The 143,430-nt window shown below is 38.4% G+C and overlaps 8 protein-coding genes and 1 long non-coding RNA gene across 14 annotated transcripts; 8 read left to right on the top strand and 1 right to left on the bottom strand.

The window, feature by feature from the left end:
- The first annotated feature begins 10,105 nt into the window (after positions 1 to 10,105).
- Positions 10,106 to 12,286, top strand: LOC114825659 (zinc finger protein HD1). Its single transcript, XM_029104692.2, has 4 exons — positions 10,106 to 10,844; positions 10,964 to 11,119; positions 11,233 to 11,364; positions 11,892 to 12,286. The coding sequence occupies exons 1-4, from the start codon at positions 10,263 to 10,265 to the stop codon at positions 11,997 to 11,999; spliced, it is 978 nt and encodes a 325-aa protein (XP_028960525.1). The 5' UTR covers positions 10,106 to 10,262; the 3' UTR covers positions 12,000 to 12,286.
- Positions 12,287 to 28,672: 16,386 nt separating this feature from the next.
- Positions 28,673 to 34,980, bottom strand: LOC114825658 (general transcription and DNA repair factor IIH helicase/translocase subunit XPB1). 2 transcript variants are annotated; one of them, XM_029104690.2, is made up of 20 exons: positions 34,800 to 34,980; positions 34,661 to 34,707; positions 34,479 to 34,548; positions 34,208 to 34,370; positions 33,885 to 34,107; positions 33,740 to 33,796; positions 33,369 to 33,512; positions 32,963 to 33,043; positions 32,765 to 32,852; positions 32,007 to 32,344; positions 31,834 to 31,909; positions 31,542 to 31,735; positions 31,194 to 31,357; positions 31,034 to 31,106; positions 30,481 to 30,594; positions 30,066 to 30,146; positions 29,833 to 29,892; positions 29,633 to 29,716; positions 29,405 to 29,547; positions 28,673 to 29,302 (listed from the first exon to the last, which is right to left on the bottom strand). In XM_029104690.2, exons 1-20 carry the CDS (start codon positions 34,807 to 34,809, stop codon positions 29,209 to 29,211), a joined length of 2,304 nt encoding a protein of 767 aa, XP_028960523.1. In that variant the 5' UTR covers positions 34,810 to 34,980; the 3' UTR covers positions 28,673 to 29,208. The 2 variants fall into 2 exon arrangements, with proteins under 2 accessions (XP_028960523.1, XP_028960524.1); XM_029104691.2 differs by lacking the exons at positions 34,208 to 34,370; positions 34,661 to 34,707; positions 34,800 to 34,980 and having other exon boundaries at positions 33,885 to 34,207.
- A 28,802-nt stretch (positions 34,981 to 63,782) lies between these two features.
- On the top strand, positions 63,783 to 70,625 carry LOC114825657 (beta-adaptin-like protein B). The gene is made up of 15 exons (XM_029104689.2): positions 63,783 to 64,066; positions 64,644 to 64,841; positions 65,503 to 65,616; positions 65,779 to 66,029; positions 66,163 to 66,298; positions 66,414 to 66,593; positions 66,725 to 66,817; positions 66,926 to 67,137; positions 67,269 to 67,332; positions 67,469 to 67,648; positions 67,947 to 68,039; positions 68,417 to 68,826; positions 69,118 to 69,307; positions 69,387 to 69,590; positions 70,133 to 70,625. The coding sequence occupies exons 1-15, from the start codon at positions 63,980 to 63,982 to the stop codon at positions 70,430 to 70,432; spliced, it is 2,712 nt and encodes a 903-aa protein (XP_028960522.1). The 5' UTR covers positions 63,783 to 63,979; the 3' UTR covers positions 70,433 to 70,625.
- Positions 70,626 to 71,558: 933 nt separating this feature from the next.
- LOC114825656 (serine/arginine-rich splicing factor SR45a-like) lies at positions 71,559 to 75,330 on the top strand. Of its 3 annotated transcripts, none has more exons than XM_029104687.2 (7): positions 71,559 to 71,765; positions 72,352 to 72,374; positions 72,486 to 72,569; positions 72,698 to 72,809; positions 73,475 to 73,624; positions 74,360 to 74,423; positions 74,952 to 75,330. In XM_029104687.2, the coding sequence occupies exons 2-7, from the start codon at positions 72,352 to 72,354 to the stop codon at positions 75,152 to 75,154; spliced, it is 636 nt and encodes a 211-aa protein (XP_028960520.1). In that variant the 5' UTR covers positions 71,559 to 71,765; the 3' UTR covers positions 75,155 to 75,330. The 3 variants fall into 3 exon arrangements, with proteins under 3 accessions (XP_028960520.1, XP_028960521.1, XP_070679628.1); XM_029104688.2 differs by having other exon boundaries at positions 71,612 to 71,765; positions 74,958 to 75,330; XM_070823527.1 differs by having other exon boundaries at positions 71,657 to 71,765; positions 72,309 to 72,374.
- A 25,050-nt stretch (positions 75,331 to 100,380) lies between these two features.
- LOC103407458 (AT-rich interactive domain-containing protein 2-like) lies at positions 100,381 to 103,535 on the top strand. The gene is made up of 2 exons (XM_008346393.4): positions 100,381 to 101,615; positions 102,192 to 103,535. Exons 1-2 carry the CDS (start codon positions 100,734 to 100,736, stop codon positions 103,059 to 103,061), a joined length of 1,752 nt encoding a protein of 583 aa, XP_008344615.1. The 5' UTR covers positions 100,381 to 100,733; the 3' UTR covers positions 103,062 to 103,535.
- A 672-nt stretch (positions 103,536 to 104,207) lies between these two features.
- On the top strand, positions 104,208 to 105,445 carry LOC139196695 (uncharacterized). The gene is made up of 2 exons (XR_011581791.1): positions 104,208 to 105,228; positions 105,316 to 105,445. It is a non-coding gene; the product is annotated as an uncharacterized lncRNA (long non-coding RNA).
- A 7,079-nt stretch (positions 105,446 to 112,524) lies between these two features.
- On the top strand, positions 112,525 to 116,749 carry LOC139196858 (uncharacterized). Its single transcript, XM_070823205.1, has 7 exons — positions 112,525 to 112,948; positions 113,540 to 113,973; positions 114,250 to 114,365; positions 114,454 to 114,700; positions 114,838 to 114,960; positions 115,153 to 115,483; positions 116,472 to 116,749. Exons 1-7 carry the CDS (start codon positions 112,525 to 112,527, stop codon positions 116,747 to 116,749), a joined length of 1,953 nt encoding a protein of 650 aa, XP_070679306.1.
- An 8,346-nt stretch (positions 116,750 to 125,095) lies between these two features.
- LOC114825654 (uncharacterized) lies at positions 125,096 to 129,353 on the top strand. Of its 2 annotated transcripts, none has more exons than XM_029104683.2 (8): positions 125,096 to 125,339; positions 126,072 to 126,225; positions 126,320 to 126,750; positions 127,801 to 127,939; positions 128,193 to 128,326; positions 128,725 to 128,787; positions 128,881 to 128,952; positions 129,055 to 129,353. In XM_029104683.2, exons 3-8 carry the CDS (start codon positions 126,559 to 126,561, stop codon positions 129,130 to 129,132), a joined length of 678 nt encoding a protein of 225 aa, XP_028960516.1. In that variant the 5' UTR covers positions 125,096 to 125,339; positions 126,072 to 126,225; positions 126,320 to 126,558; the 3' UTR covers positions 129,133 to 129,353. The 2 variants fall into 2 exon arrangements, 1 of the variants encoding a protein (XP_028960516.1); XR_003774498.2 differs by having other exon boundaries at positions 125,100 to 125,339; positions 128,725 to 128,791.
- Positions 129,354 to 130,160: 807 nt separating this feature from the next.
- LOC114825655 (probable E3 ubiquitin-protein ligase RHB1A) lies at positions 130,161 to 132,977 on the top strand. 2 transcript variants are annotated; one of them, XM_029104685.2, is made up of 5 exons: positions 130,161 to 130,355; positions 130,996 to 131,122; positions 131,394 to 131,829; positions 132,034 to 132,143; positions 132,244 to 132,977. In XM_029104685.2, the coding sequence occupies exons 2-5, from the start codon at positions 131,057 to 131,059 to the stop codon at positions 132,268 to 132,270; spliced, it is 639 nt and encodes a 212-aa protein (XP_028960518.1). In that variant the 5' UTR covers positions 130,161 to 130,355; positions 130,996 to 131,056; the 3' UTR covers positions 132,271 to 132,977. The 2 variants fall into 2 exon arrangements, with proteins under 2 accessions (XP_028960518.1, XP_070679624.1); XM_070823523.1 differs by lacking the exon at positions 130,161 to 130,355 and adding an exon at positions 130,781 to 130,896.
- The last annotated feature ends 10,453 nt before the right edge of the window (positions 132,978 to 143,430 follow it).

Here is a 143,430-nt window from a genome sequence, read left to right as displayed (position 1 = left end):
AAGCATATTTGTAGGATATGCAGAAAATTCAAAGGCATATAGGTTGCTTAATTTAGACTCGAACACAATAGTTGAGTCTAGAGATGTTGAATAATAGATTCTATAATGACTACTCAGTGTCTGGAAAAGAGAATGATCAAACACCTTTCTCTAATCCGTCTACTAGTCATTCTCACGGTGAGAAAAGAAAACAGTCTGAAACTGTTAATGAACCAAGGAAAAGCTAAAGGGTAAGAAAAGAAACTCAAGGCTCTGATTTTATTTCGTCTCAATCTATTGTATTTTTAGTCGAAGGAAATAGAACAAAGGTTGTTAAGAAAATACCCATATTGTTGAATGCTGAGGATGATCCTAAAAGTCTAAGCGAAGCATTGACTTCAAGAGATGCAGTCTTTTTGAAATAGGCTATAGATGAATTTGTATCATTAATATCTAATCAGACATGGGTTTTAGTAGACTTGCCCCAAGGATCAAAAGTAATAGGTTGTAAATGGGTATTTAAAAGAAAATACAATATAGACAGGTCTATTCAGACATTTAAAGCCAGGTTGGTTCCAAAGGTTTTAAGCAAAAAAAGGGAATAGACTATTTCAATACATATTCACCAGTAGCTAGGCTCACATCAATTAGAATATTGTTTGCATTGGCATCTTTATATAATTTGCATGTGCATCAAATGGATGTGAAAACATCATTTTTAAATGGTGATTTAGATGAAGAAGTCTATATGGAACAACCAGAAGGGTTTGTTCTCCCTGGGAATGAAAAGAAGATTTGTAAATTAGTAAAGTCATTATATGGATTGAAGCAAGTACCAAAACAATGGCATGAAAAGTTTGATTTTGTCATTTTATCATATGGATTTTGACATAACAATGCTGATAAATGCATATACTCTAAATTCACAAATGATTATGGTGTTGTTATATGTTTATATGTCGACGACTTGCTAATTTTTGGTACAAACATGAAAGGTGTATCTGAAACCAAAGAATATCTAAATTCAAAATTTAAGATGAAGGACTTGAATGAAGTAGATATTATCTTGGGAATTAAAGTAAAGAAGCATAATAGGGGTTACGCTTTATGTCAATCATATTATATAGAAAAATTGCTTCTTAAGTTTAAACATCTACAAATAAAAGAAGCAAATACCCCTTATGACTCTAGTGAAACTTTGCTTAATAATTTTGGTAGATCCGTTGCACAGCTTGAGTATGCTAGTGTAATTGGAAGCATGGTCTAAAATATCCATAATATCCCGATATTTCCATTGAAATTTCCGTGTTTTTGGACTACTGATATTTTTTTTGGACTACCGATATTTCCGATATCATCGATATTTTAGACATTGCTAAGTCACTCATGTATCTTACCATGCAATGTATAAAGTGTAAAATATTGTACTAATTCATTATATATAAAAGATTATGGTGTGTTTAAACTTCTTTCATTAATTACTACATATTTTCTACACTCACAATGTTTGCCAGCTCACTATATAATCAACTTAAATAAGTTATATCTATCATGCAATGTATTTCCTTCCAATTTTTTGTGATAAACTAATAGATAATTGACTAAATAAACATCCTGCAAAGTTTCAATAAAAATTTCCAAGTTTTTCTTACAATTTCCGTGGTTTTTATTCAATTTTTATCGATATCGATAATATCCTGATATTTCCATCGAAATTTTCGTGTTTTTGGACTACCGATATTTCCGATATCATCGATATTTTATACCTTGATTGGAAGTTTAATGTATGTCATGCATTGTACCAGGCCAGATATCGCATTTGCAGTAAGAAAACTTTCTAGATACACTAGTCATCCAGGTACTGCTCATTGGAAAGCAATAAATAGAATTTTTTGTTATCTTAAAAGAACTATTAACCCAAGTTTACCTTGCTCTGAGTTTCCAGCAGTACTTGAAGAATATTCAAATGCAAGTTGGATAACAAGTGCTAATGATAATAAGTCTACATTATGGTGGATTTTTACAATTGCCGGAGGAGCAATTTCTTGGGCTTCGAAGAAGCAAACATGTATAGCACATTCAACTATGGAATCTGAATTTATAGCATTAGCAGCAGCAGGTAAAGAAACGGAATGGATTAGAAATTTTGTTATTGGAAATAGAGTTTTGGTCATAACCAATGCCATCCATTTCTTTATACTGTGATAGTGAAGCTACTTTGTTTAGAGCATACAATAAGGTATATAATGGAAAGTCTAGACATATTAGTTTGAGACATGAATATGTCAAGCAATTAATAACTAATGGAGTTATTAATATTATTTATATTAAATCAAGTAATAACTTGACGGATCTGTTAACGAAAGCACTTTTAAGAGAGTTGGTAGTTAGTACATCTAGTGGAATGGGGCTAAAACCCTTTACTGAAATTTAGCCACCAATAATGGTAACCCAACTTTCTCTAGAACATCACTAGTTTAAAAGTTTAATAGGTAATAACAAGTTATTGTTAAGTGGTTGTGAAAGCACTGAAAATTAATATATGATCTGTGCTACGTTTAGGAGGATGAGTTTTATCTCTTAACAAGGTTATTTGTAGTTATGTCTATAGTAGCAGCGACATGGGAAGGAACCTCACCTATATGAACATAAGAAGTGGTGCCACTTCTACCAAGAGTTGGGTTTTCTCTTGTAAATGTTCATGAAACCAGGATGAAGCACAAAACCATAATAGTGCTTAATTAGTTCAGGAATTTCTTTAAGGAAATAAGACATAATCATGTGTGTAGTGATTCCGGTTTTAACATAAGAATATGTGGTTTAAATTTAGGTCACCATCGCATTCATTATAACTTTGAATTACTTACACTAATTAAAGGTTTAATTCGAAAGACACCTTTAATGTATGCATGATTATATCGGTATGCTTGTGATTAATTTAACAGAGAGAAGTATTGTAATACCATTTATTTTATATATATATATATATATATATATATAATATCATATATATATATATATGTATATGTATATGATTTGGTGCTGCATTGTTGCGCAGCATGTGTACAGTCGGCACAAAAGGTTGGGTTTCATTCAACCCTTGTATATTTTGTTGAATGGTTGCAACTTTTAATTAAAAGACATGATGCTTACTCAAATTATATGAGTAGAATTAAAAGATATAATTAGTCAATATTTATTTTCTGAAAATTCTAAATAAAATATATGTCTTTTGGATCAACACTTTTAAGAAGAGTTGTATATCTTCAACTAAATTGAAAGGACTCAATGAACGGATGCATTAATGCCAATAAATACCTATTATGGCATAGTGTTTCATACACAATTTCAGAAATTTATTTCTACATTCCTTACTCTCTATTCTCTCCATCACATTCATACAATTTCTTTCTAGTTATTTCTAAGGGAATACAATTCGGTTTTGCTAATTGAATATTTCATACTTTGTTGTATCTTGTAAGTGATTTGTCAAGAACCCTTTAGCAAACTCATTCGAGTGGGAGCAAATAACACTTTAAGGAAACGATTCAAGTCGTACCTCAAAGTCATTATTCGGATTATTCTCTAAATTTCTACATTAACTCTAACAATCTTAAAGTGTTATATTCGTCATGGAGAACAAATCTGATAACATGGCTTTGAAGATTATCAATCAAGATGTCTACAAGTTAGACAAATTTAATGGATCAAATTTCACCTGATGGAAGGACAAGATGCGTTTCATGCTTACTGTTCTAAATGTCATATATGTGTTGGACCCGAAATTAGAGTCTATTTGTGAACCAAGTGACAAAGACTCGGACAAAATAGTTGCCGATCGAAAGAAGCGTGAAGAAGATAAACTGGTATGTCGATGACACATCTTAGGCACATTATATGATCGCTTATATGACTTGTACGCACACATTCAATCTTCGAAGGAAATTTGGGAAGCACTTGAACATAAGTACACAACGGAGAAAAGAGGTACCAATAAATTTTTAATGTTCAAATATTATGAATTCACTATGTTTGATAACAAACTCATCCTAGACCAAGTTCATGAATTATTGGTCTTGGTCTCAAAGCTTCGTGAACTCAAAATAGTTATTCCGAATCCTAAATAAAAGATATGTCTTTTGGATCAACACTTTTAAGAAGAGTTGTATATCTTCAACTAAACTGAAAGGACTCAATGAACGGGTGCATTAATGCCTATAAATACCTATTATGGCATAGTGTTTCATACACAATTTCAGAAGTTTATTTCTACATTCCTTACTCTCTATTCTCTCCATCACATTCATACAATTTCTTTCTATTTATTTCTAAAGGAATACAATTCGTATTTGATACTTTGTTGTATCCTGGAAGTGATTTGTCAAGAACCCTTTAGCAAACTCATTCGAGTAGAGGCAAATAACACTTTAAGGAAACGATTCAAGTCATACCTCAAAGTCATTATTTGGATTATTCGCTAAATTTCTACATTTACTCTAACAAAAGAGTATGTCGAGAGTCCCACTTTGAGAGAGTGTTTTCAGCATTCCTCTTGAACTCATATAGGAATCACACTCTTAGACCTTCCGCAATGGTTTAGGTGAGTGTCATACCTATATATAGAAATTAGGCATCCTGAATTGATTTCTATAATACTACTGCTACACTAGTTGAGTTCAATATATTGGTACGATATTCACGAATTAAACATATTGAACTCAAGAGTTCAATAAAGTGGTATCATACTCAAATTTTCCGAGCGACTATAAAAGTATGATTCCAATATGAGTTCAACATATTAGCATCATACTTTTTCCAACCTACTATGAAAGACCTTATCATGGCCCAAAAAATCAGCATATTAAACTCATGAGTCTGATATTAATATATTAAACTCATACTAGTGTAGCAATATTATTGTAAGTATCAAACTCAGGTTGCTTGATTGTTAGATATAAGGGTTGCCGAAGGGAAGAGGCAGCAAATATCTCTCTTGCCTGCCTATATGTTGATGAACTTAAATGGATGGGCTTGTGTTGGTGCCCCCAAGAAGCCCAAAACCTTCATCACATAATTTTTTTCATGGGCTTTGTGAATTCTTGTACGCATCCATATTACAACCCACTCAACGAGCCCCATGAAATATGTGTCTTGGGCCTACGTTAATTTGTCGGGTAAGCTTGGCACAACGAGATGTTGCACTGCTTAGGAAATTTTGCAATGGTAAAAGCTTGTGGGACATCGACTTGAAACTTGTTATGCAATGACAATCAGCTTGTCAAATTCTGATATATTACCAAGTCGCTTGATCCCTTTTTTATTTCTGACAAGTAGGAGGTCAACTATTCTAATATTATTCTCGTCCAAACTCGTTTAACTTTTGAATTCTAATGGGATCCAGTGCACATGAGTTGGTGTGATCGCGTCTTTTATCTCTAAATTTTACTATTGTGGTTTTCTTGAGTAGAATTTTATCTAGCTCAACTACTCACCTCAAAAACCTAGAATAAAGTGTCATGAACTAAATGTTACCACTAGTTTGGTGTTAATCACTAAAACATTTTTATGTTTAACCTTTCAAAACTTTGCTAGTGTTTAAGACCTAGAGAGTTACACGCATGTGTATTTGTTTGTCTCTTACCTTTATATAAATATTTTATCTGTTAACTTTTATTGACATTATACTGAGCGTTTTGAAAATAATTTCCTAATTAGAAGTGGTGACTTTATGTTGTAACACTTTATGTTGTAACCGCTTCTTGATGACCTTGGATAACTCACACAATCATGAGCATGTTGCATTCTTAAAACAATTCATTGACGATGGTATTTTGGAATTAACCTACTTCTTAACTGGTCCAATGAATCGTGCACTAAAGAGACGACACAATGTGGAAAGCATAAATTGGTTATACCCTTCCTAATTTTTTATCTTTAAATATTTTCATGTGGACCTGCCTATTTTAACCCCACCATAGTCGAAAACTTTATCCTAACAGCCCACTTAATTCCATGTTCAAACTCATTCGCATTTACGTACGTTAGTATAGAATATCACTAGTAATCAAAACTTTAACCTAACAGCCCAATCAAAGTTACTTTGTTATCTTGGTTGTGCCCTTGATTATATGTGGAACAACTCCACGTCCTCACACACCCTGATGTGTGGCGACACTAAGTAAAACATGTAAACAACACATGTCAGGTGAAGCAAAGCACGCATGGTCATTGGGACTTTGACATATTAAAGGAAGTTAAGGTTTTACCTTAAATCCAATTAGTAATAAAAGAGTGGCCCAATATTACATGCCCTCAAAAAGTTTCTTAATTTTTAGCGTGAGATAACACTCCACATCCTCAACATGTACTAAACAATTTAGCTTTGTCAATCTGTCCTAATCAAAGTCTAACAAATAAAGAAGGGTAAATTACACAAAACTACCTCAACTATTGGTTGAACCACAATACCATGCCTCATATTTTAAACATTGCAATGTCATACCTCAACATATGAATTCGTTGCAATGTCAGACCTCCGTTAAATTTTCTAACTCCATCGGCTATAATTCAGTTTGTGTGTCGGTTATGGACTCCAAATCCTCATCAGCAGTATACACTACCTCCCACATGAGTAGTTGATACCGATTACACACAGAATTCAAAGATCCTTGAACAAAGACAGGTGTAGACATAGTAGTGTCCAATACAACAGTCTGATGCATAGTGGCAGCCTTTCCCAGCTTATATCTTACACAATGCTTAGTGTCCAATCTCTTCATTACAGGATCTACATACATATATGAGTAGTTTCAATAAACGACGATTTCATAAAGCTGAGTAGGATGTTCCAAAAGGCATAAGGTCCACGTCTTTTGATAGTTTGCCAGCCCTTTTCTCGCATCCAAAAAGAGTGCAGTAATATGCCTTGGAAATCTAGGACAGGGGAAAAAACATGTTTCTTCATGGGATGCAAATTTGGAATAAGCTTCTCTGTGTATGGTTCAGTAGAACCTGGAATTTGTTCTGCAATCGTTCGCTCAGTCCCCATGTCGATGTTGTCAGTGACTACGACCTTTAGATCTCCAATGAGAAAGCTTATGCCTTCTTTCTTATATTTCTCAGCATTACTCAACGTCTTCGTTATAAATTGATAGCTCGGAATGTCCCTTTTGAGTGTTTTCACCATCAACAAAACATATGTAAACTCATCCGAATTGACTCCCTTGTCGAGCATTTCTCTATAAACCTCCTCATACTTGCAAGATAATAGCATGGCTATCATACCAACCAATTGAAACTTCTTTCTGATCACCATTTGGCACTCTAAGAACCTCTCTATAGGGTTTACGTTACGGTAAAGAATTGTGCCTCATCCATAAGCTCAAACTTGTAGTGGACTTTAATAAGCCAATCAATGAGAATCACCCTCATTTTCTTGTTGATGTCAGGTTGGTGAGCCATGTAGCTTGGGGAAACAGAGCTTGACTTCACTTGAGCTTTTAAAATAGACACTTGAGTTTTTTGATACGAGAAATACCACTGAGACCTTGCCTTAGCCATAACAACCTCCGATGTAGCCCAGGAAAATGTCGATGAAAGCCATTGTTGCTCGAAGCCCCTCTTATTGTGTTGTATCACAAGCCAAGAGTCAAAAGCTGAAAAAAAAATTAAACAAGTGGCATTGCCACCCCATAGATCAACTTTGATATCATTTTCCCACAAGAACTCAATTTCCATTATGTAGTCTGTGATGGTTAATGCATTCCAAAAAGACTTGAGCGTCTGCCATGAAGTGGCAATGTGCAACTCAGAAGTTGCATGAGTAGTCAAGTGCAAGGTCTCAAGCAGTGCCTCTTGGCATGCATTGTACCATTCTACTATAGCAGTGTTATTAGTTACAGACCACACAAACTTTGCCATTGGATGCTTCTCATACAAAGGTCTCTTAGACAATTCCTCAAACAGCTGTAATGCATAAAAATCTTTCTTCACAAATTTTCCCACAAGATACCAAATAACCCATCCAGTAATTTCAGACAATAAAACATCATCCATCACCAAAATAACACCAAGATAATACACCAGATTCACGAAGAAAGAGGAAGTGAATTTCTCTATGGGAAAGAGAAGAGAGCCATTTTCCGCTATTGGAACTCGCTCACTCTGGTTTTTGAAAAATCCCATAAAAATAAAGTCCCTCCGTAAAACAAGAAAAATAACTTCTACATGCACCCAAAATTTAAACTTGAATTTGATTTTCACCTAGTAAATTACTCGAAGCTTTAAAGCACTAGAAAATGGCAGAAAGTTGTAGACTTTTAAGCTTTGTGGTGTTAGAGAATGGAGGATGAAAAAACCCAAGGAGAATCGTTAGATTTATGGGTTGGTGGAGGTGAATATAAAGAAGCGTGTAGGTGTGCATGAGAATTAGTGGGTTTGCTAAAACCACCCACCTCCAGGTATGGATAGATCGGCAATCTGGGGAGGAGGGAGAGAAAGAATTTTTTAATTAATTTTAGGGTAAATCACCAAAATGGTCCCTGAAATTTGCATAACTCATCACTTTGGTCCTTGAGATTCCAAATCGATAAAAGTGGTCCCTGAGATTGTCCACCATCCATCATTTTGGTCCTTCTGTTAAAAACTCCGTTAAGTGTCCCGGAACTCTTGGGCGGAAGTTTGGACAATTTTCAAAGCTTCGTAACTCAATCGTTTCTTAACCAAATTCGACCCATAATATGTCAAAATGAAGATAGGAAAGTGTAGTATAAGATTATACCCATTTCGAAGCCCAATGGTTGCCAGAGATGGTCAGAAAAAAGCCTCAAATTTGACTGGTCCGAGTGAAAAACTTGAAAACTCGCCGGAAACTGGGTAAACTTTAAACGTTCATAACTTCTTCAATACTCAACGAAATCAAGTGATTCAAAAACAAAAATCATACTTCTTGACAAGAAAAAGATAATGGTACATTTTTTTATGGCTAACGCGCGGTGGTTTGGCCAAAAAAATGGCTCGAAAGTGGCTGTCTTAGTCTCGAGTTAGCCACTTTCGAGCCATTTTCCTGCAAAACCACGGTGATTTAGCCATCTAAAAAGGTACCATTCTCTTCGCCTCATCGAGAAGTATGATTTTTGTTTTTGAATCACTTGATTTCGTTGAGTATTGAAGAAGTTATGAACGTTTAAAGTTTACCCAGTTTCCAGCGAGTTTTCAAGTTTTTACTCGGACCAGTCAACTTTGAGTCTATTTTCCGGCCATCTCTGGCAACCATTGGGCTTCAAAATAGATAGAATCTTATTCTACACTTTCTTATTTTCATTTTGATATATTATGGGTCGAATTTGGTTAAGAAACGATTGAGTTACGAAGCTTTGAAAATTGCCCAAACTTCCAGCCAAGAACTCCAGGACACTTAATGGAGTTTTTAACGGAATGACCAAAATGATGGATGGTGGACAATCTCAGGGACCACTTTTATCGATTTGGAATCTCAAGGACCAAAGTGATGAGTTATGCAAATCTCAATGACCATTTTGGTGATTTAGCCATAATTTTAATTATTAATTTATTTATTATTAATTAATTAATTTTTTCAATTATTTATCATCAATGAATTAATTTTTTATTCTAGTTTGGCCGACAAACAAAAGGGGGAAGTTGAGAAATTTTTTATTGTGATCAGAACACGAGTAGTACACTACGTATTTTTATATAAGTGGTGGAAATTTTATTTTTTAAGTTATTAATTTTTTAACACAGACATCCCACCATTTGTATAGTAACATATAGTGTACTACTCCGTGTTCCCATCACACTAAAAAATCTCTCGGGGAAAGTCAGAGGTGTAGTGATAATTAACAAAAAGAAACTTTTATGGGGAACCCTTTTAATTATGACAAAAAAACGGGGGCAAAAGTGCAAAATCCAGCCCTATTTATTTATTTTTTTTGGCAAACAATCTAGCCCCATTTATAGCGTAGCAGAGAAGTGGACTGGTGTCTTCCTGTGATGTTTGAAAAACAACTTTCAGAGAGAGAGAGAGAGAGAGAGAGAGACAGGTGAGAGAGACGAGAAATGGCTTTTGTTTGTCTCTTTGCTCAGTAACTCCCAAAGGCTTTTAATAAAACAACCCAAATTTGTCAGTACACCTTGGCCGTTTCACGACCAAATTACACAAAAAGCAAAGCAAAACACAACTGCTTCTGCTTCTGCTTCTTCCAACTTCCTAACTTTCCTGGTAAGTTTTCAACTTTTCCAATTTCTTTTGGGGTCTCCAAACAATGTCCTCCTCCGATATCTACGTCGTCGACGACTCCTTCTACCGCCACTCCACCACCCCAGAAATGGTGGACTTGCCAGTCTTCTCCGAGCCATTCTCTCCCTTCTCGGACATTGAACTCCTCCAACTCCAAGCAATCTCCGACCAGCAAACCCAGCAAAACCCAGCTGACCAAAACTCCCCATCTCTCCTTTTTTCTTCTCCCCCAAGTTACCAGCTCGAAACCTTAAGGCTTTACCAACAAACCCAATTACACCAAATCGATCAAAACTCTCCAAATTTTCCAATTGGGATGCCGAATTTCTCCCCTTTTGATGCTCTGGAGGTCAAAACTGAACCCCATCAAGCTTTTGGGCCTCATACCTACGGCGGCGCAGAGCATATGGCAAAGTTTATGCAGAGGAGCTACAGTAGCAACTGCTTTGACGGAAGTAGTAACAAGCCTGATTTTTGCTTTAAGCCAAGCTTTGATTCTCTCATGGAGTCCCCAAGTTTTCAGAACCAAACTTTTAGCTTGAGCTCTCCGGAAAGCAGCTTTTTGGCAGGTCAAATGAGAAGGGTTTCCAGCACTGGTGATTTGCAAGTCAGATTACTCTCTAAATTTTTAATTAATTTGCTCTGTTTTTATTATAATTTAATCCATGTTTAATCATAATCAAAACCCATGTCTTATTTTTCTTTTTTTTCGAATTTTTTGGTTAGAATTTTAGAATAAATCGTGTTCCCAGAGAGAGCTCAGTGACGGAGGAAGCAGCTGCAAACTTCAAAATGGGGAGGTACAGTGCAGAAGAGAGGAAAGAGAGAATCTCAAAGTACAGAGCCAAAAGGTCACAGAGAAACTTCAACAAAACAATTAAGGTAATCAAACATAATATTTATTACATAATTCCACTAATTTGTAGGTGTTAAATTAGATTATTAGTGTGTTTAAATCTTAATGTGGTTGTTTGTTACTCTGTGTACGCGAAAAGTATGCATGTCGAAAAACACTTGCGGACAACCGGCCCCGCATACGTGGCAGATTTGCACGCAACGACGAGACTGAAGAGATTTTCAAAGCTGCATGTTCAAGTAATAGAGAAGAAGACGAAGATGAGTTCTGGGTAAAATATATTTTCTTTTTACATTTCAGTGTTTGTTTAATTTACTATGTTAACTAGTACCTAAAAGTTTGACCAGTTAAAACTTTTTTTTCTTTTAGCCATTTGAGATTAGACAACGGTGTGGTATTGTATATGTTGTCAGACTGAGAATCTAGACGCATTTGGTTCAAATTCATAGGATTCAACAAATTTGCCTGACAACACAAGTCTAGCAAGACAATTTTACTTTCTGTATACTTGTTAACCGATATTATTACAACAGGTTTAAAAGTGTGACTATAAATTATTAAGGTAATTAATCATAAACTTACATGGTAACATAATATTGATTATAATTACCTTAAAATATAGTTTGTGAGACTGAATCTGAACGCATTTGGTTGTGTTACTCTTGCATGAATGTGTGATTTATATATGTTCATTGTTCACGATGGTGTGACAAATATAGTTTGATAAGAAAATATTACTATATGTATAAAACTCCGTTACTGTGATAACGTAGAGTTAAAGAGATTAACTTGGTGCAGGTTGAAGGGTTTAATGTAGAAGAGGAAGAAATGAATGCAACAGTAAGAGGAGGAGGACAGTTTATGAACAATTTTGGAGCTACCCAGATTCAGTACTATGGATTTTGAGTTCTGATAAGTCAAGCAAACAACAAAAGGCTTTTTAGGAGGAGATTTTCTAGAGTATTTAGGTTTGGACCACACCATGACTAAAAAGCCTTTTCGTATAAAGAAAAAGAAGAATCAAAGAGTTTCTTTTGCTTTTCTTTTTAATTTAATGAAATAAAACACCTTTGTTGGAGTTGGGTAGTTGTAGTGGTTGAAGTCAGTTGCTCATAGTGTTTATATTTTCGAATTATTTCTAACTCCCTTGTATATATGTGGTAATGAATAATATAATCTAATGTTTCTGTCAATGTCAATGTCAATGTTATGGTTGTTTCCATTTCACATGCATGCATGTTTTTTTTATGGGTGATGCTATCTACACGCTTATTTTTACCTTTTAAAGACCTCTTGCTCATTTATGTCTTTTAATTTTCTTCAATTTATTTGATCCGATAGCCGAAAATTGAGAAGGATGTGTAAGATGTATAAAAGAGTGTTTACCAACACCCTTTTCTTATAATCCTCACAATCAACAACGTGTGCATCTTTGCTCACTAACTTTAAGCGATGATGGTCACTATAGTGTTGGTTATCATTGGGTCAGTATGATTGAATTTTTCTACTATACATATTTTGAATTTAAACTCTTTCAATGATAATTAATATGGCTACGATGTTTTCAAAAGAAATATCAAATGCATATCTTCATTCAACATAATGCAGTCGCGAAAGAGAACGTGGCTGTCACTTTCTAAATAGCTAATGACATGTTTAATTACAATGTTGGTGTACACATTTTATGAATCTTGTAAGCCAAATGACCAAAAGTTCCTAGTGAGAGGTCTTAGGGTCTTAGGTTCGATTCTCGTCAAATGCGAATTTGAACCACATTATTGCTAGCCCATTGTGAGGCTAAGCACATCTCATTTCCCCTTAGCATAGATAATATCGTTTGTTCAAAAAAAAGTTCCTGGTGATCATGGCCAATGATTTCACTATACTTCAACCCGGTCGAAAGGAAAAAGAGTGCCCCGCAACAAACAAATTAGGAATTAATATCTTCAAAGAGAAGATCCACAATTACATCAGGAGGTTCTTCAAACCAAAGAATAGGATGATCACAACTTAGACTCTTCGTGCTAATCTATGTGCCACTTTATTCGTCTCCCAACCGCTAAAACCAACTTTTCATTGGGTCAATGCTTGAATCATCGAGCGAGTATCATTTAGAATATTTCCGAACAACGAGTGATCCTGTTGACGATCATGTTGAAGAGCTGTCATCACAAGTAACGCATCCCCTTCGAAAACCAAGGCTAATAATTGCTTCTCCTTGACCAACCAAGCAGCATCCCTAGCTACCATAGTCTCGGCCAGCAAAGGGGAAGGAATAGCATCATGCCTCTTTGCCAAGGCCGCCACAAAATCACCCCTATCGTTCCAAATCACCACCCCAACGCCACCAATACTTCTATTTTCATCCCAAGTCGCATCAAAATTACACTTGTACCATCCTTCTCCAAGCTTCTTTCATTGTTGAGAAACTTTACAGCTGCATTTTTCATTTTTTCCATGCCAATGTTGGAATTCTTTCATCCAACTAATTGCCCGACAAATTAGTTCTGTCGGTTTGAGTGCCTTTCCTTGCCACAAAAAGGAGTTCCTTTCTTTCCACATACTCCAAAGAAGAACAAGGAATAACAAGATACCATTGCATTCCACTTGCTTATCCAACAAATTGTTCTTACTTTTGACCCCAAAAAATGACAAATTGGTCTTACTTTAGAAGGAGTTGTAGTAAGTCATTGGTAGCCACAAAAGCAAAAAATTGTGATCTTCGCTGATGTATGGCAATGCACACACCAAGATACCATTGATTAAGAGTGATCTTTCAACCCTACGAATACTCTTATAATTCTTTCTAAAAATATTTAAAAAATTATTCACTTTATTTTTAAATATTAGAAAAAAAGAGTTACGAATATGAATGGCCAACCGATCCACCCACAACTGTGGTTGGTATGGCCAGTTTGACCACAACCAATCTAGCTAATCACCCACGGTTAGCCAATCTTTTACACTCGTCCAGCTTTACAACGGATGAAAGACTCAGGGATTTGATGAAATATTTCACTTCGGTTGTATTTTTGAGAAAATAAGAGTTTAAATATTCTAATTCTACTTCAACTAATACTGAAGTTTTTTATGATAAAACTTAACACCTAACAGATTGTGTAGATGGTAATTATCAAGTTGGGAACTAACGGTATTGTTGGATGTGGATCTTTAACCCGTCTATTTGATAATTCTACAACATTAAGCAACTGTTCCCTTTGAATTAAACTTGTATATTAAACTTAGCTTACTTCACTAAAAGATAGTGGGCTTCTCGTTCATGTACTTTAGATATGCCTTAAGCAGCTGTTAAGAACTAAGCTTTCATTAAAGTGGCTTTTTAGTAATGACATTCTGTAAACCCTATATGACTATGAATTTGGCTGCACGTTTGCAAGCAATAGGTTTCTTTGTTCGAACTTAGGCGATAATTCAATTCACAACTTGACACTTGATCCTAGGGCTGGTTCGGGTCGGGATCCCGAACCGAAACCCCGAACCCGATTCCCAAACCAAAACATTTCGGGATGGGATTTTATATCCCGAAACCGAACCAAAACTATTGGAATCCCGAAATTCGGGATTCCCGAAAGTGTTTCGGGATTTTCGGGAAACTTCGGGACCGAACCGATGATATACCTTTTGTTGGCTCTGTTAGTTACAATGCTCTGGAAAGAAGAGAAGCTTGCAAAGGAGGGAAAGAAGCTTGCAAGGTTGGGAAAGAAGGAAATAAGAGAGGTGCCCAATTGCAATCATCAGCTAAGGGTGCAGCAGCTACCCAAAGATCTCAGTCCACCCACATTGCTCGAAGAAATGATGTAGCACCTTCGGTGAACCCCACAAGTCAATCAGGGAAGACCTCGAGGCCTTCTTCTAGTGGAGGCCCTACTCCCCCTGCATATGATGAACAGGTACTTTCAGTAAGTATAGGAGGGAGAATTCAATCAACAAATTCCGTGAAGAGAAGTTCATGATGATGAACAGGTACTTTCAGTAAGTACTGGGAAAGCTTCTAGGCCTACTAACCTGGATTTTGGGACTCGATTGGTGTCGGATTCAAGTGTGTGAGTGTGAGTCGATGGAGAAGCGTCAGTCCATGGAGAAGCGGCGTGAGTCAATCGACGACGAGGACCGGCATGGATTCGATGGAAGAGTGGAGCGGCGTGAGTCAATGGAGTGATGGACGATGAGGAGCAGCGTGGATTCGACGGAGGAGTGGAGCGGGGGGACTGTGAGAGTGACTGTGAGAGTGAGAGTGTGTGTGAGTGAGGCCAGTGAGGTGAGAGAGCGAGAGCGACTGAGAGAGTCTGATACCTAACAAACAAATGACCTAACTATGGACGGTTGGATTTGATTTTAACAAATCCAACGGTTCAAATAATTTCTAATTAAAAATTAAAAATAAATAAATAAATAAATATATATATATAATATTCGGTTCGGTTTGGGATTCCCGAAAGCTTTCAAAGGTGTGGCCGAATCCCAAACCGAAACTTTCGGGTCGGGATCGGTTTCGGGTACCGAATGTTTCGGGAAATTCGGTTCGGGAATTTTTCGGGCTAATTTCGGGACGGGATCGGGACGGTTCGGGATTTTCGGGAAAAAATTCCACCCCTACTTGATCCACGAAGGAATAAGAAATATACCTTTATATAAATCTATGATGTTCTTAACCCTACCAGTACCCAGTGCTTATTTACACTCAATTTTCTATGTCGGTAGGGCAATCGATTAAGTTGATATAAAATTGCAGCATCAGTAGCCACCTCAGATGGTCAATATAGCACATTAAGTTGAACTGAGTTAATGGTAAAATGGGATTCTTCTAATAATTAATTTACCTCTTAGTACCTAGTTGAATCTTGCTTGACAACAACTTATATACGGCTTAAATATTAAATTCTATATAATATAATGTGCTTAATTATGATCAAATTGAAACTTTTTCAGAACTTTTTCTTCGTTCTCTCCAATTTAAACCTTGAACAGTATGAGAAATGTTAAGGAGACTCTTTTAAAGTAAGATTATTTATAAATTATCTGACACTTTACAATTTCGTTAATTTCCATGCCGATAGTATAAAACATTGTGCAAAAAATGATGAAGTGACAGAGAGTCTCACTTTTAAAAGAGTTTAGCATTTCTCAAACTGTATTGGAAGAGGAAAAATTCGAACTCAAGATCTTGAACGCAAGAAAAATGCTTTTAACTAATTGACCTAAACAAGCCTTTTGCAATGATTATATTTATTAATTAATTCCTTTGTTTTTTTTCTTTATTATACCATTTTCATACATACCAAATTAGGCAAAAGCAAAATGTTTATTCAAATGCTGATATACTATTTATTTTTCTCATAGTCTTCGGGTTTAGATAATTAGGGCAGGACTTTCATCTTCCAGTAAAGGGGCAGTCAAAGAATTTCCTATGCTTGTAATGAATATATAAACTTATGTTTCAACCCTTTTAGTGTTGTCAAATCATTAGCCACTACCCCAACCAGTGGCAAATAACTTCCACTGTAGGTAGCTAGCTACAGTGAGGATATGCACACGCCTCCTCCACCATGTCACATTGAACCTAATATTTATATAACATAGAACTCTCCCACAATGAAGAGGAGGAGAATACAGATGAAGTTGAGCCTCCTTTCTTATTTGGTAATGGTTCTTGTAAAACACACACACACACACACATACATACATTTTGAATAATGTTTCTTATTCAATAAATTATTATTTATGTATTGTCAAATTGTGAATATAAATTAAATTTATTTGACTCGTGTTTAAATATTCTGTTGAACAGTTTGATAATGCAAAATTGTACAACAAGCCATCGATTCATATATTATTGTGATTGTGATTGTGATGATTTTGCATTTAGTTTGAAATTAAGCGATGAAGATCGTATAGTGGAAGTGAGAACTATAGCAGTCAATTCTATTATGATTGGAGAGTAGTACAAACTATATGATAGAAATTTAAAAACAGACTGAATATGCATTTGGAATATATTCAGCTCCTCATGAACATGATATTGAGCACTATCACCTTAAATTTATACATGCAACTTTAAATTTTGTGTTCATTCCAAAACATGATCAAAGAGTAGATCCTTTTTCCCTTGAATCTTCCAGGCATAATATGCATGCATTAATTCCAAAATCCAATATTATATCTTAGTGTATATATAATATTCATATTACATTATAGGTCGTGACAACATATACAACGAGGTGCTAGATGAGTACATATCTTCAGTGACCAATTTGTTGATCTGAAGATAAAACCATATAGATTCATAAATAAGGAAAACCCCTACACGACTACCACAACACAACAAGAATCATGAGCCACCGATACAGATCTGCCACAAAGATGGCAGGCGTAACATACCAAGCACCGGAGCACAAAAGCCATCGCAAGAACGAAGCCACAAATAAATCGCCGAAGTCATACAAACAAGACGAAACAAAACCAAGAGAAGCTGCTGGTTAATTGGTAGCTTTGTATGCCCACAGAGGGAACCTAGCTAATATTTGTACTTGAGATAACCCATGTATACTAACTTCAATTGAAATTTTGGATAAATAATCTTGAAGATTTTGCACTAGACCATCTCCAATCCTGACCTAAAACCTAAAATATTTAGCCTAGAAAATTTAGGTTTTAGCCCAAAAACAGCTTTTCTACTCCATCTCTTTTGGCCTAAAATTTTAGCCCCAGATTATCAAAAAATGAATTAAGGCTAATTTTTTTTTAAATTAACTTTTAAAAAAAAAATTATGTAGACTATCCTAAATTAATTTTATGAACATTTTAACCTAAAAATATTTAAATTTCGATAAATTTTGAAAAATCACTAAATCAATACATGAAAATCATGATAAACCACATAAACTTTAAAAAAAAAATTATTCTAGCCGTTGGAAAAAAATATTTAAATTCCGATAAATTTTAAGATTATTCTAGCCATTGGATTTAAATTTGGACCGTTAGATCTTTTTTTTTTTTTACCGTTAGATTTGATTATATTCGATTTAAGCTTTTGGATTCAATAAATATATAAATATAAAACAAAAAAAAATTGAATGTGGACCGTTGGATTAACCAACGGTCCAATTACCACCACCACCCGATGAATAAAAGTAGCCGTTGACTACAGGACAAGGCCCACTTTTCACTCTCATCCGTGGGTCCCAGCAGCTTTTGTAGGCTAAATTTGTGACCTATATTTACCTTCATTTTAAGTTTTTGGTTTTAGGTTTGGTTTAGGTTTTGGGTTGGAGTGGATTTGGGGAGGGGGGGGAAGGGGAAAATTTAGGTTATAAGCCACCATTGGAGATGGTCATAAGACTATCTCCAATCCTAACATAAAACCTAAAAATATTTAGCCCAGAAACAGTTTTTATACTCCAACCCTTTTAGCCTAAAATTTTAGCCCCAAATTATCAAAAAATGAATTAAGGCTATTTTTTTTAAATTAACTTTTTAAAAAAAACAATTATGTAGACTATCCTAAATTAATTTTATGAACATTTTAACCTAAAAATATTTAAATTCCGATAAATTTTGAAAAATCACTAAATCAATACATGAAAATCATGATAAACCACATAAACTTAAAAAAAAAAATTATTCTAGCCGTTGGAAAAAAAATATTTAAATTCCGATAAATTTTAAGATTATTCTAGCCATTAGATTTACATTTGGACCGTTAGATATTTTTTTTACCGTTAGATTTGATTATATTCGATTTAAGCCGTTGGATTCAATAAATATATAAATATAAAACAAAAAAAATGAATGTGGACCGTTGGATTAACCAACGGTCCAATTACCACCACCCGATGAAGAAAAGTAGCCGTTGGCTATAGGACAAGACCCAATTTTCACTTTCATCCGTGAGTCCCAGCACCTTTTGTGGGCTAAATTTGTGACCTATATTTGCCTTCATTTTAAGTTTTAGGTTTTAGGTTTGGTTTAGGTTTTGGGTTGGAGTGGATTTAGGGGGGAAAAAAGGGGAAAATTTAGGTTATAAGTCACTATTGAAGATTGTCTAATAGGGCTGATTTCAGGACTAGTAATATAATATATAAAAATAAGGAATCAACATGGCATTGACGTCCTATAATTAATTAGTTAATTATTAGCAACAGATGGGGAGATGCTTTATTTGGTCTATGTCATAACCTTCATCAAGCGTGGCATCTTCAATTCACGACTTTTCTTTACAGAAAAAGATGAACATTTTACCTGTAAAAGCAGCTGAGAACCCTATTTTTCAAGTTCGGAATGACAACCTATATAATAGATCATCACTAATCAAAATGCAAAAGGAAACTCGAAAAGAAATAATGAGCATCTAACAAAAGAGTAATCACAAAAGGAGAGATACAAAGACCGAATCTCTGATCAATAAGAAACCACAGCACTCCATTTGGGTGCTTTTCCCTGCTCACAAAGTCTATCATTGTGCAATTAACTAGCTAGGTCTAGCTAGTTAATTATATAACTTCTCCATACCATTTTCTTGTGTGATCAATATGTGCATGAGACAGTGGGGAGAGCAGTAAAGAAAAGAAATCTTATTAAAATTGATCAAAAACCACAACAATGATTCCAAAGACCCACTTTTTGACCATCACAATATAACAAGAATTAGTATTTTAAACTACTTAATATTTCCTATCATTACATTGCTATAGAGTAGTTTAAAATACTAATGCTTGCTATTTTTCACTAGTTTGAAAATTTTAACTTCTAAGCATGCATTACCACTTTTTTAATCAAATTATCTGTCAGTGTACGTGTTATTATTACCATATTGTTTAGAAGAATTGCATTCATACGTCAGTCGTAAAAAAACAACACTACTCTGACAAGAGTCACCAATCACATCCACAAAAAAGACCATACACATATGCCGCATGCAACCAGCAAGCTCGGTCAAGCCGAACACATCAACAGAAAGAAATTTTAAATTAAAAACCCTCATATGAAGAAAGCAAATAGTAGATATTATTTGACTGAAAAGGTCCACATTTAAATTTGGAATAATAAAACGTTTTGATGAATAAATTCGACCAAAGCAGCACTACTGTTTGAAAGATATTCGAGAAGAATGAACTTTGTAGAGGTAGAAGAGAAGACGTGAAGGAAAAAATGAGCGATGATCGAAAAAGTTGTTGATAGTCCAAGAAAAGGGTTCTTGCTGGTACATAGAAAATTCCATGTTCCAAACAAACTTTACTGGTTAATTTTCTCGCAAATGATTGAACAGAAAATCATATAATAAGTAGTATGTGCACGAATGGTATATGGTTATTGAGTGGACCGACTTTATTCATAAACTATTGTCCCTCTAGCAGACAAGAAACAGCCCTATGCCAGTGGTGATAAAACTTTTGGTTCAAGAGAAGGCAAAAGGGAAATAAAAATTGGGCTTTCTTTCTTCGGCTTCGGAAATTGAAGATATAGGGTATTATAACTGAAATCCAATGTACCAAGAAGAAAACACAAAAATGACATAAATATTGTATAGACCCAGAACTATCCTTTATATACTTCATATTTATACATGTGTGTGTATCTGTGTTTTAATGAAACTAATGCTTCGAAAGTAAATAAATTAGCTTCCTTGTGACATAAAAATTTAAGATCAAAACAAACGAGGAAATCATCATTCACTGATTCATTTGAGGGATGAACAAAATTTTCGTATAAATAAATGATTCTCATAATCATGACTTACGTGGTGCTAGAATGATTTGGTATTATAGTTTAACAAAAAAAACCTTTATTTAACCAGAAGTCTAGATGACTATTGAAGCTAAGCGATTGAAATATGATGATATATGAGGCGTTAGTATAGAATTCACTAGTTAGAATTGAAAGATGCGTATTTTGAGAGTCAAGACCTACTGATTGAAACAACAGTTTAGGTTGCGGAGAATGTGAGTTTAGTAGTATCTCCAATAGTTAGAGACTTTTAAATTAACCCGAATCTTTGAAAAATGACTAATGTTTGACTATACCATAGACAATATACAATTTTCTTATTACTGATACAGATTTTGGGTATAATTTATGTATTTAAATCATAACTTTCTTATGAATTGTGCACTCAGTACTCAGTAGTAGTCCTCCTTTACGGCAAACAATTGTTTAAGTCTCCTTGTATCTCCACTACTTCAGATTAGCAGTGATGTCCATTTCAAGCTAGCTAGCGACAAGCGTTGTAGTTGGCTTTGGCCAAATGCAAATATATCTGTTACTTTTGTTTGTACCCATTACATTGAGCTCGATCTCTCTCGAACGTGCATTTTTAACAGCAATGATGAGCATTTTAATCAGTTGGCTTGATGAAGTGAATATTTTCTCTGCTGGGATTCCTTTGCTTAATGTTTAAGAAACATTTATATATGCATAAACATAATGAATTTCCACTTGTATAACCAGTCAAAGAAAGTGCAGAAGAATGTCACAAAAAGCAGTCAAAATAATATTGACTAGCGTTTCTTATTTGGCCTTTGCAGGCCAGAGAGGCTTCATCCAACGTGACGGTAAAGAATCCATAAAGGGCACTCATCGGCCCTTATTAGTTTTGGTAGGGTCTCTCACCAACATCCTGATGTTGACACCACGTTTTTGTGGCTGCGCAGTGAGTTTGTAGCACAATCAAAAGAAAAGCTTCGCCACGTTTTTGGTGCCACGATTCGGTTTGGTAATGATTTGGTCATTCTATGTTGAGTTTCTAACCGTTATTTTTTTTAATTTTACTTGGAACTAGAATGGTCTTGAGATTTTTGAGGCCCGAGTGACACCAAAAAAATAAGCCATAACTTTGTATAAGAAAAATGATGTGTTTCACACGTAAGACTTTGATAAAATTATATTTAGAAAAACACTTTAAACTTAATAATTCAAAAACACGGAAATACCAATTCGGTTTGTATTCAAAGAAAGGGACCAAAAAACCAATTTATTGGATTGAATGTCTAAAAGCTGCAATCCACATAGCTACTAGTTAGTAATCATAATCAAACATGAGGTAAAAAGAAATTAACAATAAAACAGAAATTCGTAAAAATTGGAAAGATAAAAATGCACATAGCATTTCAAACTCAAGACCTCTCATTAATTTTAACCACCACTTTTGGTTAAATTTATGGGTAATGCTAGGTAGACTAAAATTTTAAACTAAATGATGTGGTTGTTGATGATTGGAGTATTACTTAAGTGTTAATTAACGTACTTATTTCTTATTGGTGACACACCATTTGGTTTGCAAATTTAGTTTAAAAATTAGTCTACCTAGCATTACCCTAAACTTCTTGATCATTTGACAAATTTTTTAAATTTATACTAAAAGAAATTCGTAAAAAAATTGGAAAGATTCAAATGCAGGGCCTCCTTGTTGATTTTAACGAGTGGAAACCACCACTTATGGATAAACTTCTTGATCTTTAACCAAATTTTAAAAATTTATACTGTTATGAAAACATATATGAATATACCCCCAAATAATTTTGGTGCCCCAATTTTTTGAAGTCCCATATCGTCACTGTGACTGACACACCCCGATCCGGAATGTCCACTAGGACCCCAAATCGAGCTGTGCTGGCTGCCACCTGGAAGGTGACGAAGCCATAAAGTGGTGATAAGGAAAAATGCGAATAATTTTAAACCTAAGGGTGCCTAATAACAGAGTGCACTGTGCGTGGGTATGAACCCAAATCACACGTGATGTCAGAGCATAGTCAAGTACAGCAATATAGGTAGAAACCGTACCCACAAAAGTAGCCACCTTAACAGGGACATGCCACGAATCCTCGTCGATAAGGAACTTTGCTACTAGAACCTGGAGGGGCACAAAACAGAAAACGTGAGTGGGCGAAAATAAAGCTTTTCAAAACATCACATTTATTCAACATTTATAACCCCTCTCTGAAAAACCTGTATACTTTCCCAGAAAAAATAGTATATAAACATATATATATATATATATATATCATCAAAAGCTCAAATCACAATCCTTCAACGCTTTTCAGAAAGAATATGCCATGCCATGCCATATGCCAAAATATAATATGAATGCATCAATATAAATCAGGGAAATAATAAATCAACCAGAGACCCTATAGTGGTCCTGTACGGCTGATTCTATAACTCAATATCCCATCCAGCCAAAGTCACTAACTGTGACCTATACGGCCCTGCCGGAGTCACCAACTGTGACATGTACGGCACTACACTGCACATAAGTCGGAACTACCTATAGTAGTCTGTACGACTAAGATGGTGAAATAATACGCTCTAGTGCTTCTCTCATCAATCATCTATGCACATAATCTAAGGTCACCAATCGGAACCCCTCTAATGGTCTGTACGACTGGCATGTCGGAACCACCTCTAGTGGTCTGTACGACTAGCATCTACTTGGATCCAAGGTGAGCATGTGATGCAGGGTGAATAACATAAACACTAACACCGGGGTGCAGGTTATGAGCTCTCAACACAATTCACATCATCAATAAATCACATGAACAACATAAACCTCACATGATACTCACATGTGCATCCACAGCACCATTTCACATATATGCATCATATACCAAATCATATAATTTATATAATTTCTATGCATAGCATATTCTTTCTGAAAAGCGTTGAAGGATTGTGATTTGAGCTTTTGATGATATATATATATGTTTATATACTATTTTTGTCTGGGAAAGTATACAGGTTTTTCAGAGAGGGGTTATAAATGTTGAATAAATGTGATGTTTTGAAAAGCTTTATTTTCGTCCACTCACGTTTTCTGTTTTGTGCCCCTCCAGGTTCTAGTAGCAAAGTTCCTTATCGACGAGGATTCGTGGCATGTCCTTGTTAAGGTGGCTACTTTTGTGGGTACAGTTTCTACCTATATTGCTGTACTTGACTATGCTCTGACATCACGTGTGATTTGGGTTCATACCCACACACAGTGCACTCTGTTATTAGGCACCTTTAGGTTTAAAATTATTCGCATTTTTCCTTATCACCACTTTATGGCTTCGTCACCTTCCAGGTGGCGGCCAGCACAGCTCGATTTGGGGTTCTAGTGGACATTCCGGATCGGGGTGTGTTAGTGACAACCCGTCCCTAATTTTATAATTTTATTAATTTTAAAATAGTGATTTTACGAAAATACCCATAGAGGCAAGGATGTTTGACTTTCGTTGACCGTTCGAAATCACAATTAATGTTTCCGAATAGATCTTGAAGTTACAAATGCTTGAGCAAAAGCCGTTTGCCAACCGAATTATAACAGTATAGTTACGAACGTTTGAAATTTGTTTACTCAAATTTTAGTTTAGGAACTAATTAAACTCCACTTTGTGGGAAAGTGGCCCAATCTGGTTTGCGTTATTGTGGCCAATCAAAAATAAAGGTTGGAGTGGGAGGACCAAATAGGAAAGGAGAGAGAAACTGATTTCCTTCTCCCTTTTCTGTCGACCCATGCACCACAATCGGCTTCGACCCTGTTCAAACTCGGCGAATTTCACAATTTTTCCGTCGAACCATCACCAACTAACACCTGCAATCACTTCCATAACCTCCCATCTACCATCTCCACCCAAATTCGAAGGTTTTTAGGTCCAAAATAGTGTAGCACCGCACCAACTCCCCTTGGACCCAGGAACAAGACCCAACCAGTGGTAGAGGCGCTGGAATACTGAGGAAGAAGAACCGAAGTTCACCTATTCTAGGGTTTCCGACGGGTTTAAGACAAATTGGAGCTTTTTCAGGCCAAATTGGACTTGGCCACAGGTATAAAACTTGCTCTACTCATTGAGATCTTCATTTATGTGAAATTTGATAATTTTTAGAAATAGTTGATTTTTCCAGCAAGTCAGGGCTGCCGACTGCCATGTGCGGCAGCACGTGGGCCGAGGCATCCCTTGACCTTCCTAGGCTAAATTTGGTACTTCAATTTCATATGTGAAGTCTGATTGACTAAATTTTCGTTGTTTGAACTTAGTTCCATTAAGGTTCGCCACTTGAATAGTATAGCAATCGACGATCCGACCGTTGAATCGTCACTAAACCTTCGTATGTAATATTTGAGGATATTAGAAACTTACGGATTGGGAATCTGATGTTCTAATCTTCCTTAATTGGATTTGTAAGTTCGTAAAATAAAACATTGATCGCCACTTGAATTTACAATTGGCGGAGATCCAATCGTTGGATCATAATGAAACTTTAGTATGATGTTTTAGAAAAATAATGTGGATATTTGGAAGTTACGGATCAGAAATCTTTGATGCAGATCTTCCAGATCGAGTTACGTAGGGTTGTGGACCCTACCGTCGATCTTTGACCGACGGTTGACTTTTGGTCAATGGATCTCAAATCATTCTAGAACGTCCTTGGGGATGTTTTTTTTATGTAAGTTATGTGTTCTATCAATAAGAATTATGAGACGTGATTGAATATTTGTTCTAGGTGACGATCATTCGTGATGCCTCGATATTCGTGTTAGGGAGTTGTAGCGTGGACCTCAGGTGAATGGGTCTTTTTCCTTTTTACAGTATATATATATGGTTTCCATAAACGTTTTTTTTATATGGAACTATGCTTTGCTTGCCATGTCGTAAATAAGTTACATTTTAAATATTACATTGTTACACTGGTGAATTGTATTGAGTGATGCTGCGAAGACTCAGGTAAGCTTAAGGTGAGTATTATGTGATTGAATGGGTTGTATTGCATTGGTATGCACATTTATTTAGAGCTCATCATGGTTGCATCTCGGTATTAGTGCTCCCGCCCGGGGCTAGGGCTAGCCTTCACGTGATTGTTCACCTCCCGCAACGCACGCTCACCTTAGATCCAAGTCTAGTGCCAACCTGTCGTATAGACCACAATAGGTGGTTCCGACTCTTAAGTAACCTGCGAATTATCGCACAGTCTTTACGTGATCGTAGCACTTGAGCGTACATATTTATACCCAGCTTGTCGTACAGGTCACACTAGGTAACTCCAACTCATGTGCTAGCCTAGATTGATGAGCTACAGGTCCAGTCGTACATGTCACATTAGGTGACTTCAACTGGCATACTATTTTATATTGGTTTCACACCTGGCTTACATTTATTATTGCTAAGATATTATGACATGGCATACTTCAGTTTTCACTGCTTTTGTGCATTTGTTTTTATACTTACGTAGTATTATTATTTTCTAGAAACTATACAGGTTTTACGGTGAAGGATTATAACATGTTCAAAAGGTTTTTATTAAAACTTTATTTTTAGGCCCACTCACCCTTGTTTTTCACCCATCCAAGTTCTAGTAGCAGAGTTTTCGTACCGACGAGGATTATTGGCAAATCTTGGTGTAGACGATTACCATCGATGGTATAATTCTCACCCTAATTTACTATATTGTACTTATGCTCTGTCATCACGTGTGAATTGGGTTCATTCCCGCTCACAGTGCACTCTTATATTTAGGCACTTTTAGGTTTAAATTTATTCACATTTTTCACATCACTACACTTTATGGCTTCGTCACCTTCTAGTTGTCAGCCAGCACAGCTTGATTCAGAGTCCTAGTGGACATTCCGAGTCGAGGTATGTTAGTCGCCCAGCTGGCCCTACTTAGAATTTTAGTCTAGAAGTATCCCTTTGTATTTGTAGGTGAGCGCGGTTTTAAATTTGACTCACTTAAATTGTGAATTCAAATCCTAATTTTAGCAAAGAAGCACGAAAATATAAGAATTCAAGTATAATATTACAAAATTTGAAGATCCACAAAATGAGGCTAGTGGTAACTCAAGCATCAAGTTGTTAAAAACAAGGTTTCGTCGTCTTTATCTTATAGCAAATTCACAATTTCATACTTTTTTTTAAATACTTCCAATATTTTTACACTAAAGGAATGAGGAATTCGAAGGGGAGGTTTGGCTAAGCCACACAATGGGCAACCTAAGTTGGTATCGAATTTTTCATTCACGAGTTTCGAACCTAAGACCTCTCACTTTAAAGTGAAGAGGAATATCACCAAACCGTAGTACTGAATCACCACAATTTTCAATTTCAAGGTGAAAGAAAAAGAAAGAACGAAAGAATCAGATACCTATTGCGACTGACACTTTTGTTTCAACTTGAAGACTAAAGTCCTAGATCTTAGAGTGAAAGAGGAAAACAAATAAACAATTAAGAGAAGTGTTGAATCCCGCAACCATTAATGTGAGATGAAGATTTGAAGAGGCTGATAATGAGGTTAATTAAATATTTTCAAGATTTTTGAGCCGGGTATATGAATTTTTGTTGTTGTGTGTGTCTCTGGGAATGCATGCCCAACTTAGAGATATAACTAGTTTCTTTAAATTTTAAAGAGATGGTGGAAATGCTATAATGTGTTGAATGTAAAATATAGAGAAAGAGAGAATGAGGGAAGAGAGAGAAAACAAAAGGGATGTGATATCCACACACCTCATTTTACTTCTCACACACCTTTTTAATTTTCGGCCGTCGGATCGAATGAATTGAAGAAGATCAACAGAAAAAAATTATCAAGGGGTGTGTGAAAAGTAAAATGGGATGTGTGGATAACACACCCCAAAACAAAAGCGTGTATTTTCATTATCACTAGACCTCTTTGTATAGGGCAAGAGTAACTTAGAGGAGAAACCCAAGTGTCTTTAATTAACATCAATGATCAATAAGTGATGAAATAATAATATTACACAATTTGTTATGAACACGGACAACCACATAGACAGAAATATTTACAACACTCTCCCTTGAGTGTCATTTAAATCAGGCTTGAAATATTTAATCTCCACATTATGGAATTTCAAAGTTAGGAACCTATATTCTATCATGCCTCAAGCATGCAACAGATTAACATACGTCACTTATGAGACAAAAGCAGATGTATCAGTGCTGATTCACGACATTTTTGAAACTGTCATTCCTCTCCCTAACGGTGGGAATATTTGTCTCATCAAAATGATAATCCAAAAAAATATAGTAAATATGAGCACAACCAAGATGAATAAAATAAACCTGAATCCCAATTTGGATGGATGAGCCATCGTTGTGTACACAATCATTGGTTGGAAAATTAACTTCAACCGAACTAATCACGATGATGCATGTGATCAAGAGGCATCTCTCAACCGAACTAGTTTCTTGGATCCATTCAGTTGTGAGTAGGCATCGGTCTTGTTGTTTAAGTTGGTTGGATGAGTTGTTTGTTTAAGTTTCCTTTCTGGTGACTGAAGGATTTCGTAGTTTCTTTCCCTCCTTTGAACTTTGTTTCATGGTCTGGTGTACTATTGGATTTCTTGTACAACCACAATGTGATGAAGTGGTTTTCTTACCCAGTGGCTCCTGTTTTTTATTTTCACTCAGTCTACATATGATGGAGAATGGTATGGATGTCTAGCAAAAGTTGCCTTCTTTTTGTTCTTGGCCTATTTTACTTCAAATAACGCACCCCAATACGTGCATCCAAAGCGGGGAAAATCGGTTTCTTGCACTTGAAGAAACTCCCTCAAAGGAAGTGTTACTTACAAATTTCAACAGGAAAAATCAGTTTCTTGCACTTGAAGAAACTCCCTCAAAGGAAGTGTTGCTTACAAATTTCAACTTGAAACGTTAAGACATTTCAAAATGAAGCTAACATAGTGCTATTTGTACTGTTTGTACTCAATTCATTTCAGCTCATTCTATATCCGGCACATTCTGATAAAATAGTCCAGTCCAGACCAATTCAACGTAACAAACACTCCATAACACATAATTAGCCTATGAGCAAGGAAAGGTGGGGGAGATGCAACTTTGTTTTTGTATCTGTTTTTCTACGTATATCGTACTCGCTTTCAAAAAACTTCCGTTCCAAGTTTGTCCGTCTTCCTCTGCTAATAACTTGCATATCAAGCTAGAGTACAAGGACACTCCACAGATCAGGTGAATTTTCTTTTACTACACAATTTCTACGGAGAGCACACTCCGCCAGTTTGCGCAAATTTACTAGATGTGGAACAGGGGGTGTTCCTATCCAAACATCAGAGGAGAATCACCTTAGATCTTTGTTTCTCTAGTCTCTCTTCTCAGGTAAAGCGTTTTTTAAACAAATGATGTCGCTTGGCTGGATCCTTGGGCTTACCCTTGATCTGGCCTTTGCCAAATTTGTTTCTCCCAGTGCTGTACAGTAGGATATGAGTCATGGTTAGCCAAAAAAATGGTGGATGTACCTTCTTCCTACTTCCTAACAAAACAAAAACAAGGAAAACCAGATTGGCATACCTGTATTCCATGTAAACCATCCCATTTGCACCCGACATAGCACTCATGGATCCACTGAAACGGCGAGCTTTATGAAGGGCAATGTCATCGGCATCTTCTTCTAGTTGCTCCAAACCAACTGCATCATCACCAGCACTCAACACCTGGGGAAGCTAAAGACGTCAGAAATTTCTATCTCAAAGAAATAATGTTTTGAGCAAAACTTGGCAATCAATAAAAACAGGTAACCTTGGAGAGTAGTGACAGTTGGTCATTAAGATGGTGGTAGTTCAATTCAGGGCCTGAATCAGGCGGGGGCAAGCTTGTAATAATCTGTCAGTAGTAAATAACACAAAAGATAATTACAGACCATAGAGATCGAAGGAAAGATATTGAAAGCTAATGAAAACAGCACTTCAAGAGAACATAGATATATCAAAATATTGTACCTTGAAACTATAACCTTGATCAATCAAAAATTGCTGCCGCTTAGTTGAATAGTACATTTCCTGTATTCCAAACAGATAACTAATTGAATACGAAGATTTAACAAAATGGAAGTAACATATATCATCCGTGCAATAATCTCAATTCTTGGGGACACTGTCAAGATGTTCTCAATTAAAAGAACTGAAAAATGCTTAATATCAAACATAGTAACAAGGAGAAAACAAGCACATACCTGTGTGTCCATTGATACGAGGGAATAAAAGAATGCATTGTACTCCTCTTTACCTCCTGCCATCCGGTCCTGAAGTCTACCCTGTTGATACAATCAGAAGGTAGAAGAACACATTAAAGATGTCTAGTGATTGTGAATTCATCTGATCTCCAGATTTGAGAACAAAGAATACTGCATGTTATGTCATTTACCAATAGTAATGATGCAAAGAAAGTACCACAAAAATGGCTTGTCCCCAATTATATCAGAAAGAAAAGAAGAAAACAAAATACAGTAACCAGGATTTTGTCAAATGGATGTATAAAGGGTGAACAATACAGAAGTAAAGAGTCATGGGGAAAAAAGGGTAACTAATTCCTCGAATAAAAAAAAACCCACTATCAGAAGAAAGGTGCATATCCGTAGGAAAACAAACCTTAGCCCTCAGAATACGACCAAGACGCTGCGCTTCTTGACGTCTTGAACCAGCATGTGACGAGATCTGAATTATCACATTTGCCTCAGGAATATCTATGGAGTTATCACCGACCTGAAATTAACATAAAATGATCAAACATCCTTTTTAATCAAATGCTTCAGCTTCAAATACAATAACATTCACACAATAAAAATGCATATATCTCCCAATTGTCCATGATATATGATACGTTTCAGTTGTCAAAGTAGATAGACAACTCCTTTGAAAAGCAGCAATAGAAAGTGTGAAACAATTCAATTTCTTATGACAAAATAGTCTTTTCTTTTTCTTTCCCCCTAAAAGCACACAAGTGTTTCGCATCAAAGTGAATAAGTGATAAGCTAGAATAAAGCCTAACTGAAACACGAGATCCCTGCAACCAAGTAGTATTTATCACACGAATTCATTTAAAATAAATGGAAACTTATTTTCTTACAAGAAAAAGAAAAGTGGAAATCCATTTCATAAAACAAGAATATTATAAAGAAGGATGACAACATTGATAGAGTACCTTAGACAGGAATATAGTGTTTACGTCACGACTTGTTTTAAAAGCTTCTAGGATTTTTGTCCTCTCAACATGGCTAACATCACAAAGATTTAGCCAGTATTAGATGTGACAAAACCCAAGTAAACGCTGTTAATGAATATAAAATATGCCCATGAGCAACCTGGTGGCACCATAGATCATAGGTTTCCGAAGTTTCATTGCATACTCCACAAGCGCAAAAAGATTGTCAGCAAAGACGATAATTTTATCTCCACGTTGCTGTTCATGGAAACGTATAAGAAACTCGCATGCCCTAAACTTATTTGGATTCATCACATAAAGTGCCTGAAAATGAAAAGGACGCATCAGGCAACAGCAACCAGAAACATTTTGTACCAGAAAAAAATTTGACATGTGACATGCTTGACACCAAATGACAAATGTTATATCTTGGCAGAAATAGAAATTACAAAAAAATGAAAAAAAAGAAACCCGACCCTCAACTATGAGCACTTCAGGATAGACACACCTGCTTTTTCTTGGAGTTCTCTTTCTTCAAATATTCTGCAAAGAACTCTTTTGTCATTGGACACCATACTTCAGCGCACTGTACATTTGCAATAAATCCACCTTTTACCAAATCCAACCAGTTTGCTTCATACAATTTCGGACCAATAAGGAAGTTCAAATCTGTGATCCTCTCATCCTCTCTCACAAGTGTGGCTGCAAATATATATTGATAAATAAATTAGGAATTCCGGGAGCAAAAAGATCAAGGACAAATGCAGGATATGGTCTGAAGCCATGATTATCAGATTTACCAGTGAGCCCAAGCTTGCAGTGAGACTTAGTAATGCTAATGACCTTCCGAAACATTTGAGCAGGAACAACGTGCACCTAAATAAAAAGGAGGAAATAGTAAATATTCTATAATGTATATGAGGTGTACATAATAGTATGAGTAAAGATTCATCCATGAAAATAATATAATTACCTCGTCCATGAGAAGCAATCCCCATTCTCTATTTCTTATTTCTTCAATAATCTTTTCAGATTCTTCTGACCTCTTTCCACCAAAGGCTACCATGTTATATGTTGTTACAACCACCCCAGCATTTCCACGGAACCTTTCTTTACTATCAGATGTGAAACGACAAATTTGATCATCGCGGATTGTTGACCACAACTTGAACTGAAAAGCCCACTGATCAACAGAGACAGCATTTGTTGCTAAACAAAGGCAGCTCTTTCTTATCCGGGAAGCTGCAGAAACACCAACTAGAGATTTTCCGGCACCACAGGGTAGCACAATAATGCCAGATCTTGCTCTCCCTGCAATGTTACATAACAAATTTGAAGACAAAAAGATCCAACTCTTAGCCAAAACGATATGTTTATTTCTTGGTATTAAAAGACATTATGGACAAAAAAAAAAACTCAAACAGAAAAACTAGGTCCTTAATATATTTTTCAGGAATTAAAACCAATAATAAAAGGGAAACAGGAAAAAGAAAAAACATCAAATAATGCAAGATAAATATGTTCTCTTTTCATTCAAAGGAACTAATTTCGACTGCTTATGCACAGATCTTGAAAGAAAAGTTAAACATGATTAGTCCTTTACATGGTAATTCCAGCCAAAATTGAACAAGCCTGATTAAATTCAATGAATTCAGATAGCTCCCAAGATTAAACGTTCGGAAAAGTAGATTACTTCTTCAAAGAATGTTTAAATTTTCAAGAAAAGCATACCATTCCCAAACATTTTACTCAAGCTCTTCTCCTGATAAGGTCGTGGTTGAGCCTGAGGCTTTAGTTCCATATCTAGATCAGGGTTAACCTGCAGTGTGAAAAGAGTGATGGTTTTGATGAAAATCAAAAAACAAAAAAATGGTTAATTTATCACCAACTAATAATTCTGTGCAGGGAGAAACTTGGTCATTAACTCACTGTATCATTTCTGAAGTCATACTCCTCCAACATGGGATAGTTCAAAGCATTTGGCAAGCAACGTTCCTTAACATTTTCAACCTGACAATCATACAAAAGCATGCTGATCTAATGCACATATCATCCAACGATAATTATAAGATAAACAAAGTCTCGCTAGAAGGCAATATATTGACATTCAAGGATTGCTTTCTCTGTTTATTGTGATGAAATCTAGGTACTTATCAACCTAATAGATGGGAACATGGTGCAGAAGGAAATATGCATAACCAAGGGCGTCAGTTTCAAGAAGATAGTGTAGGGGTAAGAGTCTAAACTGTGACCCTAATACCAAGCATGACCTAGAGGGGAACAAGCTAATAACAACAAACAAAGGGCTTCATTTTTCAAATCACAAACAATCTACCTGTGAAGGATCAATTTCAAATGCATGAGTTTCTTTTTCTTCAGCTGCAGCTGCCAGTTCTGCTTCATTTAGCAAATCACTGGGACCAGCTCCAATTTCACCCATTGTTTTGCTAATGGTAAAATCATCAGCTCCACGAGAACCCTGTAAAAGAACTCCAATTTATATCAATGTAGAAATAGGTTTTTCCATGCACATCACACACTGGGAAGTCAAAGAAAACTACTATTACAATCTAAATGGTTTCAATATAATGATACCCATATGAAAGTAAGAAGTTAATACATATTACTGATGAACACTAGGAAAAATAATATACATAAAAAGTTAACGTGTGCCTCTAAAGATTCTTGGAAGATCAATGTGCAGACCTCAGAGTTAAGCCTTGCTCTAGATATGACTTCGTCCTTAAGCAATGTCTTCAACACCTGCAACCGTTTCCAAGAATATCTCAATAACCAAACAAATCTGTATCCATAGTATAACTGGAAAAATGTAAAGGCATAAAAAGCTTGCCTCTGGGAATGGGGATTCGACAAAATACTTATTCTTCTTAAGAACGAGCTTCACTTTGCCGTAATTGGCAGTAGAACCGTGTATAAATTCAATCATTTCTTTAGGGAGCTTGGTCTTTGACAGTTTATTCAAAACAGAAATGATGGTTTCTGTCTCAAGACCGACTGACACAGCCGCGTACAACGAATGAGGGGTCAAATTGTACTCGTGCATCGACTCTGGCCTATTAACCAAACCCGCATACATTATGAAATATCCATGATTCAACAAAACGAAGAACCCGGCCAACAATTAGAATTTCGTCTGAACTCAAAAATGGGTACCTGCAAACGGGTTCCGCAATGGCAATTAGGAAATCATAAGCTTGTTTGTACAAAGCAGAGAAGGTTTCGAGGAATATCCGGCCATCAGCGCAAGCCCATAAAGGCCGATTGGCGTGGTCAGGTTTCAGTTCTAATTTGGTAAAATCCCTCTTTTTCCCTTCACCTTTAATCAACCAATGACAGTCAAAATTCACCCAATTTAATTCAAAGCAACCAAAACCCATCAGAAAAATCAAAAACTAATTTCCAAAACAGAAAGTAATTTCAGTACCGTCGCGAGGATCATCGTCGACATCTTCGCCGCCGTAATATGGGTCGTCGTCTTCCACGTGAGCAAGTTCCTGCAATTGCATACAACAGCTGATGTTGTGAGCAATAAATCGTACGAAATTTATGTAAAATTACAGAAACAATTGGGAAAATTAAGTTTAAGAACAAATCAAAGACAAAAACCTTGGCGGAGAATTTGGGTTTTTTACTGGGTCTGCCTCCTTTATCACCTGAAAGATTGAAACAACAATTAGCACCACTATTCTATCTTAAATTCTGAATGAAATTAAAAATAAAATTAAGATAAACAAGTGAAAAATACCGTGTCCCATTGTTGTTTTTGCAGATAAAATTGAAATTAGACCTAGTTAAATTCGATTGATTTTGGTTTTGTTTTTGTTTTTGATTTTTCGTTTGGGTTTTTGGATCCAGGGATATTGGAAATTTGGAATGCTCTAGGAGTTCGGTGAGGTTTTATTTATAGCAATGGAACCGCCTGAGCCAATAGTGAGAAACGATGGTCACGGAATCAAGACATGTGTGTGGCACGTGTAGGATCGTACGAAGGACTTTCGTCCCCGTTCACTACCGTCGGATCTAATCCAACGGTAGAGACATAAATGTTTATTTAATATATTTTTTGCCTTTTACCGTAAGGCTACGTTTGTTGTATCGGACTATCTCAGACTGGACTAGTATCAGGGACTAAGTTGGACAAACTTAGAATAGACTAAGTTTGAGTAATTTAGTGAAGCGTTTGGTGCAAGACTCTAATATTCTATTATTAAATCTATATATTATGTTATGGCATATATTTAACAGAAAGGTGCGGCAAAGGGAAGAGAGAGATATTGGAGAATAGACTTGAGGAATTATGTGTTAATTTTCCAGTTTTTGTGCCTTTATTTATAGTAATTAGGAGGAGAGAAACTTGTTCTCTAAGTAATACAAAGTATATTAGGAAAGATCTTCTAGATTTCAAGGGATTCCTATTTTATCTCTACTTAAGATTTATACAATCACATATTGATAAGAACGTATGTCACAACACTCCCCCTTGAGTGTGCAAATACTCAAGTACATGGCGCATCAGATCTTCAGGCAAATGTAGAAGCAGTTGATAAAGTCATCTCATCTAGTCGGCACAAGTAATGAATGCGAGTCTCAAAACGAATGGAAGAATGCATGGGTGATAAAACTCACAAAACCTTGCTATGGCAAAACCCAAGATGGGAGAAAAACCTATAGGCTAAGGAGAAACGTGAGAAGTTGCATTAAGTCAAAACTATACGTTTTCTGAATGCAAATAGAAAAACTCACAAGGGTATGACCAGCCTAAGATAGGTGCTTCGTTAAAACCTAGTTAGGTAGCAAAAACCAATGGGAAAAATGCTCCTAATCATAGGGGAAAATAGTACATTAAGATCAAGTGAGTATACTTCTGAATACTCCTCCTGAGTTTGACAAAACTTCCAAATGAAACTACAAGCATCGCAAGTGAGAAAGTTACGCATACCAATTCCTTGGACAAGCTTTTGGAAGGTAGACTTAGGTAATGACTCCGTGTAGAGGTCTGCAAGATTTTTTGGGATTGGACTGCTTGACTTCAATCTTCTGATACTCATGCTGATGTAGACACAATATGTTTGGTGTTGACTTGTTGGATGTATCATGATCTGGTCGATACATAAAGCATTGTATTCATGGATCGTTGTTGGGACTCAACGATGGATGAAAATTGCAGGGATTTTGATTATGCTTAACAAGAGTTCTCAACCATATCTCTCACGTGATGAGACATAGTGAGTCTTGGAATGATTCAAATGTTTCGCAACAAAAGGTCTATCTAGTTGACCTCCAAGATATTGATGTGTTCCTTAATGGTAAAGACTTAACCATTCGGGAACGTATCTTGTGCGGTCAGACAGATGGTTTGATTCAGCGAATCCCACAAGGTATGCATCATTCCGAAAATCAAGGGGGTGTGATCTATTCTAAAATGCATAAGGATAGATAAGCCCAAATCCTTAGTAACGAAAAGACGTCTTTAACACCAAATTTGGTGGTGGCGTGTTAGGTGCAATGCTGCTTTATGCCAAAAGATTATCAGCATATAAGATGTCAGATCTAATGCATTTGAGCTAAGTACAACAAATGCCCATGGTACTTAGATATGGCTACCTCACGTTCCAATATTGAACCTTATGCACCATACCCTCCATAAAGGTCTCATTTACATCTAGTATACAGACGATTAGGGTATACTTGGACATAACACCTTTTTGGTCTAGTTCGAACGATGGACTAGAATACCATTAGAACTAGCTCGAAACTTCAGGTCGAGGTAATGTCGAGTTCTCCCAAGATCATTCATCTTAAAGTCCGACTTTAGGTGCGAGTTAGTAGTCTCAACTCTAGCAATTTCGGATTTTGTATACGCAGGGGCATATATCCTAACTGATCAAATATTCACTTAGACGGGTATACCACATCCGCTCGAATAATTCTGCATCCGCAAAGTAAAGGCTTCTTGAGAACCGAGAGGATGTTCTTGTGATCTAAAACTATTTAAATCAGTACATGTAAGTCCTTTAGAAACTCCATGTAGGTTTGTATCACGATCCCAGAGATACTACAACCACGTTTATAATGTTGCAATCAATCATGTTGATGCACAAAATCAGTGAGGACTTTGGTACAACAGAAAATGTTAAGTTTGTGACCTTCACTAGATTGCTTCGGTCACTAGTGTGGATAAGTATGTAAATGGATAGAGACAGGGAAGCAAACACAAGATGTACGTGGTTCACCCAAATTGGCTACGTCCACGGAGTAGAGGAGTTCTCATTAATTGTGAAGGGTTTACACAAGTACATAGGTTTAAGCTCTCATTTTGTGAGTACTAGTGAATGATTTAGTACAAATGACATTCAGAAATATTGTGAGAGAATGATCTCTATTTATAGAAGAAAGTTTCTAGTTTCATTTTGACATTGACACGTGTCGTGTTGTGATTGGCTTCTGATGTTGACACGTGTCACGCTATAATTGGCTTCTGATGTCGACACGTGTCATGCTGTGATTGGCCTCCTGGTTGAAGGGAAACTCTTCTAAGTCCTTGACGGTATAACGTTGACCGGTGCTCAGTAGTTTCGGGATTGGTCAAGTATGGTACAAACAGTGCTCCCCTAAGTTCCCGAGTGAGGGAAGCTCCTCGGTTGGGGACTTGCAAGATCTAAGCCATTGAGTAATCACGAAACTTCTAAGTACCGAAGTGTGGTATCATTTTCACTTGCCTTATCTATCTCATACGTAGATGTGGTATCTTCTTTGGAAGTACTTTTCCTCCATCCAGGGGTGGCATCTTTAACCGATGAAGATGCACAAGGTAATGTATCAATTTCACTTGAAGCTTACTTGTAGTTTCGGGCTTGGTCAAGTGCAATACAAAACCCTATAGTATGAGTCCCCCAAGTCGCCGATCTAGGAGATTTGCCGAAAGAGGTAACAGACAAGGTAAGCAATCAGACTTCCAAGCAAGCAACCTGGATCGGAGGTTCAACATCGGCTTCCAGTTGATCGTTCTCTTTCTCCTTGTGTCGTAAACAGCAACAAGGATAAGGAGAAGCAAATGGAGAAAAGATGATATGAGATACTTTTGCTTTTGAAGAAGTAATTTTCCATAGGCTTATTCTTGAACTGGGCTGAAGGGTTTTCTGGTTTCCTCCAGAGTATAAGGCCGACTCAAGAATTTGAGGGTCAAAACAAGTCCATCAAATCAAGAGTGCGTTCGACCTTGATGATATGGGATACTTTTGCTGTTGACGAAGTAATAGATGAATCGGCATGTGTTCTATTGCGCTTGTCTCCACATGCTTCCTTGTATCCTTCTCACTTGCCCTATCTGTTCCTTAGGCAGATGTGGTATCTTTTCTAAAAGAATAAGATGTTGAAGATGAGTACTCGAGAGCAATGCCAGGTAAGTAATCAGGCAATGGGTTCCAGGCAGTCAGTTCCTGACTGGAAGCTTGATTCCAAGTGCTGACCGATTGCTCTCTTTCTCCTTGTCTTACAGGTAAGAACAAGGGCAAAAGAAAAGACAGGGAAAAAGCATGATATGGGGTACTCTTGCTTTTGACCCTTATGATATGAGATACTCTTGCTCTGGTATGGCTGGTTTGCATAGGTATTATTGGGGGGGAAGAAAGATGAGTATTTCGAGAGGCTTCGTTGGGAGTGCCCTTTCAGATATGAGGAAGGGTTGAGCATTTTTGCAGGTCTGCTTGTCCGTGGAGGATGGAGGTAGACATATATAGGAGTCTCCCTAACAACAAGTAGTAATGTTATTCCTTTACCCTTCTTGGTCGTAGTAATGTAATGAGAGCTGCAAGCTTCACGTGTTTTAACTTTATCAGAGTACTTTGAAAAAAGTGGTATGTGGTATCTGGAAAGCTGATGTTGCGTGTGAGATTGTAGACAAGCTTTATCAAGGAATTCTGGCTTTCGAAGTTCGAAGAGCGATGCCTCTTTGGTTTTCGAACAAGCAATCTTGTCGGGGATCTGACTCTCGAGATTCGGAGAGCGGTGCCTCTTCGATTTTTGAGAAAGCAATCCTGTTGGGAGTCTGACTCTTGAGATTCGGAGAGCGGTGACTCTTCGATTTTTAAGAAAGTAATCCTGTAGGGAGTCTGGCTTTCGAGATTCGGAGGGCGATGCCTCTTCGATTTTTGAGTAAGTAATAATGTTATTCCTTTACCCTTCTTGGTCATAGCAATGTAGTGAGAGCTGCAAGCTTCACATGTTTTAACTTTGTCAGAGCGCTTTGAAAAAGTGGTCTGTAGTATCTGGAAAGCTGATGTTGCGTGTGAAGATTGCAGACAAGCTTTATCCAAGGAAATCTAGCTCTCGAAGTTCAGAGAGTGGTGCCTCTTCAGGTTTCGAACAAGTAATCATGTCGAGGATCTAGCTCTCGAGATTCAGATAACAGTACCTCTTCGATTTTTGAGAAAACAATCCTATTTTGAGTCTGGCTCTTGAGATTCGGAGATCGGTGCCTCTTCAATTTTTGAGAAAGCAATCTTGTTGTGAGTGTTTTCTCGAATGTGAGTAAAGGTTGGGTATTTTTGCCAGTCTGCCTTGCCACGGAGCACGGAGGTTGACACATTAAGACTTTCTAGTTATCAAGCAGTGGTGCTGTTCCTTTACCCTTGTGGGTAATAATAGGGTAGCTGGACCTTTAAAATTTATGTGTCTAAACTTTGTCAGAGATCTTTGGCAAAGTTATATGTGGTACCCGAGAAGCTGATGTTGCGTGTGGAAAGTGGTGCCTCTTCGAAATCCGGAGAGTGGTGCCTCTTCGGAATCTAGAAAGTGGTGCCTCTTCGATTTTTGAACCAACGGCCTTGTTGCCTTATCTTTTATAAGGGCACCAATTGTGTGCAAGGAGTTCATTCAGAGACTTATTGCTTGTAGGAATTTTCCCATTACTTCAGAGATTTATTGCACCTCATTTCTCCTTCATCATTTCTGAGAATGTCTGGCTCATCCGACCGTTGTTTTGACTTAAACTTTGGTGAAGAGGCAGCCATGCCTTCTCAAGACAACATATGGCGCTCATCCTTCTTATCCCCTACTGGTCCTCTTACCATTGGGGACTCTGTGATGAAGAATGATATGACTGTTGCGATGGTGGCCATAAACATTCTCACTCCCAAAGATAACAGACTACTTTCCAAACGGTCTGATGAGTTGGCTGTTAAGGATTATCTGGCTCTCAGTGTTCAGTGTGCAGGTTCTGTGTCTAATATGGCCCAACGCCTATTTGCTCGAACCCATCAAGTTAAATCATTGGCGGCTGAAGTGATAAGTCTCAAACAAGAGATCAAAGGGCTCAAGCATGAGAATAAACAGTTGCACAGGCTCGCACATGACTATGCTACAAACATGAAGAGGAAGCTCGACCAGCTGCAGGAATCTGATGGTCAAATTTTACTTGATCATCAGAGGTTTGTGGGTTTGTTCCAAAGGCATTTATTGCCTTCGTCTTCTAGGGCTGTTCCGCGTAATGAAGCTCCAAATGATCAACCTTCGGTGCCTCCTCCTTCAGGGGTTCTGCCTAGTACTAAGGCTCCGAATAATCACCCTATGAAGCCTCCTCTTTCTAGGGTTCTGCCGACTGCTGAGACTTCTCCTGAGCAACCTTTGTGAAGGCTCCCTCTTGTTTGTTTATTTTGATTCATGTATATGTACATATTTGTAACTTATCGGAGATATCAATAAACAAGCTTTGTTTCATTTCAACGTATTGTGTTAAATACACAAAGGCCTTCTTTACTAAGTTCTTTGAATTTTTCCTTTTGTTGAAGCTTGTATGTTGAAGCTTTGTGAGTGAAGCATGTAGGTTGAGGTAGTGCTGCCTTAATTTCCCAAATGAGGAAAACTTCTCGTTTGGAGACTTGAAAAATCCAAGTCACTGAGTGGTCGTGAGACTTTTAAGTATTAAGGTATAGTAGTATATGGTAGGAGTCGCTCAAGTCTCCGGTCGGGGGAGTTGACGAATGAGGCATTTCCTTTCTAAGTGGTAACCCAAAACTCTTTCATATATATTTGTTATGAAAGTTGTTAGGCCCAAAGAAGAGGAGGCCTAGGCAATTTTTTTTTTTTTTTTTTTTTGGAAAATTTTTTTTTCGATTTTTTTTTCGAATTTCCTAATTTTTAAATTTTCGAATTTCCGAAAAAAAAAATTAAATATATATATATATATTTTAAAGTTTTGTAGGTGAAGCTTTGGTGTTGAAGCTTTGAGGTTGAAGCTTTGTTGGGCACCATAAATTGATTTTGCTTTACACTATCTTGATCAAGATAGTGTGAAGCTTTTGTAGGTGAAGCTTTTATGTTGAAGTTTTGTAGGTGAAGCTTTTGTGGATCAAACTTTTGTGGGTCAAGCTTTTGTAGGTCAAGTTTTTGTAAATGAAGCTTTTGTGGGTCAAGCTTTTATAGGTCAAGCTTTTATGGGTCAAGCTTTTGTAGGTCAAGCTTTGTTGGGCACCATGAATTGATTTTGCTTCACACTATCTTGATCAAGATAGTGTGAAGCTTTTGTGTTGAAGTTTTGTAGGTGAAGCTTTTGTGGGTGAAGTTTTGTGGGTCAAGCTTTTGTGGGTCAAGCTTCTATAGGTCAAGCTTTTGTGGGTCAAGCTTTTGTAGGTCAAGCTTTTGTGGGTCAAGCTTTTTGTGGGTCAAGCTTTTGTGGGTGAAGCTTTTGCGTTGAAGCTTTTGTAGGTGAAGCTTTGGAGTTGAAGCTTTTGTTGGGTACCATGAATTGATTTTGCTTCACACTATCTTGATCAAGATAGTGTGAAGCTTTGAGAATTTGTAGTTGTCCTCCATTGATGAAGCTTTTGTGTTGAAACTTTGTAGGTGAAGCTTTGTTGGGTACCATGAATTGATTTTACTTCACACTATCTTGATTAAGATAGTGTGAAGCTTTTGAGAGCTGTGGTTGAACTCCTTTGATGAAGCTTTTGTTGGCACCATAAATTGGTTTTGCTTCACACTGTCTTGATCAAGAGTGTGTGAAGCTTTTGAGAGTTGTGTTTGTCCTCCATTGATGAAGCTCTTGTTGGCACCATAAATTGGTTTTGCTTCGCACTGTCTTGATCAAGAGTGTGTGAAGCTTTTGAGAGTTGTGCTTGTCCTTCATTGATGAAGCTTTTGTTAACACTATAAATTGGTTTTGCTTCACACTGTCTTGATCAAAAGTGTGTGAAGCTTTTGAGAATTGTAGTTGCCCTTTATTGATGAAGCTTTTGTTGGTACCATAAATTGGTTTTGCTTCACACTGTCTTGATCAAGAGTGTGTGAAGCTTTTGAGAATTGTGGTTGAACTCCTTTGATAAAGCTCTTGTTGGCACCATAAATTGGTTTTGCTTCACACTGTCTTGATCAAGAGTGTGTGAAGCCTTTGAGAATTGTGGTTACCCTCCATTGATGAAGCTCTTGTTGGCACCATAAATTGGTTTTGCTTCACATTGTCTTGATCAAGAGTGTGTGAAGCTTTCTACGAGTTGTAGTGTTTACACTGTTACATAAGGGAAATGTTTGAAGCAGATGCAAGAGGGCTGAATAGCTTGATCTTCGTATGCCATACACTGAAGTTGTTGTTGGCTTGCAATAAGACTTTGTTGGTGACTATAACTCTTGTTAGGCATAAGTGCTCCTCTAGTTGAGTTGTCAAGCTTGAGGGTTTTTTATTATTTGTGAATGCTAGGAGTTCACATGTACAAGTTGTACCACTCGTCTTCTGGTAGGTGGAATGAATGGTGAGTTGCTTTCATCACTTGGTTGGTGGTACGAATGTGAGTTCCTTCTTCCCCTGGTTAGTGTCATGAATGGCAAGTTGCCAAATGATATTAGAGTATAGGTTGTATATTTTATCACCTAGTTAGTGGCATGAATGAGAGTATAGGTTGTACATTTCATCACCTGGTTAGTGGCATGAAGATGAGTTCCTTCTTCACCTAGTTGGTGGCATGAGTGGCAAGTTGCCAAATGATATTAAAGTACGGGTTGTACATTTCATCACCTGGTTGGTGGTATGAAGGAGAGTACGGATTGTACATTTCATCACCTGGTTAGTGGCATGAAGATGAGTTCCTTCTTCACCTGGTTGGTGGCATGAGTGGCAAGTTGCCAAATGATATTAGAGTACGGGTTGTACATTTCATCACCTGGTTGGTGGCATGAAGGAGAGTACGGGTTGTACATTTCATCACCTGGTTGGTGGCATGAAGATAAGTTCCTTCTTCACCTGGTTGGTGGCATGAGTGGCAAGTTGCCAAATGATATTAGAGTACGGGTTATACATTTCATCACCTGGTTGGTGGCATGAAGGAGAGTACGGGTTGTACATTTCATCACCTGGTTGGTGGCATGAAGATGAGTTCTTTCTTCACCTTTCATCACCTGGTTGGTGAGAATAAGGGCAAGGTGTCTAGGCACATTGTAACAAGTGTCGAATGACACAAAATATGTTGAACCCTTTCAAAGCACAGTTGACTTATGTATGAATGTGTTGGAATGTATGATTGAACGAATATACTGTGAAGCTGTTTGTTTATTTGTATAGTTCTGTTGACATATACTTAGACTTTGTTTCATGTTGGAAGCATTCATGTTGAAGCTTTGAACCTGAGTGTTTCATTGCTAGGAATGTAAGAGGATTAGGATCGAGTTGTCTAAATCACCTCTTTATTGAATTCATGCCAAATAGTCTTCGTTACATAGGATGCCGAACGGCTGAAGCTTAACACTTGTACAATGTGAGTTTACTTGTAATAGTACTTCAAGTGATCAGCGTTCCATGGATGGCCAACGGTCTTGCCATCAGAGCTTCTAAGCTTGTATGAGCCAGGGCGACTGATGCTAACAACTTCAAACGGTCCATCCCAGTTTGGACTAAGTGTTCATTCGCTCGGGACTTTGTCGCAGAGTAATCTTTTCTTCAATACCCAGTCCCCCACTTTGAAATAACGAGGTTTGACCCTTGAGTCATAGAAGTTGGAGATGCGCTGCTTGTAGGCGACATTCCTCAAGTGAGCCTGGTTTCTATGTTCCTCGACTAGATCTAAGTTGAGGGTAAGTTGTTTGTCATTTTCGCTTTACACGTGGTTCTGGACTCAGAACGTTGCTTGCTCAAGCTCAACTGGGACAACTGCCTCTGTACCAAAGGCAAGTGAGAATGGGGTTTCTCCTGTTGATGTCCGATACGAAGTGCGGTATGACCAAAGAACTTGGGGTACAAATTCTGGCCAACAACCTTTAGCCTTGTCCAAGCTGGTTTTCAAAGTTCGTTTGATTATTTTGTTGATGGCTTCAACTTGTCCATTAGACTGGGGATAAGCTGAGGAGGTAAAACATAAGTCGATGTTGAACTTAGAGCAGAACATCCTGAACTTATTGTTGTCGAACTGTCGCCCGTTGTCAGTGACTATCGCATTGGGAATGCCAAATCTGTAAAGGATATTCTTCCATACGAAGTCTTCTATTTTTACCTCAGTAATGGTTGCCAAGGGTTCTACTTCGGCCCACTTTGTGAAGGGCCAAGGGCTGATCATAGGAGTGAGCGGCTCGGGAGAGGAGTGAGGAATAGTTGCGTAGCGTTGACACTTATCACATGAGCGGGATATTCTGATGACATCTTGGTGGAGTGTTGGCCAGTAATATCCTTGGCGAAAAGCCTTGTGTGCTAGGGATTGAGATCCAGCATGATCTCCGCAGACTCCTTCATGTATTTCCTGAATGACAGTTTCTGCCTCTGCAGGCGTAAGGCATTTTAGGTATGGTAGGTTAAAACCCCACTTGTAGAGTTGGTCATTAATGATCAAGTAACGGGTAGCCTTGTATCAAATCTGCTTAGCTTGGACTTTGTCATTTGGAAGGGTGCCATGAGCAAGGAATTTATAAATCGGGGTAATCCAACTATCCCCCTGTTGTAAGTTGCACACTTTCGCAACCATGGTACTTGGTGCTACCAACAATTCGACCTGAAATTTTCTCCCAATCTTGTCTTTCACCGCTGAGGCTAGGCGAGCCAAAGCATCTACATGACTGTTTGTTGCTCGAGGAATTTGGGTGATCTGGTAGTGGAAGTGCTTGAGCAACAATTATGTTTGTACCAGATAGGCTGCCATGGAGCTATCCTTAGCGACAAAGTTATTGGTGACCTGGTTAACCACCAATTGGGAGTCACTGAAGATATCAATTTGTTTAACCCCAAGGTGTTTGGCCAAACGTAAGCCTGCTAGGAGGGCTTCATATTCGACCTCATTGTTCGACGCCTTGAATTTGAAACGAAGAGCATACTCCATCGCCACTTTGTCAAGGGTCGTAAGGACTAGTCCTGCTTCACAACCCTGTTGGTTGGACGAGCCATCAACATATAGACTTCATGCTGGGGCTGTTGGTTCTATTTTCTGAGCTTCTGAGGGTAATGAAACCACTTCTTTAGGCATAGAAACAATATCAACAGGATATATGAAGTCGGCGATGAAGTCTGCCACTACTTGGCCCTTCTCACCCAATGCTATCGCCCATATGATCATTCACCCAGAAGTGTCCGGACTTTGGAGTATCTGTCGAAGAGGATGATTGGTAAGCACGATGATGGAGTGTGCTTGAAAGTAAGGGCGAAGTTTTCGAGCAGACATGACCAATGCTAGAGCTAATTTCTCAATGTTGGAGTATCGTGTCTCCGCATCTTGTAAGGCCTTGCTAGCGTAATAAATAGGCCGTTCGACATTACCATCATTTTAATGAGAACAGAACTTAGTGCTGAAGTTGATACCGACAAATAGATAATGAGAGTGTCACAAACCTCAGGTTTGGAGAGCAGATGGGCTTTACTCATGTAGTCTTTGAGGTTCTTGAATGCCTCAGCACATTCATCAGTCCATGTAATGTACTTCTTACTTCCCTTAAGTGCTTTGAAGAAAGGAGCACATCTGTCTGTGGCCTTAGAGATGAACCTAGTTAAGGCTGCTATCTTGCCAGTAAGGCTCTGGATGTCTTTTGAAGTTACCGATTCCTTCATGTCGAGGATTGCTTTGATCTTCTCGGGATTAGCCTCAATGCTTCGTTGGCTTATCATGAAGCCTAAGAATTTGCCAGAGCCTATGCCGAAGGCACATTTGTTGGGGTTCAACCTCATTCGATACCTCTTTAGAATGGTGAAAGTTTCAAATAGGTTGGTGATGTGTTGGTTAGCATGTTTGCTTTTGACTAGCATATCATCAACGTAAACTTCCATGCTCTTCCCAATCTGTTCGGCGAACATTGAATTGACCAGTCTCTGATAAGTCGCTCCTGCATTTTTTAGGCCGAATGGCATGACTTTATAGCAATATAATCCCCTGTCAGTAGTGAAGGCTGTGTGTTCTTGGTTCGGAAGGTTCATGAGGATTTGGTTGTATCCTGAGTAAGCATCCATAAAGCTCAGAAGTTCATACCCTGCTGTAGAGTCTATAAGTCTGTCTATGAGAGGAAGAGGAAAGCTATCATTCGGGCATCATTTGTTTAGGTCCGTGTAATCGACACATATTCTCCACAAAACCTTTTGGAGCAGGAGACTTTCCTTGGTCGGATTCTTCTTAACAAGGATAACATTTGCTACCCACATTGGATAATTGACTTTGCGGACGAAGCCTATGCCTTTGAGTTTTTCAACTTCTGCCTTCATTACCTCGTACCGTTTAGCATCATTAGATCTTCGCTTCTGTCTCACTGGCTTGGTCTTGGGGTCAATACTTAAGCGATGACAGATGATATGGGGAGAGATGCCTGGCATGTTCTCGAATGACCAGGCAAAGACCTCAGTGTTCTCTTGTAAAAACGAGATCAATGCCAACCGAATAGGTGGTGACAAAGTGGTGTCAATCTTCACCATGCGATCCGAATAATCTTTTGAGATAGAGACCTTCTCCAACTTTTTAGCGAGTTATGCTTGCTAGGTGAAAGAGTCATCTCGAGGATCGTCGGGTTGACTGTTGCCACCATGAAAATCCAAGGTGGCTTCGTCTGAGCTGGTCTTTATGACTTGGTCATGTATAGAAAAGGTTTCTTTGGGCACTGGCAGGTGCTGTTGCTTGACCGAAATGTTGTAACATGATCGTGCACTAAGTTGATCCCCTATGATGTAACCATTGCCATAAGGGGTTGGAAATTTCATCAACAACATATATGTGGATACCATGGTCTTGAGATCATTGATGCATGTGCGTCCAAAGATAACATTGTATGCCGTTGGGCAATCAACCACCAGGAAGTTAGTGGTAATGGTAGCTGTGTAAAGGCCTGTACCAATGGTGAAAGGTAAGTGTATGCTCCCCAAAGGTTGCACGATATCACCGAAGAAGCTTATCAGAGGGGAAATCGAGCGGTCAAGCAAGTGTTCAGCTACATTAAGTGCCCTGAAAGCTTCAACAAACATGATATTGACCGAAGCCCCCGTGTCTACCAGGATTCATCGTACTTCAAAGTTGGCTATGTGAGCTTCCACGATCAGTGGGTCGTTGTGAGGGTAGATGATACCTCTTTCTTCATCAGGGTAGAAACATATTGGATCCCAGTTAGGCTTTTAATACTTACCTCCCCTGATGTCTTCCACGTGAAACACTTGGTGGCCAGACCTTAAAGCTCGTTCACTATTATTCATGGCCCTGTTGGAAGATTTAGATATGGGTGTGCCACCACTTATGGAATATATCACATTTACCTGGCGTTAGTTACAGTTAACCCTTGGAGGGTGAATGAGGAATTGATCAATTTTTCCTTCACGTGCCAAAGCTTTAATATGATCACGAAGGGTGATACACTTTTCGCCGTCATGGCCGTTATGTTCGTGGTAGCAGCAAAACGTGTCTGTGTTCTTCATGGGCTTGTACTCCGAGTGCCTCGGCTTTGGCTTCAGTATCAAATATGCTATGCTGGGGTAAATGGCCACGCATGTGGCGTTCAAAGGTGTGTATGCCTCATACCTCGGGGTAGGGGCTGTCCTGACACGTGCTTAACCCACTATGTTGACTGCTTGGGGTCGGGGATTATCATGGCGATACCCTTGGTTATCGCGGTAATGTCCTTTACTCTTTTTACTAAAATGAGACTTGTGAGGATGGAAATCTTTCCTTTTGCCCTGAGATTGATATGTCTGTTGACTTGGCAAAGTATTAAGTAAGGCAAGGGGAGGCACCGCTGTCGTTTGGAAGGTCGAGGTTTTCTCATTTGGTTGGATCTGGCTTCCACTCCCTACTTGCTGATAAGGGGTGGTTGTGGGGGGGGTTTCCCTTGATATGTTCTTGCCTCGGCGGAGGCATGGTTGTAAACCTATGCCATCACCTCAGAGTAAGTTTTCCAAATGTGGGCATTGATCATGTACTTAAAGAAACAATCACGTAGCCCTACCGTGAAGGCCTTGAGGGCGGTCTTGTCATCTGCCTCAGCGCAGCGAGAATACTTATGGCTAAAACGACTAGCATACTCTCGTACTGACTCGTTCGGCTTCTGGCGAATAGTGTACAAGTCATCTGCAGAATGCAAGCGATCGGTCTGGAATATATGTTGAGAGACAAACAGTTTCCTCAGTTTCTCAAATGAGTCTACTGTCTCAGGTGGAAGACGGCAATACCAGTTTAGAGCTCCGCCAGAGAGGGTGGAGGGGAAGAGAAGACATCGCTCTTTGTCGGTGTGCATTGCCATGGTGGACTTAAAGAGGTTAAGGTATTCAATTGGGTCCTCCCTTCCAGTATAGAGTTGTAAACCAAGCTTTTGTTTTGTCTTCGCTTGAAGGGGGTGTCAAGGATCCTCCTTGTGAGAGGGTCAGGCCTGGGTTGATTCCAGTCAGGTATCTCGGCCTAACGTTCGGCCTTCAACTTGTTTACTTCCTCAATGAGCTGTAGGACAAGGGGGTCCTGAGTGGAGTCATGTATCACTGGTATTTTCTTTCGTAAGTCTCCATCGCCTCTTGGAAGTAGGAAAGTTTGAGCAAAGGCGTGCGATTTTTCCTTGGACTCGCCGTACTGACTTCTAGGGCGAGTCTGTCAGAATACCTCAGAGTCCCATGTACCTTCATGTTCCTCTGGGACTTGTCATTCCTTCCCTAGATTGGTAGCTAACCTAGGTCGTGGGAGGGGACCGAGTCTTTCAGGAACCCTTGGATCATTGATCTTTGAGTATATGTGGAGGGGATTCTCTCGACGTTGCTTTAGGAAGTCTCGGTACTTATGATAAACGGCTTTCGATCCTTCCAACCCTTCTGCAATGAGGTGTCTTCCTCCACTTCTCCTGCTTCGGGTCGAAGCAGCTAAGTTGAGAGATGTCTCATGTTGATCAATGTTTTGATGATTAGCTTGCTCTTCATCAGGGATACCCATGTCGAATGAATGTGACCTTCTGTGTTGGAGGGCACCCAGATGATGGTTGATGTCCACAGGGGCAACAAGCTCGTGTGTTTGAGTACGCCTAGTTTCATGGAGCGTCTCAAAGAGCTTCTCATACTGCTCTTAGAGGACCTCATTCTTCATTGTTATCTTGTTGTTCTAAGCTTCTAGCTCATCGACCTTAGCTTGAAGAGCAACCCTTTTTACTTCCTTCTTTCGTTGCTTCGCACTAGGTGCAAGAGGGGTGTCATTATGTGTGCTGTGGCTTCCTTCGCTTCCCATGTTGGAGAGGGATGCCTGGTCAAAAGAGAGTGTACGAATGGTGGAAACCAGCTTGACAAAGCTGAAGAGAGTGGGAATAAGTGTCGTTCTCATAGACGACGCCAAATGTTGATGCACAAAATCAATAAGGACTTTGGTACAACAGAAAGTGTTAAGTTTGTGACCTTCGCTAGATTGCTCCGGTCACTAGTGTGTATAAGTATGTAAATGGATAGAGACAGGGAAGCAAACACAAGATGTTCGTGGTTCACCCAGATTGGCTACGTCCACGGAGTAGAGGAGTTCTCATTAATTGTGAAGGGTTTATACAAGTACATAGGTTCAAGCTCTCATTTTGTGAGTACTAGTGAATGATTTAGTACAAATGACATTCAGAAATATTGTGAGAGAATGATCTCTATTTATAGAAGAGAGTTTCTAGTTTCATTCTGACATTGACACGTGTCGTGTTGTGATTGGCTTCTGATGTTGACACGTGTCAAGATATGATTGGCTTCTGATGTCAACACGTGGCACGCTGTGATTGGCCTCCTGGTTGGAGGGAAACTCTTATGGGTCCTTGACGGTATAACGTTGACCGGTGCTCCGTAGTTTCGGGATTGGTCAAGTATGGTACTAACAAATCACATGGCGTATAAGAGAAATCTTGCACCACAAGGCATTATATTGCACTATTTCATTCATCTCATTCGTCATCAATTGATTCTTCTAGTTGACCAATCAGTTTTACGTTGACATTAATCAATGGAATGCAGTTCATTATCGTTGCTTTTCATTTATGTCAATAGTAACCATATAAATGAAACATTATCTATGATAATCTCATTCCAATTCCATATCTCATCCAAACTAGTATACAGGACCAAGAACTTCAGGTCTCGTGAGTAATCTGGATTTAATCTCATGAGATGAAAAGGTTTGAGACAGCAATCGAGGGGCGGATTTGTTCGTGCCATGTTCCTCCATTTTGGGGGAAGTGAATCCTCGAACCAAGTGATCTGCCACGCTTCTGACGTAGGATAGATTGATTAGCTAGCCGCCAATGTACGAGGGTCAGCCACAATTGTGGCGTTCCTGCTTTTGAGACGAATGTCCATCGTACATTTGGTACATATCTTTACAGGCACATTTGCAGCTGGTATATTTGATCTCATCACTTTTACTATTCAGAGGAAATGTCTGGTTATACTATGACGATCTAGATTGGGATCGATATGAGACATAGTGGGGATGTCCACGTTTATTCGCGTCATTCTTTTAGGAACGTTGACTTTCTTATCTCCCCCTAACGACGAGAAGACTGTCTCATAAAAGTGATAATCCGCAAAACGAGCGATAAAGAGATCGCCTGTCAAAGGTTCTTAGTAACGAATATTATAAGGAAAATCATAACCGACATAGATTTCCATCCTTCCTTGAGGAACCCTTTTTTATTTTGTACATAAGGGCAGCGTAAATGGCATATAGACCACATAACCAAAGACGCGCATATGTGATATGTCAGGTTTGTATCTGGTAACTAACTAACACGCACTTTATAAGGTTGGGTCGTGACGGGCCTCAGGCGGACCAACATGGTTACTTGCAATATTGCATGGCCCCAAGCAGAGATTAGGAACTTTGGTACGTATGGTCAATCAATCGCGCAATCATTTGAAAACGTTTAATGAATGCTTCTCATGGTTCGCTCTGGGTATGAACATTGGGTACTAAATGTTCAACTTCAAAACCCAACCGACATGCAATATTCATCGAAAGTTTTTCGATGTAAATTCTCCAACTTATCTAATCAAGCTTGTGGACAACAGCCACATGTGTGACCAACGTGTAGAAGCATCAACTAATACTATAAGGTATCTAAATGGTCCGTAGGGTGGTTGAATCAATCCACTAATGTCCCATTTTTGAAATCATTTGTAGAAAGATGGAGGGTGCTAAGGTATGATGCGCGTCCAGGTATGATGTCTTTATTTATGGTAAAATGATGCCCAAAATGGCACATCACGGATCATCCTAGATATCCCAAACGTACATCCATAGTGAAAATTCCTTTGGAATTGCGGGGTTCTGGTCAGCCACATAGGGGCTTAAATGAGTATAATCCACTCGTTAAGCGTTCCATCTTCTCCAGAATATGTTTTTTGGCTATATTCGTAAGAAGTGCAATATGGTAATATGCCAATGAATTTTACTCTATTTTTCTAAATTGGTTTCAACATGGTAATAATGCTCTCGAATATCCTTAAAGCTCAAAAGGCGTTCTGCCGGAACGAGTGAGTTTAAGGCTTCCCTTTTTATGGTTAAATTAGTACCATTGGACAATATAGGGCAGTGCCATGCCCCACAATCAGGTTGGATAAGCCTAAAAGGTTGTCAGAGGATGATTAGGTATGAAGTTAGCATGGAACCAGACTACTAACTTCCCCACAAAACATGCCTAAGCATGAGTTAATTGTAGTCACATGTGGTAATTTTTGTTAATTAACTCTTATTTGAGAATAATAGTGACATCCAAATGATGCGAAATATATAAGCACACAAATTAAACCCTCTTTTTATCAATTGTAGCAAAGTATGTAAGTAGGGATCGTTCTAGGCTGGGGATTAGGAGGGATTGCTAAATCACTTGAAAACTGACTCAAAAACGTAAAAAACAAAGTTAAAACACTAAACTAGACACAAAGAATGCTAAACTAAACTCTAAAACACTAAAACAAACTAGAAAACTCAAAACAGCGCATAAACACTCAAGACACTTAAAAACACAAACTAAATTGATTTCTAACTAATCTAACACTTCAAAATAAAGGGGGATTTGGTTTTGACGAAATTGAAAACAAAATAGAAACTTTGTAACTAAAACAGATTTTAAAACGAATTTGATTAAAGTGAATGGATAGAAAACTAGCTAAGGGGTTCTTCTCCACACATGTCACACTTGCATGCAAAACGATTTCCAATTGCTTTTCAATAGATTATGAATTCTCAACACCCCAGATTAACCGTGAATTGCACTAATTAACCCTCAGATTTTCGTAAAGTTATTGAATTGGATGATTGCATACAACAACCCAAAGCATTCCCCACAAGTTCTCTACATGAATTGCATAATAAAGATACAAGCAAGAATCATTAAGTTCTACGAAAACCATAAGCATTGACGAGGCACTTGTTACTATGAATTGCATGAAACTTATGCCAAGAATTTACTTAACACGATTGTGATCAACAACCTTTTTCTACTTGCGAATATAAGTTCATAACGATTAGGTGAAACTCCCTTATATCCTAGCATTAGATTTATGCATGAAAATTAAGCGTGCACTCTCAACCCACACACACAAATCAGTTTTAATTCATATCGATAAGCAAATTGAATTCACAACTTATGAAACGCAATTGAAAGTAATCAAATCATATAGCAAGCATAAAACATGGTTTCGAATCCCCCCTAGCCAATGGGGGTTTAGTTCCTCATATGCACAAAGCAAAGATAAATAAGTTTAGACATTGAAATCCAAAGCAAGAGAACACCTAGACACTCCAACTTAGGCAGCAGGTGCATCCACGAAGTTCCTCATTCATTCTTGCTGTGGCACAGAGATTATGGACAGGTTCTTGGGGTTATGAATGGTGTAGAATGGATGGGGGAATGGTATGGTAGTGTTTAGGATGGATGGGTGGTGTGGCAAGGGGTGGTTTTTGGCAGGAATTATGGAGAATGGTGGTGGAAGGCTGCGGCAAAGAGTAGGGAGATGTTTCTGGCGTGAATGATGTATTATGAAGGGTGGTAGATTTGCCAAGGCTGAAAAAATGAGTATATATAGGCACCTAAAACCCTAAGGAAATCAGATATGGACTTGAAGAATCCAAATCCACAAGGAAAAAGGGCTTAAACAATCAAAATCCTCAAGGGAAGAGGTTAAAATGTGCGGCAGGTTTGGATAGGGCAAGATAAGGGTTCTAGAAAGCCTTGCAAGGCAAGGAAACAGGTTCTAGATAGGGTTATGTGCGGCAAAGCTAGGGATGAGAAGGATAAGGCTTCTAGAAGCCCAAAACCAAGGGAAAATAGGACATAACCCACGGCAAGGATAATGAAGTGTTCTAGAACCTTTCTTTGTGTCAAAAAATGCTTAGGAAATCTTCAATGTTGCTGAAACTTAAGGCTATCTAGGTTTAGGAAAGATCAACCCAAAATAGGAAAGTTTAGGCTTAACTTTCCTACTTCAAGTAGGAAACCTTGTTTGAGTAGGAATCCTCATTCTTCTAGGAATCCATCTTCGACTAGGAATCCATCCTTAACTAGGACTCCTCCGTTGATTAGGAATCCATCTTGAATTAGGACTCATTCGTTGATTAGGAATCCTTCTTCAATTGGGACTCATTCGTTATCGTCCATTCCTTTCGTTCCAAGCACATGATATCCATTCCAAGCTCAATTTTGCTCTAAAAGGCTCCAAATTGCATTGTTTTGCATACTTTGCCCTTAAAACCTGAAAACACATGAAACTAGCTTAAAAGACTAATTTAACTAAGGAAACACAACGTAAATGCACAAGAACAAGCTCACTAAGTCGCATAGATATGCTTCTATCACCAAACACCAATCTAAATTCGAGAACAAAATAAATTATTCACAAAGTAAACAAAATATACAAGGGGGTTCAGCCTATACTGCCTTCCATGTCAAATTTCGCTCTTCCAAATGTTTTAGGTGGAGCAAAATTAGTCTCACAAATTGACTATGGGAATGGTACTCCTCAACAACATTGATAAAAGCACGGAAAAATGCATAACCAATGATCTATTCTATCAAAACAACGTTAGATTCTGTAGGGTTGAGATTCGGGAATATTATCCCTTATTCTTGAAGTATTTAGGTGCTAGGGATCATGTTTTAGGCATGATACCACCTCTTAGCAGGCTTGATTCTACCATATGTTGTAAAAATAAACTCGAAATTAGATTGTATGAGAGACAGACAGACCCAGACTTGGGTTCAGTAGGCTCTAGCCGAAACTGGATGGGTCTGTTCGGTAGGCCTCTGCTGAAGCAGAGCATTACCATTCAGTGCACCACTGCCAAAGCAGAGCATGCCATTTGGTGTATCCCTGCCGAAGTAAGGCACCACCATTCAGTAGACTCCAGCCGAAACTGGGTCTATACCATTTGGTAGCTCCCAATCGAACTGGGGTACCTTTCTCTCACAAGTGTGGTAGTAATCAGATCCGATAACTTAGTAAACTTATGTTCTCTATATTGTTACTTTAAGAGCAATTTAGATATAGAAGGACGAGAAAGATTTTCTTTTAGTCAAAATTCGATCGGATATAAACTTCAGAATTGTACCATTCATGGATGTAAAGGTTTCAATTATGTTTTACTTCGGGCAAAAATTCATCTTTACATGATTTGAAACGGTCCATAGCGAGTCAAAAAGCCATGGAGTCCTTGGCAATGAGGTATTTCCATTTGATTATGCTTCAGGCATAAGTCTTCAAGTGAATAACTGACTATAATGATTTCGCAACTAATCATAGTCAAGCGAGGTGTCATGTCTTGTATCCATATACAGTAGTTTCTTGTTCGAAACTTCCAAATCAGTGAAATTGAACTTGTTAAGGTTCAATAATACGTTGAATGGCGGAAACAATAATGTGATTAGTGTTTTAGGAAATAAAATTTCCATAAACATCAAATTAGAAAATTTAGGTTCTAAGACATGGTTTGGTTTAAACGGATTTAAGCATGAAGGACTTCGGGTCTCAACATGAATGTTGCGCATTAAGAAACTTTAGGTTTCTATGGCACTTTTCCGAAACTTCGGGTTTGGAAGTATGAACTTCAAGTTCATAATACCTGTAAACAAACGCAATATATATAATACAAAATATATAAAGCAAAAGAAAACAAATATATTAATAGTGGGTAGCTTCAGGACCTTTTGTGTGAAAGTTTAAGGAAATGGCCCTAAAAAAAATATGGAGCTTTGGGTCAAAAAATTATTATTTTAATTGGCTGGGCTACGGGCCAGCAAGAAGAGTTGGGTTAATAAAACCCAGACCCAAGTATGGGTTAAGAAAGAAAAAGTGAGAACCAAATCCCGATTTATTGGGTTTAGGGTTTCATATGGGCTAAGTAAATAAGCCCAAAAGAAAAACAATTTTTTTTTTCACACGAATTGGACTGCAGGTCCAATTGGAAAAAAAAAAACAAATGGGCTAGAAAAGGCCCAAAACGAGTAGGAGAGCCAAACTGGGCTAACTGCCTATTTTGTTCTCTTGGGGTTTGCTGTCAAGACCTAGCCCAAAGAACTGAGGGCCTAAGAAAAATTAAGAACCAAGCCCCAGGCCTAAGGCGTGGGCTAGGGTTGTAATAGGCTGAGCACAAATAAAAAAAAGGCCCAAAGCCTTGAGTCGGGTTGAGGACACCCCAACGAAGGCTGGGCGTACTGCTGTTGACGAAACAAGCCACGGCACTGCAGATGGCAGCGATTTTGGAGCAGATGATGTCGGAATTATGTCGGGATGGTGTTCCAAACCATCATAAGAGTGAGAAATCTCGAACTCCATGGAGATTTCAAAGGAAAACTTGAAGCCTGAATCTCAGAGAGGAGATTGGACGACATCTAGTCGCCGACTTTCACCACTATGACGACTTCAGGTCATCGAAAAAATTGTGGGTCTCATCTGGAAACGACTATAGGTCGTCTATGTTTGTCGGAGATCATATATTTCAATAGAAAATTGCATAATTGCGATGAGGTGGAAGAAGAATATGGTACGAACGACAAGTTGTTCAGACATATTGATAAGAACATATGTGACAACATATACAATATTTTATCATTAATTTAATCTAATCTACCAATTTTTTATTATTATTTTTATCATTTTCCCTTTTGCTAGAATCATCTTCTTCCATCATTTTTATCTCCGCCCATTGCCTCCCTTCCCTCTTCATTTTTTCTACCTTTTTCTCCCTCGTACCACCGTCTCCATCCCTTCTATCTTTTTTGTCCCGTTTCACCCCCAGCAGCTACTATACTTTCATCCCTCTGTTACAGACGCGATTGGAATTATCATCACAGAGACTTGCCTCCCAAATTCTCAATTCCCCAAAAAAACCCTAACTCATCCCTCTCAAGCTTAGGATATCTAATTCAAGTGGCGGCCATGGCGATTTTCCCGTTCAACTCATTCTCTCTCCTCTTTTTGTTTTTCTGTCAAAATCCCTCACTCTCTTCCCTCCGCCTCTTTTCCAATCCAATCACTAGGTGGCAATCAGAATAGGGTTCCAAGAGAGCGGCGAGATCTAGTCCTGGCTAATACCATACTTTTGGTCAGGATTAGTTAGTGCTAGTTAGCGAGGCCCGAAGTTGAGGCAAGTCTGAGCCAGCGTCATTAAAGCTAAGCCTTTGATGTCCTAAACACTAGACTACACTAGCTATTAGTCTAGTCCAATCCAGTGAGAGCTAAAGATGTCAAACAAGCACACCCTAACACCATTGAAGAGACACAATCGAATCTTCACCGAGCTCTGGAATCTGCTTCCCTGTGTGATTTCTGAAGGTGCTTCAAAACCACTGCTGCCACTACTGCCGCAGCTAGCGTTTGTTTCTCTTCCAAAGCTCCACATCAACGATTCTATCATTTTTTGCAACTGCTTCACCTCTTCCGATTCACCATTTTCCTTATGGCTCGGCTAAGGCTGTTGACCATCTGGTGGTGTGTTGAATGTGGTCGCGATGGTGATCGAATCTGGCTCCGATGGTGAAAGAGAAGGTGTGAGGAACGAGAGAGAAAAAGTCAACATAAAAAACACATATATATCTCCACTGTTTGATCTCATCCAATAACAGATGATCAAGCTTTCTCTAGACCATAATGACACACCCCGACCCAGGATGTCCACTAAGACTCCGAATCGAGTTGTGCTGGCCAATACCTGGAAGGTGACGAAGCCATAAAGTATGATGATGTGGAAAACAAAAAAGTGAATAAATTTAAACCTAAGAGTGCCTAAAAATCAGAGTGCGCTTGTGAGTGGGAATGAATCCACTTTACACGTGACGTTAGAGCATAAGTAAGTACAGTAGAGTGGATTAAGAATCATACCCTCGAAAGAAATCTCCAATACTAAGATTTGCCACGAATCCTTGACGATAAGAAAGCTCAACTAATAAAACCTAGAGGGTGAAAGCAAAACAAGGGTGAGTGGCCCTAGAAATAAATTTTTTAATAGAAGCTTTCTAAAACGTTATAACCCCTCGATGCAACACCTGTATAGTTTCCAGAAAATCATATCACGTATCAATGTGAAATAAAAAATATATCAACAGTAATTCCATAAATATACCATGACACAGCAACTCATTAGTAATATAAATAATCATGTGCTCAATAATCTATTTTAGCACGCAAGTCGAAGTCACCTAATGTGACTTGTACGACTGCACCCATATCTCATCAATCAACACTAGCACATAAGTTGGAGTCACATATAGTGACCTGTACGACTTATCCATATCTCATCAATCAACGCTAGCACACAAGTCGAAGTCACCTATAGTGACATGTACAACTTATCCATATCTCATCAATCAACATTAGCACATAAGTCGGAGTCACCTATAGTGACTTGTATGACTTATCCATATCTCATCAATCAATATCCCAGTAATATGTTAGCCGAATCCACCTATTGTGGCCTATACGGCTGAAACCATAGCTCATCACATATCCCTGCACATGAGTCAGAACCACATCTTGTGGTATGTACAACAAGCTGGGTGTAAATAATTACGCTCAAGTGCTACGATCACGTGAAGGCTATAAAAAGTATTGCAAGTCACCTACGAGTCGGAACCACCTAATGTAGTTTGTACGACAGGCTAGCACATACCTTGAATCCAAGGTAAGCGTGTGGTGGGGGAGGTGAACGATCACGTGAAGGCTAGGCCCTATCCTCGGGCGAGAGCACTAACAGGGGAGTGCAGGGTTATGAGCTCTAAATGCATCTAATATGGCATGTACGACTCATAGACAACCAGTACGACAATGTCGGAGTTGCTTAAAACATAAATGTAGTCATGCCATCACTCAATCGTTCCAAATAAAATGTAATCATAACCATACATCCCACATTTCACAACATATACTCACCTGAACTTATCTGTGCATCCTATGTTCACCTTCGTACTTTAAAGCATTCACAATAATTATGCGCAATAATATACTAATGGATATGCCATGATGCAATCCAAAACTTAACCATATCGTAGTGCTTCCATATATATATATATATATATATATATATATATATATCAATAATGTGGTGTAAAACGCACAATCTATAACGCCCTACTCCCGAACTATTAGTTGTCAGGAATAATTATCAGTGACAAGCTCAACTAAACACTAATTTGACCAACTATCAATACTTACGATTCTTTACTTCAATTTCTCGATCCTTCACACAATGATTTATGACCAACATCCAATCACTAAGTCATAAGGTTAAATCTCACAGTTTCCACCAATGTCCCTCACATTGCACAATTTTCCAAACAAAGCTATTGTCTCAATTATTTAGTCTCATTAATGATATGATTGCATTTAACATCTCGTTAGACTGCCTACGTACCCTAAACAGTGATCAAGCCATTCATAGTTCGCATTAGTACTTCAAAGCATTTACAGTAATTAAATGCAATAATCAATTTATAACCGTTTGTGGAATTATCAATCATATATATATATATATATATATATACATGATAGAAAGGAAAAGACCCACTCACCTGAGATCCGCGCTACAACTCCCTAGCATGCATATCGAGACATCACGAACCATCGTCGCCTAGAATAATTATCAAATCACATCTCAGAGTTCTTACCGATAAAATACATAATTTACATAAAACACATCCCTACGTAATTCAATTCGGAAGATCTGAATCACAGATTTCTGATCCATTACTTCTGAGGATCCACATTATGTTCCTAGAACAACGTCCTAAGGTTTCATTATGATCCAACGGTTGGATCTCCGCCAATTGCTAAAACCAAGTGGCGGTTAATGTTTACTTTACGAACTTACAAATTCAATTCGGGAAGATCCACATTACGGATTCCCGATCCGTCAGCTCCTATGATCTTCAAATATTATGTGCTATAACATATTAAAGTTTGATGACGATCCAACGGTCAGATTATCAATTGCTATAATAATCAAATGATATACCTTAATCGAACTAGGTTCACAATAATCAATTCACATCATATGGATCTCAAATAGGAACTCAGAGCATCTAATAAGACTTAGAATGACATTGTCAGCCCGCTGATCATGCGCCGTCGTGGGTGGCAGTCGGCCACACGACTCATCGGAAAAATCAACTATTTCTAAAAATTCTCAAATTTTACAAGAATGAAGATCTCAATGAGTGGAACAAGTTTTATACCTGTGACTGGGGCCAATTTGGTCGAAAAAAAAAACCCCAATTTAGCTCAAACCGTACGGAAACCCTTGAATTGGGTGTTCTCCAATTCGTCCTCAAATCGAACTCGACACTCCAAAACTTGTTTGGGCTTTGTTCCTGGTTTCTAGGGAAGTGTTTTGGTAGTGGTAATTTACTGGGTTACCTTCACAATCATCGGATTTCACCATGGCACCCATATAACCCATGGGTTTCGTTCTACTCAAATTCAAGCTCAAACCCAATAAAATTTGGTTGGAAATGGAAGAGGGGAAGATAAGGATTTGTTTTTAGGTGGTGATGAGGGTTAGATCGCCAGAGAACCGACGGAAAAGTGTAGAGAAAGTGACGGTATGGGTGGTGCCTGACGGGTTACACGGGCCAACCCATGTTTCCCCCACTTTCTTCTCTCTTTTCCCCTCCCTTCTTCTGTTTCTGATTGGCCATTCTCTTCATCTCTCCTCCTCATTGGCTGCTCATTCCCTCATTCCTCTTCCACGATTGGGCAGTTCCGCCCCCTCATTCTTCCTCAGTTTTTTTTTTTCCTTTCTCTCTAATTCCCTCATTTTTTTTCAACTAATATTAAAATAGTAACCATATAAATATGATAAATGCATAAATTAATAAATAGTGTCCTTACCCACGGACTTTTCGGATTTGTAGTTCCGTAAAACTTTACCCGTAACTCCAAATTCACTTCTGCTTACTCTTACGCATCTGTATCGTCGAGTACTTCATGAATACGCTAAAAGAATTTCGTACATCCCACTATACGTTCCTCAACATCCTTCTACTCTAACCGAATGCGAGACGCCTAGACTGAAAATTCTCTTCAATCACCTCAAGTGGAGCCTTACTTTTTTATTTCTGTTTTATCTCCACATTTGATCATGTCACGAACAAGGACTTTTAGATCACGTCCCACATATAAGCTAAAAACATCCCACTTCTATCTTAGTTGTCTTCACAAGTGTCTTGTTGTTGGAATTTCAACGCCCATTTCAAGAAAATAAACTGTTGATGCACAAAATCAGCGAAGACTTTGGTACAACAGAAAGTGTCAGGTTTTGTGACCTTCGCTTGGTTGCTTGGTTGCTTCAGTCACTAGTGAGGATAAGTACGTAAATGAATAGAGACAGAGAAGCAAACACAGGATGTACGTGGTTCACCCAGATTGGCTACGTCCACGGAGTAGAGGAGTTCTTATTAGTAGTGAAGGGCTTACACAAGTAGAAAGGATCAAGCTCTCAATTTAGTGAGTTCTTGTGAATGATTTAACACAAAATGGCATTAGGCAATATTGTGGGGGAATGACCCCTATTTATAGAAAAACTTGTAGCTTTGTCACATTGACATGTGTCATGTTGTGATTGGTTCTTGATGTCGACACGTGCTGCGCTCTGATTGGCTTCTAATCTTGACACGTGTCGAGTAGTGATTGGCCTCCTGGTCGGAGGGGAACTCTTCTGGGTCCTTGACAGTATAGCGTTGGCCGGTGCTCGGTAGTTTCGGGATTGGTCAAGTATGGTACAAACATAAACCATCACCAATACTTTAAGTTTTGGGGCTGGAAGAATACAACTTCCCACTTACGTAAAGCTACCACCAATTGAAACACCACATGAGCGTGCATTGGTTCAACATCATGATTATTAATTTTCACATTCTCTACATGTACAAAATACCTTATACTAAGAGCATATAATGATACTTCCAAACTCCATTCATTCAACAAGGTGATTATAATCATTCGAACTATTTGCTGACGGTTTAAAGGTAACGCCATATCGTCAAATTCTCCAACTGAAATGGAATAGAACAAGCTAAAAATGTTCAAGGGTAGATATGTCATGTTCATACAACCGGAAAGATACACTATAGTGCACTCATAGTTGCTGATTAAATTCTTCTACTGCCACTATCAGAATCTTAGTCCTTTCCAAAAAGTAAGTGTACTTAAGAAGTTCTAATGTTGATAAAGATTTTAGACACGTTCTCCATAGAGAAATGTCATTCGATTTTCAAGCAAAGATGATAATTGTTAACTTTAAATCACGGATAAAATAGTTCATTCCAAATGGTTCTATACATTGGTAAGACTACTATGAATTCAACAAACTTCATGAGAAAACTCTGAGTTTCAAAAGTTTGTTACATAGACCACCAATTTGAAATAGGATTTTTACGAAAAGATGCAAGAAAACTAATGTAGTACGAAGAAGTGGAAGGGTGGTATTCTCCCGAATATCGCCAAGGAATCAAAACTATTTTTGATTTCTACTCTCAAAAGGTTTAATAATGACGGACCCATAAATCCCTGGCGATACACCAATAATGATACGTTAACCCCACATTAGGGCCATCAACTAGTCTCAATTCCACACCTTTCCTTGGTAGAAAAGTTATTTGCTTATGATCTAGAGACACTCGCCAAAATGATCTTCTAAGATCGACGAGTCATCAAATCTGCCCAAAACTTAGGAACAACTAACATATTTTCCGTATTCGACGAGGTGGCAAGATTCAAACATTAGACTTGAGAACCAAGAATGCTCACATCACACTTTTGATGAACGCAATACTGCCAAACTTATGCTCTGATACCAAACTGACACACCCTGACCTAGGATATCCACTAGGACTCCGAATCGAGCTGTGCTGGCCGACACCTGGAAGGTGACGAAGCCATAAAGTATAATGATGTGGAAAAAAAAGTGAATACATTTAAACGTAAGAGTGCCTAAAAATCAGAGTGCGCTGGTGAGCGGGAATGAACCCACTTCACATGTGACATTAGAGTATAAGTAAGTACAGTAGAGTGAATTAAGAATCATACCCTCGAAAGAAATCTTCAATACTAAGATTTGCCACGAATCCTCGATGATAAGAAATCTCAGCTAATAAAACCTGGAGGGTGAAAGCAAAACAAAGGTGAGTGGCCCTAGAAATAAAATTTTTAATCGAAGCCTTCTAAAACGTTATAACCCCTCGATGCAACACCTGTATAGTTTCTAGAAAATCATATCACGTATCAATGTGAAATAAAAAATATATCAACAGTAATTCCATAAATATACCACGACACATCAACTCATCAGTAATATAAATAATCATATGCTCAATAATTTATATTAGCACGCAAGTTGAAGTCACCTAATGTATCCTGTACGACTGTACCCATATCTCATCGATCAACGCTAGCACATAAGTTGGAGTTACCTATAGTGACCTGTACGACTTATCCATATCTCATCAATCAACGCTAGCACATAATATTCACGTGGGCCCCACATAGTGCCAAGTCATGTCCATTTGAAGGGCACACCACCAGTTAACGACTGACTTAATTAAAGTATGAGACTTCCAAAATTTTGACCTTAGATACCATTCTGAGATGAAAAAAACTTAATATCCTAAATGTTATAAACCAAAGAACTGGACGATATTAACCTTAAAATTTAATTCACTATCTCATAATTCTAAAATCTTTTAAAGTTATTTTCAATTTTAATTTGACTATACCCATAAAGTAAAAGCAATTTTCAGTAAAAAACAAAAATAGCAAACGGTGTCGGAGGATAGTTTGGAGGAGAATAATATGGTCTCGTAATTAAAAAGCGGCCCGGTTTAGCTCAGTTCTCCCACCGGCTCGGATTTAACACAAGTAATTTTTCATCGGTTTTTTCTTTTGTTCTTGTTCTTCTTTTGCTGTCGTCGTCTCTTAGACGAGCATTTTGGTCTGAGGCATTGAGTTGCAGACAGAGAGAGAAAGAAGAGAGCGAGGAGAGGAGACGACTCCGGAGCAAAGAGATGAGCGGGCACGACTCCAAGTACTTCTCCACCACCAAGAAGGGCGAAATCCCTGAGCTCAAAGAGGAGCTCAATTCTCAATACAAGGTCCCCTCTCTCTCTCTCTCCTCTTTCTCTCTCTACAATCATATGTGCATATTCAAATTGATCTGTGATCTACTTCTATTAGGTTTTCGATTCTTCGTTACGGCGTTTCGTTGCCAATCTTTGATTGATTTTAATTAGATCTGTTAGTTTGCGATTTGAGTTGTTGCTTAAATTGCTGCTCGATTTCTTCGAATTTCGTTACTTGCGACCTTAGGGATCTGGAATTGTGCGGATCCGATACGGTATGTGTGTGTGTCACTTGTAATGAGCTTTGTGTTCTGTTTGGTGCTGGAGAAACTGATGGAAATTAAAACGAAAATGAAAACGTGCTCTTTTTATTTGAGTGCAATTCCGTTTGTAATCTGATAGTACAAATCGGAGCGTTTTCTCGTGGTGCCATGAATTGTAGTTTTACATGGTAAATTTACATTTCTGATATCGGCGTAGTTTATGAGTTCATTCCTGTTATTTGTTTGATTCCCTATGACAATGACCACGACCGCTCGTTGCACCATCATATTTGATTGTGCTTTATCGGAAACATTGAGAACATAATCTTCTTTTATGCGTGGTACAGGATAAGAGAAAAGATGCGGTCAAGAAGGTGATCGCCGCAATGACTGTGGGGAAGGATGTTTCGTCACTTTTCACAGATGTAGTGAATTGCATGCAAACAGAAAACTTGGAGCTGAAGAAGCTTGTCTATTTGTATCTGATAAATTATGCTAAAAGCCAGCCTGACCTAGCGATACTTGCAGTGAATACATTTGTCAAGGTAAAACTGCTATGAAATCTTCAGTGTTTTACAGTTCATACAGTTATTTTTGGTGTAAATCTTGATTTCAAAATCTGTCCCAACATGTTGGTTGCTGATTTTGAAATTTATATCTTCTCATAGTTTTTTAGTACCACACATTTCCATGTAATCAGGTTAGATCAATTCAGACATTTTACAGATGACTTGTATGCTTGCAATTAGGGGAGAAGAAAAGACAGGTGTAATATAGCCATTTGATTATAAGTTAACGGGCAAAGTATATGTGATAGATGCTGAAATTGCGAGGGGTCAAGGGTGTACATTAATAATTCAAACATATAGGTCTTGTAAAGAAGAGAATGTTATCATGCTAAAGCAAGTAGAAATTTGATATTTCACTCCATATTTAAGTTTCAAGTCAGTAATATCATTTCTTTTTTCTTTACCCCCTCTGGTTCAGTTAATTTTCCGTCTTTATAATTGACCAAGCGATGTTCCAAATATGATCTTGAGGACAGCCAAATTGGTCTTATGGCATTTCCAAAGGATATAGGAACACACCCTTTTTTTTCTTTTTGGAAAGGATGAGCTTAATTCCTATTTGTGTTAAAAATGAACAAAGCATATATTTAATGATTTTTTGTTCTAATTGCTTTGTTTTGGGTGATCAATTATGCAGGATTCACAGGACCCAAACCCTTTGATTCGTGCTTTAGCCGTCCGGACAATGGGTTGCATTCGTGTTGATAAAATTACAGAATATCTATGTGATCCCCTTCAGAGATGTCTCAAGGTTGATTTTTAGTGCTTATACATTTTTGCATACTTGCTTTTCGGAACTTAGTCTTAAGTTTGTTAATATTTGCAGCTTCAGCTGTTTACTGTCATGTTGTAAAGTATTTTGCTTGGCTAGTGTCTTGTTATCTGTTTCTTAGTTTTCTATACTTCATGACAGGATGATGATCCTTATGTGCGGAAGACAGCAGCCATATGTGTGGCCAAACTTTATGACATAAATGCAGAGTTAGTTGAGGATAGGGGTTTTCTGGAATCCCTCAAGGATTTGATATCTGATAATAATCCTATGGTTGTAGCAAATGCTGTGGCTGCTCTAGCCGAAATTCAAGAGAATAGTAATAGACCCATCTTTGAGATCACTAGTCACACTCTGTCAAAGCTCCTTACCGCCTTAAATGAATGTACAGAGTATGTTTACTTTTAGTAGTGCCGACTTCAATTATTTTTATGTACTGAATACTATTTATGCGGCTAGATCATGTTAGCTTTTTGTTAAAATCCTTTTCCTTTGTTTATCTAACTTGATTATACAAGTGTTCAGGTGGGGTCAAGTTTTCATATTGGACGCTCTTTCTAAATACAAGGCAGCAGACGCTCGTGAAGCTGAAAATATAGTAGAGCGAGTTACACCACGATTACAACATGCTAACTGTGCGGTTGTACTTTCAGCTGTTAAGGTGGGGATTCCATTTTGTAATGTTCTGAATCATTATGCCGTTGTTAATGCTTTCAGTTATCATCATTGGTAACCTCTGTAATTGTTTTGTCTTTTCCCTACCTTTTTACTTGCAGATGATCCTCCAACAGATGGAACTTATAACTAGTACTGATGTCGTCAGAAATCTTTGCAAAAAGATGGCTCCTCCACTCGTGACACTACTATCTGCTGAGCCTGAGATACAATATGTTGCATTGAGAAACATCAACCTTATAGTGCAGAGACGACCCACAATCCTCGCTCATGAAATTAAGGTAAATAAAAATTAGTTTCAGTGTAGAGTCTTGTTGTTTGATGCACTTTAACAAGGAGTTGATACTTGTTATCAACTATGTAGCTGAATCGTAAGCAAGGCAAGCTCCCATAACGCTCGATTCTTTTATAGGTGTTCTTCTGCAAGTACAATGATCCAATTTATGTAAAGATGGAAAAGTTAGAAATCATGATAAAGCTTGCTTCAGACCGAAATATAGACCAGGTATGTAAATCTTGCCAGGAGTTACTTTTTCATATTAGACTTTAATGGTTGAAAGTTGTCACCTCTCAAAGTGGAGTTAAAATCATGCTTGCTCCAACATTTCTGCAGGTTTTGTTGGAGTTTAAAGAGTATGCTACCGAAGTAGATGTGGATTTTGTCCGAAAAGCTGTCCGTGCCATTGGTCGCTGTGCCATCAAATTAGAAAGAGCAGCTGAGCGGTGCATTACTGTTTTACTGGAGCTTATTAAGATCAAAGTAAATTATGTAGTTCAAGAGGCCATTATTGTCATCAAAGATATATTTAGAAGATATCCAAATACGTAAGTTATGGGCTTTCATTTTTTTAATTTTGAATTTTGATGATGAAGGAATCTTCCCTTACATCCTTTCAAAAAAAAAAAAAGGGATCTTCCCTTACAAACTTTGTAATGGATTGCTATCTTGATTACAGCTACGAGTCCATTATTGCAACTCTGTGCGAAAGCCTTGACACTTTAGATGAACCAGAAGCCAAGGTACTCAAGTATCCCTAGCTTAAGATCTATGTTTTTTCTTTTTGCTTTGCTATTAAATATATCACTGCTTAGGCCTTCTGATTTGTACTTCATGTTTCCATGCTCATGTTCTTTCTCACTTTTTCTTCCCCAAAAGGCATCCATGATCTGGATAATTGGTGAATATGCGGAACGAATTGACAATGCTGATGAGCTACTTGAAAGTTTTCTGGAAAGTTTCCCTGAAGAGCCTGCACATGTCCAATTGCAATTGCTGACAGCAACTGTTAAACTCTTTCTTAAGAAGCCAACTGAAGGACCACAGCAGATGATACAGGTTCTGCTTTTGTATTATTCATGCATAGTTATCCTCTCTAGCTTCTGTTCTCCTTCTTTTACCATAAATGACATATTGGAATGCGGAATACCATCATTAAAGCAGCCATTGTTCTGATTTCGTTGTTCTAATATAATGTAGTACCTAAGAGGTGACACTCTTTTTTACTATGAATGCGAATGTCTAAGGTTTATATGTTTATTCAATTTTAAAGTATTTCCTTGCATACTTGGGCCATAGTTGTATTTTCTAGATATTATCCAAGTAAAATTCTCACTGTGTAGATCCATATTTGCAGGTTGTTTTAAATAATGCTACTGTGGAAACAGACAATCCTGATTTGCGAGATCGGGCCTACATATATTGGCGTCTTCTATCAACTGACCCAGAGGTGGGTTTGGCCAAAATGATTTTCCATTTCTTTCTCAATATAACAACCAATCTTTTTTTTCCCTCTCTGCCCCTTAGTTGATATATAATATTTTGTTTCCCTGTCAATCCAATAGTTAATGCATGCCCCTTTTCTTTTACATGTACAACCACAAATCTATTTTTCCACTTTTGTTTTCTTTGGGGGGACAGGTTGGGGTTTGAAATCTATTTTAGATGAAGATTGCTACTGGTTGCCATTATTGTGCTCATGTGTATGCCATTCCAGTACAATGGCATGCAGTGAACCCTTTGCAAAACCATAGTTTGACAATTTAGAATAGCATATCCTTATATGGTTATAGTATTGAGCTCATGGGAATGCTTCTTATCTCACAGGCAGCCAAGGATGTGGTGTTAGCTGAGAAGCCAGTGATCAGTGATGATTCAAACCTGATTGATCCATCTCTTCTTGATGAGCTTCTTGCTAACATTGCTACGTTATCCTCTGTGTATCACAAGCCTCCAGAAGCATTTGTTACCCGTGTGAAGACCACAGCCCAAAGAACTGAAGATGAGGACTATGGTAGTGAAACAGGAAATTCTGAATCACCTGCTCATGTTGCTGATAGTTCTGCATCCCCAACCGGCTCTAGTTCAGGTGTTCCATATGCTGCATCTAGACAACCTGCACCAGTTTCGCCTGCACCTGCACCTGCACCTGCTCCAGTGCCAGATTTACTTGGTGACCTGATCGGCCTGGAAAATAGTGCTATTGTCCCTGTGGATCAGCCTGCTTCTCCTGCTGGGTAAGTATAGTGGAAGTTGCATAGTGGTCTTATTTGTGTGGTGGATACTTTGTCATGTGGAGTGGACTGATCCTGCTGGCTGTGGGTGATTTGGTTTCCATTTTGTGTGAGCATTAGTCTTTAAATAAAATTACATACAAGCTATTGCCCAAAAAAAAAAAAAAAAACCTTTAATTTGAACTGTTTGATAAAATGAATCCAGTGTTTAATTTAGATGCTGCAAATAGTCATCGTTCAATGTCAGTGTAAAGTATCAAAAGAACTTATTGAATTTTCTGGCCTTGATTGCAGACCTCCGTTGCCTGTTGTGCTACCAGCATCTACTGGTCAAGGTTTACAAATCAGTGCTCAGTTGACACGTAGGGAAGGGCAAATATTTTACAGTTTATTGTTCGAGAACAACACACAGGTTCCGCTGGATGGGTTCATGATTCAGTTCAACAAAAATACATTTGGGCTTGCAGCGGCTGGACCCCTTCAGGTAGTTATTAAACATGTAAATTGAGTGAGATTTCTTCCCAAACAAAAATTTATAACACAAATACCTTGATCCCCATTAGGTTCCACAATTGCAACCTGGGACATCTGCCGGGACTCTCTTGCCTATGGTTACGTTCCAGAATATGTCTCAAGGTCCTCCAAGCTCACTATTGCAGGTTGCTGTGAAAAACAGTCAACAACCAGTCTGGTACTTTAATGATAAAATATCATTGCATGTCTTCTTTACTGATGATGGAAGAATGGAGCGTGCAAATTTTCTTGAGGTAAAATCACCATGCACCTTCTGTTTTCTTTTAAGTTTTAGTGTTGGGTCATTTGTGTTTTCAATGTTTGAACTTCACGACACGTCCTACTAGATATAAGACCCCACATCAAGCCGAAAATTTATGTTGCCTTTTTGAAGTTTATTGACTATATTATTCCAGTATATTTAAACAATGGTGTAGTTCAGTTAGACCTGGAAAGGGCTAGGTTGGGAGGTATAGAGTACCACAACAATGGACATCTAGCATTCCGTTAGGGCCATTACTACAGCAATGCCGTGGCCACGTGGCTCGTTGCTATATTTCCTTTTTGTTAGAGAGAAGGGGGCTATAGGATAGAATGAAGGTGAAGTGGGTCAAAATGTGGATTTGAAATTAAAATTTGGAATATTTTAATACATAAGTTCTGGTACAGAAGTAATGGGGGTAAAAATACCGGAAAGCAGTGTAGTCTGGAGCTTACTAATACAAAATTTCTGATCATTTACTGCCAGTTAAAAAATTGTAGCATTTAAAAACACTGATGCTTATGCCCATTGCAGACGTGGAGGTCTCTTCCGGATACAAATGAGATTACAAAGGACTTCCCTGGAATTGTGTTGAGAAATGTTGAAGCGACTGTGGACCGCCTGGCTGCTACAAACATGTTCTTTATTGCAAAGCGCAAACATGCCAACCAGGACGTGTTCTATTTCTCTGCAAAAATCCCTCGAGGAATACCTTTCTTGATTGAACTCACCACAGTCGTGAACAATCCCGGGGTCAAGATTGCGATCAAGACTCCAAGCCCGGAGACGGCACCTCTTTTCTTTGAAGCCATGGAGACTCTCCTCAAGGATTGATTCTGTTTATATGTTTCTCTTATATTTTTTGTGTTAGTATTTGTAAACTCAGCAGTGGCTATCGAGTTTTTCTTCTTTTTTTTGATCTTTCTGCCATTTTTTGTACTTATGCTTCATTGCCACTTGAATTGACCTTACATTGTTCGAACTTTTGAGGGTTTTATATGTTTCAATACACCGGTTTTGAACTCGCTGTCTAATTGTTATATTCTTCACCGTAAGTTTGATGGTTCAATTTGCATTTGCGTTTAGAATGTATTTACCATTCCTTGTTAACAATTGCCCCGTTCATGGATGACTTTGAATCGTTGTTACAGGACTCTATTTACATCAACGGTTGAAAATCACCCATGCCGGTGCAGTTTGTGGCAAGCACGCCTAGAATTATCGCTATAGAAACCTGGATTTTCAGTTTCTGTATAATTTATCATCAACCAATACCATATTTCCATTAATATTCTATCCGCTGGGTTGATTTGATGGAACACTTCAAAGTTTAAAACATAAAAATTGGTTGAGCCCAAAAGTTTCCTTGTTAATCAAGCTGTATTATCTTCAATTTTCTTCCCATAAGCTTCATACGCCCTAATTTGAGTTTGAGGAATGACCAGATGCAGACAAAAAAGGAAAATGAAAACGCTGCCGTTATTTACACATTCTCGGGGCAAATATGCGAATACAAATGTTTTAAAAGGTATTGATTTTGTGGTTGTCCAACGTCATAATTAATATCTAGACGTTTAAAATTGATCGCATTATGAAACTTTTTAATAAATGTAGGTCTTATCATTGTATACGATATAAAATCACATTTAACATAAATGTAGGTCCTACTATTGTATAGGATATAATTAATATCTAAATGTTTAAAACTGATCACATTACAAAACTTTTTAATAAATGTAGGTTCTACCATTGTATACGATATAAGATCAGATTTAACATAAAGGTTTAGAAATTAAAATTAGAAAAATGCTAAGAAGACTCTCAAAATGAAACCCTCTATACACTCTCGGTCATATCATATTTTTGACATAATTCCTGTGCTACGATAATAAAATATTATGCCATAGGTCCGCTTTAAGCGATTCTCCTTCCCATTTCTCTTAAAATTAAATAGTAAACTTTTAGGTGGAAAGTAAGGGTAAAAGAAAAGAAGAAAACATGAAAGTGAATGCTGGAGATTCTTCTACTTGCACGTGGGAACTGAGACAGCATCGACCAAATTGCATTTGTTTATACGTTTTCTCCCCTTTCGGGTCTGAGGCAGTTTTCCTCTCGCCGAGTTAGGGCATCCGAGTTGACTCAGCAATTCCACCGGCCACAGCCAGAGGTAAATCTGCTTCCAATCTTTTCCCCTAATTTCCATCTAGAGCTTTCAACCTCTTTAATGCCTTTTGCCCGATCAATTTTTCGAGAGTTTCTTGGTATTTTGATTGATTTAATTCGAATTACTTAAGTAGACGTTCATATATTGTTCGAATATTTCGAATTATTCTGTTTGATTTAACAGCAAAAGAAAACGTCCAGAGAAAATGCAGGAAACTATGAGATTTCTAGTTTTTTTTGTTGTCTAATATGTGTTTGTGAACTTAATTATGCCTTCCATTGAGTTTAATTTTAACTTTTATAGCTGAATTATGTATATTTGGGTTTTAGTCACCTCCTAGAAAGTAAAGGTAATGATAATCATAAGTTAATGAAGCTGTTTATTTGACTAATCTATGAATCTGAAACCAACTTCATACACGTATATTATTCGTGGCATATTAGAATCTGAAATGAATATATGGTTGGAGGCCCGTATTTGGTTGTATGCATGTATGAATGTACACACGTATTGATACATTATACTGAATGTTTAATATTTTTGAAGGGTATCTAATGTTGTATGCTTGTTTTTCTGTGTCTACTCGTAGATGCCATACCCAAGAGAAAGAAGGTCAGAATCCGTTCTAAGTTCTATTTGGAATTGCAAGTTTGTTCACTTAATAACGAATCAATGATAGTAGTCCCACAATTTCTCAATTGATTTTGGTGATTATTCACTTAGGTCCGCTTCGCCACACAACTCTCCTTCACCCGTCAGAGGCCGCCGGTTGAGATCATCGTCGAGGTCTAGGAGAAGTCGTTCTAGGTATACTGCAAATCTCAAATTCCCTATATTTAACCTGTTTTGGTTTAATGGATTCGGTTTTATTCAAACCTAAATACTGGGTTCATGCTTTGTTCAGTTGAGTTGAAGAATGGTTTTTCTTGCTGCAGGAGCCATGAATCTGTCGATGCATCCAATCCTGGAAACAACTTGTACATAACAGGCTTATCCACAAGGGTTACCTCTACTGATCTTGAGAAATTTTTTAATAAACAGGGGAAGGTACGAGTTATTGCACATCTAGTTTTTAAATCATATAGGGAACACCTGATATGAGAATGATAACTTATACAGATACAACTTACCCTGGGACAACTTCATATCGATGTAATTTATTGTGCTTTGCAGTTCTAATGACTGCAAAGCACAAATATCTTACAAGGAAAGAAAGAGCCAACTTGGGAGATTGTTATAACAAGTTGCAAAGCACAATAAATTACAAGGAAAGAAAGAGCCAACTTGGGAGATTGTTATAACAAGTACTTTAGATACAAGTTAGGCTAACTACCCATCACTGGATAGGTACCTTGTTTCCCTTACTAGCCTATTATGCTTGGATCTCCCTGGAAAGGAAGCAATAATTTTGAGTTCTATCTTCTAAAGAAGAGGGTGACATCTGTGGCAATTTAATGGCTTCCCTTCCATTTACACTTTAGTCCTGATATTCAAGTGAAGCCTTACTATTGATTGATAAAAATAACCGTTCTAGCTTCTAACTTTATGTTTGTACCTAGAAAATGTGTAGTCCTTTCTTTATTAGACTTCACATAGAATAGCTCATGCTCCATGTTTACTATAGCTTCATGTCAACTTGGAAAGTAATTATGTTTTGAGAGCCTTAATACATATCTTATTCCGAGAGAATCACATATGAGCTCTTGTTTCAGGTACTGGACTGCCATCTGGTTACAGACCCTCGCACCAGAGAATCCCGTGGATTTGGCTTTGTCACAATGGAAACTGTTGAGGATGCAGAACGCTGCATCAAATATTTGGATCGGTCTGTGCTTGAAGGTCGATTAGTTACAGTGGAAAAGGTATTAGTTTCTGTCAAATGATCAAGAAAGTTGCTGTGTAGTATGCAGTTGAATTGTTTATACTTTTACTTATGAAGATTTTACCTCTTAAAAAATGTTGCCTAATAAGTTTTGGCAGCAGGTCTGGTCAGTGTAGCTTCATCGAATTCACAGTCTAAGCTCTAGACAGTCAAAACTATCCCCTTCACAACATGGGTTTCTGCGTCAACATTCAAAAATCAACGATACAAACTCAACTATTTTGCCAAGGGTTGTATGCCCTTTATCCCTCTTTTTCGTTGGCAACAGCGTTTTCCATGGTTGCTTATTAACCACAATATTTAATACCCTAGAGGCATGGTAAATTCTTCTTGTCGCATTTGCTTTTTGGGCTTCTCCTACTTAATCCATCCAAACTATATGTTGTATCTAATTAAAATAAAAGTTGGAAGTTGGACAGAAAAGCTCCTTGCAGCCAGTAAGGTTAGCGAGGCATGCCATTGGCTTGGTATACGGTTAGGAAGGTGACTTTAAAAATACGATAACGGACTGCTGTGGACCTTCCAATTGTGTGGATCATAATCATCACGATGGCCAGTTAGCTTCACGTAGTTTGAAATAGTTGCAAGCAGCCGCATATGGACTGTTTTGAGTAGATTGTTGACTTGTTTATCTGCCCTTTTTTTGTCACTTCGATTAATCTATTCGCTTACTTATCTTCCATGACGTCATTTTGCATTTTGTGTAAATATGCAGGCAAAAAGGAAACGAGGGAGGACTCCAACTCCAGGAAGGTATCAAGGTTTGAGAGATAAACGAGGTACAGACATGGATCGGTATTATAATTTTTTTAGCAATTGTACAGTGTTGCTGGCCTTGACATGGGTTGGAACCCTCACATAAGAGCTTTTGTCACTCCTCTCCCCGTAACCATTTACACACACTACCACAGAAGGTCTACTGTATTATTTTGTGCGTGGCCCTGTAGATCTGAACGATCTACATTTCGGGTGTACAATCGAGTTCACCGTACCTAATTTTTGGATTAGAGTCTAGTATAATGCTTTGTTTGAGCGGTACTGATGGAGGAATGTGGTGCTCTTGAAATTTCCTTCAATCTTCAGCGCAACTTGATTTAATTGTCACTAAAAATGTTTCCTCTTTGACCTCACGCTTTTAATCCCTGAAAATGCAGACGAGGTATGAAAAAAATATCACCTCACCCTTTTCGTCATGTCCCATTTATCACAAGTCTACAGTGCCAACTTCCTTTGAGATGGGAAGATACTAGTTTTGATGTAGGATCCAGACGCAGTATTCATATCTCATGTGAACATGGTTTATAAAGATGCAGGACGTGATCGTGATCGTGATTGTGACCGTAGACGATCTCGAAGCTATTCACCTCGTAGGTTGCAAGACAGAGATCCTTATCCCAGGGACCGCCGAGGAAGATCACGCTCTCCATATGGTAGGAGGGCGGATGAACACTCGGACTCATACAGGAGGCGCAGGGAACGCTCCTTGTCAGGGGGCAGAAACCCTAGATAGAGAAAATCCAAATGCGGTTCTGATCGTCCCCTGGCATTTATTTGTTTTACACTTTGGTGTGGGGTTTTGGGATCTTTATTTTTATTCTGACCAAGTATTTCTCCAATGTTGTTGTACTTGTGTATTGTATTTCTATTCTTAATCAACTTGTATGCATCTTCCATTTTATTCCCAAATCCTTTCAATTTGAAATAACATGTGTTTTCAAGTTTAATAACGCTCAACGATATTTGACACTAAAATACACTAAGCTGAGAGGGTAAAGTTTGAACTTGGAACGTAGTGGGTTGAAAATGAATACTAATCACCACGACAATCCATTGTATAGTTTTCAAGTTCAATTATGCTATTTAGACCTTTTTTTTTTCATTTCTTCATGTATTTTGTGGATTATTACGTCCAAATTAAAAATACGTTTTAATTAAAGGAACAAAACATGGAAGTGAATGTTGGAGAGCTTCTTCTATTTGCGCGTCGGAATAGATATAACACACGTAATCGTTAATTTTAAAGGAAAACTAATGAAAATAACTTGAAACTTTGAGTTTTAACGATAAGGACAAAATAAAAGGTAAAGTGAATAGTACATGTAACTTTTTAGTGTAAAAATGTGGTTTTTCGTTAAAGTGAATAGTACCGCGGACTTTTCGTTAAAACTCCCTAATTCTAATTGCGTTTGCTTATAGATTTTCTCTCCTTTCGTGCTCGCCTTTTGTGTTTGAGATTGTGATGGCTCATTTGGTATACAAAATTGGATTGAAATGAATAACTTACTAAATTAAAAGTATGTGGAAGGGAGAAGTTATAAAATTGACCACCTAGAATATAAAAGATGAATTACTCATGAAAAAAAACTTATCTGTTTTAATTCTCTAATAGTAGGATTAGAAGAGATGAATTTTCTAAGTCTGTTTTTTTTCGACCAAAATAAAAAAGAAGGGATAAATTTTCTTCTTAGCTAATCTTCTTTTAATCCCCTCCATGTATAAAATCGTTCACTTCCACCTTCAATGTACTTTGAAATTTGAGAGTTCTTCATTTCAATCAATCTTGTGTATCAAACAAGCGTGTATTCCTCTCATCGAGTTGGGATATATGAGTTGACTTAGCAATCCCACCACTTTTAATAGCCAAAGTTCTAAAAGTCACTAAGCGCTAGTCGAGTGGCGGGCACTGACCTAGAGCATAGGCGATTCTTTTTTTTTTTTTAAATTAAATCTATTATATAACATGAATAAATGTCTAATTATGCTTAAAAAAATACATAATTGTATTGAGATACATAAATTGCAAAATAGAATGACACATAAATTTACTGTTCTAAAAATCTCCACTTTAGCGCTATGTAGCTGGTCACCGTCTCGATTAATTCTTAAGCATTTGAAATTAAGAAATGACGTCTAAACTTGCTTAGGCGCCTGCCTATCCCATCTAGGTGCTTGCTAGGCACCCACTTAGGTCACGACTTTCACTTAAATAGAAAATAGCTAACTTTTATTTTGCATTTTATTTTTTTAATAAATTGTAAGAGATTTGTTGAATACTTGGATGAACAATCATAATATTCTGGTTCCCCATGTTTTCCATATGTTTTAATATTTTTTAATATATATGTCATTCTATTTTTCAATTTATGTATCCCAATTCATTATGTATTTTTTAAGTATAAACAGACACTTATTTACACGATATAATAAGTTTACTCAAATCTGCCAAGGCCTCGCCTGACTAGAGCTTAATGCCTTTGAGAATCTTACATAAATTATAAAGTACTAACATATTAAAAACATGGGGATAAAAATAGAATGAGTGTTCATCTAAGTATCTAATAAGTCTCTTTTAAATTTATTGAGAAAATAAAATATAAAATGGAAGTAATCTATTTTTTGTATAAGTGAGAGTCATGACCTAGGCGGGTCTAGGCAGATCTAGGCGCCCTTTCTTATTTTTAAAAACGATAGAGATTAATCGTAGCAGTGGCCAGCCGCCTAACGTCTAGACAAGACCTAGGTGGCGCTAGGTGGGAATTTTTAGAACATTATTAATAGCACTTCCTTACCTCCTGTAATAAAAACTGCTTTGCCCAACCTTTCACATTGCAACTTAGTATTAAGATTCTCCTTAATATTGTCGAAAACCTTTGTTTTAGGCAATACCGATATCAGATGTTAGTAGATTTGTTTTAACTTTTAACACACTACACTGGAATGAACTATAAGGCTTATATAACTTCTTCTTTTTTTCAAAAGATAATTTTGTTAAATTAGATTTTAGATTAGTCATCGACGAAGTTTGAACTCACGCTCTCATACAAAGACTCAACACATTTTCACCAATGTGATAAAGGTCAACTTGCTATAACCATTTTTTTTTTTTTTGGCAAATTAGAAATGGTGGCTCGAATTTACGACATCTTCCAATAATCATGGAAGTATCACTACTCCTCTAGGGGATGGGCATCAGTTATGGCGGGCGGGCGACCGCGGTTATATATCCATAACCATTTTTGCTCATACCCGCATAACCGTTTACCCCTTGGGTAATTACCTAAACGGTTATACCTATACCCATAACCGTTTATAAACGGTTAACCATACCCATAACCGCAAACCCATTTAACTGTAACAGTTTAAATACTCGTTTACCCATTTACCCTTTTTAACCCGTTTATCTTTTTTTTTTTTTTTACCATTACCCCTTTTTCACCCGTCTACATGTTTTTTAACAACTTGAAAATTAAAAAAAAAATTGCCATAATGTTTTTTAAACACCGTTATAGGTACATTCATCATACATTTCCGTATTTTAATTTTTTAAGTCGTTATACTATTCCAATAATTGAAATAATAATTTACGAACGATATTTTTAATTGATATAGAATGAAAAAGAAAGAAAATTAGTTTTAAAAAACAAAATTAGAATATATGATATATAAATTACAGTAACAATGCTAACAAAAGTGAGGGATTAGCTAAAATGGCGAGTCGCAACATGTTTGAGGAACATGTCTTGGGTTGAATTAAGTGAGTGGGGCTGAGGGGAATTGTTATTTATTTTCCTAATCTTTTGGGAAAACTTTTACTACTAATCCATGTTACCAATGAAGGTGGTATAATATTTTTTTTAAGTATTTTTTTGTTAGGAAAACTATTTAGAAGACAATATTCTTGAGTTATTTAACCTATAATGTAAAGTATTAACATAATATATATAATTAGCTATATAAACAATGCACTATAGTCAATAGCATTGATTTAAGTTTTGTTTGATAGAGAACATGGTTTGTGTTAATTTTACATATATAAAATAAATAGGTAAGTGGTTACCCGTTTATAACTGCAGTTAATATTCATAACCACTCATTTAAATTTCACGGGTAAATTGTTATACCCATAACCGTTTATTTATCTAAACGGTTACCCATAACCGTAACCGTGAGATTTCAATGGGTAGGTAACCATAATTACCCATATCCGCGGATATTTTGCATCCCTAATCACTAGACTAAAAGATTGTTGATTATTTTTTTATCAACCTTCTATATTACGTGCCCATCCTCAATTTTCAAAATATATTATATATTCTAACAATTTAAATAACATAAAACTAATAAAAGGTTATTTAGTCAATAAAATGTTTACTAATTAATCATCTATTAATGGTCAATATTTTTTTTTTTGGAGACAGTCAATGAAATATTTATAATAATTATGCATAGGTCAATGAAGCATTCCACATGCGTTTAGGTTAGTTAGAAAATAACTATTGTACCATTCTATCTTCACTTTATTCATTTCCTTATCTCTTCCCCTCTCTTGTCCTTATATACTCCCTTCTCTCCCGATTTTCTATCATGTCTCCCTTCTGTTTATCTCTCTTAGGGCTGGTTTGGTATTTCTTTGTTTTGAAAAAAAAAAAACTGCTTCTACTGTGATGTGAGAATAAGCAGCCGAGTGTTTGGTAAACTTTTTTGTAAAAATACTTTTGGAAAAGAAAAAAAACAATATTATAGTGTTTGGTAAGCTTTTATGTAAAATAGCTGTGACTGTGTGAAATGACCAAAAATGATATAATACTAGATGTGCCATTAATTTAATTTTCTTAACAAATAAAGGTGAATTACTAAATATAGTTTATTTTTAAAAGAAAAATATTTATAAACTTTATCTTAAACATATAATCCAACATTTAACAATAAATCATAATCCAACGTTTAACAAGAAATTATAATCCAACATTTATGCTGCTTCACGTTTTTAGTTTTTTTTTCAAAGTTCATTTTTGCCACTTCATGTTTTCAGCTTTTTCACCCAAAACTGTGAAAATAAGCTGTTTTTAAGTGTTTACCAAACACATTTTTGAGCTCAACTTTTTTTGACACCCACTTTTTATAAAAGCATCTCAATACCAAACCAGTACTTACTCTCTCCTATTTATATCTCCTTTCTTTGCCTCTCTCTCTCTCTTTCTCTCCAAACCCAGCCCCCCTCACCGACATAGGGATTTATCTGCATTCAATATCTGCCTCCATTTTTATTCTTCAACTCTAAAGTGTTTTTGGTTAAATAGGTTTGAAAAGCCTTAGTTTGGTTGAACATGTATGAAGCTTTGTTATATGCATAGCAAGGTTGCTATGGTGATTGCACTAGGAAGGTGTGTGATGGGGATTTTGGTGAATTTTTTATTTGGGTATTGAACAAAAATATTGGTTTGTTGTAAACATTTCTAGTTTAAGTGTGATTGTGTAAATCCTAGATTAAATTTGATTCTAGTTATCCTTTCCTATTACAACTTGTATTACTTGGGGAAGAAGGAATATCTTCTCTCCTTCTACTATTATAAAGAAAAGCACAATGTAGGAGGGATAACAACACTCATTCCCCTACAATTCTACAAACACATCTCTCTTTTCTCTCTTCTCCTTGTCGCCAGCCACCCTAAATTTTGTTAGATAAAATAGACCACAACACGTTATCAACACGCTCCTATCGCTGCATTTAGGAATCTGACGTTACAGAATTTTTCTGCATCAAATCAGTTCATCCATATCATCACGCAATCAGGTTCTTTCAAAACAACGGCTTTTAACTCGATATTTTTGCAGTCCTAACAGCATGAACATTCACCATGATGCAAGACCCAACTTTACGTTTTACGAATTTTAGATCCTACATAAATTGTGTATACCTCATAATCATAATTGTTGCAATTATGTGAATTTGATATTTGCTATGAATTGAATCAAATATATTTTTGCATATGCATACTATTGAATTGTTTCAAATTGAATTATACATGCATATAATTGTTTGAAAAAATAAACAAAAAATTAAAATAGGAAACCTAGGGTTCTTTCGAACCCATGATCATCATCGTGCAGATGGGGTCTCCACGCCAATCCGAGAGCCTGCAACTTTCCTCCTCCCTAGAAAACCCACGGAGCCAGAAGCTTCGAGTTTTAAAAACTCGACACCTTTCATGGTGTCCCCGACCACGGCATGGCCTGCAACCACTACCTTGAACCTTTAGTTCATATTGTCGATACCCGACGTCGTCACACGTCGGAAATTGCAATGAGATTCACTTGAATCTCGTCAGAATTTTGTCGAAAATCCGATTTAAATTTTCTAGGGTTTGGTTAGTATAACGTTGAGATTATTTCATCTCCGTTCACCACCGTGGTCGTTAACGACCATCATGACTCAACCCGAGTCATCACGAACCCCAGACCATCACAAGTTCGGAGTTCTTCTCCAATGAAACGCACCCAGCACACGCTGGGGTGCCTTTTTAGACCTAACCCGAGCCCTCTTGGGCTTCTTCTCTCGACTTGTTTTTCCTTTGTGCTCCCTGCAGTGACCCAAAAACCCTTTTAGGCTATCCCTATCTCGGCCCAAATTGTTTCCTTGGCCTGATGAAAAAGAAAAAAAAACAAAATAAATTTTGTTTTGGGCTCGCCTGCAGCAACCCAACCCCCCTTCCCTCTGCCCCCGCTGTCCCGTCATCCCCGTTGGCCTGCATTCTACACCCGAGTCTAAATCCAGCCCATTCTTGGGCCTGGAGTGCACGCCACAATTTTATTAAGCCACTCGTGGCTTAGTTTTTTCTTTTGGGCCCTGAGTTTTATTAGCCTAATTATTTTAGGCCCAATGGGTTTTATATTTTTTCACCCACACTTTAATTTGGCCCGAAGTCCAAATAATTAAAATTCAATTATAATTATAAACTTAAAATTATTTCTTTGCATATTTGTTTGTATATATTTGTGTTTGCCTGCAGGATTATATGAACCTGAAGTTCATAATTATTTTGAAACCTAAAGTTTCTTATAACCATGCCTTGTTTGAAAACCTGAAGTTTTTTCATTTAAACACATCACCCATGAAAACCCGAAGTTTTTCATGCAAAATTAAACCAAATCATGTCTATTAGAACCTGTATGTTCTACTCCTACGTGAATGGATTGATTTTTCTCCATTACACTAACCACATCTTGTCCATCTATTTTGTGATAGGAACATGTCGAATTTGAACAAACTCGACTTTGTCGCTTTAGAGGTCTCTGGAAGAAACTACCTCAAGTGGGTCCAAGATGTGAAGATCCACCTCACTGCAAAGAACTTGCGTCTTGCCATTGAAAAAGCAATGAACGAGCCTATTGGTGAAGCTGAAAAAGCCACTGCTATGATCTTCATTCGAAGACATATTCATGACACTCTGTAAACTGAATATCTTGTTGAGGAAGATCCACGTGCATTATGGGTCGCTTTGGCTGATCGTTTTGATCACCAAAATGACATATTCTTGCCTGAAGCAAGACACAACTGGCAGCATTTGCGCTTCCAAGACTTTAAGTCTGTGAATGAATATAATTCTGAAGTTTGTCGAATCCGATCACTTCTTAAGTTTTGCAATGAAACTTTGACTGAAGAGGATCTTCTGGAGAAAACCTATTTGACTTTCTCTGCTTCTAATATTTTCCTACAGCAACAATATAGAGCTCAGAAGTTCACCAAGTTCTCGGATTTGATCTCTATTTTACTTCTCGCTGAAAAGCAGAACCAGCTGTTGATGAAGAATCATCAAACTCGACCTACTGGGGCGACTGCTGTGCCTGAAGCACATTATAGCAATCATCAACGTCCAAAACGCCAAAGGGGGTATGGTAGGGGCAGCCAAAAGCCATCCCACCAAGGTCAACAGAGTTAAGGCTTATCCAAGAGAGGAAACAAAGCCTAGAAGTGCCCAAACCTCGCTCCCAAGGTCCCGAACTTCAAGAATAAGGGCAAAGCACCTGAAACCATGGATGCGGACATGTGCTATCGCTGTGGTTCAAAGGACCATTGGTCCCGTGTTTGCTGAGCTCCCAAGAAGGTTGTAGATGAATATCATTCTTATCGTAAGAAGTTTGAATCAAACTTCATGCAAGTGGACGAACCGAAGACTACAAAGATGGAGGTTTCTGAATTTCAGGCGGATACCACCACTATAGAAGATTAGAATCTTAGACATAGACTTATTTTTAGTTGAAATAAGACAATTGGGGCCGAATTTCATCTAGTGGCCGAACCCCTCATTTGTTTTTGGTTGATTTTTGAACAATTTTCCTTTATGTTTGGATTATTAGTTGGTGATTTGTTATGGATATTAAGTTTTTAATCCTTGAATAAATGAAATTATTTTGAATTGATAATTGTTTTTATAAACTTTTATGCAAGTGACTAATTCAAATTAATTTTTCATTCTAGGTATGACTGGTGGGAAAGTTAGTTTATGGTAGCTAGTACAACCACGCACACAGTTTTGCGTGAACGCATCTATTTCACTAACTTCATACCTAAGAATGTACCACTGACAATCCTCTCAAGCCCATCCAACATGATAGAAGGATACGGTAAGGCATATTTATGTTGTCTAATGGTACAATCTTGACCATTTCTGAGGCACTCTATTCTCTTCTCCGCGTTCTGGAAAAACTTTGTTAAGTTTCAAGGACATTAGAGACAAGAATTACCACGTTGAAACCCATGTAGAAAATAGAGTTGAATTTCTGTGCATAACTTCCTACGAATATGGCCACAAGCGTATTCTAGAGAAGATGGAGCATATCCCGAATGGTCTGTATATTACGACCATACACCCCATTGAATGCCACTATGTGGCCGGCCCTACTACTGGGACCGCGCACGAACTTACACTTTGGCATGATCATTTGGGACATCCTGGACGAATAACGATGTGCCTTATCCTCAAATCTTCACACAGACATCCACTAACCCGAAGTTTAGGTTCGATCCAAGGAATCGCATGTCAAGCATGTTCGATGGGAAAGCTTATTACTAAGCCTTCTTATGACAAGATTCGTTCGAATCCTCCCATTTTTCTACAACGGATTCAAGGGGACAATTGTGGACCGATTCACCCTCCCTGCGGACCATTTAGATACTTTATGGTTTTGGTTAACGCTTCCACACGTTGGTCACACGTGTGTTTGTTGTCCACAAGGAACGCTGCATTCTCCAAACTGTTGGCTCAAGTTATCAAGCTTAGGGCCCACCACCCTGATTATCCGATCAAATCTATTCGATTGGATAATGCTAGAGAATTCATATCTAAAACTTTTGATGACTATTGCATGTCAGTTGGGGTTGAAGTTGAACATCTTGTACCCCATGTTCACACCTAGAACGGCCTAGCAGAGGTTTTCATTAAGCGATTACAAATGATTGCTCGATTGTTGGTCATACATACCAAGCTCCCAATCCCCGCTTAGGGCCATGCAATATAGCACACATCAAAGTTGGTCAGCCTGAGGCCTGTTGCGACACAACTATGTAGTGCTCTTCAGTTGGTTACCGAATACGAACCCAACATATTGCATTTGTGCGTTTTTGGTTATATGGTATATGTACCGATTTCACTGCCCTTGCGTATAAAAATGGGGCCTCAGCGAAGGATGGGAATTTATGTCGGATATGATTCTCCTTCGATTATTCGTTACTTAGAACCTTTGACAGGCGATTTGTTTACCGCTCGTTTCGCAGATTTTCATTTCTATAAGACAGTCTTCCTGTCGTTAGGGGAGATAAGAACGTCAACATTCCTGAAGAACGACGTGAATTATCATGGACGACTCCCACTTTGTCTCATTTAGATCCCCGCACCGCTCAGTCTAAAACTGAAGTGCAGTGAATATTAGATCTCCAGAGCATAGCTCATAGCATGCCAGATGCTTTCACCGCTCTAGAGTGGACAAGATCACATATTCCAGCTGTGAATATGCCTGCAAAGATGGATGTACCAAATGTACGACGGACTGCCCTCATGAAAGCTCGAGACACCAATCTTGGTGATCCACATACATTAGCAGCTAGCCAATCATCTGCCCCTACACAAAAGCGTGGCAGACCCTTTGGTTCAAATGATTTATACCCCCGGAAGAGGAAAACCACGACACAAGGTCCTGAAGAACCTACCGTGAATTTGACTATCGCTTACTCATTCTACCCAACTTATGAGGAAATTCTAGATTATGGAAGTGTCCTTGAAGAGACGAATCCTCCTCCCGAGAATCATGAGATTTCGATCTATTATGCTAGCTTAGATAATGTGTGGCGTAGAAATGAGATAATTGTCGACGATGCATTAGCATTTGCAGTAGCTACTGAGATCATGTTGAGCAATGACATTGAACCGCGTTCCATTGATGAATGTCGACGTAGAACTAATTGGTCAAACTGGAAACAAGAAATCCAAGTCGAACTTGATTTGCTTGTGAAACGTAAGGTGTTTAGACCCGTAGCTCCTACTCCTCCATATGTGAAGCCCGTTGGCTATAAGCAGGTTTTTGTTCGGAAGCGTAATGAGAAGAACGAAATTGTGTGTTACAAAGCTCGTCTTGTTGCACAAGGCTTCTCACAACACCTCGGGAACGAAACTTGTTCACCCTTTATGGATGTGATTACTTTTCGTTATCTTATCAGTTTGGTAGTTTTCGAAAAACTGGATATGCAGCTAATGGACGTTGTAATCGCATATCTCTATGGGGATTTGGATATGGAAATCTATATAAAGGTTCCCGAAGGACTTGCATTGACTGGTTCAAATACTTCAAAACCCGGAACATGCTCTCAATTCGGCTGAGGCGTTCACTCTACAGTTTGAAACAATACGGAAGAATGTGATATAACTGTCTGAGTGAGTATTTGACTAGTCAATGATATGTGAACAACAAACTATGCCCTTGTGTGTTCATTAAGAAGTCACATTCCGGATTTGCGATTGTTGCAGTATATGTCGATGACATGAATCTTGTCAGAACTCCTGAAGAGCTTGCGAAAACTACCGTGCACCTAAAGTTGGAATTTGAGATGAAAGATCTAGGTAACACTCGATACTGTCTCGATCTCAAGATAGAGCATTATTCGGGTGGAATTCTAGTACATCAATCGAACTACACCCAGAAGGTGTTGTGCCACTTTAATGAGGATAAAACAAAGTCTTCGAGTACTCCTATGGTCGTTCGTTCACTAGATGAAAAACGAGATCCCTTCCGTCTGAAGGAGGATGATGAAGAGATTTTGGAGCCTAAAGTTCCTTATCTAAGTGCGATTAGCCCCTTATTGTACTTAGCTCAATGCACTAGACCTGACATCTCATTCGCTGTTAATCTTTTGGCAAGATACAGTAATGCACCTACACGCAGACATTGGACTAGCGTGAAAGACATCTTTCATTACCTTAAGGGTACTACGGATTTGGGCTTGTTCTATCACTACGAATCCTCGAATGATGCCGCACCCTATGTTCATCAAGTTGATTCTTGCCTTGTTGGTTATGCCGACGCAAGATACTTATCTCATATGCACAAGGTGCACTCTCAAACGAGTTATATCTTTACCGTTGAAGGCACCACAATATCTTGGAGGTCAACTAAACAGACCTTAGTTGCCACTTCGTCTAACCATACTGAAATTTTCGCTTTACATGAAGCAACTCGGGAATGCTTTTGGTTGAGAGCAATAGTGGGCCAGATTCGAAGCTCATGTGATCTTCATCCCGTCATTGATGTCTCGACGACGATCTTTGAAGACAATGCAGCTTGCATCGAACAACTCAAGAAGGGTTACATCAAAGGAGACAACACCAAGCACATTGCGTCGAAGTTCTTCTTTACACATCAAAAACAAGAGCATCAGAAGATTGAAGTTAAGCAAATCCATTCACAAGACAATCTGGCCGAACTCTTCACCAAATCACTACAGAAGATGACGTTTCATAAGCTTGTTCATGGAATTGGTATGTGTAAACTTTCTGAGTTGTAACTTTGCTATTTCTCTTTGGAATTATGTCAAACTCAGGAGGAGTATCCCGTAGATACTTGATTGATCTTAATGTACTCTTTTGCCCTACGATTAGGAGCATTTTTCCCACTGGGTTTTTGCTACCTAATTAGATTTTATCGAGGCACCCACCTTGGGCTGGTCATATCCCTGATGACGTCCTGTAGACGTTTCTTTGACTTTTGCATTTCTCACGCATTTTTCCTTAGACTATGATTTTGTCCCTCCTTGGGTTTTTGCCATAGCCTTAGGGTTTTTTTAGTGAGACTTACTACTTATGCAAGTTCCTACCTTATTGAGAATAAGCGTTGTTCCTTGGAATCAGTACTGACGAGTCGACTTCCTCAACTTCGGCATGATACTAAATCTATCTTGAGTATTTACACACTTAAGGGGGAGTGTTGTAAACATTCCTAGTTTAAGTGTGATTGTGTAAATCCTAAATTAGATTTGATTCTAACTATCCTTTCCTATTACAACTTGTATTACTTGGGAAAGAAGGAATATCTTCTCTCATTCTACTACTATAAATAAAGGCACAAAGTTGGAGGGATAACAACACATATTTCCCTACAATTCCACAAACACATCTCTCTTTTCTCTCTTCTCCTTGCCGCCGGCCACCCTAAATGGTTTTCTTTTATCCTTTTTTTTTTAAATTCAAAGTTGTGTCTATGCCTAGAAATTATAGCTATCATTTAGTTCTGCAAATATGTTACAGCGTTAACACGATGGATCTCGAATTGCCCTAAGCAATCACTGATTAGATTAATTTGTTTTAAATGGTAAAGAAGATGGGGTTTGATTCAATTAATTAGGTAAATAAATATGTTATAGGATAATAAATTTCCATCCAAGCCATCACTGAGAGGAGAGCTAGTCTAGTTAAGTAGAGAAGTTTGCCAAGAGAGAGATGGTGAGATGAGAGAGCACAGACTTCTATGACATGGAATTCAAAACCAGGAAACAGACACTAAGTTTCGGTGTCTGAATCTATATGTAAGAATCAAGAGTTGTGCGAGGTAGGGTGGGTAGGGTTTGGTTCGATGCAGTTTTGGGTGAAACCAAAAACGAAACCAAATTATTTTGCAATGCGGTTTTGAAGCTTGAATTGAAATGGTACCAAACCATTTGGTTGCAGTTCGAGTTAGTTTCAAATGGTTTCGGTTTCGGTTTCAAACTATTTGCAAATTAAATGCTTTATGCCATTAGTACAATCCAGTTGCATTGTTCAACCCTCTCTCTTTCCCTTTATTTTTGGACACTTACTCTTCGAAGGTTGAGGAGGCCCATGAGCTTATGAACAGGCTTGAGAAAGTGATATTTGGGAAGATCATAGACCTTGTGAAAATGAAACCGATGGATGGGAAACTATTGAATCTTGTGAACTAGAAGCTTGAGATTGGCTTGGAGCTTGTTGTTCTAGTTGTGGATTAAGAGTAAGAGAGGTTGTTGATGCACAAAACCGGAGGTCTTGGAACAACGTAAATTAGACCGTGAATCTACAAGAAAGTAAAGAACACAAGATGTATCGTGGTTCACCCCAATGTTTGGGCTACATCCACACTGATGTTGATATTGTTTCACTCTGAATGGTGAATATACAAGAAGCCTAGAGGCAGTGTGCTCTCTAGCCTATTTTCTCTCTAGCCCATTTTCTATGGCCTAAGCCTTACCCTCAATCTTGGCCTGAAATGTCACCCCCTAATGAGAAGAGTGATGAGTCCTTTTATAGAATAAGGGCTCCTCATTTATTACATATTTTCCCTTTCATTTATTACATAATTACATTTGAGTCCCTCGAGTATTTATACGAGGTCTAAATACGGAAGCCCATAAGTATGGTACAAACAGTAGTCCCCCAAATCTTCAGTCAAGAGAGTCTTTTGGCTATAGACTTGAAATTCAGTCCATGTGTGAGCCGAAGTAACTAGATGTCGTCTAGAACTGATACACGATATGAGGCGATGCTCAATGTGAAATGATGCTTAACTAGAAGTAGCACATGTTGCGAGGCTGCTCGGCTTGTGGATCATGTTGCCTTGGTTGGCCCTGCTTGTGGCGTTGAAGGTGAGGGAGTCCCTTTTATAGAATAAGGGCTCGCTCTTCAATACATAAATGATAGGCTAGAGTTGAGGCTCGCGGTGAGGCGGTTGCTCAGCAGGCAGCGATGCTCTCTAATGATGGTGAGGGAGTCCCTTTTATAGAATAAAAGTTCGCTCCTCAATACATAAGTGATGGGTTAGAGTGATGCTTGCGGCGAGGCGGTTACTCAGCAGGCGGCGATTCTCTCTAATGATGGTGAGGGAGTCCCTTTTATAGAATAAGGGTTCGCTCCTCAATACATAAGTGATGAGTGCTCTATATATGGTACACTACAAATAATGGGCTAAGTCCCCCAAGTATTTTTCATGAGGCCCAGTTGCGGAAGCCCAATATATGGTACATAGTGTAGTCCCCCAAGTCTTCAGTCAATAGAGGTTGTTGGCTGGAGACTTCAAATTCAATCCTTGTATGAGCTGAAGTGGCGGTTGTTCGGAGGCGGTTTTTGTATACCATGCACTGAAGCTTTGTAGGTGAAGCTTTTAAAGTGAAGCTTTGAAGCTGGAGCTCTGCAAATGAAGCTTTTGAAGCTGGAGCTCTGTAAATAAAGCTTTCGAAGCTTATTGACATGAGTGATGCTCATGAACGTTTATGTTGATTGACATGAATGATGCTCATGGATGTTGACATGAGTGATGCTCATGAATGTTAACATGAATAATGGTCATGAATGTTTATGTATGATTAACATGAGTGATGCTCATGAATGTTTATGTATGATTGACATGAGTGATGCTCATGTATAATTTTGGAGTACTGGACGTACTTTTGATCATCTGGTTGGTGATAATAGTGGTAGGCTGCCAAATAATTTTGGAGTACTAGATGTACTTTTGATCACCTAGTGGGTGATAATAGCAGCAGGCTGCTGAATAATTTTGAAGTACTGGACGTACTTTTGATCATCTGGTTGGTGATAATAGCGGCAGGCTACCGAATAATTTTGGAGTACTGGACGTACTTTTGATCACCTAGTAGGTGATAATAGCGGCAGGATGCCGAATAAATTTAGAGTACGTAACGTATTTTTTTTTTAATTTTTTTTATGCTGTCTTCTTTACACATCAGTATAACTATATAATAATTGCTACAGTTTACACATCAATGACAATGGGTATGGGTGTGCCATGCTTTCCACTTCCATTTGTTGGTTGTAAAGATCAGTATACTCCAGCTATGAAAGGGCAATATTCCTTTCTCTAAAGTGACAGCTGCTTGGACAACCTTTCCGACACCACCCATTTGCTTTTCTCTGCCTTTCTCAAAAAATGGGAACACGCATGATGAAAGTTGGTAGGCATCTTCTGCACTGTCATTGTGCCAAGTTGAAGGTAGTGGTTTCGTCGCCGCTGAAGGTAGAAAAAGCCATGTATCACTGTGTGTGTGAGTGGGTTTGTATGGTTACAGGGATTGGGTGGCGTGAGCGAATCTAGGGGTTTGGATGAAGACGAAGAAGCTTGAACATCTGCCCCAAATCAACAGTATTTCCATAGGAGTAAAGCATCCAAAATTACCTCTCTGAGGGCGCCTATCATCTAGATCAGATATGTGGCTTGGCAATAGGACCTTACTAAAGACAACAACTTTCAAATATAGATGGCTATAAAGCCTCATTATGTTTGCCACAACAGCTATTTTCTCAAAGTCGCATCTATCTTTTTTCTCCCTCGTAACTAATACTTGCTTATCCTTGTCACGTAACAGCATGGTAAATTTTTGTTCCCATTCATTATCAGATGAGTAAGGACTATGTGTCGGATGCAACGACAACTCAACTTCGCGATTGGAGCCTTCCTCGAAAATGCCATCGTCGTAAGCAGAAGAGCGTTGAAGCTTGGGCTTCTGAAAATGCCGATGCTGCTGAGTCTGGTAGTACAAGAGATCGTATTCGTTGTGGCATCTTCGCTTGCGACTCCAACTGGTGGCACCTCGGAATCTCCGCGAACCACTCCGCCTCAACTTGGATCTCGCCCGTGCTCTGCAGCTTTCCCCCTGAAATCTTCGGTGGGTTGTTAGGAAAATTAAACTTGGCAGCGATTGATTTCGGCGAGTTGTTTTAGGTGCTGTTTGAGCAGCCTCTTGGAGTCGTACTCTCTGATCTTCTTACGAGCTATTGGGTCGGGTTTTGTCGGATCTCGCTGGCGTCGTCAGAGAGGGAGAAGTCAGGTCGGGTCAGAGTCTTTTGCCTTTCAAGTAACGCCCATCTCTTCTGCCGAGCCTTTCTCATAACTTCCGCAATTCTGCGGATAGGCGCTTCAGTCTAAGCATCCAATTTTACAGGTTCATTTGATATCGAGCCAGAACTCCGCCTGTGTAAGTTTATCTTACATTGCCGGTCCCAAGCCTGGGTAAAGAAGGAGGGGGAGGGCGTCAGGTAGTCGACAGCCGGCACTCCTCGGTTACGTCGAATCCTTATGAAAATGAATCCAGAACGAAATCGCGCTAAAACTAGGGCGTCACACGTAAGTGGCGCGCTGTGTGGCCCGAGCACAGTGATAAGTGAGCAAAGGTCGCTGTATCTCCATCGGCACCCGGATGCAGTGTTAAATGAGTAAGGGGCCATAGAAGCTTCTTTTCGAACGACTCCACTCAAAGTTGTTTAGGAGCATATGCTCCTATCAACTTTACACAGGACACACAAAAGAAGTACTTTGATCCTATTGGACGGGGGAGGGTGAAGAAGCTAGGACAGAAGGGTAGAGTTCAAGAGAGTAGAATGCGTTTAGGAACGTGGAATATAGGAACCTTAACGGGAAAATCTATGGAAGTAGTGGAAGTTATGGTGAGGAGAAGGATAAATATTATGTGCCTACAAGAAACTAAGTGGGTTGGTCTTAAGGTAAATGATCTAGAAAACTCAGGGTTTAAACTTTGGTATTCGGGCACAAATAGAACGAGAAATGGTGTTGGCATCATCGTGGACAAGACCTTGACACAAGATGTTGTAGATGTCAAGAGGGTAGGAGATAGAATCATGGCAATCAAGATTGTAATAGCACAAGAACTCATCAATGTGATTAGTGCGTACGCACCTCAAGTAGGGTTGGATACGAGTTCGAAGGAGAAATTTTGGGAAGACCTTGGAGATTTGGTGCAAGGAATTGCCCAGACGAAGAAGTTATTTATAGGAGGAGATTTAAATGGACACGTGGGCAAGGAGATGGGCAACTATGGAGGTTCTCATGATGGCCATGGTTTTGGGGAGAGAAACGAGGATGGGGAAGCTATCTTGGATTTTTCAATGGCATATGATCTCTTCTTAGCCAACACATTTTTTAAGAGGAGAGAAGAACATGTGATCACCTACAAGAGTGGGTCGTCAAAAACACAAATAGATTTTCTTCTAATGAGGAAAGGGGATCGTATAACTTGTAAGGATTGCAAAGTTATACCGGGAGAGAGCTTGGCTAATCAACATCGCTTGTTGGTGATGAATGTACATATTAAAAGAGTGAGAAAAAAGAACAAGACTTGGAAGTGCCTAAGGACTAGATGGTGGAATCTAAAAGGAGAAAAACAAGCCATTTTCAAAGAGAAAGTAATCACCCAGTGTGTGTGGGATAGAGAGGGGGAAGCTAGCCAAAGGTGGGATTCCATGGCTAGTTGTATCCGAAAAGTAGCAAAAGAGGTATTAGGAGAGTCCAAGGGCTTTGCTCCACACCAAAAGGAATCTTGGTGGTGGAATGAGGAGGTACAAACAAAGGTGAAGGCTAAGAAGGAATGTTGTAAAGCCTTATACAAGGACATGACCGATGAAAATGGTGAAAGGTATAGAAGAGTGAAGCAAGAGGCGAAGACAGCTGTGAGAGAAGCTAAGTTAGCGGCTTATGACGATATTTATAAGTGACTAGATACCAAAGAAGGAGAGTTGGATATCTATAAACTAGCTAGAGCAAGGGAAAAGAAGACAAGGGACCTAAACCAAGTGAGGTGCATCAAGGATAAGGATGGAAAGGTTCTTGCTACAGAGAATGCGGTCAAAGACAGATGGAGAGGTTATTTTCATAATCTTTTCAATGAAGGACATGAAAGGAGTACTTCTTTAGGGGAGTTGAGTAACTTAGAAGAATGTAGAAACTACTCATTTTATCGTCGAATCAGGAAGGAAGAAGTGGTTGTAGCTTTGAAGAAGATGAAGCATAGAAAAGCAGTGGGCCCAGACGATATACCGATCAAAGTGTGGAAAGTCTTGGGAGAGACAGGTATAGCATGACTCACTAACCTTTTCAATAGGATTTTGAAAACGAAGAAGATGCCAAATGAGTGGCGAAAGAGCACTTTGGTGCCTATCTACAAGAATAAGGGCGACGTACAAAATTGCATGAACTATAGGGGTATTAAGCTAATGAGTCATACAATGAAGCTTTGGGAAAGAGTCATTAAGCATAGATTGAGGCAAGAGACACGGGTTTCAGACAACCAATTCGGGTTCATGCCAGGGAGCTCAACCATGGAGGCAATTTATCTCTTACGAAGATTGATGGAAAGATATAGGGCAAAATGATTTACACATGGTCTTTATAGATTTGGAAAAAGTGTATGATAGAGTCCCAAGAGACATTCTTTGGAGGATTTTAGAGAAGAAAGGAGTACGAGTAACATATATCCAAGCTATAAAGGATATGTATGAAGGAGCAAAGACTGCCGTAAGAACTCATGAAGGACAAAACGAAAGCTTCCCCATAACTGTATGATTACATCAAGGCTCATCCTTAAGTCCTTACCTTTTTACGTTGGTAATGGATGAGTTAACAGGACATATTCAAGATGATATTCCTTGGTGTATGCTTTTCGCAGACGATATAGTGTTGATAGATGAAACTCAGGAAGGGGTAAATGCGAACCTTACCCTTTGGAGAGAAGTGTTGGAATCTAAAGGTCTTCGCCTAAGCCAATCAAAGACAGAATATATAGAGTGCAAGTTCAGTGCAAATGGAGGCCAAAATGAGTTAGGGGTGAGGATCGGAGATCAGGAAATACCAAAGAACGATTGTTTTCGCTACTTAGGATCTATCTTGCAAAAGAACGAAGAATTAGATGGATATCTCAACCATAAAATACAAGCTGGATGGATGAAGTGGAAGAGTGCATCCGGCGTGTTGTGTGACTGCCTTATGCCACCGAAGCTCAAGGGAAAATTTTATAGGACAGCAATAAGGCCAGCGATGCTATATGGCACAGAATGTTGGGCGGTGAAGCATCAACACGTACACAAAATGGGTGTAGCGGAGATGAGGATGCTTCGTTGGATGTGTGGGCACACGAGAAATGATAAGATTTGGAATGAGGATTTCCGAGGTAAAGTAGGAGTAGCCGAAATCGTAGGAAAGCTGAGAGAAAATCGATTACGGTGGTTTGGACATGTGCAAAGAAGGCCTACTGACGCTCCGGTTAGAAGATGTGACTACGGGACAGAAGTTCAGGGCCGAAGGGGTAGAGGAAGACCTAGGAAAACTTTGGAAGAGACTCTAAGAAAAGACTTAGAGTATTTGGATCTAACGGAGGACATGACACAGGACCGAGCACAATGGCGTTCGAAGATTCATATAGCCGACCCCACTCAATGAAGAAGGCTTTGGTGTATTTAACACAATACGTTGAAATGAAGCAAAGCTTATTTATTGATATCTCCGATAAGTTACAAATATGTACATATACATGAGTCAAAATAAACAAACAAGAGGGAACCTTCACAAAGGTTGCTTATGAGAAGTCTCAGCAGTCAGTAGAGCCCCAGAAAGAGAAGGCACCGGAGGGGGATCATTCAGAGCCTCAGTACTGGACAGAACCCTAGAAGGAGGAGGCATCGAAGGTTGATCATTTGGAGCTTCATTACACGGTACAGCCCCAGAAGACAAAGGCAATAAATGTCTTTGGAACAAACCCACAAACCACTGATGATCAAGTAAAACCTGACCATCAGATTCCTTCATCTGGTCAAGCTTCCTCTTCATGTTTGTAGCATAGTCATGTGTGAGTCGGTGCAACTGTTTATTCTCATGCTTGAGCCCTTTAATCTCCTGTTTGAGACTCATCACTTCAACCGCCAATGATTCAACTTGGCGGGTTCGAGCAAATAGGCGTTGGGTCATATTAGACACAGAACCTGCACACTGAACACTCAGAGCTAGAGAATCCTTAACAGCTAACTCATCAGACTGTTTGGAAAGTAGTCTGTTATATTTGGGAGTGAGAAGGTTCCTGGCCACCACCGCAGCAGTCATATCATTCTTCATCACGAAATCCCCAACAGTAAGAGGACCAGTAGGGGATAAGAAGGATGGGCGCCATATGTTGTCTGGAGAAGGCGTGGCTGCCTCTTCAATAAGGTTCAAGTCAAAACGACGGTCGGAGGGGCCAGACATTTTCAAAGGTGTTGAAGAGAGAAGAGGTCAGACAAATCAAGATCTTAGAAGTGCAAGAAGGGAGCTTCTACTGGTGAAGATTCAAGTGTGCTTTGGAACTTAATGCCAGCCTCTATAAAAATCTGCACTCGACGAAGCTTCAGAAATCGAAGAGGCGCCTGCCCAGAAATCGAAGAGGCGTTTGCTTTCTCAAAAGCTAGGTTGCTCAAAGACCACGAAGGCCGATCTCAAAAATCGAAGAGGCGCTTGCTTTCTCAAAAGCTGGGCTGCTCAGAGACCACGATGACAGATCTCAGAAATCGAAGAGGCACCTGTTTTTTTCAGCATTGTCAGCACCTGTCACTTGCACACTCAGCTTTGCTGAAATTACGGGCATTCTGTTGAAGATTTCTGGTGAAGTAGAAAGCACGTGAATCTTACTATTCAATCATCCACTTTCCACACACACCATCAGCTAATGGGTACCACAGATAACTTTGCCAAAGATCTCTGACAAAGTTTAGACACGTGAAGCTTGCAGCTCCCACTACATCGCTATGACTAAGAAGGGTAAAAGAATAGCAAAGAAACAACACTAACAAAGTTTAGACACATAAATTTTGAAGGTCTAGCTACCATATTATTACCCACAAGGGTAAAGGAACAGCACCACTGTTGGATAATTGGAAAGTCCCTGTGTGTCAACCTCTGTGCTCCGTGGCAAGGTAGACTAGCAAACATGCCCAACCTTTACTCGCATTTGAGAAAACACTCCCAACAAGATTGCTTGCTCCAAAATCGAAGAGGTACCGTCCTCCGAATCTCGAGAGCCAGACTCCCAACATGATTACTTTCTCAAAAATCGAAGAAACACCGCTCTCCGAATCTCGAGAGCCAGACTCTTAGCAGGATTGCTCTCTCAAAAATCGAAGAGGCACCGTTCTCCGAATCCCGAGAGCCAGATCCCCGACAGGATTGCTTGTTCGAAAACCGAAGAGGCACCGCTTTCTCAACTTCGAGAGCCAGATCTCCTTGGATAAAGCTTGTCTGTAATCTTCACACACAACATCAGCTTTCTAGATACCACAGACCACTTTTTCAAAGTGCTCTGACACACGTGAAGCTGGCAGCTCCCACTACCGTGCTATGACTAAGCAAGGTAAAGGAATAGCATTACTACTTGTTGTTAGGGAGACTCCTATATATGTCGACCTTCATCCTCAACGGACAGGCAGACCTGCAAAAATGCTCAACCCTTCCTCATATCTGAGAGGGCACTCCCAACGAAGCCTCTCGAAATACTCAGCTTTCTTTCCCTTCGATAATACCTCTGCAAACAAGCTACATCAGAGCAAGAATATCTCATATCATCAGGGTTAAAAGCAAGAGTATCCCATATCATGCTTTTTCCCTGTCTTTTCCTTTGGCCTTGTTCTTACCTACAAGACAAAGAGAAAGAGAGCAATCAGTCAGCACTTGGAATCAAGCTTCCAGTCAGGAACTGACTGCCTGGAACCCCTTACCTGATTACTTACCTGGCATTGCTCTCGAGTACTCATCTTCAACATCTTATGCTTCCAAAGAAGATACCACATCTGCCTGAGGAAGAGATAAGGAAAGTGAGAAGGATACAAGGAAGCATGTGGAGACAAGCGTAACAGAACACGTGCCGATACATCCACTACTTTGTCAACATCAAAAGTATCCCATATCAGCAGGGTCGAACGTACTCTAGATTTGATGGACTTGTTTTGACCCTCAAATTCTTCAGTCGGCCTTTTACTCTGGAGGAAACGAGAAAACCCTCCAACCCAGTTCAAGAATAAGCCTGTGGAAAGTTACTTCTTCAAAAGCAAAAGTATCTCATATCATCTATTCTCATTTTCTTCTCTTTATCCTTCATGCTGCCTGCAAGATAGGGAGAATGAGAACAATCAGCCGGAACTCGAAATCAAACTTCTGATCTGGGACTGATTGCTTGAAGCTCTGATTGCTTACCTTGTCTGTCACCTCTTTCAGCAGATCCCCTAACTCGGCGACTTGGGGGACTCCTACTACATGGTTTGTATCGCGCTTGACCAAGCCTGAAACTACAAGTAAGCTTCAAGTGAAATTGATACATTACCTTGTGCATCTCCACCAATTAAAGATACCACCCCTGGATGGAGGAAGAGTACTTCCAGAGAAAATGCCACATCTACCTTTGGAGAGAAGTGTTGGAATCTAAAGGTCTTCACCTAAGCCGATCAAAGACAGAATATATAGAGTGCAAGTTCAGTGCAAATGGAGGCCAAAATGAGTTAGGGGTGAGGATCTGAGATCAGGAAATACCAAAGAGCGACCGTTTTCGCTACCTAGGATCTATCTTGCAAAAGAACGGAGAATTATATGGAGATCTCAACCATAGAATACAAGCTGGATGGATAAAGTGGAAGAGTGCATCTGGCGTGTTGTGTGACCGTCATAGGCCACTGAAGCTCAAGGGAAAATTTTATAGGACGACAATAAGGTCGTCGATGCTATATGGCACAGAATGTTGGGCGGTGAAGCATCAACACGTACACAAAATGGGTTTGGACATGTGCAAAGAAGGCCTACTGACGCTCCGGTTCGAAGATGTGACTACAGGATAGAGGTTTAGGGCCGAAGGGGTAGAGGAAGACCTAGGAAAACTTTGGAAGAAACCCTAAGAAAAGACTTAGAGTACTTGGATCTAACGGAGGACATGACACAAAACCGAGCGCAATGAAGTTCTAGGATTCATATAGCCGACCCCACTTAGTGGGAAAAGGCTTTGTTGTTGTTGTTGTATTTGATATCGAGCCAGCATCGGGACCAGGACCCAGATTCAGGTCAAGGTTCATTGCATCAGACGTCTCCTCACCCATCACAACCAAAAGGCTGGGTCATGGTGAAACGGTGTCGTTGATGATCAGCTAGAGCTGGAGTGAGCTCGATAGCGAGTTGGAGACCGCTTGAGCTGAGTCTGCCTTGAGTCGACTGGTCATGAAAGGCTCTCTTTCTCTAATCAACGATCTAGTCCACTGAGAAGGATTAGATGGATGAGTACGGGCAATGAATTTAGGACGGGGCACTAGGGCAGGAAAGAGAGAAAGGGAGAGAGAGAGAGAAGCTGGTTTCTTGGGTTTTTTTTTTTGTAGATTCACGGTGGTGTGTGGTGAGGTCTCACGATGGTGAGATGAAAAAAATGAAAGAGAACCGACATAGCTTTTCGTGTCGATTCCCACAGATGGCGCCAAATGTTGATGAACAAAACCAGAGGTCTTGGAACAACGTAAATCCGACCGTGAATCTGCAAGAAAGTAAAGAACACAAGATGTATCGTGGTTCACCCCAATGTTTGGGTTACGTCCACATTGATGTTGATATTGTTTCACTCTGAATGGTGAATATACAAAAAGGCTGGAAGCAGTGTGCTCTCTAGCCTATTTTCTCTCTAGCCCATTTTCTGTGGCCTAAGCCTTACCCTTAATCTTGGCCTGAATGTCACCCCCTAATGAGGAGAGTGATGAGTCCTTTTATAGAATAAGGGCTCCTCACTTATTACATATTTGCCCCTTCATTTATTACATAATTACATTTAAGTCCCTCGAGTATTTATACGAGGTCTAAATACGGAGGCCCATAAGTATGGTACAAACAGAGGTGATAGTTGAATTCAATTTGACCAACTCTACAAATACAAATACCTCAACAATATAAATTACATTAGTTGTTATAAACTTTAAAAAGCCTACAAAAGTAACAAAACACATTGAAAAAAATAAAACAAAGAAAGTCTACAAAATAAATTACCTAATATTGGTATTAAATTAAGTATTTATTTTATTTTTCCATGTCCAGTTCAATTTCAGTGCGGTTTTAGATGTTCGGAACCAAAACTAAATTGTTTTTCCATATTGTGGTTCGGTTTCAAACCAAAACCGTTTCAAAACTGCAAAAACCAAACTATTACGCGTGGTTTGGTTTGGTTTGGTTTGTTTTGATTCCAAGGTCCCATCCTTAGTGCGATGTGTGAAGATAGGAGGCGTGTGAGTGATGGGAAAAATAAAACTAGGAAAAGGACATTACAATGCAACGTCTGAATCCAAATATAAAGAAACAGAACCAAGAAACGGATATTGCATTGTAGTTTCTGAAACCGAATGTAAAAATTAGGAGTCACGCAAGGTGTGAAGCGTAGAAGGCGTGTGAGTGGTGAAAAACAAACGGAACCATGAAAGGAACACTGCAACACAACGTCTGAATCCAAATGTGACAAACACAATTAGGAAACAAACACTGGGTTACAATGTCTAAATCTGTATTAACCTGTTCCAAAATATTTAAAAATATGAGAAAGGGTGTCAGTCAAACTGGGTGCTAGCTACAGTGGCATATTTTGTAATTTTTGTTTATTTTAAATATATTTAAGTATCGCAATACATGGATGACCTATTCATAATTAACATAAATATTGTTGATATATTGTAACTTTTTATTAATTTTATTCAAATCAACCATTAATAAATATATTTCGATTTTTGTTTTTTGGTTTAGATTTATAATATTATTCCCATTTTGGATAGATTTTGTGCTTTGTATCATTAATTGCTTTACTCTTTTAAATAAACTCTTTTTGTTAAAAAAAAAAATGGTAGCACAATCACTGACTTTCAATAATGCATCTTGCATTATACCATACACTCAATTTTGAAAAGCCAAATAAAAACAACCAATTTCCCAAATTAAAAATAAATCATTCTAGAAAGATTCATAAAACTATTCTCTCCCTTTTGCAATTTTCATTTTTTTTTTGGGGATAAATTAAAAATGGTGATTCGAAAATATGACCTATATTGAAAGAAATATCACTAGACTAAAAGTTAGTTGATTTTTTTTTTAATCTTCTAATATTGGTAGATTATACCAACTTTTCTATATCACGTGCCAATCTATATTTTTAAAATATATTTATTAATTTTGAGTATGTTCTCAGAGCTCTTCAAGTGCCATGTCGTGCACATTCTTTTGATCCTTCCCACGTCTTAGCGCAAGTGTATGCCTATAGTCCTAAATTGGAAAATGAGAGTACAATTGAAAACGTAAATAGCTTTCACGTCGTATATTCATATTAACGGTTATTTAAAATTTTAAATGTCAGTTAAACCAAAGAGATACAAAGACATAGATAATATTAGATCGACCCATCTAATTCGTAAATCCAGCCATTTCAGAAAACACATATCTCAAAATCAACCTTCTATTTCTTTGGCCAGAAAAAAAAAAGAAAAAAAAATCTATAAATTAGATTCATTGAATTGTTTCTCTCAATTAATTTTTTTTTCTTTTGCATTTTGTCCGCTTTCAATAAAGTATAAACATTTGTTTCCTCCCTCAGCTTATATATGTGCGTGTGTGTGTAATCTAATCTCTGTCCAAAACAAATTTTTGAGTCCACCTGGTACTGTCAGGGTGTCACCCACTATCATTTTTTCGACAATTTCCTCAACTCCAACGTTATTCTTGCCTGTCCTTGCTCATCCCCTTGTCCCTTTTGCCGCCTCCGCATTTCTGCAAATTCACAAAGGTGGCTGCTTTCCGAAGCCAAAACCAAAAAGAAAGCAACCCAGAAATGTCCAGGTAAAAAAGACATTTCCAAAACACTCTGCAAATAAAAGAGGGCAAAGGGCCTCACACCCTCTGCCCAAAATTTGTTTCTGTTGTTTTGAATTTGATCTTTTGGGAAAAAGATTCTTGTTGGGTTTTCATTGGTCAAATCGAAGTTCATGGCAGGATGGTCATCCTTAACAGCTGGGTCGGTCTCAGATTGCGTCGAAACTAATGACACATGTCAGAAAAATGGTGTTTTTCCTGAAACCAATCATGTTGGTTCTGTACAGGATGGTGTGGATTTTGATGAGGGTGATCAAAAGGGTAGGCTAAGATGTATGTTTGATCGAGTTTTAGCTGTTTTTCTTAAGGAAATTGGTGATGGAGGTGGTTTTGTTAGGCCTGTCCCAGCAGTGATTGGTGATAGGCAACCTGTTGATTTGTTCAAATTGTTCTGTGTGGTGAAAGATAGAGGTGGGATTGATTCGGTTTCGAAGAACATTTTTTGGTCTTTTGTTGCCAATGAATTGGGTTTTGATCAGGAAGCAATGTGTTCTGTGAAATTGATTTACTTTAAATATTTGAATGAGCTGGAGAAATGGTTTAGGGAGATTTGTGAAACTAGGCGTTCGGGAAATGGGGATTTGCATCCGTTGTCTTCGGAGTTGGTGAGAGAGTTTGGAGGTTTGTTGTCGGGTTGGCCAGAGCGGAAGGGCAAAAGTGATGGAGAGGTTCATCTGGTATCTGGAGAATGCAATGGTGATGATGACGAAAAAGTTTGTAATTACGATCAGAATGATATTTTGATATCACTATCTAGTCTCAGTAAAAAAGAAAATGATCGTAAAAGAAAGCGAGAATACTTAGTAGGAATGCTAAATTGGGTAGCCCAGGTTGCAAAGCAACCAAATGATCATTCAATTGGAGCAATACCAGGGCCAACTAAGTGGAAAGAGCATAGGAGCGATGACGAGTGCTGGGTCCAAGCACTTAGAGCAAAGGAGGCATTGCTGATAAGAAGGAATGTTAATTCAGAGGCTGAAGAATGTCTCCAGCAGGTGCATTTGTTTGTGTCTTTCCCTAAATGTTTTTTCCTTTTGCTTCTAGAGAATCTAGACTACAGCCATTTCTTGAATTTTATATGCATAGTATAGTTATTCGTTCGACTGTACTCTTCTTGCTCCGTAACATTTATCTATGAAATTAAAGAATTGTTGCTGTATCTTTAAACTTTTAAGTTATTAACGAGATGATGACAATCATCCCCTGTGATAAGTTGCCATTGTTTCTGCCTCGAGTAAGTTAACCCCCGCAATATGATATCGCCATCCACCTTAATAGGGCATTGCATTAGTTTGTAATCTGCGCTCTGGTAACATAATTTGTTGGGAACTGCATACGCTCGTATAGCTACAAACCTAAACAGGTTTCCAGATAGTTCACACCTCAACCCTACTTAATTCAGCAACATCCGAACTCTTTGATCAGGTGCTTCTTGTTCATTAAGTTTGTCTAGCTATGCTCTACCTTTTCCTTTTCTGCACCAATTTTTGTTTTCCTGGAACTGTGAATATTCATGTATGAAAGTAAATTAGTTTCCAATTTTATAAACAGATCATGGTCTAAACTTGCAGAAGAAGCTAAAGATGCATCCATTGTTGTACGAAGATAATATTGTTGCTGGTCGCCAGTGCTCAGGGAGGTTTCGATGCAGTGAAAGGCTTCCTCATTCAGTTAAATCTCAATCATGCCCTTGTTGCCGTAAAAAAGAGGTGGAAAACGATTCTATGGAGAAAGCTCCCGCAGAAGTTGATTTATTGGCCACTGATGCAACGTCTGAGGAGAATCCCCGCGAAAAGGATGTCTCTATAGGCTCTCATGCTCAAGCTGATGTCCCTGAATGGACTGGGGTGGCTTCTGAAAGTGATATTAAATGGCTAGGCACACGGGTATGGCCCTTGAAACGTGAAGAAGACGGCCCCCTTAGTGAAACAGATCTTATTGGCCAAGGAAGACAAGATAAGTGTGGCTGTGGATTTCCAGGTTCTGTTGCATGTTTCCGATTTCACATTACTGAGGCTAGGATGAAATTGAAGAGAGAGCTTGGTTCCTTGTTCTATCATTGGCGATTTGATCGAATGGGTGAGGAAGTTTCTCTTCGGTGGACAGCTGAAGAAGAAAAGAGATTCAAGGATTTGGTAAAGTTAAATCACTCAAATTCTCCTTTTATTGAGGGAAATACCTCAAGTTCTTCTTCCTTTTGGGATAGTGCATCCAAGTGGTTTCTTAGAAAAACAAGGGAAGACTTGGTAAGCTATTACTTCAATGTGTTTGTTGTCCAGCGCAGAAGTTATCAAAATCGTGCAACTCCAAAAACCATTGATAGTGATGATGACGTAACAGAGTTGGGATCTCTAAGTCATGGGTTTAGGCGTGAGATAGTTGAGGTTTCAGCCAATTCTCTACCATGTTCTCTGAACCAGCAGTCCACTGATTTCGACTAGGTATAAATTCTGTCCCTGGGAGTTAGATAATCGGACTGGGGTTTGAACCACTGCATTAACGTATCAAATGGTTTTGCAATTTTGAGGGCTGTGCGTGTCAAGGTGGAAGCGGGCCTGGTGGGATTGGTGGTGAGGCCAGAAGGTAGAATTGATGGAATGCGCCGAAGAATGTTGTTAGTACTCGACAATTGTCTTCAGCTTTCGTTTTGAAGAACCATGCTACAATTTTGGATGGATGCATCGTGATACTGTATCTTATACCAGGTTCTATAACCTTGGATACAACTATAGAAGTAGATAGGGAAACAAGAGAGGAAGAGACACAGAGTTGTCCAAGTTTTCGGGCATTTCTTTCGTTTTTAGAAAACCATTTTTCTTTGTTGTAACTTCTGACAGGCTTTTTCTTTCTAAAAAATCTAAAAATGTTGTGACCCTTTGCCTTTCAGTTTCAGTTTCAGTGATTTGTCTTTGCCATTCTCGTTTTGGTTCTCTCTCTGTTCCAACACAAACATGCCGGTAAGGCTTAGTTATTGGTGTTGCAACGTGAGAATATCACAGGTGACCGTGATACACGTATATTATTTGCAGCTATGTATGTGTAAACATAATGCAGCTCTCCTTCACCTGTCAGAGGCTGCCCGTTGAGATCTCGAATTCCCTATTTGCAAAACTGTTTTGGTTTTATGGATTCTGTTTTATTCAAACTTAGATACCGGGTTCAAGCTTTGTTGAGTTGAGTTGAGTTGAAGAAAACTCTGGTTTTTCTTGCTGCAGGTGCCGTGAATCTGTTGATCAATTAGTTCTAGCTGCCTCAAATCAATGTCATCCTTGCATGGGGTGGGTTCAAAAAACCGAAAACCGAAAAAAACCGAAAACCAAACCGGACCGAGACCGAAAAAAACCGAACCGAAAAAAAAACCGAACCGAAACTGTCAAACCGAACCGAACCGAATCTGGTCAGTTCGGTTTCGGTTTTTGAGGTTCGGAAACCGAACCGAACCGAACCGAACTGATATATATATATTTAATTATTTGTTTCAATATTATAAATAGTTTAGTCATACAATCATAACAAAATATAACCTGTTGTCAAGTTGGTTTCCGGGAAATTTTTAACGCCCCAGTGCATGGGTTCGAACCCTCATGCCTCCAGGATTTCAGAAGAGTTTTTAAACTTTTTTTGAGAAATCGTCAAAACCCTTTCTTCTAACCCTAGCCACTAGCAGCCGCACCTTTTATTTTTTTCATTCCTCTCTTCTCTTCTCTCTCGTTCCCTGCCTCCAGTCTAACCCTAACCAAGTAACCATCTCGTGCAGCCGAGCCTCCTCTCTCTCTCGCTGGGTCTCTCTCCGCTTCGTCTTCTTCCTTCCCAGCGACCTGCGACCTGCGACCTGTCTCACATCTCGCCGATGCCATCTCACTATCAGTCTCTCACCCCCGTGACCCATGACCCGGGCGCGACCCACGACTTCCTCTCGCCATTTCGAGTCTCGACCCACAAATTCCCTCTCTTTACAGGTATACCTTCAGCTTTATGTTTTTCGTTTTTTGTTTTGATGATTAGTGATTTAATATGATCAAAAAGGTAGGGGAAAAAGGTAGCTGGAAGTTTGACAAAAGGGGTTGTTTAGATTTTGGTGAAAACCCCACCAAGAAAATCTAAAGTTTTTTTCCGAATCGATTTTGTTGTTGTGATTTGTTGATCTGAGCTGTGCAGTTGAGGGTGGTGTGAATCTATGATACAAAATCAGATGTGAGTTGTTTCAAACTTTGTATGTTTGTTTGAATTTAGGAATTAGGAAGTTAGGTTTTGCAGCTTCAAAGAGCGAAGAGATCTTTTTGCGATTGATCATTTACCAGTTTGATCTTGATTTCGCTTCTCAGTGAGTATAATATTGGAAACATTTGTAGTGTCTGTGAGCATTTGTTGTTGTAATTGGTTGTGCATATATTAAGTTGCTTGGAGACGCGTTTAATTGGACGAAGAAAAAGAAGAAGAAAATGGTTGGGAGGACTGATGGAGTGACCGATAATGTCTACTCAAATGGGTTGCTTCACCACTCAAGTGATTCTGTTGAGCAGAAGCTTGATGAGCTTCGGAGTTTAATGGGCAAAGCAGAAGGTGATCCGCTTAGGATAGTTGGTGTAGGTGCAGGTGCTTGGGGAAGTGTCTTTGTTGCTATGTTGCAAGATAGTTATGGTCATTTAAGAGATAAGGTCCTAATAAGAATATGGAGAAGACCAGGAAGATCAGTTGATAGAGCAACAGCCGAACATTTATTTGAAGTGATCAATTCAAGGGAGGATGTACTTGAGAGAATACTAAGAATAAGTACTTGAGAGAATAACTCTTTTGCTTTTATATTTTCAAAACATGTACTTGAGAGAATACTAAGAATAAGTAAGCCAATTTACTACCTTACATTGCAGATAACTGGACAACCAAGTGTACTGTATTATGCTGGTCCAATTCTTCAGGTAAATCCTGTGAATCTGGATTAGGATTGATGCTATCATCCTCTCTCTGTATAAATAATTGATGTTTGTTTAAGCATATTGCATATGATTCGCATTCGGGGAGATGGAAACATGTCATATTTTCTATTTCTATCTTATTTGTGGTTGTTTTGCATTTTTTGGAGGAACAAAAAAAAAAAAAAAAAAACCGAAACCGAACCGAAAAAAACCGAAAAAAATTTGAGCCGAACCAAACCGAACCGAAAATTCGGTTTGGTTTCGGTTTTGGCAAAAAACCGAACCGATAAGAACCGAACCCAGCCCTTGCATCACAGTTTTGTAAAAAAATTTGTTAAAGTCTAATTTACCCTCCAAAGTTAACCTATAAGCCCTTAACATTTCATATAAATCATTGATGTCTAATTTACCCTCCAAAGTTAACTCCATACACTATTTCCTTATGAAAAATTATCAATCTACCCTCTAATGTATATCACATGCGAGTAACGTGACTTAAATTGACGAAAAATTGAATATAATAGATTTGAATCTAATATTAAGAATGTAATTGACAGATTTTTATAATTCAATAACTGATTTTTATGAAAAAAATAATTTAGGAACCTAATTTTCACTTAGGTGATAATTCAAAAACTAAATTAACAGTTCACCCTTCTAATTTTGTAGTAATTGTGCTTTCTCACTAACATTTGACATGGTTAGATAATTGGGAACTTTAACGAAAAGCACCCCGTACTGTTCACTTTAACCAAAAACCACATTTTTACACTAAAAAGTCAATCCTGGTACTATTCACTTTACCCTTTATTTTGTCCTTATCATTAAAACTCAAAGTTTTCAAACCCTTTTTATTAATTTTCCTTAGATAATTAGGTCGAACAATTTGCATTTTGGGAGTTTTGCAAGAGTATCAACTTAGCTTTTTAGAAGAAATAGGGTCATATATATAGGAATGGGGTGTGGCCGGCCTTTAAGTGTGTTTTGGAGTGTTATTTGGTGATTCAATTAGCAATGAATATATTAATTAGGTATAAATATATTAATTGGCTAATTATCATAATAAAAGAAATGTTTTGGGAGGTTTTTGGAGGTTATGGAATGAGAATGGATAAGAAAAATTTGAACTTGTTACCTATTTTGGGCACTCCTAATTTGGTTGATGGATGATTCTTCATTGCTCGAGTGTAGAAGACCCGGTATGCCTCAAAGGTAAATTTGTCATTTTCACCCAAAAATCCACGTGTCGCTTTGTGATTATTTTTTGCTTCACAACAACGCTTAACGTAAAGATTTTGAATGTCAAATTTGTTGTTTGTTGAATACTTTCCCTAAGCTTGCAAGTGTATGTAGTGTGTTTTTTTACATAAGTTGTGCTAAAATCTTGGTTCTCAGTCATTGGGGATTTGGTGGCAGCTGTCATTTGATTTGGCGTAGTCTTTCTTGTTTTTCTAGTTAGTTTTTTTTCTAGTTCAGGGGTTTTCTCCTGGTTTTTTCACTGCGCCTGGTGGTTATCTTGTCCACTTGGCTGTCCTCTTCTTTCCGCGTTTTGCCCTCTTTTAATATATTTTCTCTCGTTTCTTCTCAAAAAAAAAAAGTCATTGTAATACAAGACCAGTAAATTGGTAACAGTTCATTTTTGTTGGTACATTTTGAATTGCAATATCAAGCACGCGGTACAACTAACTCACGTGTATGGACGGAAGCAGCTTGTGGCTACTAGGGATAGGTGGGTGGCCCCACTCAACTTTTCCTAATTTGAAAATTCCATATATTTATTAAAAAGACACAAAGCACCCCCCTCACCATTAATTTTCCTCTCCTTCTCCTTATAAATAAATAAATCAAATACATCGATATGTAGTTGTGCGTGGGTGTGGCAGTGTGAGTGACAAATAGTGCTAGTTAATCAAATAAATTGTCACCAAATAAAAAAACTTTACCTTTAACAATTTTTTTGCTTATTTTATAGCTCAAAAGTTTCTCCTATTAGACTATCATCAATCCTTGAGTTAAAACTTAAAAATTTTAATTCAAAAAATTTAGACTTTAACCCATTAATAGTTTTTCTGCTCCAACATTTTTAGTTAAATTTTAAACCCGAAATTACTAAAGAATAAATTTAGAATACTTTTTTTTTTCTTAAAGTAACTTTTTTTTTTAAGAAGAAATTTATGTAGACTATCCTAATTTAATTTTATGAACATTTTAACCTAAAAATATTTAGATTCCGATAAATATTGAAAAATCATTAAATCGACACTATGAAATCTTTTTGTTATCGTTGGATTTAATGAATTTCAAATATAAAACTAAAAAAAAAGTACACATACATGATATAACACACCACGACCCAGGATGTCCACTCGGAATCCGAATCGAACTGTGCTGGCCGACACCTGGAAGGTGACGAAGCCATAATTTGTGATGATGTGGAAAAGGTGAATAAATTTAAACCTAAGAGTGCCTAAAAACCAAAGTGTGCTGGTGAGGGAGAATGAACCCACTTTACACGTGACTAAAAATCGAAAAGAATGGTACCTTTTTCGACGGCTAACTCGTCGTGGTTTGGTCGGAAAAAGGCTCGAAAGTTGCTAACTCGAGACCAAAACAGCCACTTTTAAGCTATTTTCTGGCCAAACCGCAACAAGTTAGCAGTCAAAAAAGATATCATTCTTTTTGTCTCGTCGAGAAGTATGATTTTCGAATTTGAATCACTTGATTTCGTTGAGTATTGAAGAAGTTATGAACGTTTAAAATTTACCCAGTTTTCGGCGAATTTTCAAGTTTTCACTCGGACCAGTCAACTTTGAGGCTATTTTCCGGCAATCTCTGGCAGCCATTGGGCTTCAAAATAGTATAATCTTATTCTACACTTTCCTATCTTCATTTTGATATATTATGGGTTGAATTTGGTTAAGAAATGATTGAGTTACGAAGCTTTGAAAATTGCCCAAACTTCCGGCCAAGAGCTCCGGGACACTTAACGGAGTTTTTAACGGAATGACCAAAATGATGGATGGTGGACAATCTCAGTGACCACTTTTATCGATTTGGAATCTTAGGGACCAAAGTAATGTGTTATGCAAATCTCAAGGACCATTTTGACGATTTATCCTTGTTAAAAAAACACAAAGCACCCACTCACCATTAATTTTCCTCTCCTTCTCCTTATAAATAAATAAATCAAATGCATCTATATGTAGTTGTGTGTGGCAGTGTGTGTGACAAATAGTGCTAGTTAATCAAATAAAAAAAACTTTACCTTTAACAATTTTTTTGCTTATTTTATAGCTCAAAAGTTTCTCCTATTAGACTATCTTCAATCCTTGAGTTAAAACTTAAAATTTTTAACTCAAAAAATTTAGACTTTAACCCATTAATAGTTTTTCTGCCCCAACCTTTTTGAGTTAAATTTTAAACCCAAAATTACTAAAAAATGAATTTAGGATACTTTTTTTTTTCTTTCTTAAGGTAACTTTTTTTTAAAGAAGAAATTTATGTAGACTATCCTAATTTAATTTTATGAACATTTTAACCTAAAAATATTGAGATTCTGATAAATATTAAAAAATCACTAAATCGACACTATGAAACTCGGGAAACACTATGAAAGAATATGAAATACATGATTTTTTTAAACTATTTTAGCCGTTAGATTTAAATTTGGACTGTTAAATCATTTTGTTATCGTTGGATTTAATGAATTTCAAAATATAAAACTAATAAAAAAAGTACACAAATATGGTAGGCTAGGCCACCAACTCAGAGGGAATTCAAGCCTAAATTTGCGTCAAAAATGAATTTTGGGTTAAAATTTATATTTGGTCTAATGGTTGGAGTAAGTTGGAGTGGGTTTATAATTCGTCGATCGATATGTAAAAGTCCATGAATAGGAGGTTTAGCATGAAAAGAGCTGCAACAGATAACAACCCTTAAGATTTACTCTAACCCTTGGAGTAAAACTCAGGTTTTAAACTCTAAACTTACCCTAGCTTGCTCCAACCCTTAGGGCAAATATGAGTTTTAACTCAAAACTCATTTCTGGGAAAAATTTAGCCCATGATTCTCCCTGGTTAGTAGGGTCTACCCACCATATATATGTATTTTTTTTAGTTTTATATTTATAAATTCATTGAATTCAACGACTAAGATTTCATACAATCAAATCCAACGATTTAAAAAAGATCTAACGGTTCAAATTTAAATCTAACGGCTAAAGTAATTAAAAAAATATTTTTTGTGTTTCATATTCTTTTATAGTGTTCCACGAGTTTCATGATGTCGGTTTTGTGATTTTTCAATATTTGTTGGAATCTAAAAGTATTCATATGTGACGACCCATCCCAATTTATTATATAATTTTTCCCCGAGTGTGTAAAGTGACGAATATGCCCTCGTTGGTTAAGTGACGTAGATGTACATGTGCAGATTTAAATTATTTTTCTCACTATCGTAATTAAATCGTACTCGACGTCATGAGCGCGTTGATGCGAGTTAGGGCCGAATCAGAGTAGTAACGAAAAAGGTTACGAACAACTGAATGCATAACTGGATAGAATTATGTTATCTTTCTTTTGAATCTTGATCCAAACTCAATACTTATCTACCTAATTATTTAGGCCCTTATATCTCGTGGCCCAATCAGACACGCACATACACTCTCATTCTCTCTCCTTGTCGACTCTTCTTCTTTCTTCTTCCTTTGCACCGTGACACACCCGCACCCAAACCCATCAAAATCTCACAAATCGAATGTGAGCTTTACATCATCGTATTCCCCTTGACCTCACGAACTCAGTGATACCACTTAACCATTGAATGGACAAGTGTAACCTGAGAAACCAGAAGCTCCGATGAGGAACAAGTTTACTCTGTCACAATTCTGGCGCGTTTACGGAGTCTAAGGACCTAGAAAAGTCCCCATGCAACTTCCCTAGAACTTTGGAGCAAGTTTGGAGTTGTGTTAACGTCGAATCACACAGTTTTGAAAAGTTCCAATTTTGGCCGGAATTGTCGAGGGATTTTTCGACCGTTTTCTGTTATCTTTTGGACTTCTAATAGGTACAATCGTGTTCTACTCCTCAAGAGCTTTAAATCCATATAAATTTCATGGATTTTGGTTAAGAAATGAAGTAGATATAAAGCTTTGAAAATTTTCCAGAAACCGACAAGTGCAAACGGCGGTCGGTGGAGACCGACGGGTAACCGGAGAAGAAGAAGGTATATTCCGTTAACTTTAACGGAATATTCTAACGGAGTTAGGTAATGCCGTTACCGTTTAACGGAATATTTCGCCTATTTTGACGGAATATTCCTAACGCCGTTAGGGTTTCCATCAATGTGCCGTGCATGTACCTGCGCATGACCGGCAGGTGAGGGTGTCCACAATTTTTTCTAAAAATTTATGTGGGTTTGTATCATTGAGTAGATTACGTTCATATATTCAAACCTTACATTTGAGCAAACGATGAGGAGTTATTTTTGGATTTCATATATGTGCTAATTAATTAACGTAAAAATAGTTGTATCGCATATAGGTGAGACGTACCCCGAGGACGAGCGTGGACAAGTAAAGCCAGGGGGCTACGATCGTGCTACTTATTAGTGAGTGGGCATTTGTTTATATATATAGACACATACATACATATACGGTTTCCATAAACGTTTTTATATGGAATTATGCTTTGCTTGCCATGTCATAAATAAGTTACATTATAAATATTTCATTGTTACACTTGTGATTGTATTGTGTGATGCTGAGGAGACTCAGGTAAGCTTCTGGTGAGTATTATGTGATTGAATGGGTTGTATTGCATTGGTATGCATACATTTATTTAAAGCTCATCATGGATGCACCCTAGTATTAGTGCTCACGCCGAGGCCATGGCCAGCCTTCACGTGATTGTTCACCTCCCGTACCGCACGCTTACCTTGGATCCAAGTCTAGTGCCAGCTTGTTGTACAGACCACAATAGGTGGTTCTGACTCATAGGTGACTCGCAATTTATCGCACAGCCTTCATGTGATCGTAGCACTTGAGTGTACATATTTATACCCAGCATGTTGTATAGGTCACACTGGGTGACTCCGACTCTTGTGCTAGCCTAGATTGATGAGCTATAGATCCAGTCGTATAGGTCACGCAAAGTGACTCCAACTAGCATATTATTTTATATTAGTTGCACATCTGGTTTACATCTTTTAGTGCTAAAATATTATGACATGGCAAATCTCAGTTTTCCCTGGTCTTGTGCATTGGTTTTCATACCCACATAGTAGTATTTTTCTGGAAACTATACGGGTTTTACAAAGAGGGGTTATTATGTTCATAAAGATAAATACGTTTTCAAACTCTTTGTTTTTGCCCACTCACCCTTCTGTTTTGCGCCCCTCCAAGTTCTAGGTAGATGTTTATCTTTGGTGGCTCACGAGGACTACTCGGCGGTTCTGACGTTCTATTAAATAATGTAGGGATCCTCTCCCGGTTTGTATAATTAGTGTTTAGTTAGTTCGACTGCACTTTCGTGTTACCTATGCTCTGATATGTGTGTATTACATACTTGATCATTTTCGCACACTTATATATTATCTTTAGTTAAATAAGTTTAGGTTTGGTTTCATTTATTCACATTTTCTTATTATTATTATTATTATTATTATTATTATTATTATTATTATTATTATTATTATTATTATTATTACTACTTCTGTTGCGCATTTGGTTACGTCACCCTCACGTGACGGCTAGCATGCCTCGACTCCGATCAGGGTGTGTCAATTTGGTATCATAGATTAGGTTGGGCAGTCCTGTATTCTTTGCTTAAGTCCAAATCATTTTGATCTCTTATGTCAGAAATCTTATCCGTTGTCAGCTTAAGATGCTATGAACTAAAAGGTGTTTAAATAGAAGTTTCAGAAGAGATTTATAACTCCGGAGTATTTGGATCATAAGAGGTATGAATTCTCAGAACTGAAGCAAGGGAAGATGTCAGCCACTGAGTATCACAGAAAGTTTACTGATTTGTCCCGATATTGTCCAGATATCGCTGAAAATCTTGCTGAGATGCTTCAACGTTTTAAGAAGAGTACTCGTATGAAGTTGCGTTATATGGTAACTTCGACTCCATGTTCCACATATCAGGAATTCTTTGAAGTTCTACTTCAGGTTGAGGACTCCGAGAATGCTCCGGATGATAGTGAAGAGGAGGAAGAAAAAGGTAATGCTCAGAAAAATAATAATAAAGATAAAGGGCAGTCATCATACGATCCTCGTAAAACACAGAATTTTAAGCGGAGCCATATTAGTTTTGGTTCATCCAGTGGTGGTTCGAGTTCTACTACGCCGCGGAGGGGCGGTAGGTTCACAGGTGGTTCCCGATTTCAGAAGCAGAGAAATCCTAACAGTTCAGGTACTCCATTTTGCCTAAGATGCAATAATCGTCGTTTTGGGGAATGTACACAAGGTGGTAATGGATGTTTCACTTGTGGTCAGATGGGGCATCTAGCTAACTAGTGCCCGCAGAATCAGCAGAAACCCCAGCCTCATGCTTTACCACCAGTTGTTCATATTCAGCAGATTCAAGGACCTAGTGGCAATACTCCGACAGGTTATGGTGGTGCTTACCACTATCAGGGAGATATAGCTCCGTATTCTGGGGAAGCCTATCAGTAGCCAGTGGATCCATATTATCAGGGTGGTTATCCACTATATCAGAGAGGTTATGTGCCGTATACACCGTATCAAGGCGGTGGACCACAGTAGTATATTGGAAGACAGTCCTAGAACCTTGATGTTACTTCTAGCAATGCTGGTTCGACGAGACAGCCTAATTAGCCTAGTCAAGGACGAGGTAATCAAGGAAATAAAGGTCGTGGAGGTCGGCATCAGGCATAGGGTCGTGTTCACCACATCACTCTGCAAGATGCTCATAGCAACCCTGATTTGATTATAGGTACATTGAATATTCTTGGTCATTTTGCTAGAGTATTAATTGATTTAGGTGCTACGCATTATGTTATTTCTCATATGTTTGCTCAAAAAACTCAACCACACCCTACCCCCCTCGTTTATAAGTTGGAGTTCTCCATGCCTAGAGGTGAAACTTATTATGTCAGCTGGAAGTATCAAGGATATCCTATTCTTGTTGAGGATGTCATCATGCCATCTAATCTTGTTCCTCTGGATATTGTTGATGTCAATGTTATTCTGGGCATGGATTGGTTACATTACAATTATACCAAGTTGGATTGTTATGAGAAGGTTGTCACTTTCCATCGGCCGGGCTTACCTGTGGTCACTATTGTTGGCGAGTGTTATGGGTTGAGACAAGGTGTTATCTCGACCGTAAGAGCGAAGAGACTATTAAGGAAAGGATGTCTACACTTTCCTGATGTCTTTCTTGATGATTTACCTGGTATACCCCTAGGTCGTGAGGTAGAGTTCGCTATTGATCTAATTCCAGGTACATATCCTATTTCATTAACCCCTTATTGAATAGCTCCTGCTGAGTTGAGGAAATTGAAAACTCAGTTGCAAGAATTAGTTAATAAGGGTTTTATCCAGCCGAGTACTTCGCCGTGGGGAGCTCCAGTTTTGTTTGTATGAAATAAAGACGTAATTCTGAGGCTATGTATTGATTATCTACAGTTGAACCAGGTGACAATTAAAAATCATTATTCGTTACCTCGTATTGATGATTTATTTTACCAGATTCGGGGTGCCTTTGTGTTCTCAAAGATTAATCTGAAATCTAGGTATTATCAGCTGAAGATTAGGAATGAAGATGTCTCGAAGACATCATTTCGGACTCGATATGGACATTACGAGTTTTTTTGTGATGCCATTCGGGTTAACGAATGCTCCAGCAACTTTTATGGATTTAATGAATTAGGTATTTCGCCTGTACCTTGACAGGTTTGTCATTGTCTTTATCGATGATATTTTGGTATATTCTAAATCTAAGGTGGAGCATACTAGACATCTCACTTTAATTTTGAAGAAGTTGAGGGAATATCAGCTGTATCCTAAATTTAGTAAATGCCAATTTTGGCTGGATCAAGTGGCGTTCTTGAGACACGTGATATCAGCCCAGGGTATTCTTGTGGACCCTCATAAAGTAGCTGTCGTGGATAATTGGGAGCAGCCTCGGACTGTCACAGAAGTATGGAGTTTTCTCGGCCTTGGGGCTATTACCGATGCTTTGTGAAAGACTTTTAAGCTATATCCCTAGCTCTAACCAGGTTGACCAGGAAATGAGTAAAATTAGAGTGGAGTGATGATTGTGGGCAAAGTTTTCAGCCATTGAAATATTGTCTCACTCATGCACCTGTTCTGGCGCTTTCTGATGACAGTGGGAACTTTGAGATTTATAGTGATGCTTCTTTGATTGGTTTGGGCTGTGTACTAATGCAGCATGGCAAGGTGATCGCATATGCTTCGCAATAGTTAAAACCCCACGAGATGAATTATCCTACTCATGATCTAGAATTAACAATTATTATCTTTGCATTGAAAATTTGGAGGCATTATTTGTACTGGGAAACATGTCGGATCTTCACCAACCATAAAAACCTCAAATACATTTTTACTCAGAAATATCTTAATCTCATGCAGCAGAGATGGGTTGAGTTGCTCAGTGATTATGACTGCACGATTGAGTATCATCCGGGTCATGCAAACTCTGTAGCTGATGCTTTAAGCAGGAAATCTCAGGGTCGACTCAACACACTTTACGCGTGCAGTGTTCCACTTTTGACTGAATTGCAATCTACTGGAGTCACATTAGGTGAAGATTACCAGGGAGCTCTACTTGCTAATTTTCAAGTTAGGCCAATTTTGTTGGATCGTGTACTCGAAGCTCAGGCGAATGATCCGGAATCTCAAGAGTTAATACAAGCAGTGTTTAGAGGGGAAAAGAAAGACCTCAGGGTCCGAAGACCGGATGGTATGCTCATGCAAGGTGATCTGATGTATGTACCTAACGTAGTATAATTAAAGAAAGAGATACTTGATGAGGCGCATGTTTCGGCTTATGCGATGCATCCTGGGAGTACCAAGATGAATCATACCATCCGACATTTCTATTATTAACTTGGTATGAAAAAATAAATCACAGAATATGTAAGTCGTTGTGCAGTTTGTCAACAAGTCAAGGCAAAAAGGAAGAAACCTTTTGGGTTATTATAGCCACTTCTCGTACCTCAGTGGAAATGGGAAGATATTACCATGAATTTCGTGTACAAGTTACCTTGTACACTGAATGGTTATGATGGTATTTGAGTGATAGTTGATCGACTCACCAAGTTAGCACACTTTATACCCATTCGAGAAAATTACTCGTTGAGTCAGTTGGCAGAACAATTTATTTCGGAAATTGTCAAGTACCATGGTGTTCCTATTAGTATCATTTCTAATCGGGATCCCAGGTTCACTTATAAATTTTGGGTAGCTTTCCATAAAGCCTTATGTTCGAGATTGCTCTACAGCACGGAGATCCTCGGTTTTGCAGTTTGGAGACGCTTGGCATAAAAGTTTAGCTTTGATCGAGTTTGCTTATAATAACAACTATCATTCTAGCATTGGCATGTCACTATTTGAGGCGCTTTATGGTAAACCATGTCGTACCCCGTTATGTTAGTCTGAAGTTGGCGAGAGAGTGCTAGTGGGTCCTAAGATTATAGATGAGACCACACAGAATATTCAGGTGATTAAAGCTAACATGAAGGTGGCCTAGGAACGACAAAAGAGTATCGGTGATAGACATTCAACTGACAAGGTATATAAGGTTGGAGATTGGGTATTCTTGAAGCTATCACCATAGAGATGCGTGATACAGTTCAGAAAGAAAAGTAAGTTAAGTCTTCATTATATTGAACCTTATCAGATCACCAAGTGAGTTGGTGAAATTGCTTATCGGCTTAAGCTACCTCCAGAATTATCAAAGGTGCATAATGTGTTTCACGTGTTTATGCTGCATAAATATATCCCTGATCCGTCGCACGTGATTCCCCCTCAGCCACTAGTGATTAACCCAGACTTAACTTACGATGAGGAGCCGATGACGATTTTTGATTGGAAAGACAAGGTTCTCCGGAACAAGACTGTTCGTATGGTTAAAGTTTTGTGGAGGAACCACTCAGTCGAGGAAGCTACCTGGGAAACGGAAGAACGCATGCAAGCCTTGTATCCACGTCTGTTCTTTGACTATTGATGTGTTAATATGTAGAAATTTCAGGGATGAAATTTTCTTAAGGGAGGTAGACTGTGACGACCCGTCCCAATTTATTACATAATTTTCTCCCCGAGTGTGTAAAGGGACGAATATGTCCTCGTTGGTTAAGTGACGTGGATGTACATGTGCAGATTTAAATTATTTTTCTCGCTATCGTAATTAAATCGTACTCGACATCATAAGCGCGTTGATGCGAGTTAGGACCGAATCAGAGTAGTAATGAAAAAGGTTATGAACAACTGAATGCGTAACTAGGTAGAATTAAGTTGTCTTTCTTTTAAATGTTGATCCAAACTCAATACTTCTCTACCCAATTATTTAGGTCTTTATATCATGTGGCCAAATCAGAAAATATTTATTTTCTTCTTCTGCCCAATCAGACACGCACACACACACACACATGTACACTCTCATTCTCTCTCATTCTTGACTCTTCTTCTTTCTTCTTCCTTTGCATCGTGACACACCCACACCCAAACCCATCAAAATCTCACAGATCGAACGTGAGCTTTACATCATCATATTCCCCTTGACCTTATGAACTTAGTGATACCACTTAATCATTGAACGGACGAGTGTAACTCGAGAAACCAGAAGCTCCGATGAGGAACAAGTTTACTCCGTCACGATTTTGGCGAGTTTACGGAGTCTTAGGACCTGGAAAATTCCCCACGCAACTTCCCTATAACTTTGGAGCAATTTTGGAGTTGTGTTGACGTCGGATCACATGATTGTGAGAAGTTCCAATTTTGGTCGAAATTGTCGGGGGATTTTACGACCGTTTTCCGTTGGATTTTGGACTTTTAATAGGTACGAACGTGTTCTACTCCTCAAGAGCCTTAAATCTATATAAATTTCATGGATTTTGGTTAAGAAATGCAGTAAATGTAAAGCTTTGAAAATTTTCCCGAAACCGGCGAGTGTAGACAGCAGCCAGCGGCGGTGGACAGTGGAGACCAACGGGTAACCGGAGAAGAAGAAGGTATATTCTGTTAACTTTAACAGAATATTCTAACGCGCTACCATTTAACAGAATGTTCCGTCTATTTTGATGGAATATTTCTAATGCCGTTAGGGTTTCCGTCAATGTGTCGTGCACGTGTATGCGTATGGCTGGCATGTAAGGGCACATCCGGTGTCCAAAAAAATTTCTAAAAATTTGTGTGGAGTAGATCACGTTCGTATATTCAAACCTTACATTTGAGCAAACTATGAAGAGTTATTTTTGGATTTTATATACGTGCTAATTGATTAACGTACAAATAGTTGTATCGCATATAGGTGAGATGTACCCCAAGGACAAGCGTGGATAAGCGAAGCTAGGGGGTTATGATCCTGCTACTTATCAGTGAGTGGGCATATGTTTTCTACACACACACACACACACACACACACACATATACGGTTTCTAGAAATGTTTTTATATGGGATTATGCTTTGTTTGCCATGTCGTAAATAAGTTACATTATAAATATTTCATTGTTACACTTATGATTGTATTGTGTGATGCTGAGGAGACTCAGGTAAGCTTATGGTGAGTATTATGTAATTGAATGGGTTGTATTGCATTGATATGCATACATTTATTTAGAGCTCATCATGGGTGCACCCCGGTATTAGTGCTCCCGCCCGGGGCCAGGGGTAGCCTTCACGTGATTGTTCACCTCCCGCACTGCATGTTCACCTTGGATCCATGTCTGGTGCCAGCCTATCGTACAGACCACAATAGGTGGTTCTGACTCGTAGGTGACCCACAATTTATCACATAGCCTTCACGTGATCGTAGCACTTAAGCATACATATTTATATCTAACCTGTCATACAGGTCACACTAGGTGTCTCCGACTCGTGTGCTAGCCTAGATTGATGAGCTATAGATCCAGTTGTACAGGTCATGCAAGGTGACTCCGACTGGCATATTATTTTATATTAGTTGCACATCTGGTTTACTTATTTTAGTGTTGAAATATTATGACATGGCATATCTCAGTTTTCGCTGGTCTTGTGCATTGGTTTTGATACCTATGTAGTAGTATTTTTCTGGAAACTATACGGGTTTTACAGGGAGGGATTATTATGTTCATAAAGATAAATACGTTTTCAAACGCTTTGTTTTTTCCCACTGTTTTGTGCCCCTCCAGGTTCTAGGTAACTGTTTATCTTTGGTGGCTCACGGCGGTTTTGACGTTCCATTAAATAATGTAGGGATCCTTTCCCGGTTTGTATAATTAGTGTTTAGTTAGTTCGACTGCACTTTCGTGTTACCTATGCTCTGATATATGTGTATTACATACTTGATCACTTTCGCACACTTATATATTATCTCTAGTTAAATAAGTTTAGGTTTGGTTTTTATTTATTCACATTTTCTTATTAGTATTTTCACTTTTGTTGCGCACTTGGTTACGTCACCCTCATGTGACGGCCATCATGCCTCGACTCCGGTCGGGGTGTGTCACATAAAATTAAATTGGATAGTCTACATAATTTTTTTTTAAAGTTACTTTAAGAAAAAAATATCTTAAATTTGTTCTTTAATAATCTCATGCTAAATATTTAACCTAAAATGGTTGGAGGAGAAAAACTATTTCAAGATGAAAATCTAAATCTTCTGAGTTAAAAATTTAAAATTTTAACTTAAGGGTTAGAGATGGTCTGAAAAAAAAATTGTCAAAAAATAAATAAAAAGGAATAAAAGTGTCACATCCCGGCTCGGGAAGTGATCCGCCCCGGGCCGGGATGTGACAAAAAGGGTACACGTATGAATTAGAAAAAAAGAAGGGGGGAGATCCTCTCCGAATCTCTTCCACCAATGTCACCAAATCAAGTAATTCAGACCTTTAAAATTTGATCCAACGGCTAAAAACAGGGGCCTCTTTAAAAGTTATAATAATTTTAGCCGTTGGATTAAATTTCAAATATCCGGATCACTTGATTCGATGGCCTTGGTGGAAGAAATTTGGAGAGTATCTCTTTCCGGAAAGATGGGTATACCGTATACCCTAGAGATAGAAAAGTAGACATAGATGGAAAATGATCCCTGCTATATCCTTTTTCTGGAGATCCCGTGATCGTGACCGTTCATTGTACATTATATGGTTAGTTTTTGTTAGGTACTATTTATATTTAATTTTAAATTTTAAATTTTGAAATAATTTCTGACTGCAAAATGTACGATGAACGATCACAATCACGAGATCTTCATGATCTCTAATAAAATGATCCGGCAAGGATTCTTTCCCGACAGAGATAGAGAGGGAAAGGGGGACCCACGCTATGAAATCCCTAAAAATAAGAAAGCGGGAGTCGAGACGGGTGCGCGCCAACTGCACTGGTTGCAAGGAAAGGGCGGACTAGTAATCCAATTTCAAATTTATTCTATTTCTTTTCTTTTTCCTTTTTTTTTTCTAATAAAACAAATGGTGAGTGGGGGTTTTGCTTGCTTACTATTAAATATTAATAACAAGCTTCTGAAAGGCTAGTCCAATAGTATGAGCGTTTAGGCTTCTAGACAAAATTTTAGACAATTTTTTTTTATTGGGTAATTTTACTTAAATTTGTTATGTAACATATAAATAAATATCTACTTACTTAAAAATATATAGCTTTACTGAGATAAATAAATTACAAAATAAAATAGCATATAAATTATAAAGTACTGGATCATATTAAAAATATGGAGAATAAACATATAATGAATGTTTATTTAAGATTCAACAAATCTCTTACAGTTTAATGAAAACAATGCAAAATAAAAATTATCTATTTTTATATTTATGTGAGAATCATGACTTAAGCGATCCAAGTGAGTTCATAGTTGGGGTGACATGTTATTTTTTATTTTTTAAGCGCCAAATAATTAGTCGCGATTGTGGTCAACCCCTTAATACCTAGACAGAGATTAGGATTCCCTTTTTTGTCCCTCCTCTTCCTTCCCTTTCTATTTCAACGTTATGAATAAGTCATATTAACATTTTATATTAATTTTTTTTGTAAAGAGAATGACAAAAATAAAAAGTATGAGAGGATAGGAGAGAAGGGAGAGAAATAGGAGGGAAGATAATTCTTTCCAATTTTTTTATACCGTGGTCTCAAGTGGACACTTGTTAGGATAAGGTAAGGCAGCTGTGTTCCTGACACGTGTATGTTATTTCCCTCCCTTTGTTGAGTGACCGGTCACTTTTCATGTCCTCCGCTTTGGCTTCGGCTTGCCTACTGGCTAACGGCTAAATGGCTTACCTCCTATTCCAATCTCGAAGGTGGAGCCCAAGTTATACATTAAAAAGACTAAATTGCCCAGAATGACAATGAGAGCTTATATGATAGAACTTGGGGAATGGATGAGAGTGAATACCAACCGTCCAATTTTCAATTTTGGTTGTCGGACAAATGGCACCCTGGTTAAATACATCATAAGCATTTACAATTTTTTTTTTTTTGAAAACATATGTTCCATTGGTTAAGACCATTCATACACGACGTTCATGTTTGAATTTTCTTTTTCATAATTTAGAAGAATTTAGTGTTAATTACCTTACCGTTTATAAAAAATACCGTGAAATGAGTTTATCGATTTGAATGGTTGAACTTAGGGCTAGTATGTGTTTTTGCCCTAGATGTTTTGAGGTTTTGTAATCTTCATATTTTGCCTCCTCCCCATCAACCTCTGCTTGATTGGATGTTAAATCCTTCTTGTTGGAACCTTCCCCCTAATATTTCTAAGCAATATTTTTGTAAAACCTTCCTCACTTGTTGGCAAGTTCGGACTTTTAAAAACTTAATTTCCAAAAATAGAAGCACCAATCCCCACCCATACCAGGTTGCTAAGATTGCGTAAGAGAGTCCAAAGGTCTCACTCTTACTGATGCTGCTCCTCTTGGCCATGTGAGTGTGATGACGGCTGAGGATATGGCCATTCGGATGGGTTTGATGCATGCTAGGAGAGCTGGATTTTCAAAAGTTCTAGTGGAAGGAGATTCTAAATTAATCATCAATGTTGTGCTTTCAAAATGTACAGTGTATTGGAAGCTTAAAATCCTTTTTATAGACATTACTTCTCTCAAGGGCTGGTTTGAAGACATCCATTTTGCCCACGTGTTCCGTGAAGCTAATTTTATTGTTGATACTCTTGTCGCTTTTAGTTGTTTGATCCCTCTCTTATGATCATGTTTGTATCAATGCAGTTTCTGAGTGCATCTTCTTTTATATTTGTTTGTAACGGATGCCCTAGAGGCTTTGCTTTTTAATTTAATTTCTCCTTTCTAAATAGGCTTATCACATCACATCAAAACTCCATCAGTAGCCTTGCTTTATCCCATTAAGATGTCATTCATAGCCAAAGACTCCTAATGCAAACTATAAAGCTATCTTTCCCACGACACTTGTGCAACCATGCATGCAATTTTATTGTATCAGCTAATCACTTGAGATGCCATCTTCCATCAAAATACCACTTTGCATAGGAGTCCTAATTATACATGTGTCATGTGGCCAAAGCAATACCACATATGCAAATCGTATCCCAATATCTTTGCATGCTGTTATCTAATGCCATGCCTTAATGCATATCCCTATATTTCATCACCATTCAAATCAATTGGGATTTAGACAAATATTAAGTTTAAATAATTTAATATATTACTAAGAGATAATATCATAATTAAAATTACAATATTATTTCTCAATAATAATTGAAAATCATTTCAACCACTTTATTGGTCTAAAATCCTACTCATTCAACGATCTCGATTACTCGGACTGACAGTGTAAAAATGGGTCCAAACAATAATTTAGAAGAATTTAATGTTGATTACCTTATCGTTTATAAAAAATACCATGAAATGAGTTTATCGATTTGAATGGTTGAACTTAGGGCTAGTTTTTGTAAGATGTGTTTTTGCGTAGATGTTTGGAGGTTTTCTAATCTTCATATTTTGCCTCCTCCCCATCAACCTCTCCTTGATTGGATGTTAAATCCTTCTCGTTGGAACCTTCCCCTAATATTCCTAAGCAATATTTTTGTAAAACCTTCCTCACTTGTTGGCAAGTTCGGACTTTTAAAAACTTGATTTCCAAGAACAGAAGCACCAATCCCCACCCATACCAGGTTGCTAAGATTGCTTAAGAGAGTCCAATGGTCTCACTCTTGCTGCTGCTGCTGCTCCTCTTGGCCATGTGAGTATGATGACGGCTAAGGATATGGCCCTTTGGATGGGTCTGGTGCATGCTAGGAGAGTTGGATTTTCAAAAGTTCTAGTGGAAGGAGATTCTAAATTAATCATCGATATTGTGCTTTCAAAATGTACGGTGTATTGGAAGCTTAAAATCCTTTTTATAGACATTACTTCTTTCAAAGGCTGGTTTGAAGACATCCATTTTGCCCACGTGTCCCGTGAAGCTAATTTAATTGCTGATACTCTTGTCGCTTTCAGTTGTTTGATCCCTCTCCTATTATCATGTTTGGATCAATGCAGTTTCTGAGTGCATCTTCTTTTATATTTGTTTGTAATGGATGCCCTAGAGGCTTTGATTTTTAATTTAATTTCTCCTTTCGAAAAAAAAAAACTTAGATCTGGTTTAATGGTTACCGAAAACTAAACTGAAAACATCGGAAAAATCAAGAACCGAAAATTGGTAATCCCCAAATTTTTGGATTTCTTTTTTCGGGTTTGGGAAACCGAAATTCCTTTTTTTTTTTTTTTTTATAGGCCCAACAAAAAATCATCCTCCAATTATGAAATTCATCCCCCAGTTCGAAAATTTAAAACCTAAATTCTAAAAGAAAGAGTGAGTTGCAGAGGGAGATAGAGGGGAGAGAGACACAGACATTGACGGTCGAATTGAGAGATTTGGTTGAGAATTGACGGAGCTCTACGTCAACGGGTCAACGGCTGAAACGAAAGGGTTTCTCATCGAGCTGGTAGGTAGATGAAGAGAGAGATAAGATCAACGGCTACTTGATAGTGGAATAGGTGGTGGTGGGTCAAGAGGAAGAGAGAGTTTGTGCAAGCCGAAGGAGTGTAGTGGTGAATGGTGATACCGAAGAGGATCAAGAAGGATTGAGGGAGGGAGACAGCGAGAGGGGTGTGTGTGTGTGTGTGAATTTGAGTAAGAAGTTGTGTGTGTGTGTGTGAGAGAGAGAGAGAGAGAGAGAGAGAGAGAGAGAGAGAGAGAGAGAGTTGAGTTTAAATTTTCGGTTTCCCAACCCTAGTTGAACTAATAAAATTCGAACATTGACTATAGATCGAATAAACATTAACCCAAAATCAATCATTTTACCAATTGAGATTTGTTGATTGATCATTTCATTCAATTTTTCAAGAAGAAAAATTAGTTTGTTGAATTTAAGACCTGAAGATTGGGAGACAAACCCTTTTATAAAACACGAGGAGCTACATGTTACCAAAAAACATGCTATTAGTTTTTGATATGTAGGTTGTTTTCAGCATATTTATGTACTAGTAAATTTTTTTAGGGCTTTCCTAGATTGTGGGCTTAGGAGGTTGGCTTCTCTTAGTTGCTCACACTGCCACCCTCGACGACATTCCGAGCTTTAATTTAAATTTCATAGACCAAAACTGTTGAACAAATAGAAACCCCTTGGGTAGATTTTCACAACCTTTTACTTTTTACCAACATAAATTTCTATTTCTTTGGAGTTAAAAAAGATAGTAACAATTTTTTGGGTTGAATCTCTCACTTCCAATTTCCAGAAATTTACAAGGAGCCTATAATATTTATGAGTGGATTCGGTCCGGTTGTAGTCAAAATTGAAAACCAAACCGAAATTAATATCTGGTTCGATTTTTACAATTTATAAAGGGAAACCGAATTATTTCAGTTCAGACTTTAGTTTCAGGTTGTAGTCAAAATTGAAAACCAAATCGAAATTAATATTTGGTTCGATTTTTAGAATTTATAAAAGGAAACCGAATTATTTCAGTTAAGACTTCGGTTTCAGTTTTTTTTCTAATTTTTTCAGAACCTTTCACTTTTGGGAACTTTAACGAAAAACTCCAAATATTGTTCATTTTAACGAAAAATTATATGTTTACACTAAAAAAATCAATCCTGATACAATTCACTTTACTCTTTATTTTATTTTTATCATTAAAACTCAAAATTTCAAACTTATTTTATTAATTTTCCTTTCACTTTTTCCAACCTACACACTGTTTGGGCCACGCTGTAGTCCTTAAATCTCCCACTACACGACAAAACCACCCGGCTCACAAAACCTAGCCGAGCCGGAGCCTATAATTTCAACCGGCTATACCCGGTTACAAAGGCATGACTGTACGGCAAATGGCAGGTCGTTCCCTTGACAGTTGGTAAGCATTTAGTGTGCTCATTCCTTCCCCCCCCTCTCTCTACTTTCTCTCTCCATCAGCAAATTCCAATCCTTTTCACTCACTCTCAGAAACGCCTCTGCATTTTCACAATCTTCAAATCATCCATTTCTCCACAATTTTCAGGATCACTCCATATTATTCAAAATCCTGTCTTGGGTACCTTTTTGTCATCTGGGTTTTTCTCAGAGATTCCTGTTATTTTCTGGAGAACCAAACAGGTAATGCACTTTTTTCTCTGCTTTTTTTTTTTTTTTTTTTTTTCAGTTGGGTTTTCGACACATTTCGTTTCTCAGCCATTTGCAAATTTTTTACTGGTTCAAGCTCATATCTTTGCTGAATTTAGCTCCAAAAGTTTCTATTTTAGCAGCTCCCTCACTGTTAGTATTATTTTTTTCTTTTGGAGTTTATTGGGATTAATTATTTGATTGCTTTTGTAATTTTCACTGGTTGTAATGTCATTAAGTTGTAATTATTCATTGTTGTTAACAAATTTTGATGCATGGTTGAGCTTATTTTTTTGAAAAAAAAATGAAAAAGTTCCAGAAAGTGGGGGCACAAACAGTCAAATCAAAAATTTTGTGCCTGTTTTTCTTGTCTGCTTTATTTAATCATGTTGGTTTTCTGTACCCTTTGTCTGATTAGCTCAGTTAAGTGGGGTTCGTTTAAATAAAACTTTTATTCAGTTTTTAAATAGGCCAAAAAAAATTTAAAACTTTTTATTTCTGACACTTTCTCAGCTGCCAAACAAAAGTTTTGGGATTTGCTTTGGTTGAGTGCTGACGTATTTTCACCATAGAAGTAAATAGATTTTTCTTATCATTATTATCTTTCAGAAAAAATTCAGCTGTTTCGGATGAATTTTCGTAAATAAAAATCACCTCCAAAATTTTATTCAATGCAGAAAAGTGTGAGAAAACTAATCCAATATATGTGTGTATATATTGATTCAGGTTTTGCATACAGAGTGAAGAACAGTGCTTCATTTAATGTGATCAATCGTAGCCCGTGAAGCAGTGATTGACATTCTATCTGTTTTGCATTGAAGATTTCCCTCAAGATTTCGTGTCAGAGCTCAAGAATTACACACATTCATAAAGAAGAAAGGTCCCTCTCTCTCTCCCTCTAGAATTAATTCGAATCACTGCATGTCTCTGGGTTTATTTATAACATAAGGCCTTCATATGTCTTTCTGCCACAGGGATCAGAATTGGAGGTTGGATTTTCTTGGCTAATTTGGTTCATGAATCTGTCTGGGAAATTTTAGTAGTAATGTAAGCAAAACCCATTTGAGGAAAAGGCCTTTAGGATCGAAAAAATGGGTTTTTGTATTTCAAATTGTTGAATTCAGAAGTTGGGTATTGGACTGTGAAGCGGTTTGGTTTTGGTTGTTTGATTGGGTTTAGTAGAAGCTCTAGTTTGTGATCAAAACTGGGAAGAATGCTGGAGCCAGAGTTCTGTGGTTCTCGGATGCTATCGCCTTTTCGGGACGAAAGCGGAGATGAGGAACTTTCAGTTCTTCCCAGGCACACCAAGGTTATTGTCACTGGAAACAACAGAACAAAGTCTGTTTTGGTGGGTCTTCAAGGCGTGGTCAAGAAAGCTGTTGGGCTTGGGGGTTGGCACTGGCTGGTATTCTTCCTTCTCACTTTTTCTAAATTATTTTGTCTTCATTTAATTATTTCTTAATTTGGTTTTTGTGGACTTGTTTACCATAATTGCTTTTATTTTTCAACTGTTTTGCCGAATTTTGATCTGAAGTGGATTTGTTGATAATTTTGGTTGTTTTTGTTGGGAAGGGAAAAAGCTGGGCTTTTAGTCATTTTCCTCTATTCTATAAAAGTTGTGTTTGTGAAACTAACTTGTAGCTCGGTTCGTTAAGAGCAAGGTTCTGAGTCTCATTACCTCTCCCCAATATCGCTTGTATTAAAAAAAATTGTGTTTATGTTGTATTCTATGGAAAGGGAACATCTTTCTAAAATTATGGGATGACCCAGAAAATTAGGCATTAGTTGACAGCGAGGCATATCATTTCATGTGCTTCGTTGTTTCCTACTGTGAGAACAATTGGGGGTTTTGCATGTCATACAAATATATGGGTTTTCATTGTATCTTGTGAGGATAGTTCCTTAGTTGTATGTGCAGGACACTCTTTTTCCCTTCGTCCGGGTTGAAATCCCCGGCCAAGTTTTTATCGAGGTCCAATAAGCACCCTATCCTCACTTTGTACGTTTTCCTACCAATTTTATGAATATCATAGGGTTTTAAGTTTCTTGGAGGGGACAACTGGAATTTGTAGTTCTTTTCCGAGTGCGTTGTCATTGGCGGGATTCTGGATCTTTCTCTCATTCTTTTTTTATCTTCTTGCATCATATACGCAATCATGTCAAATGTAATTTTGGATATTTTGTATCAGAAATTCTGTTCTGGGTTCAGTTTATCGGTTGCGATTTTGTTTAGATCATAACCTAAGCTTTTTGAATTAAGTAAATTTATGTAATCCTTCTTATCATTGCCATCTAGGGCGTGTTATTATACTAATTCTTTCAAATCTTGAGTCTCAAGTATGGATTTTCATTGTTATTACTACTTGTGGACGATTTATCTTATAACTTCACTTCAGTATCCTGTTCTGCATTGTGGGGATTTATTTTTTAAACCGTTAATTTTTGGCGAGACAAGGTTCTGAAAAATGGAGTTGAAGTTAAGCTGCAAAGGAATGCATTGAGTGTGCTGGAACATCCTACAGGGAATGAGGAAGATAGCAATCTTGATTACTCTAGCGGCAGCTCTGACCATGGTGATAAGGAGAATGATTTCTGTAAGTTGCATAAACCATGCCTGATGAAGCGTCAATTTAGTCATTTCTAAGGTTTTTACATTGCAACCTGGAGGTTGTGGACTCAAAATGGGAAAACAGCCTCTAGGGGATGAGGGATACGACTGTACATCTGTCCCCTTTTGGATCTTGATGATGGGATCCTTGTGTATTGGGTTGCTCTTTTTACGATATTTTCGTTTGGCATTTGTTTGGAGCTTCTATCTAATTTTCATCATTGTATTTCTTTTGGCAGCTAGATGCTTTGAGTTCCATAAGCATAGTAAACCAAGAGTTCGATTTTCAAGGCCATATGTTCCACCCTCAGCAACAAAGTCAGTAAATCGTGGAAGTTATAGAGAAGTTCAATACATCCAAGCACCCCAATCGGTAAGTAACTTGGAAAGTGAGTTCTGGGTATTCATGTTTGTCATTGAAAATTTATCCTGTCTACTAAATGAGTCTCCTCAATATGTTTTCACTTATTTAAAAACAATGCTGTAAATTTTGTTAGGAATAAAAAATTATGAATTGGGAATGTACTGTTTTAACGCCTTTGGATAGAATGCTTTTGCTTATGATTTCCTACTCAAGTAATAACAAACGCTTTGCTTCAATATGCTTGCATTGGTGACTCCAATGGTTCTAGTAGATGACACATTTTCTGGCTTAGTTAAATGGTCATGCTCTGATATATAGTTATCCTTCTACACCTAATGCGGTATGAATTTCCGCATTTCTATGTACACCCATTATTGTGTTGCCTAATCTTCTGTGTGGATGATCAGAGAGTAAACTTGGGAAAACTAGGAACAAGCTCATTGAGGAGGTATTGCAGACACTTCAATCTTGTGGGTATCGCTGATTCCTGCTCTTTGTTTGTTTGTTCTGCCTGGTTGTGAAATCATTCGACTAAATCCTGCTCTGGCAATTTGAAATTGTAGTTAAGCGGCAATTCTAATCCAACAAGGGAACAATTGATCAATGCTGCACAACGACATTTTACATCGCAGCAGGTCTCTCTCTCTCTCTCATGTTTCTGCACACAGAAAATTACATACATGCTTAGAATGCACAAATAGAATCCTCTGCGTCATATTTATTGTTCTTGGTTGCAGATGCCGTTGGATGAGGTATCGGTGGTCACTGAATTTGTGGATGCTGCCAGGAGTCGGAAGTGGAAACAAGCAGAATGAGAAATGAGAATGTCAAAAAAAGGAAATATGGTTGTATAATAATATACATATGTATCTACTAACCTAACCGTTAGGTCAGATCTAATCACAGACTGATGTGGAGAGTCTTCGGCTTTAGTACGGTGACATCGCTTCCTCGAATCCTAACTTTGTAATACAGGGTTCATACCTAAGTTGTTCTATATCAATATTAGGTATTAATCTCATCATTATATCTGCCATTTGAGTATTATATGATGTGCTTGGTTTTACAAGCATATGGTTTTGTGCAAAATCTAATGTGCAGACTCCCGAGGGCGAATAACTTATCCATTCTGGCTGCTAACCCCAGCTCTCTCTCTCTCTCTCTCTCTTCACGTGATAGGACATATGCTTACGTGAGAAGAGAAAGAGAGAGAGTGTGTGCGGGCTTTTTCACCGTGAGAGGGGAGTTTTTCTCCAATCATGTAGTTTTTTCAGGTTCTTTATTTACTGGTGTAGATTGGTGAGACGTAGTACCTTTATTTCTTGTTTAAAGTTTTGAACTACGGAAAAGCATTGGTGGAAGTAGGACTAAGCAAACCTAAATTCTATAGATAATTATGGTTCTAGGTGCAGTATTGATCATGTATTTCAAAAAAACATACGTATGAGTGTAACTCACGTAGATATCTTTGCACTATCGTTTTAGTAATATTCTTCTTTACTTGTAAATGGAACATCTTAGGTTCGACTCTTACATCGTGAGTTTGATTATTAATGATGCAAAATGACTTAATCAAACTCCCCACAGCCCAATATCGTTGTATCAAGAAAAAGGGACCGAATTGAATTTGAAATGGTAAAGGATTTAGGCTCAAAATTGATTAAAAAGGGTCCAAATTTGTAACCTAGTAATGGGCTTGGAACAAAAAAAGCCCAAAAACTGGTTTTCCCATATGCCACTGCCACCTGTGAATATTGGTACAACAACAATCAACAAACCCATACCAAAATTTCAACAAAATGTATTTATTTATTTATTTATTATATTTCATAATTTTCAGCATAATTAATTAATTTAGTATTTTTGTTTTATTCCCCCTGAAAAGAACAGCCACCCTCTCTCTCTCTCTCCTCCAAAACGCTCTCCAACGAGTCCACCCTCTCTCTCTCTCTCTCTCTCTCCACTCACTCCCTCCCTTCCTCTAAAATCCCCAATTCCAATTTCGATCCCGATCGAAGCGTCTTCAATCCACAAAAAGGTAATCAAAATTCTCAAACCCTTGCTAAATTGGGATTGATATTTTTTACTTCTTCTTCCTCTTTGTGTTTTTATCGACTTTTCAAGAGTTTTTCTGTAAAATCCTGTTTCTGCTTTTATGAGCTTTTTCGGCTGATCATGTATTTTTTTCCTTTCTAAAAGTGTATTGGTATTGACTGCTTAGGCTTTTAGTTTATGGCTTCCCTAATAATTTGATGCTGTTTGTTGTCTGTGTATAATTTGATTGCTTTAGTTGCTTCCATGATAATTTGATGCTGTTTTACTCGTGATAATTGCTCGAAGTGTATAGAATTGGGTGTTGGTAGTGGAGAAGTTTGGATTTTCACTAATTTTTAATTATTTTTTAAGCTCCATGAAATGCGTTTTGCTGCTAATATGATGGGTTTTTTGGGTTTTGCAGTAATTAACATGGTGGGGGTTTTGTACTAATATCACCAGGAACGTGTTTAGGGTCTATTGTGTTTGAACAGTTGGTTTAATCCGCGGGTGTCAAAACTTGAATCGTAGTTATTGGTCATGGGGTTTGAAATCATCAATTGTAGTTTTATTGTTTATTTTGGGGAAATTGTTCATCTTATTGCGGTCGTCTAACAACGTCCTTTTCATTTTTTATGTTTAAGGGATATGTGGCACCAAGTGCCTCGAGTTCTCCACAGCAGAGATAATAAGTAAAAGAAAACAATGGGAGGCTGCTGCTGCTGTTCTTCCAAAGGAACGGAGCTAAATGCTGCACCAACATACTATTACGTAAGTAGAATGCTTTCCCTCACACACTCTAAATTCTAAATACTGTTTTTTATTTTTCTATTTCTTAGTGTTGAGTTGCTTTGCTTTTGTTAAAAACATTTTGTGGGGTTATTTGTTTCTTGTGAATGTTTTAAGTGGATTTGGCCTTTGATAATTGACTTGATTAAGGAATTCAGTCTTTTAAATCAGTGTGTGTTGGCAGTGAAGTTGATTTTGTGATTTATTTTGTTTCTTGTTATTCATATTTTTGTGAATTCGAATTACAATGCAGTTTCCAAGGACATCAGATGAGCAAGTTCCTTTATCGTCTCGCCAAGGAGGTGCCTCTGCAGTCTCTACTGGGCTCCTAGTTGATACAAATTTGGATACATCAATACCTGACACTTATAGACCACCTCCTGCCCCTATTCCATATGATGTGGCTATAGAAGATCCTCATACTCCACCATCGGTGCAAGAGATTTGTGGCAGCAAGAGTGAATCAGCATTGCAGACAGCAACAAATTCTGATTCGGTTCAAGAAGCAGTTGGTCGAAATACCCGAGAAGCTTCACCCAAGTGTGAAGACCTGAAGGATGCGGACTGCAAAGCCCAAACTGATTCAGAACTTGATCCGTTGAAGAAGTCCGAAGTTGAACTTGAGAAATCAGTGGAATCTTTTACTTTAACAATAGAGGAAGAGGATCTTTGTCCCACCTGTTTGGAAGGTAAAGTCCTTGGTTCAACCATTCTAAAATTGTATAATTAAACCGTTATCTTTCTTTTAAAGAGGAAGTTCCTTCATTTAGTTTCTTATGATCAACGACATTGTTGCTTGAAGTTGTCCATTCAAACTGCACTCTTTGTTTTTCCGCTTGCCTCTAAATATGTGACACATTCAGTTACTAGATCATTTCCTTCCTTCTCTGCAGAGTATGATCCACAAAATCCAAAAATTACCACAAAATGCGATCATCATTTTCACCTTGCTTGCATTCTTGAATGGATGGAACGAAGTGACACATGTCCTGTGTGTGATCAGGTTTGCCTTGTTTAATATTTTCCTTATGTTGCGATTTAAGAGAAGAGATATCCATTGTCACCCACAATACTGAGAGGCCTCTTCTTCACTTATGATGCAGGAAATGATATTTGAGTCTCCAATCTAGTATCATCCAGCAATTGAAGTCCAGTTCTCTCCATTTTGAAGTATGGTTTGAGATGCCGAGGTTACAAATGCACGAAGGTTTTTATTTCCTCCTATTCTGTGCTCATGGTTAGGTGCCAGTCACAGATATGGTTGGTTTTTGGTTTTGTTTGTGGAGCTATGCTCGTTCAAATGCAGTGCCCTTGTGCATTTGATTCCTTTCAACTCAATGATAATGAAAAGGAAGAGGGGTTAGAGTTGACACTGGCATGAAATTAGTATTGAACTCGATTTTCTATTTGTAGTGCATACATCTTAGATCTTAGAGCAAAGTATTATGAATGGTAGAATGAATGACATGGGTTAAAATAGATCATGAATAAGGGGATAGTAGTCAGATTCATTGTCCACAATGGCAGGTTAGTTTCTTTCTTGTTTTCTTGTGGTGAGCCTGGCCATATGTGAGCTGCTGATTTTTGTTCTCTCCCTTGTCATATAAATGGCATCAAATTACTGGTCCGTTGCTGGTGGTGGAGTCGTTTAGTGTATATGGAGGATGGAAGGTGATGGAAGGTTCATAATGGTTTTTCAGATTATTTATGTATATAACGAGCTTGGTGATAGGTTTTGATTGAGTTGATCGACATGTAGATTCGTGTTATACATGTTCAACGTTCTGTCTTTTATTAATACCATACATATATACATATAGTTGCTCTTTTTTGGTCACCATGGCTGCTCCCTTTATAAAAGGCATACTGACTCCATTAATATTTAAGCATACAGAGGTGCTTAGCTGAAGTTTTCTATATTTTTTTGCGATATTTGAACTTAGACAACATTGAAGCTTATACATTTGCTAGTTACTTCCCCAGGCTGCTTCTGAAAAAAGCACTACTGTGATTTTTTGTGCTATGCTGAACACATGCAAACGCATTCACCTCCAACTGCTTGTTTCTGTGATATTTTTTGGGTACTTCCAGGGAATTGTTGCTTAGTTCTTTCAACTAGTCAATTTGCACTCGTACCCTTATTTTTCTTGATTAAGAACAAAAGTTCTAAAAGACGATAGGCGCTACTAGGGCAGTGGGCTGGGGCCTAGTGCCTTGGTGGCTAGGCGGACTTAAGTTTGTTTATATTTTGTATAAATAAGTGTCTTTTTATACTAGGGCGAGGGCGCCTAAACGGATTAAGTGGATTTAAGTAAATCTATTATATTTTGTATAAATAAGTTTGTTTATACTTAAAATATACATTTTTTCATCATAAACCACAAAATAGAATGACATGTATATTATGAAGTATAGAAACATAATGAAAACATGGGGAACAAGCATACAATGTGTGTGCGTTTTAACTATTCAGCAAGTCGCTTATAATTTATTAAAATAAAATAAAATACAAAATGAAAGTTATTTATTTTCTGTCAAAGTGAGTCGCAACCTAAGCGAGTGCCTAGGCGGTTTAGACGGGTGCCTCGTCAGGTCACAGTTTTAAGTTGATGGTAATTATAACCGAAATTTTACATGAAACTCCTAACATACCCTTAAAATGAGTTTTCCCATAAAACCAAAAAGATATTTTTAAAATCCAGGTTCGAGAAATGTTCATTCAGATCGAATCTTCCATGTCGGTCGAATCTAGCCAGTAAACTATCATTCTTCGGCCACATAGCAGGGTATTCGAAACCCATTTAGTCAATCTTCATCAGAGTTGTTTGTTTGAGAAAAAAAGGAAGAGGAATTTAGCTCCAAAAGCAAAGCAAGGAGCTTTATGGGATCACACAAGCAATCATGGATAGCAGTGTTGACACTATCAACTCCGCAACCACCGTCATCTCCACCGAAGCTAGCGCCCAGCCCACCACCTTCTTTGTAACTCTAGCTCTCTCTCTATTGCATATATATCTTTATGCATGTGTGCTTTTTTTTGTTCTCTTCTCATTTGCACTAGAAAAGTAGAATTGCTACATTTGCAAAAGTTTGAGAAAGGCTTATCATCCCTCGACACAGTGCATTCGGGACTTACATGTGAACAAACAAGTAAAAGCAGGAAAATTATCAAATAAAAAAATCCAAGTAACAAAAATTGAGAGAAGAGATATCAACTAATATGACTTTTGGGTCCTTGTTATACTTTGTTTGGTTGTTGAGAAACTCTGGGAATCTAAAATACACATATATGGACAGTTGGTTTTGCGTTCTTACACATATTTTCAATCCTAAGAATGAAAACTACCAACGTTTGAGTGTTTTTGTAGGATTTTGTTTCTTGGTTGTTATAGGAAAATTCATTTTAAGGGTATATCAATACATTCATATCAACTTTTAGTTATAATTATCATAAACTTAAAAGCATGAGTATAATTTTATATAAAATCTAAATTTTGATTATTTTTCCAAATTTCTCGTTTTGAGTTGAGGCCCACTGGTGGATGTAGCACCCAGCAAATTCCACCTGCTAGATTAGTGAATAGTGAAGTTTAGCACTAGGACTGGTGGTTTGAGGTGATTAGTGAAGAACACTATAAATAGCATCACTAAAAAAGTAAAATAATCAATGAAATCAACCATGTTAAATATATTATCATTCAATTATTATTATAATAATTATTATTTTGAGTAGTGTGAGGGAAACTAAATTGGAGATAAAATTTGTAAACTAAGAGTGTCAACACGAAATTTTCCTGAAACAAACGAGACAAGAACAACGTGTACAAAATAATATTTGTATTTGATGATTTTGGGTTACAATCTCTCTCAAATTTGATCATCTGATTCGATTTCCATAAGGTGTGTATTTGTGGATGTGCGATTGATCTAAGGGCCGTCGAGGCTTGATCTTGGATGAACGGTTGAAAGTTTCTTCAAGGGCCGTTGAGGCTTGATCTTGAATGACGGTGATGAATGGATCTTCAAGTGCTTTTGGGCTTGATCTTGAAGAACAGTGATGAATGGATCTTCAAAGGCTTTTGGGCTTGATCTTGAAGGACGGTTGGATGAACGGATCTTCAAGGCTTTTAGGCTTGATCTTGAAGAACTGTTGATGAACGGATCTTCAAGGGCCTTTGAGGCTTGATCTTGATGAACAATTGATGAATGGATCTTCAAAGGCTTTTGGGCTTTATCTTGAAGAACGGTTGGATGTGTGGATTTGTTGATGTTGTTGATCCAAAGAGCCGTTGGGGCTTGATCTTAGGATGAACGGATGATGAACGATGAACGCTTTCTTCAAGGGCAGTCGGGGCTTGATCTTGAATTGGTAGAAGTTCCTTCAAAGGGCCGTTGGGGCTTGATCTTGAAGGTGGATGATTGTTGATCCAAGGGCCATCGGGGCTTGATCTTGGAGGTTGAGTTGACGAAGAACGAAGAGAGCTTTCTTGATCCTTCGGGATTTGCTTGGGAGCTTTAGAGTTTCAGAGCTTCAGGGTTTTGGTGTAATGTGAATTGGTTATGAATTTCTTCCCTCAAAATGCATGAAATGGCTTCTATTTATAGAATTTTCCAAGGCCTAATTTTGAATATGATATTCAGATGAAATAAATCGTTTATGCCAGGTGTTGACACGTGTCCTGCTTGATGACTTTTCTTATTTATTTTGATTTTTCGTTTAGTCACACGCTACGTGTAAAATTTATATGACATGTGAGCGTTGAAATTGTAACTATTGGTCAACATTTATTTCACCGAAATTTCGATGTCTACAAATGCCCCCACTTCAAGGCGCGTCGTATACATGTGCTTGTTGCGTGTAGGAGATGCGTTTTGAAGTCCCTTAATGTAGATGTCGATCCAAGGGCCATCGAGGCTTGATTTTGAATTGGGCTGGAGATTTCTTCAAGAGCCGTTGAGGCTTGATCTTGAATTGGGTTGAAATTTCTTCAAGGGCCGTTGAGGCTTGATCTTGAATTAGGCTGAAAATTTCTTCAAGGGCCGTCGATGTTTGATCTTGAAGGTTGAAATTTGGACCACAAGGAGCTTCATGTGGTAGATAATCTTTGGCTTTGGTAGTGGATGAATTAGCACGTATTTGTTTTTTGCGCTTGTTGACTTTCCACAGCTTTGATCTTGAACTGGGTTAGAGGATTTTCTAGATTCCTCTAATTGTTGACTTTCCACAGCTTATTCTTGAACTGGATTTGATTCAAGGGTGGTGGACGCTTGATCTTGAATCGGACTTGTGATTTCCTCAAAGGCCGTCGAGGCTTGATCTTGAATTTTGCTGGAAGCTTCTTCAAGGGCCGTTGAGGCTTGATTCTTGAAGGTTAACACGAACACATGGCAAGCAGGCACGAGGTGAAGGTGACGACTTGTTGCTTTGTTCAATCTTTCTAATTCACACCTGAGCAGTTTGGTCAACGGTATGATCTTCAAGATTGATGGGCTCTTCTTCCAGTTAGTGACTTGATCTTTAAGGATTTGATTCAAGGGTGGTGAATCAACATGTGCAGCCCACAACGCCTAGCGAGTCGACCCAAGAATTTGAGGGTCAAAACGAGTCCTCCACCCAGAGTGATTGCAACCCTGATGATATGAGATACTTTTGATTTTGAAGAAGTAGCAGATGAATCGGCACGTGCTTTATTGTGCTTGTTTCCAAATGCTTCAATGTATCATTTTTCCGTGCCTTATCTGTTCTTCTGGCAGATGCGGTATCTTCTCTGGAAGCATAAGATGTTGAGACAATGGGTACTTCGAGAGCAGTGCTAGGTAAGCAATCAAGGAAGGGTTCCAGGCAGTCGGTTCCAGATCGGAAGATTGATACCAAGTGCTGGCTGACTGCTTTCTTTCTCTTGTCCCGCAGGTAAGAACAAGGACAAAGAAAATGACAGGGACAAAGAAAATAACAGGGACAAAGCATGATATGAAATACTCTTGCTTTCGAAGAAGTGGTGGCGATTTGACAGTGTTGCATAGCGAGGCTTTGTTTTTTGGCGATGGTGCCGTCAATATGTTGTTGAAGCTTCTCGAGCTCTTGGATTCAACTCAAACCCCTTTTTCTCTCTAATTCTTCAACTCGAACTCCTTCTGCTGAGTTGATTATGCATGCCGCATTTCCTTATTTGTTCTCCAGGACGATGTGGTAGCTTCTTGAGTTCCTCAACTCAGACTCCTTCTGCTGAGTTGACTGTGCAAGCTGCATTCTTCTCTGCTTGTTTCTTCTGCACGTTGTCTTCACATGCTGCAAGGTATCATTTTCACTTACCTTATCTGTTCTCCAGGCAAATGTGGCATTTTCTTCGGAAGTACATCAGCAGCTGAAGATGAGTACTCGAGAGCAATGCCAGGTAAGCAACCCGGTAAAGGTTCCAGGTAGTCGATTCCTTACCCGAGTTTGAGTGGAGGTTCCGACATATTACTTTCTTTATCCTTGTCTTTACAGGTAAGAATAAGGACAAAAGAAATGACAGGGAGAAAGCATGATATGAGATACTCTTGCTTTCTACCCTGGTGATATGAGATACTTTTGCTTTGGTGTCATTTGTTTGCAGAGGTACCCCAAGGAATAAGGAACACTGAGTGACTCGAGAGGCTTCGTTGGGAAGGCATTCTCGGAGATGAAGAAAGGTTCTGTATGTCTACCTTGCTATAGAGGGTGAAGGTGGACAGTTATAGGAAGTTCTTTAATACCTGTAGAGGTACAATTCTTCACTCGTGTCGGCAACCATTGAGTGATTGATCAGTATGGCTTCACGTGCTTTCTTCTTCATCAGAAATCTTCGACAAATTGTCCGTAATTTCCGCCAAGCTGAGTGTGCATGTGACAGGTGTTGACGAGGCAGAAAAAAACTGGCGCCTCTTCGATATTTGGGATCGGCGCTTCGACAAATTGCCTGTGATTTCAGCAAAGCTGAGTTTGCGTGTGACGGGTGCTGACGCGTCTGGAAAAGCAAGATGCCTCTTCGATTTCTGAGCTTGCCTCTTCGATGTTTTAATTGGTCTCTTCGATTTCTGAGCTCCGTCGAGTGCAAAGGTTGCATGTGACAAGTGCATACAAGTCTGTAAATGAAGATTGGCCCGTGGTTTCTAAGCAAGCCTAGCTTTTGAGAAAGCTCTAGCTTTTGAAAAAGCTAGAACTTCTTCGATTTTTGAATTGAAGAAGTGGTGGCGATTTGACAGTGTTGCACAGCGAGGCTTTGTTTTTTGGCGATGGTGCCGTCAATATGTTGTTGAAGCTTCTCGAGCTCTTGGATTCAACTCAGACCCCTTTTTCTCTCTAATTCTTCAACTCGGACTCCTTCTGCTGAGTTGATTATGCATGCCGCATTTCCTTATTTGTTCTCCAGGACGATGTGGTAGCTTCTTGAGTTCCTCAACTCAGACTCCTTCTGCTGAGTTGACTATGCAAGCTGCATTCTTCTCTGCTTGTTTCTTCTGCATGTTGTCTTCACATGCTGCAAGGTATCATTTTCACTTACCTTTTCTGTTCTCCAGGCAAATGTGGCATTTTCTTCGGAAGTACATCAGCAGCTGAAGACGAGTACTCGAGAGCAATGCCAGGTAAGCAACCCGGTAAAGGTTCCAGGTAGTCGATTCCTTACCCGAGTTTGAGTGGAGGTTCCGGCATATTGCTTTCTTTATCCTTGTCTTTGCAGGTAAGAATAAGGACAAAAGAAATGATAGGGAGAAAGCATGATATGAGATACTCTTGCTTTCTACCCTGGTGATATGAGATACTTTTGCTTTGGTGTCATTTGTTTGTAGAGGTACCCCAAGGAATAAGGAACACTGAGTGACTCGAGAGGCTTCGTTGGGAAGGCATTCTCGGAGATAAAGAAATGTTCTGTATGTCTGCCTTGCTATGGAGGGTGAAGGTGGATAGTTATAGGAAGTTCTTTAATACCTGTAGAGGTACAATTCTTCACTCGTGTCGGCAACCATTGAGTGATTGATCAGTATGGCTTTACGTGCTTTCTTCTTCATCAGAAATCTTCGACAAATTGTCCGTAATTTCCGCCAAACTGAGTGTGCATGTGACAGGTGTTGACGAGACTAAAAAAGACTGGCACCTCTTCGATATTTGGGATCGGCGCTTCGACAAATTGCCTGTGATTTTAGCAAAGCTGAGTTTGCGTGTGACGGGTGCTGACGCGTCTGGAAAAGCAAGATGCCTCTCTGATTTCTGAGCTTGCCTCTTCGATGTTTTAATTGGTCTCTTCGATTTCTGAGCTCCGTCGAGTGCAAAGGTTGCATGTGACAAGTGCAGACAAGTCTGTAAATGAAGATTGGCCCGTGGTTTCTAAGCAAGCCTAGCTTTTGAGAAAGCTAGCACTTCTTTGATTTTTGAATTGAAGAAGTGGTGGCGATTTGACAGTGTTGCACAGCGAGGCTTTGTTTTTTGGCGATGGTGCCATCAATATGTTGTTGAAGCTTCTCGAGCTCTTGGATTCAACTCAGACCCCTTTTTCTCTCTAATTCTTCAACTCGGACTCCTTCTGCTGAGTTGATTATGCATGCCGCATTTCCTTATTTGTTCTCCAGGACGATGTGGTAACTTCTTGAGTTCCTCAACTCAGACTCCTTCTGCTGAGTTAACTGTGCAAGCTGCATTCTTCTCTGCTTGTTTCTTCTGCACGTTGTCTTCACATGCTGCAAGGTATCATTTTCACTTACCTTATCTGTTCTCCAGGAAAATGTGGCATTTTCTTCGGAAGTACATCAGCAGCTGAAGACGAGTACTCGAGAGCAATGTCAGGTAAGCAACCAGGTAAAGGTTCCAGGTAGTCGATTCCTTACCCGAGTTTGAGTGGAGGTTCCGGCATATTGCTTTCTTTATCCTTGTCTTTGCAGGAAAGAATAAGGACAAAAGAAATGACAGGGAGAAAGCATGATATGAGATACTCTTGCTTTCTACACTAGTGATATGAGATATTTTTGCTTTGGTGTCATTTGTTTGCAGAGGTACCCCAAGGAATAAGGAACACTGAGTGACTCGAGAGGCTTCGTTGGGAAGGCATTCTCGGAGATGAAGAAAGGTTCTGTATGTCTGCCTTGCTATAGAGGGTGAAGGTGGACAGTTATAGGAAGTTCTTTAATACCTGTAGAGGTACAATTCTTCACTCGTGTCGACAACCATTGAGTGATTGATCAGTATGGCTTTACGTGCTTTCTTCTTCATCAGAAATCTTCGACAAATTGTCCGTAATTTCCGCCAAGCTGAGTGTGCATGTGACAGGTGTTGACGAGGCTGAAAAAGACTGGCGCCTCTTTGATATTTGGGATAGGCGCTTGGACAAATTGCCTGTGATTTCAGCAAAGCTGAGTTTGCGTGTGATGGGTGCTGACGCGTCTGGAAAAGCAAGATGCCTCTCCGATTTCTGAGCTTGCCTCTTCGATGTTTTAATTGGTCTCTTCGATTTCTGAGCTCCGTCGAGTGCAAAGGTTGCATGTGACAAGTGCAGACAAGTCTGTAAAGGAAGATTGGCCCGTGGTTTCTGAGCAAGCCTAGCTTTTGTGAAAGCTAGCACTTCTTCGATTTTTGAATTGGCCTCTTCGAATTCTGAGCTCGCCTCTTCGATCTCTGAAATCCCTTCGAATGCTGATTTTTATAGAGGCACGCAGTTCGTTTCAAAGCACACTTGAATTTTCGCTTATGGAAACTCCCTTCTTGCACTTCTAAGATCTTGATTTGTCCAACCTCTTCTTTCTTCAACACCTTTGAAAATGTCTGAACCCTCCGACCGTCGTTTTGACTTGAACCTTGGTGAAGAGGCATTCATGCCTTCTCCTGACAACATATGGCGCCCATTCTTCGTATTCCCTACTGGTCCTCTTACCGTTGAGGATTCGGTGATGAAGAATGATATGACTGCTGCGGTGGTGGCCAGGAACCTTGTCACTCCCAAAGATAACAGACTACTTTCCAAACGGTCTAATGAGTTGGCTGTTAAGGATTCTCTGGCTCTCAGTGTGCAGTGTGCAGGTTCTGTGTCTAATATGGCCTAACGTCTATTTGCTCGAACCCGTCAAGTTGAATCATTGGCGGCTGAAGTGATGAGTCTCAAACAGAAGATTAGAGGGCTTAAGCATGAGAATAAACAGTTGCACATGCTCGCACATAACTATGCTACAAACATGAAGAGGAAGATTGACCAGATGCAGGAATCTGATGGTCAGATTTTACTTGATCATCAGAGGTTTGTGGGTTTATTCCAAAAATAGTTGCCTTCGTCTTCTGGGGCTGTACCGCGTAATGAAGCTCCAAATGATCAACCTCCGGCTCCTCTTCTTCTTGAAGTTCCACCGAGTGATAAGGCGCCACCGGATCATCCTTGAAGATCCCCTCCTGTAAATTTGATTTGACTTTTTTTTTTTTTAGGTATGTATAATGCAAATTTATGTAAAATTTCCAGAAAAAATAAATAAAATGGACTTTATTTCTCTTAATGCATTATATAATATAATATATATATATATATATATATAATATATATATGTATATTTTCATATATTTCTCATGGTGCCAAATGCTCCACCATTTTTTATGGTGCCAGATGCACCACCACTTCCCTCTTTTTTTTCTTTTTTCTTTTTTTTTCGATGTTGTATGCACCCAAGACATATATACATATATAATTATAATCTCCGCTATCTTTTGGTGCTGATGCACCACCAAAAACATATATATTATTTTCTTTAACTTTCGGTGCTGGATGCACCCCCCACTTCTTTTTTCTTTCTTCCTCCTGTGTCGTGCATCCATCAAGCTTCCATCATTATCTTCATTTTCTTTTTCTTTTTTTTCACGTGGTGCCAGCACCACTTTGCTCCACTATCCCATTTTTTTATTATATATATTTTTTTTGTATAAATTTTGATGATGGGCTGGGAATTTGCAGGGAAGGACGAAGACGGACGGAAAGCTGCAGCCGAGGCTTCTTGACCGGCTAGTCATTTGACGGCAGTTATTGAAGTTCTTCGCTATTGCTGTTTGCCACGGACGGAGAGTTACAGTTGAGGCTTCATGACCGGCTAGTCGTTTGATGGCGGTCTTTGAAGTTGTTGGCAGCTGTGAGGCAAGAGACGGAAGAGGTCTTTGGGTATGTATTGATAAACTTTGGTTTTGTCAATCTTATTCAAAGGCGGCAACCATGGCGGAGGTACAGATGAAGAAGCTCCACCACTACCGTCACTGAGCACAGCCACTTAGCACAACCACTGAGCATAGCCATTGCACTGCCGTTACTGAGGAAGGGGATCACTAGTTACCACTGCCAAGTCGTCGACACCTTCATTTTTTTTATTTTATTTTATTTTTTGCAATTTTTCGTCAAAGTCTACCACGCCCGCAACGTCTTCAGAGTGATGAGTTTGAAGTGGAAGAGTTGCAGCGGAGGTGCGGCATTGGGCGATAAGCAGAGAAGATGAGAGAATAGTGAGAAATAGACTGCTTCAGAAGATCATAACTCTTCCATGTGTTCATCATAATAGAATATCCTGCCCATGAATCTGATGACCGTTCCAGAGCTGTAATGTGACTCGTCCATTCCAGAAAATCCGAAACTCGACTGGCGAGCACGATGAGCATGAATCTGATGCAACAGCACAGCAGAAGCTTGACCCTCATTAATTCAACGGTTGATATGATAGTGTTTGACACCTTTCTTCCAGCGTCTGAATTATTTGGGGTTGAGTGCCCCGACATAATTAGTGGGGAATTTTGCTTTCTCTGTAATGGGTTTGGGATCCTTCAATTCTTTATTGCCAAAGTTTCAAAAGGAACCATCCTCCATGCCGCTGCTGTTCGGACTAAAGGGGCCACAATTCTTTATTGCTGAAAATGGGAGCCACCTTCCACATTGTGGCCGACAGAAGCATGATTCTGAAGGTGTGCAGCATAATGTAGTGGGTATGACTCCATTTAAATATATATATATATATTTATATATTGGTGCTCTGCAAGGTGAAGCCTAGAAGCTTGAGGCTGAGGAGAAGGTTGTCGGTGCCCTTGATGACAGTTCTGGCGCACTGGTCAACGAAGGTGGAGTTCCAGGTGGTGAGCTGGTTGGATGCGTCCGACGTCGCTTTGAATGACAGAAGAGGTTTGGCATCTGGATTCGAAGAGACGTGGAGAGCAGCGAAAAAGAAACTCGTGAGGAGAAGAGTGGGCACGGCGGCCGTCGCTGCCATTGTCTCTCTGCAAGTGAGAGCAGAAAGAGTGAGTGAGGGAGTTGCAGACAGGG

The sequence above is a fragment of the Malus domestica genome, chromosome 06 (genome assembly GCF_042453785.1).
Source record: "Malus domestica chromosome 06, GDT2T_hap1".
NCBI lineage: Eukaryota > Viridiplantae > Streptophyta > Magnoliopsida > Rosales > Rosaceae > Malus > Malus domestica.
The sequence above is the reverse complement of the archived record's forward strand: the minus strand, read 5'-3'. Positions and strand labels throughout refer to the sequence as shown.

Bases quoted from the DNA above. Each gene is read 5' to 3' on its own strand.
- LOC114825659 (XM_029104692.2), top strand. From the start codon at position 10,263: ATGTCCTCCTCCGATATCTACGTCGTCGACGACTCCTTCTACCGCCAC. The intron at 10,845-10,963 runs GTCAGATTACTC...TTTTTTGGTTAG, and splicing joins CCAGCACTGGTGATTTGCAA to AATTTTAGAATAAATCGTGT. The intron at 11,365-11,891 runs GTAAAATATATT...AACTTGGTGCAG, and splicing joins AAGACGAAGATGAGTTCTGG to GTTGAAGGGTTTAATGTAGA.
- LOC114825658 (XM_029104690.2), bottom strand. The intron at 31,107-31,193 runs GTTGCTCATGGG...TTGTGATGTTAG, and splicing joins ATGATCTATGGTGCCACCAG to CCATGTTGAGAGGACAAAAA. The intron at 29,548-29,632 runs GTTACCTGTTTT...TAGCTTCCCCAG, and splicing joins AACTGTCACTACTCTCCAAG to GTGTTGAGTGCTGGTGATGA.
- LOC114825657 (XM_029104689.2), top strand. From the start codon at position 63,980: ATGAGCGGGCACGACTCCAAGTACTTCTCCACCACCAAGAAGGGCGAA. The intron at 66,594-66,724 runs GTAAATAAAAAT...ATTCTTTTATAG, and splicing joins TCCTCGCTCATGAAATTAAG to GTGTTCTTCTGCAAGTACAA. The intron at 67,138-67,268 runs GTAAGTTATGGG...TCTTGATTACAG, and splicing joins TTTAGAAGATATCCAAATAC to CTACGAGTCCATTATTGCAA.
- LOC114825656 (XM_029104687.2), top strand. From the start codon at position 72,352: ATGCCATACCCAAGAGAAAGAAG. The intron at 72,375-72,485 runs GTCAGAATCCGT...TTATTCACTTAG, and splicing joins CCATACCCAAGAGAAAGAAG to GTCCGCTTCGCCACACAACT. The intron at 72,810-73,474 runs GTACGAGTTATT...CTCTTGTTTCAG, and splicing joins TTTTTAATAAACAGGGGAAG to GTACTGGACTGCCATCTGGT.
- LOC103407458 (XM_008346393.4), top strand. From the start codon at position 100,734: ATGGCAGGATGGTCATCCTTAACAGCTGGGTCGGTCTCAGATTGCGTC. The intron at 101,616-102,191 runs GTGCATTTGTTT...CTAAACTTGCAG, and splicing joins CTGAAGAATGTCTCCAGCAG to AAGAAGCTAAAGATGCATCC.
- LOC139196858 (XM_070823205.1), top strand. From the start codon at position 112,525: ATGTCAGCCACTGAGTATCACAGAAAGTTTACTGATTTGTCCCGATAT. The intron at 112,949-113,539 runs GTACTCCATTTT...TAATTGATTTAG, and splicing joins GAGAAATCCTAACAGTTCAG to GTGCTACGCATTATGTTATT. The intron at 113,974-114,249 runs GTAGAGTTCGCT...TTATTTTACCAG, and splicing joins GTATACCCCTAGGTCGTGAG to ATTCGGGGTGCCTTTGTGTT.
- LOC114825654 (XM_029104683.2), top strand. From the start codon at position 126,559: ATGCTGGAGCCAGAGTTCTGTGGTTCTCGGATGCTATCGCCTTTTCGG. The intron at 126,751-127,800 runs GTATTCTTCCTT...TGGCGAGACAAG, and splicing joins TTGGGGGTTGGCACTGGCTG to GTTCTGAAAAATGGAGTTGA. The intron at 128,953-129,054 runs GTCTCTCTCTCT...TCTTGGTTGCAG, and splicing joins GACATTTTACATCGCAGCAG to ATGCCGTTGGATGAGGTATC.
- LOC114825655 (XM_029104685.2), top strand. From the start codon at position 131,057: ATGGGAGGCTGCTGCTGCTGTTCTTCCAAAGGAACGGAGCTAAATGCT. The intron at 131,123-131,393 runs GTAAGTAGAATG...ATTACAATGCAG, and splicing joins CTGCACCAACATACTATTAC to TTTCCAAGGACATCAGATGA. The intron at 132,144-132,243 runs GTTTGCCTTGTT...CTTATGATGCAG, and splicing joins CATGTCCTGTGTGTGATCAG to GAAATGATATTTGAGTCTCC.